Source organism: Paroedura picta, chromosome 4 (genome assembly GCF_049243985.1).
Source record: "Paroedura picta isolate Pp20150507F chromosome 4, Ppicta_v3.0, whole genome shotgun sequence".
NCBI classification, from domain to species: domain Eukaryota; kingdom Metazoa; phylum Chordata; class Lepidosauria; order Squamata; family Gekkonidae; genus Paroedura; species Paroedura picta.
In genome coordinates this window covers 98,527,742-98,657,577 of record NC_135372.1, presented here as the reverse complement: position 1 = coordinate 98,657,577, position 129,836 = coordinate 98,527,742, and the positions used below count along the sequence as shown (strand labels likewise).

General features: G+C 42.5%; 3 protein-coding genes and 1 long non-coding RNA gene across 4 annotated transcripts; 3 read left to right on the top strand and 1 right to left on the bottom strand.

Moving 5' to 3' along the window:
• The first annotated feature begins 59,758 nt into the window (after window positions 1-59,758).
• LOC143835983 (chitotriosidase-1-like) lies at window positions 59,759-79,218 on the top strand. Its single transcript, XM_077334588.1, has 11 exons — window positions 59,759-60,159; window positions 61,483-61,512; window positions 65,671-65,872; window positions 67,530-67,586; window positions 69,482-69,647; window positions 71,648-71,772; window positions 71,954-72,044; window positions 73,888-74,070; window positions 74,383-74,499; window positions 75,523-75,658; window positions 78,706-79,218. The coding sequence occupies exons 1-11, from the start codon at window positions 60,123-60,125 to the stop codon at window positions 78,939-78,941; spliced, it is 1,380 nt and encodes a 459-aa protein (XP_077190703.1). The 5' UTR covers window positions 59,759-60,122; the 3' UTR covers window positions 78,942-79,218.
• LOC143835987 (uncharacterized) lies at window positions 61,122-95,166 on the bottom strand. The gene is made up of 3 exons (XR_013230435.1): window positions 95,036-95,166; window positions 84,969-85,091; window positions 61,122-61,571 (listed from the first exon to the last, which is right to left on the bottom strand). It is a non-coding gene; the product is annotated as an uncharacterized LOC143835987 (long non-coding RNA).
• Window positions 95,162-112,901, top strand: LOC143835984 (chitinase-3-like protein 2). Its single transcript, XM_077334590.1, has 10 exons — window positions 95,162-95,318; window positions 95,739-95,768; window positions 98,617-98,818; window positions 99,805-99,861; window positions 101,551-101,701; window positions 103,678-103,802; window positions 104,862-104,985; window positions 107,067-107,249; window positions 109,171-109,287; window positions 111,796-112,901. The coding sequence occupies exons 1-10, from the start codon at window positions 95,294-95,296 to the stop codon at window positions 111,934-111,936; spliced, it is 1,155 nt and encodes a 384-aa protein (XP_077190705.1). The 5' UTR covers window positions 95,162-95,293; the 3' UTR covers window positions 111,937-112,901.
• Window positions 112,902-117,858: 4,957 nt separating this feature from the next.
• On the top strand, window positions 117,859-127,730 carry LOC143835981 (acidic mammalian chitinase-like). Its single transcript, XM_077334586.1, has 11 exons — window positions 117,859-117,981; window positions 120,654-120,683; window positions 120,780-120,981; window positions 121,366-121,422; window positions 122,173-122,338; window positions 123,315-123,439; window positions 124,486-124,609; window positions 125,064-125,249; window positions 125,937-126,056; window positions 126,949-127,090; window positions 127,353-127,730. Exons 1-11 carry the CDS (start codon window positions 117,957-117,959, stop codon window positions 127,640-127,642), a joined length of 1,467 nt encoding a protein of 488 aa, XP_077190701.1. The 5' UTR covers window positions 117,859-117,956; the 3' UTR covers window positions 127,643-127,730.
• Window positions 127,731-129,836: the final 2,106 nt, after the last annotated feature.

Here is a 129,836-nt window from a genome sequence, read left to right as displayed (position 1 = left end):
CCTCCTACCAGATACAGTCAGCAGTATACCAGCTCCTCAGTCTGTCCTACTGCAAATGGTCAAGTTGGCCAAGAGCTGTGACAGATCCCCTGATAAATGTTTCCTCTGCTGCCTCTGCAATTCGGAAGAACGCAATAAGCTAGAACACATATACTTTTGCTTCCTGGACCCCCAGCCTGACCAGGACCCCTGGAATTTTGTATTACAGGTCCCTCTTCTCAGCAACTTTGGTAGTCTCTGTAGCAATTTGAAGCAGTTACACCCTATAAAGCCCTTTGATTTTGAAGACTGTCTCAGTGCTTAGGATAACACTATAAGTGCTGATTTAGTGAGAACAGTGGTACAGAAAACTTCATAGCTTGCTAATTTTGTTTCCCTCATTATGGAAAACTCGTGTTATTCTAAGCCATGCTACCTAAAACAGGACCTTCTTCCTTGCTCATAATTGCTTTCCCTTACTCCTTAGACGGGAATATCCCAACCACTCACCCTTGCATCATCCACCCACACCTTCATTCACAGGAGGCAATACCCTGTTGGCTTAGGGGGTTTTCTAGACCAGGTCTGCAGATGCAGTTAGTCTTCTAATTTGTTGAACTCATCAGGACTTTTTCCTGAGTAAACATGCCTAAGGTTGGGCTGGAAGATCATTTCATATATAACACAAATTCCACTAAGTTTAGATTCAAGTTCAGTGGGACTCTCTCTCCCATAAAAGGGTAAAAGTGCTTATTTAAAAAGTACAATGAGCCTTTTGCACACTGCTGGTTCCAGCTGTTGACAATGTAAAAGAAAAAACAACATACCCTTTATATTTGCATTGCAGGTAGAGATTATAGCTTTTTTACTTACTCTGCTCCTGTACTTTTAGTGCATTAGCTGAATATATAGCCATGTGCAGTGCAATCCACACGGTTGTTCAAAATAAGCCCCATTGCATTCAACAGAGCTTGCTTCTGTTAAGGATAGGATTGCCCTGGCTTTTCCTGCTTCCTCCACATAAAAGATGGAGGAAGCTTCACCTGTGCAATTTCTGCTTGTCAGGCTGTTATTAAAGCTAGAAGAGCCGGGTCAGGAAAATTAGTGGCAACTTGAATTATCAGCCAGTATCTAAGCACAAACCATTTTAAGCTCCCTGGTTACTCTGCTACACCAAGCAGAAATGTTTCAACTGAAGTGTTTATTTTGCACTGAAATTACCAAAGAAATTACCTGTTTGAGCTGGCTAGCTAGTATACTGAGCAGGGGTTAGAAACTGCCCCCTCCCCCCTCGAATTCATTAAATATCTGATTGCGTAGACTGATCAAACAAGATCTGAAAACCAGTTCTGCTGGACACTCATTGCAACTGGGTTTGGGCTTGGGTTTCAAGGCAGTGTGTTCTTATTTGTACTTACTTGCCAAACTAGCTGGTTTAGCTAGAGCAGTATATAAATATCAAGGATAATATTTAGCTTTCAAGCTGGGGTCAGAGCACAGTGATAAAAAAAGGTCAGGTCAGCATCAGGCTGTGAGGAAGAGGAAATAAATGTCCAAATGTGGCAAAACAGTGTTAAAGAGATATTCACATACTCCCAGATCACACAGGTATTGTATAGTTCTGTATGAAGTCCAATGAATTCACAAAATGCTCTTTAAGGATTATTGTTTTTTTAAATAAAGAAATTACCTACTTCCAGAGGAGAATACAATTCATACTAATGTGTGGAAGTGGTGCTGATGGTCATAACATTATCATAGATGAGTATCCTGGCACTAAATGACAATGTCAATGGCAAAAATCTTCATCTGACTTATTTTGGCTTTCGTCTATGGCTTCATCAGTCCATTGATACATCAATAATGATATTGACATTAGAGCAGCCTTCATTAAAATAATATATGAGAACACACCTTTCATGGATAGGGCAGCACACCCCCATCATAAGGTATTCTTTCAGGTAAAAGGTATAACAATGGAGGCACCCCTGCTCCTGTTTTAGTATCTTTAACAGCAGTCCAGTCCACCTTTTTGGCAAAAATGCATCAAAACTTGCACAGAGATGCAGCATAGGAAGCTTAAAAAGAAGGAAGATAGGGGTTCAAGGCCTTTGGTAGACCAACCAAGATGACCTCAACCCATTATATATTCTATTGATTGGTTGATGACAAAATTTATCATCAGGACCACCAAAGCAGCTAACAGATTTAAAATGTATACTGAAAACATCTTTAAAAATATAAAAAAAACCAAAAACATTCAAATATTTTCAAAGAATCAAAACCAGATTAAAATAGCCACACATTACAATAAAATTACATACATTGAAATGAGAATTAAAAACAGGATAGTAAGAAGGGATTGCTGAGGGAACGCCAGAATAAGCAAAAATGTCTTCACCCACTGATGGAAGACAGAAACTGAATGGGACATAATTGTGATGCCCACTGATGGAAGATAGAAACTGAGTTCCATAGTTGTGGTGCCATAACAAAGAAGGCCCTCTTCCTGAATAATTTTAGAGTTACCTCGTCACCGTAGTGGTTGGGTGGGTTCATAAGGAAGTAGGCGGTGCCTCAGATAATGATGGTTTCAAGCCACATAGAGCTTTAAAGGTCAACTCCAGCTCTTTAAATTATGCCTGGAATCAGATTGGTAGCCAAGAACTGAGTGATAATGTGGGTTGCCAACTTCCCACTTGCCGCAGGAGACTTCTCATTGTCATAGGCTACTGCCACTCAGGTAGAACCTCCAGCTCTGGGTTAGGAAATACCTGGAGACTTTGGGGTGGAGCTGGGAGTGGGCAGTATTTGGGGCAGGGAGGAGTACACTGCTATGGAGTCCACCCTCTAAAGAAGCCATTTGCTCCAGGGGAACTGATCTGGTACCTGGAGATGAGCTGGGGAATGGCATCCCTACACTCAGCTGAGGAAAAAATCTCCTGGCTGCAGTCTTCTTCTCCAGTTAAACTCTGAACATTTTTTCAAGGGCAGTCCCATGTAGACTACATTGCAGTAATCTAATCTAGATGTCACTTGGGCATGTACTACAATATTCAGAGGTTTTCTACCCAGAAAAACCTGCAGCTGGCTAAGCAATGAAAGCTGTTAAAAGGCATTTCTAGACACAGCTGCAGTAGGCCTGCTTCTTCAGGGGAGTGAAACAATATCCAAACTGGGGACACCTTAAGTCCTGAGTACAACTTTCCTCTCACCTGTAGCTTTTCTGTCTTGTCTGGATTAAGTTTCAATGTATTAGTCCACATCCATTCCAGGCACAAGTTCAGGGTCTCTACAGCCTCTGGTCACGTATGCCATAAAATATAATGCCTGGCACCAGAGATATAAACTTGATAAAGGGTATAGGAAAATTCAATTAATTATATTAATTTTACTCAAAATACATACATGCTTAAAACATTAACAGTCTTATCCATATTTCCTTTATTTAACAATCTTTGATAACTGACACCTGTGGCTCTGAATTATTGCATCAAAATCTGGAGTCGACCTCTGTGCTGTAGCAGTCTTGAGTATGCTGCTTAGGTATGCATCTGTAAGCTGAGAATGTACTTTGGATTTACTGACATTTATTATAGAAAAGAGCTATTCTAAGGCATACGTTGTCCCAAAGAGACATAATTTTAGAAGCAACAGTCTTAAGTTGAGGGTAATTTGGACCCAAAATTGTCCAATGCCAATTTCACAAAGCTTATCTTTCAGTACAGCATCACACTGCTCCCCTCCCCACCTGTGATTTGTGGCAACTTTTCACTGGTAGGTGGGAAACAGAGTGCATGTCACATTTTGTCAACTGTACTGAGACACTATGTGTCATTTGCCTTGAGTATTTTGTAAGTCTATTTTATCAGTCAACTGATCTTGAATGCCTCAGGATTTTCAGGAAATTCTTTTATGTTCATGTGGTAAAATCGAACTGAGATGTAGATATTCTTGAATAGAACGGGCTGTAATCCATGTTAGTACTTTAAAAGTTGTTGGGAGGCAGGTAATTGGGTGGAAGTTCTCTGGAACTGCTCATTTCTCTTTGTTCTTTAGAATGAGAAATGTCCTGCTAGTTATCTAGTCTTCTACTGCTTTGGAATGGAGCACATCATTAAGATGTTATGCCAGTCATGGATGAAGACATGTCAGCTTTTTAAGCCAATAGTCCTGAATTTCATCTCTTCCAGACATTATCCAGTTTTCAATTTCTTCAGTGTTTTTTGCAACCTTTCCAGGGTTATGGTAAGATCCTTCATTTGCTTTCCTTTCAGTTTGTTGTTGTTGCTATTGATAAATGGCATTTTTAAAATCCAGTCATTCCTTCAAGAAGCTCAGTGCATAAATGGTTTTTCCTTCTATTTTGGGGCAGGTAAGGTTGACAGAGTGTGTCTAGCCCAGGGTCACCCATTGAAATGTGGGGATATGAATCTTGGATGTCAATTTAGCACTCTAATTCTTAACCTCGTTGTTTTAATAATACATTTAAGTGGGGGAAGGTAGAGAATGCTGGGGAATAAGCCCCAGACAAAGCAGAGTGTCAGCCAAAACCGTCTTAGGCAAGGCATCTCACATGTTTAGGCCTGTGGGCAGTTTCCTTCTGCATTTGGTTATTTTGAGGGCTCTCTCCCCCCACATCCGTTTAGTAGCATGCATATAGTTTTAAGCAGCTGTTGCCACTGTATCAGATTGCAAGGCAAAATGAGGAGGCAATAAAGAGACTACTAATGGGATGGGCCAATTCAGCATTTTAAAATGGGTGAACTTCCTGGAACTCCAAACTATTTGCATCTAAAGTTTTCCCCCAGCTAGATAAAGGGAAAGTGGGTTTCATCTGTTTTTGGAGCTGCTCAGGGTTCTTTATTTCAGACAATGCCCAGTGGTCCTTGCATTTTACAAGATAATGCTACCTAAAGGATGGTTTTACAGTGTTTTTACTGAGTTACAGCCTGATCCAATTCAGGTCTTTTTAGATGACCAGATTTTAACATTAGTAAAGCATAATACTTTGGTGTCTGGGGGGGGGGGGGCTGAGCAGGCAGAAAAGACCTCCAGGAGCTCCAGCATCAGTTAACAGAACGCACATGCGCCTCGCACCTCCTAAACCCTCCCGGGTTTAACTTCTATTTTCCCACACACACACACCCTCCACCCCTTGCCCCGCTTTAGGGCCAGCCACGGAGCCCCTGCAGTCTAATAATAATAATAATAATAATAATAATAATAATAATAATAATAATAATAATAATAATAATAATAATAATAATAATAATAATAATAGTAGTAGTAGTAGTAGTAGTAGTAGTAGAAGCAGCTATAAGCAAGCACCAACAGTACAATACTAAGCAGAGTTGCACCCTTCTAAGGCTCAACCTAGAAGAGACATTTAGACACAAGTTAGGCTGCAGTTCCTCCAGACCAACTCTCTCAATCGGATGTGACCTGCAGGAAGCAAAGTTCCCAAGTCCTCCAGAGCCCCTGATGGGGTGGTCAGAGAGGCTTTTTCTCACCTGACAGAGTCCATGGGAACCCTATTTGCCCTCTTTTGAGACTGCACATGAACTGAGTATTGCACATGCAGCCCCACAAACAGGGCTGTTTCAGGTCATGGGAACAGTGCAAGAGGGAAAAGTTGAAGCCCCTCTTCCCCCTGCCAGTGGTCCTAATCTGAATTGACCACTGATGTAGTCGACTCAAATCTAACTGGTGTGCTTGAATTACTGGATGTCAAATTTGACAGTGAGATGATCAGAGTCAGGTGAGGAGAACCTTAGAACTGACTCATATCAAAATGTCTCAGTGTCTCATCTCATTTTAGAGTTAGCCCATTAACTTCAAAGGGTGTAACCTAGCTTAGGCTAACCCTCTGAGCATAACACTAGACAGGGTTATGAGGTACAAATGACGACAGGACATTTTACCTGTGGAAAAGCAGGTAAATTTTGCTGTCATGAAGAAGAGCTGCATGCTCTGAAATGTTCCCCTCTTCAAGTTAGCAGGTGTCCTTTCTTTCTTTGCACCTGGTCACTTGAACTGACTTACAAAAACATTGATTGCACTGATGGGACAGTAGATGCATTCATTTTACATCCCAAGACTTGGACTTGTGCACTGAAGGGAAATGGCAAATCTGAAGATAAAGCCATATACCTGCAGGACTGCTCCCCTGCCGTGCAGGGGAGCGCAGGGGAGCACAGGAGTATCTTTCAAAGCTTCTTTTTGATCAGGCAGTATGAAGTGACCTTTGTGTGTGGGGAGGGAGTACTGTGATCAGGGAAGTGAATAAAGTACTGACACACATTTCTCAAACTAGCTCAGCAAAGCTGTCTTTCAGAAGTAGTTTCCCACGGTTCCAGCCTCCTATGTAGACTGATAAGTAAACAATACATTTCAAAATGTGAACATGTGCCAAAGACAAACCCTTCTCCAGACAATTGTGCCTTATTGCATTCAGTCAGGTGGAGCACCATTCTGTATGTGCACAAGCCAGTTATACTAATAGAGTGCATCAGTTTTCATTGCAGAGAGGTGGTGGTGCTAGATCAACAAAGCCAATGAACTTTAATGTCTAGAATATACGAGTTAGGGAGACCTGCTGGGGTCAAATTCCAGCTCTCTGGATGACTTTGGTCTAGGGGCGCTCTCTTTTAATCTAATGTCTCTCCTAGGATTGTTGTAGGAATATAATAGAAAAAGGGGACATTAATTTATTTGCCTCATACTTTTTGGAGGCAGATAAAAACATGAGGGATAAAAATCATGTGCTGTGAACTTGAAACATGAACATCAACTGGGGAACTGATCTTATGTGCAGACTTTGTGTATCAACTTGATGTTACTTTTAGGAACATTATTAGCTAGAAGATGCTTACTTAAATGATGCTGATGACTGATGTTTACAGGATATACTCCATCTTATCAGAGTGCCACTGGCTTTCTCAACCAGGGTTTTGTGAAACCCTGGGGGTTTCTTGATGACTCTGGAAGGGATTCCTGAATGGGTGGGAGTTGATTTTAATATATTTTTAAAATTCATTAAACATGTATCAGGTTATATCTTTATCCATGGTTCCTCTATATATTTGTGAAACAGCCTGGGGGGTGGAACATGTCTGGCTGTCCAAGCTGAAATAGGGCCAATCAGGCCGCTCCCTGGTTGGCCCTGCCCCTACATCTCCCTCCTTCCCTCCCTGGATGCTAGCCACGTTCCTCTCAGACATGCCAGAGACAGAGAGAGACACAGAGCCCTGCCACACTTAACATGAGCCCTCATTCCCTCCTATCGTTCCTGCTGCAAGGGAGGCAGAGAGAGACACAGAGAGAGCTTCCCCAAGCTGCTGACAGAGACACAGAGAGAGCCACCCCTGCTGCGACGGAGAGACAGACAGACAGACAGAGCTGCCCCAAACTGCACATCAGCCCTCCTTCTCTTCTACAAACCAGCCCTAATTACCTGCTATGCCTTCTACTGTGAGGCACACTGAGAGAAAAGCAGCTCCTGGTTTCCTCTGGGTCCTAGCGCCCATTGTATTCCGCTTGCAATGGGCTTTCTTGCTAGTGATTATATATGGTCATAAAACCTGCCTCCCCTCACCAAATAGCCAATGATGGGCTTGTACAGGGTGGGAAGTGGAGGAGCCCCAATTGGCAGCTATGCTTCCCAACCATATCCTGCACAATCACATCACTTTTATGGCTTCTCAAAGCCTGAAGAATGTTTCAGGGGTTTCTCAATGGTAAAAAGTTGAGAAAGGCTGCTGTAGAGAAACAGTTGAAATGAAGCCACTCAAGCAGAAAGAAATATGAGATATTGCAGTTGGTTGGGATGAAGGAACCTAGGGAGGGTAATCCAAGTATTTAATTCTTGGGTTGGTGCTATTTAAAGGGGAAATTGGTGCTATTTAAAATATTAAACTTGTTTTTGCTCAACTTTTATATATACAGTGGCAATTTTTTGGTGCAAGTTTGGGACTTATGCTTCCTGTTTCATGAACCACTGTTTCCATACATTGGCTTATAGGATCAGGTCACGTACATTTGAAATGTATGGCAGATGAAAATCTCTACTCCCTCACATTTGATCTTTGTGATCAAGTTCCTTAGCCATCACTAATTGTGAAGCAGGGTTGTCAACACTCTTCTGGTGTGCATCTGGTGACTTCTGTAGCTGCACAACAGGTAAAAATCAGGTTGTGAAGCTGATGACAGGAAGCATTTCATTGGCTAATCTCTATCACCTATGCAGTTGTGAAACACATAAGAAACCTGCCCAACAAAAAAGCCCAACATTGCCAGGAGAGAAACTATGAAGTCAGAATACAAAAATGCACATCAGATTGGGGCACAGTATTAATCCTAGTTGAATATTGGCTACTGTGGCAAACACATTCTATTTATACTATCTTGTTTGAGGGACATCCAAAGTTGGTACAGCCCGGTGTGTTGTTCACATATTTGCTGGGTGAAGGAACTAAGAGTTATGAATAAGTAGAACTTGATCAAGCCTTTTATGGATATTGGTACAGCACCTAACTATTAAAAACATACAGGATTTATTTATCTTATTTCTTCACCCAAGAAAAAATCCCAAAGTAGATGTCCTTCAGGGTAAAGTAAAGGTAAAGGTATCCCCTGTGCAAGCACCGGGTCATGTCTGACCCTTGGGGTGACACCCTCTAGTGTTTTCATGGCAGACTCAATACGGGGTGGTTTGCCAGTGCCTTCCCCAGTCATTACCGTTTACCCCCCAGCAAGCTGGGTACTCATTTTACTGACCTCGGAAGGATGGAAGGCTGAGTCAACCTTGAGCCGGCTGCTCAACTCCCAGCCTCTTGGACAGAGCTTCAGACTGCATTTCTGCTTCCTTACCACTCTGCACCACAAGAGGCTCTGTCCTTCAGGGTAATCTCTGTCATAATGGGTTGCATATTCTACCAGAGGACAGAGATGCAGCTAAATAATTTTTTTTACTAGTTGCCTTGATTAAAACAGCTGATCATGTGCACAGACTCAAAGAAATGGATGATATCCCATATTAAGTTGGCCATAAGAACATAAAAGAAGCCATGTTGGATCAGGCCAGTGGCCTATCCTACCTAACACTCACACAGTGGCTGGAATGGTATTACATCAGTAGAAAGCAATGAAATGACAATAGGTTAATACTTGCAACCCGATAATGCATTTTAATTCTACACACGGTGGTTTAATACATAGTTCATTTCACTAATGAAGTGCCTTTCTGAACTATAATATACTCTGTTACCTATATAGAAAAGCTCTCCTGAACATCTCCAAAATTTGTAGAATGACAAGAGCATGGAAGCCTTCCTGGGTGTAAACTGCATGGAGCTTTTATTCCAACCCCAGATCGATTCAGTCCCTGCCATCTACACAGAATGCGATTTCCATTTGGATTTTGGGCGATTTAAATTTTCCTTCTTCAGCAAGAAGGATTGATCCGGAGTGACCCTACCTTTATTGTGCGATATCTCAGAGTGCTGTTAATCCTCAATATCCATATTGGGAAAGAAAGCTCTGTGGTAGAGAACCTCTGATAGGCTATACCTGGTCATGTGACACGCTTGCCTTAAAGGAGAAGCCCCTAATTTCTCTCAACTTCTGTCGGTCCTGGATTTTTCCTCCCTCCTCTGCCTTTTTCGATCCTCTCCCCCTCCCCTACAAGAAAAGAAAGAAGCTCCCTGCTTGGCACCTGCAAAGATGAGCCAAGTTATCGTAGTGAAGAGAGGTTGCCTTGCAGATATGAGGATCCAAGACCATGAAGGGCTTTTACATAATAGTCAGTACCTTGAACTGAACTCGGGAGCTGATGGGCAGCCAGTGAACTGACTGCAGAATGTGTGCAATCTTATTAATAAAGGTAAAGGTAAAGGTATCCCCTGTGCAAGCACCGAGTCATGTCTGACCCTTGGGGTGACGCCCTCCAGCGTTTTCATGGCAGACTCAATACGGGGTGGTTTGCCAGTGCCTTCCCCAGTCATTACCGTTTACCCCCCAGCATGCTGGGTACTCATTTTACCGACCTCGGAAGGATGGAAGGCTGAGTCAACCTTGAGCCGGCTGCTGGGATTGAACGCCCAGCCTCATGGGCAAAGCTTTCAGACGGCTGCCTTACTACTCTGCGCCACAAGAGGCTCATAATCTTATTAATACTAAGAGCTAAAACTATAAAAGCACAGTCTTTCTGTGAAGTTGATCACTGCAGTACATACAGCACACAGCATAAGTACCCAAAACTCAAATGAACTAGAATCCAAAGCTGCATTTGACAGAAGAGTTAATCCCAAACAAGTAGATTCTATTTTGTAACTGAGGGGTGGAAGCATGAAAAGAGTCCAAATTAGTCCTAAGAACACCTGACAGTTCCTAACACCACCCTGTGATTGTTTAGGCAATGGTGGTGGTGCCACACCTGGGTGGATGTTGCTGGATGACTCCCTAAATGTTGCCACTGTTTGCAAGTGACCCTGTAAATGGATTTGTCACAATTGCTGTTAATAATTTGAGTACACCCGGCTGAGAGATGGTGGTGTGAGGTAAATAAATCATTGTCCTACAAGAATTGATCCACATAGAAGAAGAAGAAGAGTTGGTTCTTATATGCCGTTTTTCCCTACCCGAAGAAGGCTCAAAGCGGCTTACAGTCGCCTTCCCATTCCTCTCAACAAATTCAGACCCATTAGCTTATGCATTAATTTAGGATTTCTTGTCCCACTGTGCATCGCTTTACACTTATTGACAATTAATTTCATTTGCCACATTATTGCCCAAACACCCAATTTGTAGTGTTCTTCACAGTCAGCCTTGGTTTTCACCATTCTGAATAATTTGGTGTCATCTGCAAACTCAGCTGCTATACTACTCACCCCTAGATCCAGATAATTTATGAATAAATTAAATATTACAAGCTCCAATACTGGCCCTTGTGGGTCCCCACTAGTTACTTATTTCCATTGAGGGGACTGTACATTTATTCCTACTCTTTGCTTCCTGTAATTCAACCAATTTTTAACCCATAAGAGAACCCGTCATCTTATCCCATGACTGCTAAATTTACTCAGGAGTCTTTGGTGAGGTACCTTGTCAATAGCCTTTTGGAAGTACAGATGTATAAAGTCTACAGGATCACCATTGTCTACTGTTCACTTTCTCAAAGAACTCCAAAAGGTTGGTCAGGCAGAATTTCCCTTTAAAGAAGCCATGCTGATTTTCCTCAGCAGGCTTTGTTCCTCAATGTACCTAATGTTGCTTTTCTGTCACTTCCCCATCTTCCTTTAGCAATCCCTTTGTCACCTAAAGACCCAACTGGCTGGTTTCCTGCTCTGAATATATTATTAAAATGTTTATAGTTTGTCTTGATGCTTTTAACAACCCACTCCTGAAAATCTCATTTTGCATGCCTAATTATTGACTTATTTTTGGCAAATCCTGTTGTCCCAGTGGGCACCAGCATACAACTGGATTATAGTTTTGCTAGGCAGAGGCTGCTGAGGGGAAAAGAGGGAAATCTGAAGACAAATGGACATATAAATCCAGATTGTCTGTTGTGGAGAGGAGGTAAGAAGTAGGAAAAGGAGAGAGCTACGGGGCTTCCAGAAAGAGAAAGAGGAAGTAGTGGGAGATGGAGAGGGAGAAATGAGATGCCTTCTGCAAGTCCTTTCAGATTCTTACATGTATGTTCTATTATGGGTGTTCAGTATTGATACCGATGTAAAAGTTAGTGTACATTGCTTTATCTTTTTTTTCCTTGACATACAGAATTTAATAGGCATAAATTTCAAGGAGATACACGGGTATGAAAAGTTTTATCTTTCTTTATTCTGTCTTTGTGTACATGTACGTTAATTTCCTTCCTGCTGTTTCTTAGAGCAGTTCAAAATCTAGTTGAATACATTGGTTTCCCAGATACATAAATCTTGTCAGTCCTTGCAGTATTATCGGTGCCAGCATGTGAATATGTTCCATCCAATGCATATTAACTTTCACGTTACCCAATGCCCCTGGGTCCACTGTCAGTTCCAAACTCACTGCATGCCACTCCTAAGCTTTTCTTGGTGTGCTTGAATAAACAATGATAAACAAGAATATACATCTTGTTCTTATAATGTTTTGTCTATGGATGACAATGGGCTGCCATTTTGTTCTATATCTATACAGCATTACCCTTTCACAAGTTTGGCACCTCATGCTTAGGATAGCCAGGAAAGTTTGGCTTCCATCAACCTAGAGCTCCAGTCGGTCCAAAAATCAGTCGAGAAAGAATACATAAGAACATTAGCAGAGACCAGAAAACTGATTAGACCATTAGTCCATCTAATCCTGCATCCTGTTTCCCTCAGTGGTCCACCAGTAGGGCTGCCAGTTCCAGGCTGGGAAAAATGCTTGGAGATTTTGGGTGTGGAGCCTGAGGAGGCCGGGGTTTGGCAGGGAAGGGACTTCAAAGGAGCATAATGCCATAGAATCCAACTGTTCTGCTTCAGGCATCTGCAGAGGAACCCAGAGAGATAACAGAACTGGTTATCAGAAGCAAAATGCCAGAGTTTAATTAACAGGGTTGTCTAAGCAGGCCAAGGTCAGTTTCCCAAAAGTAAATATGCAGCAGCAAATCAGTCTCTCAAGGAACATGTTGAAGTCCCGCTGGAGAGTTCCACCCTCATGCTTTTATATGCTTCAAGCCCTACGTCATTCCTAAGGCAACTGTTTCATATACCCTCTGTTGACACTTCTCTGCAACTGATTCCCAGTGCTGTCCTCCGAAGTGTCCTGACATGCAATGATACTGTAAATCCCCTCTAAAACTGTGTCAACCTTGCTCTTGTGGACCTAGGGATCATAGAGGAGATAGAACAGTTGAATGACCCTGAACTGTCATCTCAGGGTAGGGAATGAAATACGTACCTCAAAGCCTCTTAACTGTGATTCTTCATCTGATTGCACAGCTGCAGCTGGCTGGTGGTTGCTAGACACATAATCCAGTTCTTCTTCCTGGCTGTTCCATGACACCAATTTCCAAAGCAGCCATATTCTCCAGGTGAACTGATCTCTGTCACTTGGAGATCACTTGTAATCCTGGGGGATCTTCAGCTACCACCTAAAGGTTGGCAACCCTATCAACCAGCTACTATGGAGGGCAGATAAGACACAGAGACGCCCACTGCCACCTTCGAACACTGATATTCTGATGTTTGCTGCCTCCGAATATGGAAGCTCCAGTCAACATGGCTAGTAACCACTGATGGACTTTTCCTCTATGAATCTTCCCAATCCCCCTTGAATCTATGCTCATGGCCACCACCATCTCCCCTGGCAGAAAATTCCACAGTTAATTACTCATCAAATAAGGAAGTATCTCCTTGTGTCTGTTTTGAACCTATTCCCCAACCACTTCATTGCATGTCCCTGAGTTCTAGTATTATGGGAAAAAGGAAGAAAAGCTCCTTCTGTTAGGAGCTTTTATTAGGAGAACCGGAGAGAGAAACACAGAGAAGATCTGCCTTTTAAGAAAATGTAATTCTTTAGAAACTGAAGATTGAGAGTTAGAAAAAGATAAAGACAGAGTTTTAAAGTTATGGATAGAAATCTAAAATAGCCAGGCTGGATGTAACATAATTAGTATGAGTATTGATAAGAACTATGTGCTCTGCAGCCAAAGATGGAGAAGTTCTATACAGTCAGTAAAAACAAGACAAGGAGCCGATTGCGGTTCAGATCATCAGCTTCTTGTTGCAAAATTTAGGCTCAAATTGGAGAAAGTAGGGGAAAGCATTAGGCCACTCAGGTATGAACTCAATCATATCCCTGATGAATATACAGTAGAGGTGACAAATAGATTTAAGGAATTAGATCTGATAGAGTGCCTGAAGAACTATGGATGGAGGTTCGCAACATTGTACAAGAGGTGGCAACTAAAACCATCCCAAAGAAAAAGAAATGCAAGAAAGCAAAATGGCTGTCTGAGGAAGGTTTACAAATAGCTGAGGATAGAAGGGAAGTGAAAGGCAAGGGAAAAAGAGAAAGATATATCAACTGAATGCTGAATTCCAAAGAATAGCTAGAAGAGATAAGAATGCCTTCTTCAATGAACAGTGCAAACAAATAGAAGAAAACAATAGAATAGGGAGGGCCAGAGATCTCTTCAAAAAAAATTGGAGATACGAAGAGAACATTTCATGCAGAAATGGGTACGATAAAGGACCAAAATGTTAGGGACCTAACAGAAGCAGAAGAAATTTTTAAAACGTGGCAAAATTATACAGAAGAACTATACAAGAGCGAAATTAACATCCCTGATAACCACGAGGGGGTAGTCACTGATCTGGAGCCAGACATCCTGGAATGTGAAGTCAAATGGGCCTTAGGAAATCTGAGCAACAATAAAGCTAGTGGAGGTGACAGCATTCCAGTTGAACTATTCAAAATCTTAAAAGACGATGCAGTAAAAGTGCTACACTCAATATGCCAGCAAATTTGGAAAACTCAACATTGGCCACAGGATTGGAAAATGTCAGTTTACATTCCAATCCCAAAGAAGGGCAATGCCAAAGAATGTTCAAACTACCACATCATTGCACTAATTTCTCATGCTAGCAAAGTTTTGCTCAAGCTAGGCTCCAGCATTATGCGGACTGAGAACTTCCAGAAGTACAGGCAGGATTTTGAAGAGGCAGAGGAACTAGAGATCAAATTGCCAACATACACTGGATCATGGAGAAAGCTAGGGAGTTCCAGAAGAACATCTACTTCTGCTTCATTGACTATGCTAAAGCCTTTGATTGTGTGGAGCACAACAAATTGTGGCAAGTTCTTAAAGAGATGGGAATACCAGAGCATCTTATCTGTCTCTTGAAAAACCTATATGCAGGTTAAGAAGCAACAGTGAGAACCAGACATGGAATGACTGATTGCGTCAAAATTGAGAAAGGAGTTTGGCAAGGCTGTATACTGTCACCTTGCCTATTTAACTTGTATGCGGAGTGCATCATGAGAAAGGTGGGGTTAGATGAGTCACAAATTGGGATCAAGATTGCAGGGAGAAATATCAACAACCTCAGATATGCAGATGATACCACTCTAATGGCAGAAAGCAAAGAGGAACTAAAAAGCCTTTTGATGCGGGTGAAGGAAGAGAGTGCAAATGTTGGCTTGAAACTCAACATCAAGAAAACAAAGATCATGGCATCCGGCCCTCTCAATTCCTGGCAGATGGGGAAGAAATGGAGATCATGACAGATTTTATTTTCCTGGGCTCCAAGAACACTGCAGATGGGGACTGCAGCAAAGAAATTAAAAGACGCTTGCTCCTGGGGAGGAAAGCTATGGCAAATCTAGACAGCATCCTAAAAAGCAGAGACATCACCCTGCCAACGAAAGTACATCTAGTCAAGGCAATGGTCTTCCCAGTTACAATGTATGGCTGTGAAAGTTGGACCATAAGGAAGGCCGAGCATCAAAGAATTCAGGCTTTTGAACTCTGGTGCTGGAGAAGACTCTTGCGAGTCCCTTGGACTTCAAGGTGAAAAAAACGGTCAGTCCTAGGGGAGATCAGCCCTGACTGCTCCTTAGAAGGCCAGATCCTGAAGATGAAACTTCAATACTTTGGCCACCTCATGAGAAGGAAGGACTCCCTGGAGAAGAGCCTAATGCTGGTAGCAATTGAGGGCAAAAAGAAGAAGGGGACAACAGAGAATGAGGTGGCTGGATGGAGTCACTGAAGCAGTAGGTGCAAACTTAAATGGACTCCGGGGAATGGTAGAGGACAGGAAGGCCTGGAGGATCATTGTCCATGAGGTCGTGATGGGTCGGACGTGACTTCGCACCTAACAACAACAGACAAAGTAAAAAGGGAATCTGACAGAAATCTGTTCACTCTCTGGGGCTTTTTTTTTTTTTGCACTCACAAAAGCTTGTTTACACTAGGTTTCTTTTCTTCATTACTTTTATATGTAATGGCATTAATGATTGCCAAAAAAAAAAAACCCTACTCAGGTTCTAAGGGTCATACATTCCTTTCTGCTTTTGCTGTAACCCAGAAAAATGTGCTGCTCACTTAAGAAACTTGAAATAGGCCTCATTCCTTTGGTAACTCCAGGAACTACTGAACTTTTTGTTTAAAGCAAAATGTTTCACTCTCACCAGGACATTCCTGGACAGAATCCCTGGGTCATGCAGCTTCCTTTGGAGGATGGCAGTTCTGGAGATCTGTGGTGGTTCTGTATTATATGTTTATATACAGACATATAGATAAGAATCAGTCAGGTACACAGACAGTTTACTCCTGACTACAAGTACACCTTGTAGTTTTCCAAGGCTGTTGCTTTTCAATCAGTTTTAGCTCTTCAATTCTGGCCACACTCAAAAACAAAATTTATGTTCAGTACCCACTCAATCAGGTGGGTATGACATCAGCCATGAGTCATTAATTGCTGAGCAATTAATTAGCATATCTTCTGGGTGCCAATGAGAATGGTGCAGTGGTTAGAGTGTCAGGCCAGGATCTGGGATATCCAGGTTTGAATCCATCTTGCTGTGGCATCTTATTGGTGAGTCATTGGGTCAGTCACTGTCTCTCAACCTAACCTATTTCTCAAGAGGCTGGTGTGAGGCTAAAATGGAGGAAGAGGAAATATGGCTGTGCATGTAACTAGTGATCAAGCCATACCAAAACTAAATAGGACAGCACAGTCTGTAGCACCTAATCTCCAGGGTTCCTTTTTTGTTGTTGTGATGCCATGTTACTTGGTTATGTATTTTCAGGTCTAATCAGTAGGGTACCAAGAGCCTTGATCACTGTCTAGGGCAGGGGTAGTCAAACGGCGGCCCTCCAGATGTCCATGGACTACAATTCCCATGGGTCTGCAGTTTGACTACCCCTGGTCTAGGGTAGCTCAAGACCATTAACTCAAAATGTCAGGTCCTCAAACCTCTCTCCAGTATGTCCTGTTGTGAGACATAAGTCTGTTTTCAGAATGGCTGGTTCTTTGGATGATTTCTGCTTTGAACAGCTTGTGTTTGCAGAGGCACACTACATGTTTTAGGCTGAAAACAATTTGTGTGGGATATAGTATCAACTGTTCTTTACTTATAAATGGTGGAGTTGATTCTTATATGGTTTGTATACTTCTGCTGAAACTTAGCCATTATAAACAAAAGATGGTAAGCATTTGCCACTGTAGCCAAGTCTAATCTTTATACATGCAGTGGTGTTTTTTTTTTTAACTTACACTTATCAACTTTTATATCACACAGGCCATAAATTCAATCTGGTTGTCAGACAGCCACCTTCTGCCACACCCTTGAAAAGAGATTAGGATGGGGTATAGCCGCTTTCCTCACAACTGGCTCGGGGAAAAGAAATGATAACCTAAAGTCAAAAGGCTATGATATTCACATCTTTCTTGCAGTCTTCCTCTCAGGTCAAACAATTCTTCATTTTCTTGGCTTTTCAGTCTAGGATAGCTGTGAGCACACTCAAAAGTAGAATTCAGTAAGACAAAGGTGAATAGATTGATCTAGATGGTAATAGGTGGGGAGTTCTGTTTTTGTGATTCAGCAACTGTTAGGGCCGTTCCGCATTCGTCCAAAATAGCACAGTGGTTACAAATTGAAATCGCTACAGTTTTGCCGTTATGCACAACGTTGTTGACAATCTGCAACACTCCTAAAACCGATCCGCAAAAAGCGCTTCGTTGTAGCGCTTTCAGGGAAATCCCAAAAAGTGGATACACCCTCCAGAAAGTGCTACACTCCTGCAACCAATCTGCAACACTAGCGGGAAAGTTCTGTGTGTTACCATTTTTGCGGTTTCTGCAAAGTCCCTCCCCCTGACTCTCTCCTCTGATCTTCTGGCGAAGCGATCGCCATTTTTTTCTCTCCGAGCGAGTGGAGATCAACGCACTGGCAAGCCTTCGTTTACCCAGTGAGGCTTCCCCGGCTGCAGTCCCTCTGTTTAAAGTCACCAAGCACAAGCATTGTTTGCTGGTTTATTTTCACTTTATTTTTCACACTGTTTTTGGCCGAAAACCGGGCCCGTGGGGGGGATTTTTTTTTCCACTCGGGGGGAGCGTGGCAACGATGAAACTGCAGCTCAAACATCAACTGCTAGCTGGATGGGTCTCTCCGTTGCAACGAATCAACGCATATTCGTTGCAACGGGTGTGTGGGTGTTTTTTTTTTTTAAACCTTCCTTAAAGGGAAAGGGGAGGTTTGGGAGCATGATAACGGTCGCCCATTGGCTGGTTGACGGCCGGGGGCAGGACACAGCTCAGCAATAGCGCTTCCTTTCTAGCGATTTTTGCCGAGACCGGAACCCTGTGGGAAACGATAGAAACGCAACTGGATTCCACTACAAAGGCAGGTATGCATAACGACGAATTTCACTATTTAAAATAGCGATTTTTCGTTCAGCAAACAATTTGCTACATGGATCCCGGTGCAGAATGGCCCTTAGTCTACGACCTTTCACTATGAATATTCACTTTTATTAGCCCACATAAAATGGAGGTGGGTGGCACCTATGATTAGATCCATTTGCTGCTTCTGAACATAATTTCAATGTGCCCTTGAGCCTCCAATGTTTGTGTTGAGCAGCAACTGCAAGATTATGGGATTTTATGGAAACAGGCATTGATGTCTTCCAGGTGGGTTTATTGCTGCAGTTTGGGTTCCCTTTGTAATCAGGGTGTTGTTGTTTTTATTTGTAGCTTTCTTACACCTTTGTTTCACATCCCTTGCTGTCCTAGCTGGTCTCCATTGTTCCCCCCACTGCTTCTGAAACCAGCTTTGCTCCAGTGTTTTCCTCCAAAATGCATTGACTGCACATTTTTCCTGTCTGCCCCATTTGTTATGGCTCCACTCGCCATTTTTCATTATGCACAATTTTTTTTTACTGTGCATGCTACTGATATATGGAAATGGTGATTTGTTACACATACGTTAATCATTACTGGGAATGGCCAATCAGCAAGAAAGAGGACAAGCTGCCAGGAAGATTCCAGCTGGAAGAGAATACCTGAACAAAGTGCCTGAACACCAGCTAAAAAATGTGGGTACATTGTGTTCTAGGAAAGGCAAGCCTATGGGAGTACATGGTGTCTCTTGGAGAAAAAGGGAGGCCATTGACTTGTCATTATCTGTGGTGAGGAAAAGGTTCAGAAAGCACTGCTTCAAAAGAATGGTTGAGCAAATGGCAATCTGTGGCTACAGCTGTTCAGTGCTGGAATGTGGACAAAAACCCAGGCATTGTGAGTTGGGTTTTGGCATATAATATCAAGTCTGGCAATGCCCATGCAACCTGCCCATTTTACTCAGAGCTCCACTGGATTCTACATGGCAATGCAAGTATGAAGCCCTGATCCTAGTCCTAAAGTTTCCTAAGTTAAAATAGGATGTCCTGAATGGTATGGGGGACTCCCACCACTCCTTTGGTGCATATTGAAGTAAGTGGCCTTCATTCTCTTGAACTTTGAATGGCATTGTTCTGCCATTTTGTTGAACCCTAGATTAGATAGGTGTAGCCCCATCCTTCTGAATAGATAGATATACTCTTAGTAGGTGCTTATCATCCTCCTGACCCCCTGTCTTGCCTCCAGAAGTATGCCCATCATTCTCTCCACCTTGTTATCCTTCCAGAGTACTCTGCTCCTGCTGGGCACCATTTCATCCAGAATGATGCATCACAGCAGTAGCACCATCCTTAAACCGTCCGCGGCGTGGTGCGCCGCGGACTTAATAATAAAGTAAGGGTTGTGTGGGAGGAGTTAGGGCGGGCTCTGTCCGGGATAAAAACTCAGAGTGGCATTCCAGGGCCAAGTGTCCAATTGGCCTGTTGGACACTTGGCCCGTCTCCCAGACGCCGCGCCACAGACTCCAGTCCTCCCAAGTTGCCCTCCTGCCCGGATGGCCACCAGGGAGGACGCTCACCCCACTTCCCTGGGCTCGGGGGAAATCGCTTCCCCTCCTCCCACCGGGTGCCCTTCCCTGCCTACGAACCTGCATCCTCGCCCGCCTGACCGACCGCCGCCGACTGCACCCTTCCCACCCCCCTTCCTGCCCCACACCCCCCATCCCCACTGTTCAGCCACACCCGCCGCCACCCGCACACTTTCCCTTCCTAATGCAGCAATCCTTTAATACAGTTCCTCATGTTGTGGTGACCTCCAACCATAAAATTATATGTTCTTTCACAGAAATTAAACCAAAACTTACCAGTGGCATGAAGATCCATTGTTCATCCTTATCCATGGTTCCTCTATATATTTGTGAAACAGCCTGGGGGATGGAATGTATCTGGCTGTCCAAGTTGGAATAGGGCCTCTACAGCTACTGCCCTCCCTCCCTGGACACTAGCCATGTTCCTCTCAGATGCGCCAGAGACAAAGAGAAGCACACAGAGCCCTGTCACACCAAACACGAGCCCTCATTCCCTCCTATCACTCTGCTGCGAGGGAGGCAGAGAGAGACATAGAGAGCTACCCCAAGCTGCTGACAGAGACACAGAGAGAGTCACCCCTGCTGCAATGTAGGGGTAGAGAGAGAGACAGAGAGCTGTCCCAAATTGCACACCAGCCCTCCTTCCTTACTATAAATCAGCCCTGATTACCTGCTATGCCTCCTGCTGCGAGGCACACTGGCAGGGAGACAGAGAGACACACAGAGAGATCTACACCTCCTGGTGTCCCCTGGGTCTTAGCTCACATTGCATTCCTGCTTGCCATGGGCTTTCATGCTAATGATTGTATATAAATTGTTTTTTTTTTCTGGGGGCACAGCTGGAGCAGCTGGTGGCAGAGTGTGGGCGCCTGCAGGAGGAGTAGCAACAGTGGTGGCGCCCCCCCCCCAGCCAAGCTGCTTGCCTTGCCACAACCCCTGTGAAAAGCTTGTTTGACCCCCAAAGGGGTCCTTAACCCCAGGTTGAGAACCACTGCTGTACAAGGTTCTACAGCAAAAACACTAACACACGTTTCCTAATAATATTTCTACATTTTGAAAATAGTAAAAGAAAATAAGTGCTTTGTTCACAGAAGTGCACATACATAATAGTCTCAGTCAGGATTTACTGATATATGGGCATTGTAAGCAGTATAAGCTGACACAACTTCTGGCTCTTTCCCCCACCTATTTGTTTTTGTAGAGTAACACTGCAGACTGAGGCCAGTGCAGGATTATACAGGCTGACAATGCCAATGGGCCTTGAATGCCTTTCCAGATGATGGGCAAATACTGAACTCATATTTGCATGGCACTGTATGATATCCAGTTCCCATGGAGGTGGAGGGTGGGTCTTGCCTTGTTGTGGGAGATACACACACACACTACCATGTTAAAAAGTGAGATGTAATCTTCTGTTCCCCTCATTTTATCAAACATTTGTTTGCTTTCTTCTTTCCAATGGCTGAACAGCCTGGCAATATAGGACAAGGCTGCAAAGGCAACATTCCCCATCTAAGACACATCAATTTAATAGACATGATATGGAGATCAAGGAGCTATAATGTTATGAGCACTGTCGAATGCACACTATATCCTCCAAATATTCATGGACGTGTAACCTGAGAAATAAACAAACCTGTTTATTTCTCAGGTTACACGTCCATGAATATTTGGAGGATATAGTGTGCATTCGACAGTGCTCATAACATTATAGTGCTCATAACATTTGTTGTTTTCCAGGCTGTGTGGCTATGGTCTGGTAGTTTGAGTCCCTGACATTTTTCCATTAATTATGGCTGGCACCTCCAGAGGTAAGACATGGCAAGATGGGAATCTTTCCATGTCACAACAGCCAGTTGACTCTGACAAGGAAAGCCTTCAAAAATTAATCAAATAGTCTCTCCTCAGTAATGCTGCCTTTCCTGCTTTTCTCCCAGCAGGGCCAATGTCTTCGAATGGTGCCCAATGTCACTGTCCCCCATAGTCAGGGAAGTATGAGTGAGCATTGGACAATGAGCAAATGAGTGAGGGAAGGAGAGGTGGCTAAGCAGTGGGGACGGAGAATACAGGCAAGTGGGCAGGCGGGTGTAAATCAGGCCACAATGGCAAGCTCCCTTCAGTCATCTTCTAGGGATCTGCCTGGCCACCGGATGACTCAGTTAGCTGTCACCAGGGAAAAAGTTTTCTCAGTTGTAGCTCCTACCCTGTGGAATGCACTCTGAAATGACACCTGTGCCCTGCCAAAATTATTTTGTTTCCATAGGACATGCAAAGCCGAATTGTTTAGGCTAGTCTTTGCAGGCCACATTTGAGCTGTTCTTCTTAGTGGTATAGTGCTAGCCACATATTTTAATAGTTTAACATTTTAATATCTATACTTGTTATTGTTTTCATGTTGTTTTTAGCTTATTTCTAATGTTGTAAGTTGACATGATAAACAAACAAACAGATAAGCAAGCAGAGGTGGGGAAGGGGCCCTCAGACATTTTCTGCTCAGGAACCACTGAAACCCAGAACAGGCTCTATATCCCAGCATAGAAACAGTACTCTTTCCATTATCTGGATACAATAAAGTCTTATATCCAAGCAGTGGACTCTCCTCTAGTGAATGTGTGCCAATGACAACATTAATCCATTCTCTTGTTCATCTCCTGAGCACTAAGACAACAATGGGAAGGATCCATTAAGGATCTGGGGATTGGCTCAGTCAACCATTTAAACAGCCAAAGACCCCAAGCATCTCCTTAACTTTGTTATATTCAGATACCTGTCATGTAAAACAGCCAACAGTTGGATTCTGTATGAAATCATAAGGATGGTAAACCTATTTTCCTTCCTTGTAGGAACACACAGTGCAATCTGGTTAGAAAAGGCTACACCCTAATCAGATCTCATGGCACTGTTGTTTCCACCCAGTACAAATCACAAATCACAGTTGAGCTACTCCTCATATATTCTCCACCCTTACCTGTGCATTTTAGGTTTTATTTTGATGATTTTGATTTACGTGCTGTCTGCTGACATCAAAGTCTAAAAAGAAAAGCCTTGTAATACTGTATTATGTTCAACACAAATAACACAAAACATTGTGCAAGCTTTTTGAGTTCTGCCAAACTCTATGTCAGGCTGAAGTGAAAGAAAGAGGGGGGGAAAATGTTTTAGACCGTGATACCAGGGCCATGTCTCTGCAGCCTTAAATATATTTGATGGTGCTGGGCAGAGCTAGTGTCAGTTTGCCCTTTTTGTTTCCCAGAAGGCCAAAGGACAAATAACAGCCTTCAACTGAAAGTATACAAACCAGTGGTTGATATAATGTCCCTTTAACACCAAATGGAACCCACAGCTCCTTTTAAATAACAAGCACAAACAGAAAATGCAACAGTCATTATATTAACAAACTGAAGATTAATTTTATGTACTAGGTAAATAATCAATGAAAGGCAAACTGGATAATATTATCCTAGCAGCCGGATACAAAATGATCCATGAAAAGTCATTCCTCATATAATCATGCTTCAGTTGAAGAATGCTTCCCTTGGATGGCTGAATATGTGATTTCTAAATACAGACAGTAAGTTGTTTTTGTAAATTCAAAGAAAAATGTAAGAACAACAGCCCAAGAGAAGTTGCATATGAATTTGCTTTGGGAATCCTAATTGTTTTCTACAGTATTTCCCATGCCCCTCACCCCTCTAACCTTTCCATCTTGGATAAGCATAAGTCAACAGGGTAACACGAGACTATCTGATATGCAGGGCTGTCAGGTGTGTCCTTTGCAAGTAGGTGGCAAATGATACCAGTTACCACATTGTACTGCATGCCTCCTAACTACACTTGTGTTACAATAGACCAGTAGCAGGAGATCCATGACGATAAGAATTGAATTTATTTAAAATGAGGCCAGCTGGAGAAAATATATCTCCCAAGCAATTAAGAGAAGGGCAGAAAGGGCAAGCCCAGAACTTTACAAGAGACCAATGGCCATCCTTTAAGATTAAGAACAGGCTTATCCTGCCTTGTATAACAGTTATATGTGAGCCAAAAGAGATGTTGACTATGGCTGTGATTCAGAGTATTTTATGTGCTTAGCAAGTATAATGGCACTTTCAAAAATTTGCAGCCACCCATGCCATAGCACAAACCACTTCTGAAATAAAAGTCTAAACCTCTCTTGAGTGCTGTGAACTAATCACGTAGTTATTTGGATTCTGGCCCAAGCATTTTTGGCTTCCATTGGCTACATTCACTGGCAGGAGGATGTGTCCTTTTGCAGATGGGACAAGCTTGGCAGATTCATCTTGAAGCCACTGGTGCATTGTGCAAGTCTAGTGAAGATTCAAACAAATGACCTAATCCTGAACCCGGACAAAGCACAAACAACATGATCTAAAATGGGTCTAGCACAAATACTAGACAGAAGCCAAAAGTTCAAGGGGCATGTCATCAAAACTCTCTGAGAGCACTTTTTAGTCACTGATCTGAAATAAATAAATTTAAGGTTTTCTTTATTACCTAGGCAACCAGGAAGAGTTTTCACTTTCTTACCAGACTCCCATTTTTTTTGCTTCATTTTGCTTCCATTTAGAAAAAACAAAAACTCCCCTTTCAGCTCTTGAGATAATTAAGAGGAAGGCAGGTTACTATTAAATAATAATAATAATAAGGGGACACACAAGGTATTGCAAGGAAGTATCTCATTTCCTCCTCCCCCCACTATTTTCATTTGCTGAAAGCTTTCTTTCTTTCTTTCTTTCTTTCTTTCTTTCTTTCTTTCTTTCTTTCTTTCTTTCTTTCTTTCTTTCTTTCTTTCTTTCTTTCTTTCTACGTTTCTAACCTGCCCTTCATGAGCCTGTCATCTTGGGGCAGTATACAATATAACCATCTTAACACAGCCGCGCCACGGACTAAATAAAGCCGTAAAGGCTTAGGGGGAGGAGTTAGGGCGGGCTCTGTCCGGGATGAGGAAGGGTGCCGATTGGCCCCTTCCTCTGGACAGACCATCTGCCAATTGGCCCGGCCGATTCCCGCCCTGCCAACAAGGGAGCTTTGTCAGATTGTACACAACTATGATCTGCAAAAAATCTTTTAATGGAATATTTATTATCTTTTTATACTCCTATAATGTCTTCTCTTAACTTCTTTAAAATTAACTACAAGTCTCAAGGGGTACAGTGTGCATGATCACAATGATTAAAAACAGGTAATCATTCTTTTGTAATAATCCCATATACTTTGTAGGAAAATTCTGACATAAAATGCCATTTACACCAATGATGCTTGGAAGGCAGGTGTTTTTTCCCCATTTTCACTGCTGCATCAAGAGTTATCATAGATAAGCGGTAAACCAAAATGCCCTTCTAACATCTCTTGTGCTCATTACACACAATTCTGCTGAAAGCAGTGTGACTTATTTTAGTCCAACACATAGGAAATGAGGCTCCAGTCTAGTGTTAGTTTTATGACCGGATTCCTCATGTAACTTTTTAAAACCAAGAGCTCCCTTTCTCCTTATCTTGGTCTAACCCCTTGGTGCAATAATCACAGTTGGCACAACTACAATGGAAATGCTAGCATTTCGACTGCACACTTTTTAAGTGTTCAGAGTCACCTGTTCCAGCTCTTGAAGATTTATAACAGCACTAGGCTTTGCTGGGAAGGCATGTCTTAACATCTGCTTTCTGTTACCAGTCTGTAATTATATAGCGCTGCATAATGACACTTGATGAGAAACCATTAATTCTATAAGCGCAAAGAGTTTAAGAGCATAATTCATGACTGAAATTTCTACCAATGGGAAGCATTCCCTGTAATAGCTTCATTGGCCTTTACCACATGACCTAGTTGTGAAGGTTCTGACTGGTGGCTCCCATGAGATTAGAAGTTTGGGTGTGCCCTTAATTTATGGCAGAATACTCATTACAGGTAAATCAGGTAAAATTGCAGACTAGCCTCAAGGTTGCAATGGCGGGAAGAAGGCAGGGAGGAGAGGGAAACAGAGCTAATTTCTGCAGTGTGTAAGAAACCAGACCGCATGAGCAAGTACTACTGTCAGCCCCTGTGGTACCAACAAAGATTGGTCAATACAGGATGATTCTAATTTATCCAAACAAAAACAAAAACCTCTGTAAACTAAATCATCAAAGAGATTGCTGCAGTTTTAATTAAGATTATTTTATTTTGATTTAGTTTAACTCTGACCTTAGTCCCAGCAAGATAGCTCTAAATAAAGAAAGTCCAGATCTGGACCTGCAGGGATTTTGATTTTGCAAATACTAGTTTTTGAACTCTCAGACACACCTTTGTATTTGTATTAATTAATCCTGAGAAAATCTACTTTAATGCTGTAGCATACATTTAATTAATTTTCTCGGTTGCAATTCTGTACCTATCTTTCGTTGCATAAATCCCGTTGCAGATAATAGGATCTACTCATGCATAACTGCATCCCTCATTAAGTCTGTATTTTAATTGGTATTTTTAATGTATTTTGTTTAGTGAAAACATTGGAAACATTTCCTTGTATGCCTTACAAAATTAAGACTTTTAACTACATTTGGGCTGCATTCATGAGCAATGTTTAATGAAGACCAACAATTCCCTTGAGAAGAAAAGATGGAAGGAGCCTAAGGAAGCCAAGTTGGCTCCATAAGCAGCTGTCAAAAGATTTGAGGAATAAAAAAGAGTCATTTACCTTATTACCAAGGATGAGTATAAACAAATAATCAATAATTGTAGGGGAAGTGTTAGAAAAGCTAAAGCTCAATATGAGCTTAGGCTAGCAAGAAACGCTAAACATAACAAAAAAGGCTTCTTTAGTTATATTTCAAGCAAGAAAAAGAATAGGGACACCATAGGACCACTGTGAGGACAAGAAAGTGAAATTATAACAGATGATGAAGAGAGGGCTGAACTGCTCAGCTTCTATTTCTCTTTGGTCTTCTCTTGTGAGGGAAATAGTGATCAATGTGGCAAAAACGTAACACAACACGGGGGATGGGAATGGTGGCCTAGAATCACTGTTAGAACAGTCCACAAATACCTAGTTTTTTAAAATGAAACAAAGTCTTTTGGGCCAGATGAATTGCATCCAAGGGTACTAAAAGAACGTGCAGATGTCATCTCTCAACCTCTGTCCATTATTTTGACACTTTTTGGAGAACAGGTGAGATGCCAGACAATTGGAGGCGGGCAAATGTTCTGAGTCTCTGTCCATTATTTTTGACGATGCATTACCAAATGTCTATTGAATGTAAAGTATAAATCACACTTTCAGTATAAACTATCAGCCAGAAATATTCAAAACTGACTACTACAAAGGGAGGCTGATGGATTTTTGTTAAAAACCTTACAACCTCATGGGTTAAACAACGTGATGGATTTAACATGTTTCCTGTAAAAAACAATACATTTTCTTTAAATGGCTGTTGTTACATAATTGCTTTAGTGAACTGATTGAATGGCTTTTGTTATATATAGTAAGACTTCTTTCATTTCCTTGGGTCACTGCTGAAGAATAATTACGCACTGTGATACCAATATGAGTAGGTAAGTGTATTTTGTTTGTTTGTTTGTTTGTTTATTTAGATTTCTATACCGCCCATTTCTTTGCAGCTCTGGGCGGTTTACATTTAACATTATATAACTTACATGGAACGCATTGGCTGCATTCTGGATGATAGTTTATACTGAATGTGATTTATACTTTACATTTAATAGATATTTGGTAATATATTAACATTGTGTATGTTGAATTTCATTAGACCTCTACAAATGTGGATATTATATGATCAATTGGCGAGTGAACAATACAAAGCATAATATTACCAGAGACAAAGCAGGTAATATTTACCATTTGTGTAGATTTAACATTTAGTGGTATTTATAAGGATTAATACCAAGTTGATTTATTTTGTAGGTTATTTTCTATTATTTCAACATCCAAAAGAACACAATGAAAGAACATTCAGTTATTAATACTGAGGTATTTCCATTTCCATTTTTTCATTTTTATTAATATGCAGCATGGGGATATATTTACATGTTATATATTTGAATTTAGAATATCACTGATGAAGATATCAAAAACATAATATACCTAGGAATCCATTTTGCTACTGTTTTGAACATTATTTTCATTGGAATAAATCATTTTGCCATTGCCAGCTTGAGATTTTTTTCTTCTGTTTATATTACAACTGATGGGTCTTCACCTGTTGGTTTTATGAATTTAGGCATATTGTGAGTGGGTAGCAGGAAGGATTGTGCCAGTGTTTGTCTCTTGTGGCCCTTCCTTGCATACCCAGGAAATTGCTGATCACCACTGTGAAATGGGAGGTGAATTCCCTCCAGGCCAGGCTGAATTCTGGAGATTTTTGGTGGTGGGGGGGGGTTATTTGGGCATGAAATTGGGGTCACTGAGAATAGGCAGGTATTTGTGAGTTCCTGCATTGTGCAGGGGGTTGGACTAAATGACCCTGGAGGGCCTTTCCAACTCTATGATTCTATGCTTTCAGTTCAGTCTACCTGAGTGGGACTCCAGAAGGAATCTTTGTCCAAGAGTCGTTGAACAATATATGTGGAATGGATCTTTATAATGAGTTATCTGCATGTGAAGTTGGAGTTCTGATATCAGATCTACCAACATATAGTTTAGCCACCAAAAAAGTAGCCTCGAAAGGGGACCCAAAGTAGCCTATAATGGTCTCCGCTTCTGTCATCCCCGTTTTCCTCACAACAGCCCTGTGATGATCTGATGAAAGAGAACAATCCAGAGAGCAATTGTGAAGATTCAGTTACCAGCTCTGGGAGTGGGAAATACCTGGAGATTCTGAGGATGAAGCCTGGGGAGGGCGAGGATGAGGGGCAGGCTCACCAGATTAGAAGTTCGTACTCCTAACCACTACACCAAACTGGCTATAGAACTCACCTTCCAAAGCAGCCAGATTCTCCAGAGGAACTGCTCTCTATTACCTGGAGAATAACAGTAAGAAATATCCAGATCCCACCTGGAGAATGGCAACTCCATGTGAACATGCGTGCATAACCTATTCAGTACAGTGTGGCCATGTTTGTGCAGCTACACAGATAATTCAGAAAGTCTCTATATAGTTGTCAAAAGATTACATCAAAACAAAGCAACATTGGCTACACAGAAATAGTGTCAGAGTATCATTGTAGGAGGAGGCCAATGACAAGACAAGTATTGCACAGAGCATCAGCAGGAAACTGGTTGCTGAGTCATCAAAGGTAAAAATAAGGTTGTAACCTCTGTGGAAAATTCACTGATGACATCACAGGTCATTTGCTTTTCTTCTGTTATTTGCTGGTCCCCAGGTTAGAATAATACAGCACAGAGCCAGCTTGCAGCAAGCCTACACCTAAAGGAACATTTTCAAGTAAAATATTCAAAGCTGTGATGTGATATATGGTTTATGCTTCTGTATGGGTGTCCTTTATATAAAACCGTCAGGAGATCTGTAAGGTCTTTCAGAGTTGGGAGGGCATTTCCTTTCCCTGGCACCCCCCATAGCCTCTTCAGTTTTCCTGCTTCCTTCCTTCCCTCCCACTCATCCACCTACCTTTTCTCAGCCCCCACCTTTAGCCTTCAGTTATTCGTTCCTCCATGCAAGACACAGGGCTCCAAAGACTTTGTGGTGTTTTCTTCGGGGGGGGGGGCATTAAGTCCTTCTTCTCTCATTGCACTTCAAGCAGGGCAGCCAGTTTGAACAAAGGGAAGAGGCCACGGGGACAGAAGGAAATGGAGTTGAGAAGAAAAAAAAGGAGAGTACTGGTAATTGGAGACTCCCTGCTAAGAGGAATGGATCGCCATGTGGCTGGGCCCGACCCCCTAACCCGAGAGGTGTGTTGCTTGCCAGGGGCGAAAATTAAAGATGTTTCAGAACGGCTGCCCAAACTCCTCAAATCTACGGATCACTACCCATTTGTGATGGTCCATGTGGGAAGGAATGACATGTCCCTGAATACCATAGCTCCTATTAAAAAAGACTATCAAGATCTGGGGAGGAAGCTCAAGCAAATGGGGGCACAAGTGGTATTCTCTTCAATCTTGCCTGTCAAGGGAAGAGGAATGCGTCGGGAGAGGAAGATAATGGAGGTGAATCACTGGCTGCATAGTTGGTGCCGGCAGGAGAGATTTGGTTTCTGGGACCATGGGATAGGCTTTCTTGAGGAAGGCCTACTAGCACCTGATGGACTGCACTTGTCGAAACTGGGGAAGAATGTGTTTGGCAGGAACCTGGGGAGATTCATCAGGAGAGCTTTAAACTAAGGCCACTAGGGGAAGGAGACGATCAACATAGGGAGTGTATGGAAGGAAAACTATCGGAGGCAGCCCAACCGGCAAGGCCAGCTCATAGGGAACCAAAAGTAAAAGGATTCAGATGTCGTTATACTAACGCCCGAAGCATGGGCAATAAAAAGGAAGAGCTGGAACTTCTCATGCTGATGGAAAGGTATGATCTAGTAGGCATCACAGAAACTTGGTGGAATGATTCTCATGACTGGAATGTAATGGTGGATGGATATGAACTGTTCAGAAAAAACAGAATAGATCGAAGAGGTGGAGGAGTGGCACTGTATGTGAGGAAAGGGCTTACCTGTCAGGAAATTCTAGTGAAGGAGAGCATACCTACAGTGGAAAGCATCTGGGTGAAAATAAGCGAGGGGAAAACAAACAGTGTGGTGGTTGGTGTCTGCTACCGACCGCCTGACTAACGAGAGGATGTGGATGCTGCACTTTGTGAGCAGCTTGAGAAAATATCCAAGTGGCAGGACCTTGTCATCATGGGTGACTTCAATTTCCCAGATGTGTGCTGGGAAACAAACTCTGTGAAGGGTCCTCAGTCATGCAACTTTCTGACCTGCCTGGCTGACAATTTCACTTATCAAATGGTAGATGAACCCACAAGAGGTTCAGCCATACTGGACTTAATACTGACCAACAGGCAAGAGTTGGTGGATGAGGTGAAGGAGGTGGGGACCCTAGGGGGAAGTGACCATGTCCTCATAGAATTCCTTTTGAGATGGGGAGCCAAGGAAGCTTGTAGCCAGACGCGGATGTTGGATTTTCGTAGGGCAAACTTTAATAAACTCAGAGACATGATGAGCGTCATACCATGGACGAGAATGCTGGAAGGGAAGGGAGCATGTGAAGGGTGGGCGCTACTCAAACAAGAGCTATTGCATGCTCAATCAATGACTATCCCAGAAAGACGAAAACACTGCAGGAGCTCTAAGAAGCCTATTTGAATGAACAGAGAACTTCAAGAGGAACTAAGAAAGAAAAGGAAAATGTTCAGGAAATGGAGGGAAGGACAGAGCTCTAAAGAAGAGTACCTACAAGTTACTAGGCACTGTAGATCAATCATCAGAAAGGCCAAAGCTGAGAGTGAGCTAAGATTGGCCAGGGAAGCCCATTGTAACAAGAAAAGATTTTTCAGTTATGTGAGGAGCAAACGTAAAGTAAAGGAGGCAATAGGCCCACTGTTGGGTGTGGATGGACAAACTCTAACGGAAGATGCAGAGAACGCAGAAAGGCTTAGTGCCTATTTTACATCTGTTTTTTCCCACAGGACAAAGTGTTTAGGCACATCTAGAGATGGCCGTAGCCAAAGGATAGTGTCTGGGTGGCAGGTTAACATGGATAGAGAGGTTGTCGAGAGGCATTTAGCTGCACTGGATGAGTTCAAATCCCCTGGTCCAGATGAAATGCACCCGAGAGTACTCAAAGAACTTTCCGGAGAACTTGCACAGCCCTTGTCCATCATCTTTGGGACCTCTTTAAGGACTGGAGATGTCCCGGAGGACTGGAAGAGAGCAAACGTTATTCCGATCTTCAAAAAAGGGAGGAAGGATGACCCGGGAAACTACAGACCAGTGAGTCTGACCTCTGTTGTGGGGAAGATAATGGAGCAGATATTAAAGGGAGCGATCTGCAAATATCTGGAGGACAATTTGGTGATCCAAGGAAGTCAGCATGGATTTGTCTCCAACAGGTCCTGCCAGACCAACCTAGTTTCCTTTTTTGACCAAGTAACAGGTTTGCTGGATCAGGGAAATTCGGTTGATGTCATTTACTTGGATTTTAGTAAAGCTTTTGACAAGATTCCCCATGATGTTCTGATGGATACGTTGAAGGACTGCAATCTGGATTTTCAGATAGTTAGGTGGATAGGGAATTAGTTAGAGAACCGCACTCAAAGAGTTGTTGTCAATGGTGTTTCATCAGACTGGAGAGGTGAGTAGCGGGGTACCTCAGGGCTCGGTGCTCGGCCCGGTACTTTTTAACATATTTATTAATGATCTAGATGAGGGGGTGGAGGGACTACTCATCAAGTTTGCAGATGACACCAAATTGGGAGGACTGGCAAATACTCCGGAAGATAGAGACAGAGTTCAACAAGATCTGAACACAATGGAAAAATGAGCAAATGAGAACAAGATGCAATTTAATAAAGATAAGTGTAAAGTTCTGCATCTGGGCCAGAAAAATGAAAAGCATGCCTACCGGATGGGGGATACGCTTCTAGGTAACACTGTGTGTGAGCGAGACCTTGGGGTACTTGTGGATTGTAAACTAAACATGAGCAGGCAGTGTGATGCAGCGGTAAAAAAGGCAAATGCCATTTTGGGCTGTATCAACAGGGGCATCACATCAAAATCACAAGATGTCATAGTCCCATTGTATACGGCACTGGTCAGACCACACCTGGAGTACTGTGTGCAGTTCTGGAGGCCTCACTTCAAGAAGGACGTCGATAAAATTGAAAGGGTACAGAGGAGAGCGACGAAGATGATCTGGGGCCAAGGGACCAAGCCCTATGAAGATAGGTTGAGGGACTTGGGAATGTTCAGCCTGGAGAAAAGGAGGTTGAGAGGGGACATGATAGCCCTCTTTAAGTATTTGAAAGGTTGTCACTTGGAGGAGGGCAGGATGCTGTTTCTGTTGGCTGCAGAGGAGAGGACACACAGTAATGGGTTTAAACTTCAAGTACAACAATATAGGCTAGATATCAGGAAAAAAAATTTCACAGTCAAGAGTAGTTCAGCAGTGGAATAGGCTGCCTAAGGAGGTGGTGAGCTCCTCCTCACTGGCAGTCTTCAAGCAAAGGTTGGATACACACTTTTCTTGGATGCTTTAGGGATGCTTAGGGGGTTGGACTAGATGGCCTGTATGGCCCCTTCCAACTCTATGATTCTATGATTCTATGAATTGCTGATTTCACTAATGAGAAAAGGTGGGTTAGGCTGACATAAGGTGACCAGATTTTAACATTGGTAAAGCAGGACACCATTGACGGGGGGGGGGGGCTTGATTTAAAATGTGGTCTTTGTAGAGCAACAAAAATTTTCATAGAATGCAAAAATAGCATTATAATATGTATATTTTTAAATTTCAACATAAGTTCAATTTGCCAAGTACCCCCAGATGTCCCTCAAAAAGTGGGACAATCTGGTCACCTTAGCTATATAGGATAAATGATAAACTGGAATGATTTGTCAGTAGGAGAAGGCAAGTAAAAGTCCCTGGGGGGGGGGGTATGAAGGTCACTTTTATAGGTGTCAGTTAAAACACCCAGTATTGCTGTACTGGAGTGTAGCTGGGCGAGGGTGAGATGTAAAGTTTTATATGAGAAATTACCTTTCTGTTGTCTTTTTAAAAAACCGTTGAGCATTCTCAACAAGACTAAAGTGTGTTCCTTTCTCAAAGGCCTTCCTCTTTGCCATCACGTTGGGAACAGCAATTCTTGGAAATCTAATAAAGGGCGTCCAGGGAGCACTCTGAGGTCCAGCCGTTTATCAGCGGCGATCACCAAAGGCTCCAATTCTGCTGAGCTCAGGAAAGGGATTTTCCAGTCCTGGGAACTGTTTATGCAGCCCATTGTCTAAAGATTAGCAGTCAGTAACTGACAGAGACCAGCTGTGCCTTGTTTCGCCCCCACCCTTTCGCTCTCCGCCAGTAGAATTCGCGGCCCTGTGCGCCCAAATAAGGAATGCATTTCCCTTCCTGCTTGGCGGCTTCTGACGTGGCAGACTCGCGCGTCAGCAACAGCCGTTCGCTGCTACGTGGTTGGCGAAGGCGCCTGAAAAACATGTGACGTCGGAGACAAACAGAGCCAGACAGACGGGTTGTTAACCCTGTCGAGTAACAGGCAATGGCTGGAGGAGGGAGGAATGGGTCATTCGCCAGAAATAGCGTGCAGCTCCTTATAATCTGATTAAAAGGAATGCCTTGGATGGGGGGAATGGGGGCCTTTCCTGTACGGGAGAAGGAAAAAGCGGGTGCTGCAGAGGGATGGATTTGGACATCGATTCGCACGGCCATGTAGTCGTCGTCTCTCTCTCTGCTCTTCTCACGAATAAATGAGGTTGCCATCTGTGCGGTGGGCTGAATGAGGGGAGCGCGGGCAAAAGCGGCTTGTGGGCGCCCAGCCGAGCTTCTGGGAAGGAAGCCTCGCAACGGAGCAGATGTTTGTTCCAACCGATTCAGCTGGACATACGAAGCTGCCTACCTCGTACGAAGTCCGACCATTTCCCCCCAGCCCTCTCCACCCCGATAGGGCGCAGCTTTCCCAGTCTGAGGCTGGGGTTGTGTTCAGCCCTGCTTCTCTACGTTAAAGGCTTACTGGCTTCTTTGTGGGCAAATCGAGAAGGGTCGCAGCGTCTGTAGTCATAAAAACGAACAAGAGTCCAGGAGCACCTCAGAAACTAACCACATTTGGGGCAAGGGATGAGCTGTCCTGAGTCCTGGCTCACCTTTTCATTTCAGACCCTTTCCCATGCTACTTTGTTACAATTTGGTCCTCATAAGAAGTCAGGATGCTGCATGCAGCTGTTTGTTTTGGCTACTTACCAGTTGTCTCTCTTTTAGATTAGAGAAGAGCTGGGTCCTTCTTTGAGCAAAGAATGTACCCTGCCACTGAAATATGCCCTCTCCCTATGGGGGTTCAAATCCATACTCATACCAATCAAGTAATAAAAGCCAGGGCACACCATAGAGTGCTCTGCTCAGAGTCCCCTAACTTTGCCACACTGTGATGGGCTCTTCAGGTCACAAGGATATAGATTCAGTACTTGCGATCTTTCCGGAGTCTTTCTGAGAATGATGGACTTTTAAAATGCTGTGAAATAAGTCAAGAGTGGTGGTGGATCCTTCCTCCACTGTTTGGCTGCACAACTTAATGGGGGTTGTCTTGAACTGAAGGGAAGTAGACCATTTAATACCTGAGGGCAAGGCACGGTTGCAGTAGGTGTGAATTGAATGCAGCCCCTTCTTGGTCTGCAAATCCATCACGTGACCTGAATGGAAGGGATGCTAGGGACAAGACATTTGCTTCTCTACAACTCCCTGAACTTCCAGCGCCAGTCAAATGAGGGCATCTGTTTGGGCACTGCTTTCTGTTACCAAGAATTTTCCTTGACAGCATGAGAGCAGATCATATGTAGGCAGTGACTGGTGTCTGGGGACATTTGGGGTGAATGTGGGTAATGGGAAGAGAGATTTGGTCTTTTGCTGGTTTTGTTCACCAAGGGGCAAAAAAAGTTAAGTGCTAAGAACATTGCAAGCTGGGAAGCAGTGTGGAACTAGGATACAGGGACAGAATAAACACTTTGCAAAGCCCTACCTCAAGTCAGATCTCACCTTACAGGATTCCATTAACGGCTTCATCAGCTGTTATATTTCCTGATGTCCCTCTGTTTCTTTCCCTTTCACTGTCTCACAATCATTTTGATCAATTCTGTGGTTCCTGGAGTATGCTTGGTCTTTTTTGGGCTATTTTTTTCTTTTTCAAAATATTTTTTCTGCTTATTTCTGGAGTCGCATCTGGAGAAACTTAAAGGTAAAGGTAAAGGTATCCCCTGTGCAAGCACTGGGTCATGTCTGACCCTTGAGGTGACGCCCTTTACGGTACCTTTTTTCTCTGTGTTATCCAAGCTTGTCATGTGTATAAGCCACTCACATTATTATTTAATGTTGTACTCTTGTCTGATCTACATATTCAAGAAAATCAAGGATGTAGTTCTGTCCTTTGTTGGCCCCTTTGTTGGCCTTAGCACCTTCTAAATGCAGATGGAAGTGAGAGCAGCATTAAATGACAAATTCTTATTTGTAGAAAGGTAGTCTAACCTCTTTTACATGCTAGTTTTCTATGCAAGGATTTCTTTTTATCGTGTGGATCATTCACGTGTTGTAATCCCGTACCTACATTGTGGTAGGAAAACTACAAAGTGGAATAGTTTTACATTCAATTCTCAAAATGTAAGTGCAGAATTCTACATCTGGTGACCAAAATAAAATGTATGCATAATGGATAGGGGTACATATTTGGGTAGCAGTGGGTGAGAGCAAGATCTTGAGATACAGGTCGACTGTAAGCTAAATATGAATATGATGCAGTGGCAAAAATGAGCAAATATGGTCTTGGGGCATATCAAAGAGGCATACAATCCAAATCACAAGGTGTCATAATCTTGGTGTATACTACATTGGTCAGACTGCACCTGAAGTCCTGTGTGCAGTTCTGGAGGCCTCATTTAAAAAGGATATGGACAGAATGGAGCGGATACAGAAGAGAGCAATGAAGATCAGGGGTCTGAAAACCAAGCTCTACAAGGAAAGACTGAGGGATCTGATAATTTTCAGTCTAGAGCTGAGGAGGCTGAGAGGGGATATGATTGTTCTCTTTAAATATCTGGAAAGGAGGGTAGGGAGCTATTTCTGTTGGCAGCAGAAGACAAGTTTCACAATAATGGGTTTAAATTATAGAAAAGGTACTTTTCTATAGTGGAATCAGCTGCCTAAGGAAGTGATGAGCTCCCCATTACTGGCAGTTTTCAAGCAGTGGCTGAACAAACACTTACCAGGAATGCTTTAGGTAAACCCTGCACTGCGTACGGGAGTAGACTATATGTCCTGCATGGTCTCTTCCAACTATATGCTTCTACAGTTCTAGTTCCTGGTAATAAGTAATCATGTTGATGAAACTGATGGCACAGAGTTGTTCCCCTTACATGAATAACTCAGTTCACTTAAGTAGTAGACAACTGCTTTTCTCTATCCGAAGGAGTCTCAAAATGACTTAACAATTGTTTTCCCTTCCTCTTCCCACAATTGGAATGTTGTGAGATATGTGAAACTGAGAGAGCTCTAAGTAAAGGTCACCCAGCAGGCTTCATGTGGAAGAGTGAGGAATCGAACCTGGTTCTCCAGTTGAGAGTCTACCAGTCTTAACCACTAGACCATGCTAGCTTTCCAACTGAGCACTTTCCACATCATTATCAGAAGCTGTGGTTGGTGAGTAGAGATGTATGCACTTGATTCAGAGCATCCATGTACTACAAGATGCACTGTGAGAATCAGCGTGGGAGTGGTTGGCAATGGCAACTACCATACTGCAGAGGTAATATATTAATTAAGACCCAAGGGTTTTACCATAAGAATCTTACGGATGCCTAGCTCAGCTAGGTACTTTATCCAGTGATGACACCAGTGAACTTTCAGTCCCAGATTTGTCTGATAACTAGTCATTCTCTTTTATTCAGAGAGGTGCCAGGGCTCAATCCTGTCTGGAAGACACACCCTTTCAAAGGGAAATCTGCCCACCCTCCTAATCAACCGCTGTATGTTTTCTGATGCTGTCTCCCCTTTATGATTAATTCACATCTTCTTGGGCTGAGCCCGTCATTGAAGGCAAATTTTGAAAATGATCCCTGGTTACTTGTTGCTCAAATGAAACCCATACAACAGCACTCAGAATTGTTATTCCCTGTGTCTGTTCTCGGGATAACCTGTGTGCAATCAACAAGGTGTACATTCCTTGGTCAACTTTCCTGGGTGGTTAATTTGTAAAATGGGAGTTGCATAATTCAAACTTATCTTGCATAGTAGTCACAACGCAAAAGATTGAGGAACTTTAAAAGTCTAATCTATTTCTGTGACTTTAAGTGCAAGTTGAGTTGCAGAAATCAGCTGGTGAAGTTTTCTCAAAATGGAAATAAGCAACGTCACCTAGTAATATGGTTCAAAAGCATAGGAGAAGGCAGGTAAAAAAGTTAGTTGCCTGATTCTTAATGTCAGCCCCTAAACTTATTCTCTCTAGTCCCAGATCTGTTGGGTCATTTTATAGACACCCACTAATGAGGAAAAGAGCCTCTTGTGGCGCAGAGTGGTAAGGCTGCCGTCTGAAAGCTTTGCCCATAAGGCTGGGAGTTCAATCCCAGCAGCCGGCTCAAGGTTGACTCAGCCTTCCATCCTTCCGAGGTCGGTAAAATGAGTACCCAGCTTGCTTGCTGGGGGGTAAAACGGTAATGACTGGGGAAAGCACTGGCAAACCACCCCGTATTGAGTCTGCCATGAAAACGCTAGAGGGCGTCACCCCAAGGGTCAGACATGACTCGGTGCTTGCACAGGGGATACCTTTACCTTTACCTTTTAATGAGGAAAAGCCACTCTGTACATGCTCAAAAACTTTCTCCCATGTTTACCTGTGAAAGGCAAGAAACTTGGGTCAGATCAAGGCCAACCTTCCTCTTGCAAAAGCCCAGTGGTATATATACACACCCCAATTTAATGACAGATTGCGAAGCACCTGCAATCCCTAATCATGTAAACAAAACTCAGCAGAGCAACAGCTCTCCAAGGAGCCTTATAATGGAAAACAAACAATCTCTGCTGATCACTAGAGACGGATAACATCTTTTCCCAGCACTGAAAGCAGAGAGAGAGAGAGAGAGAGAGGTGAGACCTGAGTAATAAGCGATTGTGGGGTCTAGCGTAGCCTTGATTGGCAGATTTTGTTTAGAAAGAACCCTCTTTGGTTGTATAACAGTTCACTAGCATACTAAATCCCACATGCTATTCCTGATGTCACCTTGTCTCTGCATCATCCTGCTACATCCAAATGAAGATTTTAATATGAGGATTACTGTAAAGCTGGACAAAATTGACTGTGCCATAAAAGCCACGGATGATAGCATTTATGTGGGTGTTCTTGTCCCGAGGCTGAGGAGTTCATAATGGAAGAAGCAAGCAGAATAACATGAGGCAACAGAATCTAAAATAATTAATTTAAGTGTTCAGTAGAGTATGGGAGAGTAATCACATAAAATGTGGTTGTTGATAAGATTTTGATCAACAGCAGCAGTCCCCTGGCAACAGTCTTCCTGCATTTCTAGACTGAGTTGGTGGTTGTCACATGTATTTTGCACGTGATCAAAACTGGACAGAGGTCTTTTCTTGCCCTACTTTTGTTTTTTAAAATCTCTTTATCTGGCAGAGCAGTAGCAGTGCAGCATTAGCCTGCTGTTTCTCACTTCTGGCCCAATAAACAGCTAATGCGATACTACTGGAGACTGCTGTAACTATGGGCTAGTGCTAGCTGGTGCTTTCAGATTTCACAAAAAGTAGTACGCATTTGTACAAACCAATAATGAGTAATGAATTCAAAAACACACCTGTCACCATTAGAGACTGAGATGCAATCCAGAGGAGCACGTGAGTAGATTCATACATAAAATATGATTGCTTCTCACACATGGCAAGCTGCTTTAGAAAGAAGAGCATTTGAAAAAGTAGTCTCCTGGCATGCAGTGTGGTGGCAGGCCAGCCTTCTTAATGGGTACAAACTGAACCACAAAGCCCTGTTTATGATTCGTGAACCAAAGTTCGTGATAGATCTGCTATTATAAATGTTTAAAGCAGTTTGTGGTGGTTCATAAATAGAGCAGAAAGCAAGAGGGTTAACCCCCTGCTTTCTGTTCCCCTCACGAGCTATGGTGGGGAGCACCTCTCGCCACTCTGCTGTTTTTTGGGCTGTCTTGTGTAATCCCTTTAAAGCTTTAAAACAGTCAGAAACAGTTCAGCTGTTTATGCAAGCCCCTGCAGTCCCTTTTACTGGGATTTCTGGGGCCACAAAATGGTTCAGTTCATGAACGAACCTACCGGTTTGATTTACTTTGTGGTTTGGCCATGAACTGCATTTTTCCAGTTTCCCATCTCTATTTGAGAATTCTGTACTTATTGCTCCCCTTTTCTCCATCAGGGTGCATCTGTATTCACCAGCCTTCCACAGCAAATGTTTTGCTTTGTGTTAACTTCCTTAGAGAAGCCCCGTCTGCAGGAGTACACACATGTCTATTTGTTTCCTTTCTGCCTTTCCACCCACTTTGCTATGATCTTTCCCAAATCTATTTCTTTGAAAGATTGTAGTCAAGGCACTTTTTGACTCAGTGTAAATGGAAAGGCATGTATTTAGAAGGGCATGCTGTATTGAGACCTAAGGATGTTAGGCTTCCTACTACTTTTGTCAAAAAAGGCAAACCATTTTCCACTGAGACCAACCAGAAAAATAATTCAGAAAGTGGTGTATAGGTGAAAAGTATGATTATTTCCTTGTAGTTTCCAATGCTATATAAAGTAATGATGTAATAAACTTGTTTTCAACAAATAGTATTTGTCTACTCCTTTTTTGTTCAGAAACTGTATTCACAAAGTATATAGGGAGCCCAAATGGGGTTTTGCTTAAATGTACCTGTTTTACCAATTTTCAAGGCCAAAGACCTTTCCTTCAGTGGCTGTTCCCTGCAATATACAATATTAGACAAAATTAATTATACATTAAATAATACATTAAATAATACATAATAAATAAATCTATCTATTTAACAATGTAACATTTATATTCTTCAAGTATTTAAAAGGGTGCCATATAGAGTATGAAGCAGGATTGTTCTCTCTTGCCCCAGAGGGACAGACCAGAACGAATGGGATGAAATTAATTAAAAAGAAATTCCATCTAAACATCCAGAAGAAGTTCCTGACAGTTAGAGCGGTTTCTCAGTGGAATGGGCTTCCTCAGGAGGTGGTGGGTTCTCCATCTTTGGAAATTTTTAAACAGAGGCTAGATAGCCATCTGATGGAGAGGCTGATTCTGTGAAGGCAAAGGGGTAGCAGGTTATAGTAGATGAGTGATTGGGATGTGAGTGTCCTGCATAGTGCAGGGGGTTGGACTAGATGACCCATGAGGTCCCTTCCAACTCTATGATTCTATGATTCTACGATTCTATACCCACTTCTTTTTTGTATCAGTCACTTCTGGTAAAAATTAGAAATGACACATGGATACTCTGGCATTTTACAAAAACTCTATGATACAACTGTAGAGTTCTTGTAAATACTAGACTGCCCACAGACATCACTTCCAATTTTTGCCAGAAGTGATATAAGCATCCTGCCACAATGCTAGCACATTAATCCACATCCCCGGATTGGGGGGGGGGGGTGTTAGCTTTACCTTGGCAGCCCTATCAGCACCTTTAGCCTTACCTCAGGCTTGTAGCTGCCATTTCTCTCCCATACTGGAGGGCTTTGGGGACTTAAAAAAAATAAGAATTGCAAATTTGCACATTCTACTGATTCTCAAATTTCATTTTTTTAAAAACTTAGTCTCTATCCCTTTTTGTTAGGGATTTCTATGAAGAAAGGTACAAGGTCCACATTTCTCTAACTACAATGAAAAAAACTAAAGAGTTCGCTTTAAAAATCAAACCTGTAAACCAGTCTATTGTGGAAAGAAGTTATAATACTACAACTTGTACCAACTCCTGATTTTTTTTCAAAGCCCTCTGCTAGGGATGGGGATGGTTGCCACGGGGGGGGGGGGGGGTATGGTGAACTACAGTGCCACTGCATTCACAGCAGGGATGAGAACTACCTAGAGAGAACTAGATACATATAGAAGCAGCCATGGAGTTAAGCCATCTGTTGCCCTGGGGAGGAAAACTTCACTGCGTATAGGTGAGGTTATCAGATGTGCTAAAATTAAACCTGCTTTGCAAGTGAATCAGTCCATAACTACTTTCTCCAGGCATCAGCAGTTCATATACTGGCTAGTTCAGGAGAGTCTCTCCTATTCCAGGTTGTTGTTTTGGTGTGTGAGTGGAGGAAGGGGGAGTTGCTGACCAAGTAAAGTGGTCTAATGCTGTTCTCTTTTTCTCTCATATGCATGCACATCCCCCCCCCACTTGTATGTAATTTACAAGGCCCATCCCAGGATCCCCTGCTTTGTCTGAATGGTGTCTTCTGTGCAATCTCATTTACTAGCACAGGCTAATAAACACAGATTTGGAAAAATGTACCTTTTAATTACAGTGAAATAAAAGCAGCCTCATGATATTTATAGCCTCTTTAAAAGTTATTTAAAAGTAGAAGACATTTCTGTCTGGAATATTGGAGGAGCAGTGTTTTTTGGGACGTGGCCACCCCTGGCCACACATGCCACCTTTCATTCATATGTCTCTTTGCCACCCCCTTTAATCTGCTGGACTGTTATGTTTTGGGAAGGCAAAATGAGTTTGCTTGTGCGTGAAGAGTTGTCAGGTAAACAAAATGTGTAATCTCAACACCACCTGGTGGTTCATGCAGTTTTAAAAAATACTCAAATGGAGTCCAAAATATTGGTTGACAGTATGAATTCCCTGAGATGTATGCTAATTCGCTGTGCATCACTGTTCTTTGAAGGACTCATGGGGAAGGCTCACATAAATGGGTGTTTTCAGTTTAACAAACTCTGTTTTGTTGCTAGAATGGACTTAGGCATCTTGGAAATGGCTGCAAAGGATACTACTCCAGTAATATCCACATGAACAAACTAGGGATATGAGCTCTTCTTTCAAAGAATATGCTGTCTTCTTGTGCTGTCCTTAGAGGCATAGGACCCCCTCCACTTAAGTTGACTTCCTGTTGCTGCACTTTGAGAAACAAGAGGATCTAGGTTGTCTTAACAGATCCTACACACTTGATTCCCACTGGATGGTAAGTGCAAAAGTTAATTCATCTTGGGAGGAAAAACTGCTGCTATTGTCTGATTTCCTTGGGGGGAGGAAAGTGAAGAGCAGGTATACAGACAGACTCCTTTTATAAAAATAAAGAAATATGCCCATGCTCCGGAACAGCTCACATGAAAATAGAGCCCGCTTTATGGACTACTTTTGTCCACTCTGGTGGAAAGAACTGATTTATGTCACAGGGGCAGAGGAGAATACCCCAATATTCAGACCTGACTCCTCCTTAGGGATAAAACATAAGAAACGGGTCCTGTGTATAAAGCATTCAAGCAGTACAGGATTGCTCAGAGGGTACATCCCTCTTGAATGACTCCTCATGGGAAATAAATCCACATTTTGCATTAAAGGGCTTCAACTATAAAGATGATTCCTGCCCTTGTTGCAATATTATTCAGCAAATAAAATGGTTTTTACTCTAATATAAGAATGGGAAGAGACCCAGGTTTTTTCCTGGGAGAAGTCGCTGCAGGGGTACAGTTGGAAATGACCTGGCTGTATCACTAAAGAAATCAGCATGAAGAAATTGATTTGCTTAGAAAGGAGGAAACAATATGTTCTTAAACTAGATTAAAGTCCATGAGTGCTAGTGGCTAGTGCCTTCTTGTGGCCAATTGGTGAAGGGTTCTGAAGACAGACTGCCGTGATGATGTTGAACTGCTGCTCCAGTTTTGTAGTTGTAAAGTAAATGTCTACTGAGCAAATCACTATCATTCATTTTAATACTATAGCCCACATGTTGCTGAAGCTCTCAACCTGACTCACAAACAATCAAGCCAACAATAAATAATATGAAACATAACAATAAAGAATTGCTGTGTGTGTTTGTGATCAGTACACTTTTAGAGGGTCTGTGCAGCTGTAGCCCTCATAAAGCTGCACAGATTTTCATTACTTTCACAATAAAATCTCACAATTCAGTTGCACCTGTTTGCCACACATTTTGTGAATCCTGAGAAAACACAATTCCCCCCCTCCCCTGGGAGCGAATTCACAGTAACCAGAAGTGGAAGCTCAAAAGTCACATGGGCTTCCTCCTCTGTTTCCTGCCTCAAAATGGTGACATTTGAGATCCGACCACTGCTGTGTCTCTGCCTGTCCTCCTCCACTCCACAATGTATTTTTTAAAGATTTTGAACATGATCACATTACAACATAGTTCCAAAACAGCACAAGCATAACACACATACACCACCTCCCCATCTCCCCCTCCAGCAACACTGAATGTTCAACAGAACATTCTTTGTGAATTTCATGAGGGGAAATGGAGCCTTGGTCAATTTCAGGCAGGGAAGCCATGAGCATTGTTAATTTCATCCAGCAGCCTCTTGCACTTTCCACAAGTACAAAAAAGCCTGCTCTGTTTTACAACATAGGAGTGTCCTAACATAATAAATGAGTTAAAAATGATAATAACATGCACTGTATGGGGGGGAAAGGAATTGATGACACAGGATGCTTAGCTGAAGTGGCAGACTTTTTTTTTTACCGTTTTTCCTAATCTGTCATTTCACTTGCATTGCTCCTGAGAAGACTGGGGAAGGGGGGATGAACCACACAGCACATGGTAAAGGGGAGTGCTTGGGCACCTTTCCCACAGGAGGTGCAGAAAGGGAGGAGGAGAGAGGATGGCAATGAGAGAAAGACATGAGAACAAATGGGGTGGGTTGCACCATTATGTTATTGTGCGTGCTTGGATTTTATTTAAGAGAAAGGAAGCAAGGCGAGAGCCAAGAACACCTTCTCTCCTGATGGAAGTGTAAAATGTAAGCTGCAAATGGACTCCTGGACAGCACCGGAGAAACCCACAAATGTAGAATGCTAGGTGCAAAATCGGGATCAGCTTCCAGAAGTCAATGTAGCGAGAACATACCAGAAAACAACAACTGCTGAAACAGCCTTAGACTTTTAAATCTCCCTGGTGTAAATAATGGTTAAATCAGACTGTCACAAGGTGTTGTATTTACTTTACTGCTTTTACTTGTTTAGTGAATAATAAATATGCCTAGTCCTTTGGAATTTTATTTGGTCTCCTGTTTTTACTCTTAGTTAATAATATATATGCTTCATCCTTATGGATGCAGAAATAACATGCAAATTGTTAAGCCAGTGTTAAGTGATACTTACTAAAAACAATCTGTCCCTGTTCACTTCAGGTTTGATACAGAGTATGGCTGTGGTATCTTGCGTTTCTCTTAATGCCACAAAATGGCTTACCAGTTGCAAATTATGATGATCACTCAGATGCCAGGGATTTTATAATAATCAAAGAATGTTATAATAGGAGTGAAGTTTCTTAGTATCATGTGATCTGCCAGGTTGTATGTCTTGATTCTGAGAGATTTCTAAAGAGGTCTACAACTCATGGAATGCCACAGTGGACAATTTATTATCAGTTCTGAGGGAGGACATACTAATCAAGAATACTGAGGGAGAAAACCTTCTGAAAACATTTGAAGTATTAGGGGCAAAACTTTACAACAGAAGGAAATGGCCTTACTTTCTCAGGTTATGTCTAATATTGACATCTTTTCAAAGACTGAAGAGAAGCCTTTTCTTCATTCAGTCCTGTTCTTTGTTGCCTGCAATGATGCTGAGATCCCCTCCCTCCCCTATTTTCTTAAACTGGTATCTGGATCCCCTTAAGTGACATCAGAGTGGCAGTTTCTGCCACTGTGGCTTCCATCCATTTTTCTTATGGGTTGTAATCACTGATGGGAGGCAGCTGTTATCTGTTATCTCAAGGGGTGGTTTAGGTTTCTCTGCTTGTCTGCAAGAATTAATTAGAAGCTGGCAGATGTTGACTGGCTACACCATGGTGCCATGCAGGATAAGAGCTTAATAAATAAGTAATTAGATGTGGCGAGATAAGAGAAGGATCAGGAGGGCTAGGCTAGTTCAAATAGGAAAGGCCCCATGATGTACAAGGAGATGCTGAAGAGACTTAACACTTTATTCAGAACTGGTACTCTCCCTGACCCAAAAGCCCTTCTTTCTTGGGCATACATGATGAAGGTGAACATCTTTTATTTATCACACTGTCAAATGAAAAAAGCAGGGTTTTTTCCCGGCGCAGATTCTCAGGAGACAATAAAGATGGTTAGTAGTCTGAAACACAAGTCCTCTGAGGAAAGGGTGAACACTTTGTATGTGTTTAACATAGAGAAAGGAAGACTGAGACTCTGTAACTCCTGTTACATGTGATACAAAGTCCTGAACAAATATAAGAACTTTATAATGTGTTGATGGACCCTGAGGACCAGTCGACATTATATTTTTCCTAACAAGTCTGGGAATTGGTTTGCTTGGTGTAGTGGTTAGGAGTGCAGACTTCTAATCTGGCGAGCTGAGTTTGCAGCCAGCTGGGCGACCTTGGGCTGGCCACAGCACTCTTCTTCAGGGTTTCTTATCATGCCAGTGGGCCTGGCCTATTGGATGACACCACACAATTGTCCCGTAGTGCTCCTAGGTAAAGGCTGCTGTGGAGAAAGGGAAAGCTGAAGACAGAGAGAAATAGGATGGATGTTTGGATGGGAAGAAGAAAAGGAAACAGAAAAAGAAGAGAGGCTATTTGGAACTCTCAGGGTAGGAGCAAATGAAGTGCCCCCTACAAGGAGGTTCCACTTCCCACTTACATCGGTAATGTTATCAAGCTCCTAATGAACCTGGACTGGGACAAGTGCCTCAAAAGCAGTAAGGCAAAAGTTCGTCCTATAGCTCCTCAGGAATAATTATATATTTATAGCATTTTTAAAGGAAGTGTTCTAATAATGCACTCATGGTTTTCATTTAACAGTAATCATTACAGAGAAAATGAAAGTTAGAAGTTCAGACAAAAAAGAAGGCTGCTTAATAGGACCACAGAGTTCATGAAACCCATAATGCTATAGTCAGACAGAGATACAGCATGACAGTTGCAATCCCTGAGGAATGCCACTGAGTGGCTTGAAATACAGAGGCAGCATTTATTTGGGGAATTGTACCCTAGCAATGCAACACGGTAAAGAAACTGCAGTCTGTGTTTATTAAGCCCTAATTATAGCTGTTCACAGGGTTAGGAGAGGAGAGAGAAATGCCCTGCAGAGCTCCTAAGAGAGGATGTAATTATATACTTCATTGGGTTTTACGTCATTACTGATCCCGCTGAGTTTGTTCAAATGCACATCGAGAGGCCATCACATGTCACTATATAAAGGCGACAACAACACTGGGTAGCACTTTGAAGGCAGCCAACCAAACAGAAGAAACTGGATGGAATTTCAGGGCACATTTATGAGTATGTGGAAAATAGGGGTTCTGTGAGGGCAAGTGGAAGAAACATCTGGCAAAAGTATTATTACCCCCTGGTCTATGGTGACATTCTCTGAGTACACCCTTCACTGTGCATGGCGGAATGCGGCTGCAAGCCTCCATTTAATTTCTAGTTCATGATAAGCAAGAATGGTCAGGCTAAGAGAAACTACCCAGAAAGCCTGGGGTTGGATGCGGTCAAGGGCCCTGCCAAACCTATCTGAGGCAGTGGCTGCCTAGGCATGGCAACACTAGGGCTTTCACAAATTGTTGCCAGTCCCACCCATCAGACCACATGCTGCACTTGATTTTTGGTGCAGCACTGAACGTAGAACTGCTGTGAGTAACTCCCATCCCCGAAGGCCCATCCCAGAGTGCCACCCCCTCCTTGTATAGGCAGAGGGCATATTTTAGTCTGCCTGCAAAGACTTAGGGATCATCAGGGTTTCATGGATGCTCTGTGGGACCTGATGCCTCCTGGCATCTCATTAGGTGAGTTGGTCATGAACTGGCATAGCCAGATGCTGGCTGCCATCGATGAGATCACTCCCCGGCATCCTCTCTGCCCCACCTCATGTGAGCCCCCTGGTATACTGAGGAGCTATGCAAGAGAAAATAGGAGTAAGTGTAGAGGAAGTCTCATGATGAAACACTGTGAACATCTTCTAGGATGCTTATGAGAGCCTGTGAGATGATGGCGAAGGCTGCTAAGCAAGAGTTCTATGTAACTTCCATCGCAGCTGCCAGCTCTTGCCTGGTGCAGTTATTTAGGGTAATTCAGTCCCTTACCACCCTGGAAAGGGCCCCCCAATTGGAGATTAGTTCTGAGGAATTTGTGAGCTATTTTGCGGATAAAGTCTTGTTGCTCTGCCATGACCTCCAGCCACACTTCATACGATAAGGGAACTGGTGGCTCCTCAGCCATTTTGGGGAATACATTTAATGGCTTCAGATTGGGAGTGTGCTAGCTTTAGCCTGGTAACCTTATCAGTACTTTTTGCCTTTGTGGCTGCCATTTCTCCCCCATATTGGAGGGCCTTGGGGAACTTAAAAAAATAAGAATTGCTATATTGGTATAGCATTAAAAGTCCCTATTTGCACCATCTATTGGTTCTCATCTTTTATTTTTAAAAACTGCAAACTAAGTCTCTAGCCCTTTTTGTTATGGATATGTAGAAGAATGGCACAAAGTGCACATTTCTCTTTATAACTCTGCAATGAAAAGTACAAAAGAATTAGCTTTTCTTTAAAAAAACAACAACCCGTAAACCAGTCACTTGTGGCAAGAAGTTATAATGCTATAGCAGTGTACCAATTCCAGATTTTTTATTAAAAGCCATTTGTTGTGGATGGGGATGGTCACCATGGGGAGGGTGGGTGGTGAAATGCAGTGTCACTGCAATGCCTCTGCATTCACAGCAGCAACAATAACTACCTAGAAAGAATTAGATACATCTAGAACCAGCCATGGAGGTAAGCCACCTGTTGCCCTGGGGAGAAAAAATTTCACTCCATAGGTGAGTTTATCAGATGTGTTAAAATTAAACCTGCTTTGAAAGAAGAAAAATTGGTTTTTATACCCCGCTTTTCACTACCCGAAGGAGTCTCAGGCTTACAATCACCTACTCTTCCTCTCCCCACAACAGACACCCTGTGAAGTAAATGGGTTGAAAGAGCTCTGAAAGAACTATGACTAGCCCATGGTCACCCAGCTGGCTACATGTGGAGGGGTGGGGAATCAAGCCCAGTTCACCAGATTATGGGCTCTCGCTCAACCACTTCTCCACACTGGCTTTTTGCAAGTGGATCAGTCCATAACTACTTTCTCCAGGCATCAGCAGTTCATATATTGGCTAGTTCAGGAGAGTCTCTCCTATTCCAGGTTGTTGTTTTGGCGTGTGAGTGGAGGAAGGGGGAGTTACTGACCAAGTAGAGTGATCTAATGTTGTTCTATTTTTTTCTCATACTCTGTTGCATACACACAAACACACACACACATGTCTGTATGTCTTCTGTTTGTCCATCTGTGAACTTTACAGCATATATCTTGGAGGCTGGTGAGTACTTGAGCTTCCAGTTGCTTAGCTTCTTTTTTTAACTATTAAAGAAGCATATAAATTAACAGCTAAATAACTGGCTATATGTGTCCATAGGTAATATTTTACCACCAGTCTGAAACAGACCTATTAAATATAGAGGATTTGTGATCAGTTTCAGATGTGAGAGCAAGAGATGGCTTGCATTATTCATTGGCCATCTTTCACAAGCTCTGTCCTTTGGGATGTTCCCAGCTCTAGAATTCTTTTCAGTTGCCACATGGTATTAAATGCTGGAGGTGCTTGTCAGCTTCTGCATTCTAATTTATCACATGTTCAAGTGATCCAATTTGAAGAGTGAAGATGAAGCTCAGACACCAGTTGCCTCTCATTGACTACCTCTGTTTGGCAGGTTACTGGGAATTTCAGCTGTCATTTTCCCACACAATGTATAATATTACAGGGTCAGTTTATCCTTGGAAAGAGAGAAGAGAGAATGTTGGCAAAGTGAGTGCTTTGTTCCACCAGCTGTCTCCTTTGCTGACTGACCCCACCTGCAAGTATGGCAAACCTGTCACCCTGTTTGGGGTAGAGATGTCTGGGAGGCCTGAAAAGCCCATGGAAATTGCCAGGGTGAGTTTTAAGTTTCCCCTTTATGAACACCAGGAAGCAACAGGTACAGGGAAGGAGACAGGAAAAGGAGACTAAATGATCAGCTATGGCAGCCTCCTCAGTTGCAAAATCTTTGCCCCAGTTAAAGGATGAAAAAGTCAATATGCCTAGGCATGAATGCTGTGGGAAGACACTTTATTTATTCATCCATCTATCCAATCATCCATCTATCTATTTATATTTATATTTATCTCCACCACTAATTTGCCACAATTTGCTTTTGCCTTATATCCCCACAGTTATGATGGTTGTTCATTTAGTTTGAGGAAGAGTGCTTGCACTCGAAAGCTCACGCCTTGAATAAATCTTTGTTGGTCATAAAGGTGCCATTGGACTCTATTTAAGAAGTAAAAGGACTCCCCTCCTCTCTCACACACACATTTCTGAAATGGCAACACCACTGGTAATTATTCTATTTATTTCCTTCAGATGGGTCACTGACTTTGAAGCATCCACACCCTGATTTTCACAGCTTCAAGGTCACTTGCTCTAAAGAGAGGATAAACAAAGGAGTTTTTATTTTCTAAGAGTAGCTGTAGAATAGATAAACAGCAGCAGAAAGTGGGATCAGAGCTACTTCTTTCCTGGTTAACTTTTCATTTAGGATTTCATGGTCAAAACTAATTAATGCAGGAACAGAGACTGACTCTCTCACACAGATCAGTCTTTCTGTTTCCCCAGTAACACACCCGCACTCTGCCACCTCTCGGACTATCAACTTTAAACTCAGCCATTCATGCTGACAAAGCAACCCCTTGCACAGTCTTTGGTTCTGTATTTTGATCTAGGTTTATAACAAGGAGGTTTGAGAGTTGGATGATTCCCCTTGATATGATTCCCCTTCACTGGTACACCTTGGAGGGCCCATACCCAGCCTGTGCTGAGGCAGCTGCATTGGTTGCCAATTGCTGCCCGGACCAGGTTCAAGGTTCTGGTTTTGACCTTTAAGGCTATACGCGGGTTGGGACCCACATACCTGAGGGACCGCCTACCGCCCTATATCCCCTGCAGGGCTTTACGCTCAGCGGGGGAGAGTCTCCTGATCATTCCTGGCCCTAGAGAAGCACGGCTGGCCTCGACCAGGGCCAGGGCCTTTTCGGTCCTGGCCCCTACCTGGTGGAATGAGCTCCTGGGTGAGCTGCAGGCCCTGCAGGATTTACCAGCTTTCCGCAGGGCCTGCAAGATGGAGCTCTTCCGCCAGGTTTTTGGTTGAGGCTGGGGTCAGCGAATGAGTGCTAGCATTCCCCCCCCCAGACCTAGTAAGTTAGATCTCCTCCCCACCCTCCCTGCCGCTCTGATAGCAGGGGTGGGAATAATAAGAACTTCCGCCATGTTGGGATTGTTTTTAAAGTCTTCTAATAGGTATTTTAATGGGGATTTTAATGGGGATAGGACTATTTTAATGGGGATAGGACTATTGTGAAATAAATCTAAATAATAATAATAATATATTCAGTTGGAGTGTTTTCAAATGCCTATGATATGTTTTTATTTAATCAGTATGTCTTATCATGAAAGAACTGGTTGCTCCACAAGACAATGAAAGCAATCAGGACCTCCATCGTGCTACTGCTATTGCAGGAAGCATACAATAGTGTGTAAGAGAGCTGGGTTTGTACATGGGCACCCAAAATGATAATTTTTCGCTTATTTGGGGTTTTTTTAGAGGTCTAGCCATCTAGCCTCTAGATGGTGTCTCCATCACACCACTGTGCAATTATAGGTTTGGCCTCCTGACACTCTTTGTAATATAAGAGAGGACTTCACTTGCTGTTAAAAATTTAAATATCAGAAGATGGCGCTGTAGTCCTTGCTTTGTTTGCTTTTCTCCAATCATTTTCTCATCTTGGCAAATTATTTGAAAGGGGAAGGCTCATCCATAACTCCCTTCAGCTCTATCACATGTTAGGTTGTTTCTCTGGTTTTGCAGCATTTTTGTATCTTAAGGCAAAGTCAGACAAGGGGATGAAAGCATTCTTATTCAAGCTAGTTGCTGGCTACAATGGTTGTCTGTTTTTATTAGCATGCTACGTGTACACGTTCGTGAAAAATGCTGATACTTTCAAGTACGAAGAGCAGTGTGAAGTTTGTTGGACTTCTGCCACACGACCCAGGCAGATGTCTTGCACAGCAACTGCCTGATCCCTGCAGTAACTGTGAAATCGACTCCCCAATTGCACTTCATATTCAGGAGAGTATGTGGCTATTTCTACCTAGAAGAGGAGGAAGAAGAGTTGGTTCTTACATGCCGCTTTTCTCTAGCCGAAGGAGTCTCAAAGAGGCTTCCAATTGCCTTCCCTTTCCTCTCCCCACAACAGACACCCTGTGAGGTGGGTGAGGCTGAGAGAGCCCTGATATCGCTGCTCAATCATGCAACCAGCTGGGTGACCTCGGGCTCGCCACGGCACTGATAAAACTGTTCTGACCGAGCAGTGATATCAGAGCTCTCTCAGTCTCACCCACCCCACAGGGTGTCTGTTGTGGGGAGAGGAATGGGAAGCCTCCTTCAGGTAGGGAAAAGTGGCATATAAGAACCAACTCTTCTTCTGCTTCATAAACAAATGCATGCCTGATTATTTCCCTGATGCTCAACCCAGGCATCTGCTCAGCATACAGAAGTTTCTAGTCTTTGATCCTCCGTATCTCCAGTTTAGGATCAGGCTGCAGGAGATAAGAAAGACCTTTGCCTGAAACTTTGGAAACCAATACCAGTCTGAGTAGACAATACTGACTTGGATGGATGGATGGTCTGATTCATTATAAGGCAGTCTCATGTGTTCATATACTTCACTGAATTTTGCATCAAGTAACCTATCCTGCTGAGTTTGTTCAAATGCACATGGTGCTGTATATTGGAGTCCATCACATGTCACCCATCAAGACTACAACACTGAGCAGCACTCTGAAGTTGGGTTGGGTGCTTCGGTGTCCAAAGCAGCTGTTTGCGTCTGAAGCAGCCAGCGCTGTGGGGTGGGAGGGGAGCATGGGTGCCGGTGCACTGGCCGGTGCACACACACAGGTGCAGAGCTCTGCACCTGCGTGTGTGTGCCTGCCGACATGCTGGCATCCATGTCTCCCCTCCCCCAGGCGCTGGCTGCTTTGGGCGTGAACGGTCACTTCAGACGCTGAAGTACCCAACCCTACCTGAACCAAGCAGAAGGAACTGGATGGAATGTCATGCTTTGGGATTTACTATTTCTTTCTCCTAGTGTTTCTTTCTTCTTTTATCTGAGGGGCAGTATTGTTTGCCTTTTCTTCTTGGGGTTATGTTTCTTTTAAAATTTGGTTTTTGCAATTCTTTCTTTCAGTGTTCAGTTTTACAGTTCTTTATTTCAATGTTTTGTTCTGGGGGACACTGCAGTTGTAGTTAGAGTTGTCCATTCTCCCAGTTTGGTAGCTGTTGTACTTGTAGTTGGTTACCAACTTTGGGTACTGTTGTTCTGCTCTGGTTTACTGGCCGGGGGGGGGGCACTGTTTGGTTCTCCCATCACAGTTGTTTTCACAGAGCAGTTCTGTCCAAGCTCTCTCAGGGTGTCTGCATCAAGAGAGGAAGGGAAGGCGATTGTAAGCCACTTTGAGACTCCTTTGGTTAGTGAAAATTGGAGTACAAAAACCAGCAGCTATTCATCCTTTTGACTTTTCTGTATTTGTTGGGGGTGGGGCTGGATGTCCTTGTTGACCCTCTTGCACTTACACAGCTAGTTTACTGTTTTTCTTTGAAATAAATATTCAAAAACATTTAACCTACTGATGCCTCAGTAGGACCGTTTATGCACTGGGAACTTCACTGCCCCAGGTCTTGCACAGGAGGCCAAATTGGGGGCGGATGAGGTGCACGGGGACAAATGCTCCCCCTGTGTGGGTGGAGGAAGAGGTGGGGCAACCTGCCACAACTAAAACTCTAGCCTGCAGCCCAGCATGAAACCTCCAGTGCATAATTGGTCTAGCTGCTGCATTTCCCACCCTCACCTTATATGCAAGTCAATAAATTTGCCTAGATTTTGTGGTAAAATTAGGTGCCGTGGCTTATATGCTGGTCATTTTATATGCATGTATATACATACACTGAGATTCCAGTGGCTTACACTCTTGAAAAAAAAAACTATTAAGAACATTTGTGCCTGGAAATTGTGCCTGGAAGTTGCAGCCCTAGGAGTCAGACCTTTCCCCAAAACTCCTGTTTGTCTGAAAAGCCAGATAATTCTACAGAACTCCCTAATTTTCCTCCTCCTGCTTCTGCTTCTCACAACCCTATCTTCCTTGGCCCATTTCTAGTTACAAACAAACCAAATGCCCCTCTGATTTGATTAAGATCACTATGGCACAGGAAGAAAATCAGAAAGCATTCAGATGGTGGAAGCATGGTCTGTAAACCAATTAAGAATTGTAATAGAAATGGGCCAGTTCATGCTTTGCTGCATGTGGAGCAATGTAGTCCTTTGTAGCTGTTGTTACAAAATTACACATATAGGTTTTATTGTTTATGTTGTTTGTAGCAGAAAAGGCCGCAGAATACAATCTAACTAAGTATAACATAGAAAAGTTCTGATGACTTATAACAATGAAACAATCTGGGAGATTGTTGAAAGGTTTATGAGGGGAGAAAATCTGGAATATCCAGACTCCTCCCACATTAATTTTATAATCTCTCGTAGGTTTTTGGGCAGGCTCATTTTCTGCTTCCCTTTTTTGCTTTAACTTACTTGCATCTGCTTTCAACATTCTCTGCTTCTGGAAAATAGTCACCCCTCAGCTGGGCGCTTCCTCCTACACCTTCAGCTGATTTACAAAGTCTTGCATGGGGGGAGGGGTGTGTAGGGAATATTGACTATGTAAAACACTCATTGTCTCTTTGACTGGCCTGGTGTTTCTGCTTTTGTGAACAACATGGGGCCTCATCACTCTCGTGGTGCATAAAGGGTAGGATCCAGATTGACAAACCAATCTTCTGCTATCTAAGCCCATTGAAACCAATATACATTGGCAAATTCAGCTGATTTTCCTCTTCTGACAGCAGACCCCCTCAGGCTAGTCCTCAGCATCCCTTGTCTCCCAGGGATCAGTAGGCTGCAGTGGAAGAAGGGAGGCAAGACATGCAGCCCTGTGAAAAATGACAGGCTGTATGTGGCCATAAATAGCAATTTACTACCAACCTATTAGATACAGAGCTTTTGTGACCAGTTTCACTGATCTTTCACTATTCTTTAATGTCTGATCAATTTCTTGATGCTCTGCCCCAGCAGCCTCCCATCCCACCCCACACCCCTTCTAGAATGCGTGATATTCTGGAAGATCCAGAGATCTTCAGCAGAAGCTTTTCAGGAGTAAAAAGGAGCAGTACAACAAGAAGAAAATGGGAACACCCTGTTACACAAGTATTTCCTTGCCCCTGGATCATGGGCTCAGATGATGGCTTAAGGAGTATGTGAGTCTGAATACAGACATCTATTCATAAACGTTCACAAACCAGAATTATCCTTGGCTACAGATCCAAACTATCAAGTTTGAGGTATGTTAGACAATGAACCCAGCAAACCAAAACATCTTAGTATTTATTTTCCCTGGGAACACAAACTCAACCCCTCCAAGACAGAGGTCCTGTGGCTGGGAAGTAAGGGGGCAGACCAGGAAGCTTGTTTGCCTGACTTGGCTGGGGTGCAACTTAGCATCACACCCTGTGCCAGGAATCTGGGAGTGATCCTTGATGCCTCCCTTTCTATGGAGGTGCAGGTCATGAGAGCAGCTTGTCAGGCATTTTTCCATCAGGCCACTAGTGCCCTCTCTGTCCCCAGAACACCTAGCCACAGTGATCCATGCAACAGTCACATCCAGAACTGACTTCTGTAACTTATGGGCCTTCCCTTGTCCTTGACCCAGAAATTGCAGCTTGTGCAAACTGCAGCAGCTAGGGTCCTCACTGGATCACCTTGGAGGAACCACATCCAGCCAGTACTGAGGCAGCAGCATTGGTTGCCAGTTGCTGCCCGGATCAAGTTCAAGGTTCTGTTTTTGACCTTTAAGGCCCTTTGCAGTCTGGGACCCACATATCTGAGGGACTGCCTGTCACCCTACGCCCTTCGCAGGCCTTGTGCACTGTGGGTACTAATTCATTGGTGGTCCCCACCTCAGGGAAGTTCACCTGGCCTTGACCAGGGCCAGGGCCTTTTCAGCCCTGGCCCTGACCTGGTGGAATGAGTTCCCAGAAGAGCTGTTGTGGCTCTGCAGGGCCTGTAAGACTGAGTTCTTCCATCATGTCTTTGGTTGAGGCCAGGGCACAAAGGATCTGAGGGACCCCACTGAGTCAGATAGTTACCGGAGTGATGGCACCCTGGATTCTCCCCTCAGGCACCAGGTGGGGGCTGCTGGAAAATAGGGTGAGGAGGTTGGGGCTCAGTTTTTCCTCACTGGATTTTGATTTTAATTTTTAAATTTTGTATTGGGGCTATGGATGTTTTTAACTTTTTATGTGGGGTTTATTTTTATGTAACCTGCCGAGAGCCAGTTTGCCGAAAGCGGTGTGGAATAAATCTCACAAATAAATAAGTAAGTATTAATAAATAAATCAGCTGGTGGGACCCCCCCCCCCCGAAACATTAGCCAGATATTTGGAAGGAGTGAGTGTCTGGCTTAAGCAGAGCCACATGAAACGTAACCCTTCCAAGATGGACATTCTGTGGCATGGAAAGAAAGGACCAGGCAAAGAAGTGTGACTGCCCTCCATACACGGTGTGCAGCTGACAGCTGCTCAATCCACAAGGAATTTGGGTGCACTTTTTGATGTCTCCTTGTCAATTGAGGTGCAGGTACTAAGGTGGTACAACTGGCATACTACCATCTTCACCAGGCAAAGCTATTAGTGCCCTACCTGGCCCCAGAACACCAAGCCACAGTGATCTATGCAACAGATTTCTATAACATCCTCTACGTGGACCTTCCCCTGGTGCTGATATGCAAACTGCAACTGGTCCAGAATGCAAAAGCATGAATCCTCACATCCAGCCTGCCTTGAGACAACTGCACTCTCTCCCAGTTGAATTCTGGATCCTCTTCAAGGTATTGATGTTGATCTTTAAGGCAATATGCTATCTGGGCCCAGTATACCCGAGGGACTGCTTGACTGACTGTACTGCCCAAAGGGCATTATGATCACCCAGTTTGAATAAGCTGGTGATCTCCAGGCCAAAAGAGGCGCATCTGACCTCAACAAGGTCTAGTGCCTTTTCACTCCTAGCCCGTCTAGTGGAATAAGCTCCTAGAAAAGGACCCTGGCAGAACTGAGCCAGTTCCGCAGAGCCTGTAAAATGAAGCTCTTCCACCTGGCATTTGGTTGGGGCCAATGAACACCATGACAACATCAGATGAAACATCAATTGGGCTCCCCCTATGTGAATACTCCCCCCCCCAAAAAAAAAAACCCATACACAGCAGATTGAGTTCCCATCAGGCTAACCAACTGGAATGATTGGCTTTAATGTTTTAATGTAGTAACATAAGTTAACTGTGATAAATTGTATTTTCCTGTTTATGTGGATTTTAAAATGATGGATACCAACCTGAGCCAGTATATACATTTCAATATAAATAAATAATTGTCATATCACTACATTCTTACAGAATTCCCCAGTGTTTCTAAAGTCACACTATAAAACAGAGTTCTGTGCGATCAAATTGTTCTTTAAAAAACATTCAGAGAACTGGAACAACTCAATCCTCTACTACCATATTCAATTAGGTCTTTGTTTCTGCAACCTCTTCCAGTACCTATCTTCATTTATTCTGGTATCCATATGTAAGTCTTTCAACTTTAGCCTGTTTCACAAGAGAGTCCTAGATCACCTTTTTCTGTGTCACCAGAGCAATAATTGCAAACTCATTACTGCCTCTAGCACATTTCACAAACTAGCCATTACTGACATTTCTCTGTCCACATACTAGTTATTGCATTAATAAAAATCCTCATGACCATTTTTTATGCACTGAATTGAAGTCACCATGAGTTGACATTTCTGGGAGATGCTGCTATGATATAACACTATTCCAAGATCACTGCTCATGAAATTCCAAAAACAGCCTCAGGTTGGAAGCCATGTTAGATCACATGTTATCCAATGGTCCCAAAATCCCATAACTAACCTGTAATTTGAGTGTTCCTGGCTACAACTTGAATTGCAACTAGGCTGTCAATGCATCTGATCTTCCATCCTGATTTCTATACAGACTAGGAAATGCATAACTTTGCTCCCCATCTCAGTATATCTCCTCTATTTTCCAGCCTACATTGCACCATGCAGAGACCTGGCATTTCTCCCCTTATCTGCTTGTTAAGGCCTCATACCTGGAAGACCAGACATATCTGTACTAATGTACCCATTTCTCCTCTGTCCTATTTCTTCTCTGTCCTCTTCTCCACAGAAACATTTTTAGTTAAAGGTAACTTTTGGTTCATAAGAGCCTCTTGTGGCGCAGAGTGGTAAGGCAGCAGACATGCAGTCTGAAAACTCTGCCCGTGAGGCTGGGAGTTCGATCCCAGCAGCTGGCTCAAGGTTGACTCAGCCTTCCATCCTTCTGAGGTTGGTAAAATGAGTACCTAGTTTGCTGGGGGGGGGGGTAAACGGTAATGACTGGGGAAGGCACTGGCAAACCACTCCGTATTGAGTCTGCCATGAAAATGCTAGAGGGCATCACCCCAAGGGTCAGACATGACTCGGTGCTTGCACAGGGGATACCTTTACCTTTAACTTTTGGTTCAAGTTAGAGTAATGCTGGTTAATTTATGATTGCTGTTACCATATTGTTAGTTTGGATAGGGAATTGCTATTTGTCTGCACTTTGATTAAGTATTTGCTTATGAAAACTTTTCCCTTCCCAAATATTGTAACAAATTCTTCAATAAATGCTGTATTTCTTTTTAAACCTTAAAATCTATTATTTGTCATTTTTTCTTAGGTACTTCTTTAGGTAAAAGATCACTGTTTTCTGTTTCCTGTGAAAACATGCTGTTTCTCTGTGTCAGTGTAAACCTATGTTCACATGTTTATGATCCTGTGGTAATACTCACCATATCCCGGGATCTAATAGCAAATATAGAGAACAGTTTATAGAGAACATGAAACCATAAGAAAGATACAAAAAGTTTGATAAGTTCATAATAACAGTGACAGCAGCAATAACAATAACATCATTAGTAACTAATAACTGGACTGTTAACATAACAACTTCAGATTGGTTAATGCATTTTGCCCCAAGGTGTACTTGGTGAGCATTGGTGAGGGGCCTGGGGCCCAACAGCTGTTGTCAAGTCATTTGGCCTCAAACAAACGCCTGGCAGAACAGCTCTGTTTTGTAGGCCCTGCAGATCTGTGCTAGCTCCAACAGGTCCTGGATTTCCTCTGGGAACTCATTCTACCAAATGGGGACCAGGACAGAGAATGATCTTGCCCTGGTTGAGGACAAATGTGCTTCCTTAGGGTCAGGAGTCACCAACCAGTTGGAAATGGCTGATCATATTGCTCTTTGATGGGAATGGGAATGGGAAGTAGTCCCTCAGGTACACTGGTCGCATTATGCATGGTACTAAATGTAATTACCGAGACCTTAAGCTTGATCTGGGATTCAACTGGTAACCAGTGTGGCTGTTGGTGTATGGGCTGGATGTGGGCCCTCCAAGGTGTTCCCCTGAGAACCCTGGCTATGGCAATGTGGACCAGGTGCAGTTTCTGGACCAGGGATAAGGGTCAGCCTGCATAGAGCGAGTTGCAGAAATCCAGTCTAGAGGTGACTGTCATGTGGGTCACTGTGGCTAGGTGTTCTGGGGCTAAGTAGGGTAGCATTGTGCAAAACAGTGAATTTCTTATGCATGGGTCCAAAGTACTGTGAGTGGAATGAAACTCACTCCCCTCTGCCCCACATCCCATTGCAGCCCCATAAACTGCCAAGAATTTTGATTCTGAGAACAGAATTCTGATTCTGATCAGCATGGGAGGGATGAAAGGAAGCCAGAATGGTAGGGGGAATCAGCAAAAATTACCCTACTCCTTCGTTACCAGCATAATTACTGTTAAATTTCTTTAAGCGTAATGTGCCTCAGGTGTTATTTCTTTCCTGATATTTGGACATTCAGATTTTGTAGGCATCTCTCTGCATGCCAAGAAAAACAGCCACTTGTGATGTTGTAATTCTGTAGTCACCACTTCAGTTGCAAAACACCCTAACCACCACTGGATGGAAATTGTGGTTTCTTCACATGTCCTCTCTTTGTGATATAAAGACAGAGTGAGCTGGGCACGTATACCCTGGGCACATCCACCTGCTTCCTGAGGGAAAGGATCCAGAAACATGGCAAGCAGCATGAGCCAAACATTCACTGGGGTTGGTAAGTATGATTTCACTAAATATAATGCAGATTATTCTGAATTGCTTTGCTGGATTTCATCTTTTTAGGTATCTGGTATACAGTACACATCATATCTTGAAGTTAGCAGGAAGAAACATCAAATAATGAAGACCACAATTTGAAAAAATTAAGTTGTAAATGTCAGCTTCTCTGTTCACAGATTTGAGGTATCAGAGCAGGCAGAGGCAATTATATGTAACAGAGAACAGGGTTGGGGAGATGTGGGGAACTTCTCAGGCCTGTTGTCAGCTCTTGCCCACCTCAAAACTTGAATGTTGGGTAGAAGAGGGTGTTTCAGCAGGTGCACTTTGCCACGGAGAGATAAGAACAGAATTTGTCAAAAAATCTTCCCTCGTGTTGAGTAGCAAGTTACTGTCAGACCCATTCAAAGAAGGCCACCTATCAACCATTATCTTTATCTGAATGCCATAAGGTACATTCAAGCACATTTTTAGCTGTGAATTACAGGTTAAACACCAGCAGAAGACAAGAGGGAAGATTCCTCAAACTCTGTTTAAAAACTAAGGAGTCACAGGGGCATGTTTGTAACAAAGCACTGACAGCTGTTTTTTTTTTCAACTTAATATTGGGTGTGTAACATATTCCCTGTTGGCAGGTTCTTTTCTGCTCTAGTTTGCTTCCCATGCTTCCCCCATCCTCCTATGGGTTTCTAGAGTCTGGAATTCAGACATATGCTTATAAATATGTTTCTGATGCAATTAAAGGCTGTTGGGGGGGGGGGGCGATTAGCAGTGGAAATATGACTGGTGGCAAGAAGATTCCCTGTTGCTTTTTGCTGCTGCAGCAGCAATTTGAGCTTTTTAGAAAGCAATTCAATGCACTGTTTGGGAAGCCTATTTAATGAGTTACCATAAATGGTACTTGACAATGGCAAAACTGTGCTAAAGAATCATCTTGTCAGCAAAACTTTCACATGTATGGTTATGATGAGTGAATAAAACAGATGCTACTCTAATGCACAGGAAAGAGTCAAGTCTAATAGCCACTTGACTGGAATTTACATTCTTCATTATACTCTTCCCATTTTAAACAGTCCCGTTGTCATTTATAAACTCTCTTCAAGAGTTAATTCAGAGTATACATTTTAATTTCTACTTATTTGATATTGGTATACATAATGATTAGGATATTCTGTGTTCATGTTGTCTACTGTAAACCTTTTTGAATTCATGTAAAAATAAGAATGTTTCTATTGAATCATCATCATAGAATCAGGACTGGACAATGCTAACAATATAGGACAACTACAATTAATTTATCTTCCATTTCTTTTTGTTCCAGGTTTAGCCATCTTGGTGTTTCTTCAATTCAGTAAGTCCACATTTTCCAAATCTGAAGTGAAAACGAGGTGGATGAAGATGAAATAATGCCTGTATTGTAAAGCATAAGGATATTGAAAATTAATTATTAAAAAGTCTGTCTGCATGGCAATCAATCCAGTGAGAAATGCACTGTGCTGAAATGGCTGGTCTCCTTTCTCTGGAACCGAACTCAAAGGGTTGCAATGGGGGAGGAGTTGTCTAGCCCCTTTGTGCTCCCATGTAGGGGCGATACTCTTCCTCACACTTTTTAACATCTATGTGCACCCTCTAGCCAAGCTGGTCTAGGGCTTTTGAGATGTCACCAATATGTGGGTGACACCCAGCTCTACCTCCTAATAGATGGCCAGCCAGACTCCCCCCCCCTGAAACATTTGCCATTTGTTTGGAAGCAGTGGCTGGCTGGCTCAGGCAGAGTCATCTGAAACTCAACCCTTCCAAGACAGAGGTCCTGTGGCTGGGTAGAAGGGGGCAGAACCAGGAAGCATGTGTCCTTGCCCAGATGGGGGTGCAACTGACATCTGCACCAGTAGCCAGGAATTTGGGGATGATCTTTGATGTCTCCCTCTCAATGGAGGCTCAGATCATGAAAGTAGCCTGAACAGCATTTCTCCATTGGTGCCAAGCACAGCTACTAGTGCCCTACGTGTCCTCAGAACACTTGGCCACAGTGATCCATGCAACAGTCACTTCCATATTAGACTTCTATAACACACTCTATGAGGGCCTACCCTTGACTGTGACCCGGAAACTGCAACTGGTACAAAATGCGGCTGCAAGGGTTCTCACTTGGACATCTTGGTGGGCCCATATTCAGCCAGTGCTACATCATCTGCACTGGTTACCAGTTTGCTTCTGGATCAAGTTCAAGATTTAGGTTTTAACCTTTAAAGCTATACATGCCCTGGGTCCTACATATCTGAGGGATCGTTTATCTGCTTATGCTCCATGGAGGGCTCTTTGCTCTGCAGGTAGGAATTTGCTGGCCATCCTGGGCCCCCAGGAAATTCACCTAGACTCAACCAGGGCCAGGGCCTTTTTGGCCCTGGCACCAACCTGGTAGAATGAGCTCCCAGAAGAGCTGAGGGCCCTGATGGAATAATCTAGGTTCTGCAGGGCCTGCAAGATGAAGTTCTTCTGGCAGGCATTTGATTGAGGCCAGGTGGATGACCTGGGTTGTCAGCTGTGGGTCCCCCCTTGCTATGCATTGAGCCCAACCCCTGGGCTTATATTATCTAGGTTATGCCTAGATCCCTAGGCTGGAATAGTAGTTCTGGGACTGAGAGACTCTCTTTTTGTAGTTATACCACCATTTATTGTTCTGTTTATTGTTTTGTAATTTTATTGGGGTTTTATTGTTATTTTTATTACTTTTATATTGTAAACCACCATGGGACGGCAATTGCCACGAGTGGCGGTATATACCGTATGCAGATAAGCTGAGTTTTCCAGCACACCTTTTAGCACTAAAAAGACCTCAGTTTATATGCAGGTAATTGATTAACAGCCTGCTCCCAGCCAGCCAGCCAATTGTAGCATTGCATTTGCAAGATGAGCTCCTTGCAAGTGAGCTAGTTGCTCCTGGTTAACCTTTGCCTTCTGCAAAGATCAAAAAAGCTTTTGCAAATGAGCTAATTGCTCCCAGCCAACAATTGCCTTCTGCAAAGATCTTAACAGCTGAGCTTACTCTGGCAGCTTATAGAACATCAATGGTTTAACTGAGGGATTCTGATATGTTTTGCCCTTCTTTTCCTAATCACTTCTTCCAAACTATTCTTTTGGTTTCTGTGGGTGAGGTGGGTTTTGGGGGTGCTTTGGCATTTACTGTTTCTTTCTCCTAGTGTTTCTTTCTTCTTTTATCTGAGGGGCAGCACTGTTTGCCTTTTCTTCTTGGGGTTGTGTTTCTTTTAAAAGTTGTTTTTTACAGTTATTTCTTTCAGTTTTCAATTTTACAGTTCTTTATTTCAGTGTTTTGTTCTGGGGGGCACTGTAGCCCCCAGTTTGGTAGCTGTTGTTGTAGTAGTATTGTTCTGCTCTGGTTTGCTGGCCTGGGGGGCACTGTTTGGTTCTCCTGCCAGAGCTGTTCTCAGAGCAGTTCTGTCAGAGCTCTCTCAGGGTGTCTGGCATCAAGAGATGAAGGGAAGGCAATTGTAAGCCACTTTGAGACTCCTTTGGTTAGTGAAAAGCAAAATCTAGCAGCTATTCATCCTCTTGACTTTTCTGTATTTTTAGGGGGGGAGGTTGGATGGGAAAGCCTGTGATGATTAAGTGCTTAGGCCACCCTGTAAATTTACCAGTAACCTGCTACATTCCCCCCCCCCCCGTCTTATATGCGGTCCCTTTAACAGATGTTTAATATGTAGAAAGGTGTGGTTGAAATTGTTAGAATAGACAATGTCTGGTGTACAACGAAGAAGACCTTGCAGGGGGCAGCATGAAGACTGTTAGATAAGATAGTGAGGCCAGGACCTTCTCTCCTGTTAAGTGTCATTCTTTGTCTGTCTCCAGATTGCTACCCTCAGGGGCAATTTCCTGCTTCTTCCAGTCTCTCTCTCTCTTAGTTAGGCATGTAGTCAGCTCCTATCTCTGACTCTCCTCTGCACTATCAAGTATGGTAACTCTTTAATAAGCCTTTACCTATTCTTCAATCAGGGAGTGCAACCTTACTGCCTTATGTACTCTTCTAACAGAAAAATTTTACATAGCATTGTAAATAGCACCCCATGAAGCCTCTGTTAAAGGGATGTGATATTTATTTTATCCCCAGGCAAATGGCAACCTTTCTCCAGAGCAGAATGACCAGTATGGTGAGGAATGTGGAAACTAAGCTTTATGATGAAAGGTTCAAAGCCCTGAAAATCTTTAGGTAGACAGTTGGCAATGCTGGGTTACAGAAGCAATCCTACTGGAAGCTCCACAGCAGAGCAATGGTCAATGGTCAATGCAGCTGTTGGTTGTGTTATAAGCTTAGCAGATTGTTGGCACCAAAGTGGGAATGGGGGACCTTTGTGGCTTCTTCTCCTGTGGGAGTTGGCAGTCTGCAGAGATACACAAGGACTGTAATGACTGAGTCATGCTCCACAGTAACAGCAAAGAACAAGTGACAGCTTGATTCCTCCTTCCCACTGGTGAAAGAGAACCATTTTACAGGCACTTCAGAAACTTGACAGCTCCAAAAGGGCCCAGATCTTTATTGGCAGCTCATTCCACCAGGCTGAATCCAGGGACAAAGAAGCCCTGGCTTTGGTTGCACTTCTTTGGGGCTGGGATCCATTAGCAAGTTCGCATTTGCTGAGTGGAGAGCTGTTTGAGGCACATACTCAAAGATGCAGCCCCTTAAATATGTAAGGCCTTAAAGATTAGAACCAGCACCTTGATCTTGATCTGGAACTTGATTGGCAACTAGTGCAGCTGCTGGAGAACAGGTCATATGTGGGCTCTCCAAGGGATCCTAATGAGGACCCAAGCAGCTGCATTCTGGACCAGATGTAATATCTGGATCAAGGTTAATGGAAAGCCTACATAGAGTGAGTTACAGTAGTCTAGCCTGGAGGTGCCTGTTTCATGGATCACTGTGACTAAGTGTTCTGGAGCCAGGTAGGGTACTAGTAGTTTTGCTTGGTATAGGTTGGAAAACATCTGCTGAACTATGGATATCTGGGTTGGGTTTATATAGTGCTGGGGGAGGGGGGGTTATAATTGGCTGCTTAGGGGAAGCTGTGGTCGACTGCAGACTTGGTAACCTAAACCACATCAGTGCTTGCGTGTGGATTACAGGGTCAGGGGGCACTCAAGTGCATGAGCCTCTATGTGATGTTTGAGATATGAAAAGAGTCTAGAGCAGCTTAATGTCACACTTGTGTTGGGGATTCACCCAGGGCTGGGAAGATTTAGAAAGCAGATTAAGTTCCATTCTGCACATGGCCTGGACCCAACCTGGTTCTATGTCTGCACTGGAGTTATATGGGCCACAAGTGAATTTTAAAAAGAGGAAGAAAGACAGAGAACCAAAAAAAAAAGCAAAGGATTAGGATAACAATTTTCTGCATAACCTTTTCTCCATAACCTCCTAAGTGCTAAAACAAGGAGAAAAGGACAAAAGCAGAAGTCTCCTCCTTCAAAAATCTTCTTTCATATTTTATTTCCATAGGCTCTGCTCTCAAAATGGTTTGCTACTTCACCAACTGGGCTCAATACAGGCCAGAGAGAGGGCGATTCCTCACCTCAAACATCGATCCCAATCTGTGCACCCATCTTATTTATGCATTTGCGGGAATGAATGCAAACAGCATCACAACTGTAGAATGGAATGATGAGACGATCTATCGGGAGTTCAATCAACTCAAACAGAGGTAAGTAGAGGTCTGGAATTTAAAAAAAAATCTGCACCATGAATCAGATCTCCAGTGTCCACTCAGAAGCTCTGCTGAGCAAAAGCCTCACTTAGCTTCACCCACTCCTTAAAAACACATAGGGCAGGCGGCAGGGAAGGTTTTGGTTCCAACCCTGATAGATGCTATCCTACTATTAGTCTTTCCTGATGAATATGCTAGGTAGCTTTGGTTCATAGACCTGTACAGATCACAGTAACCCCAGATTGTCAACAAAAAGATGCAGCTGAAAAATATCCAGTTATCCTTGTTCATGTATGCAAAAGTTGCTATTTCAAGATAACAGCTCTAAGATAGTTTCAAATTCCGGACTGCTGACACACTGTGCAGATCTTTCCTTTGATTTAGATGCCATGATCGATATAGTTGCCCAAACCCAAAATTGAGTAGCAAAGGCTGTGCACAAGAGACACTTCCAATCAGGCATTTTTCAGGTAAAGGGAAGCAAAGGGAAACAAATCCAGCTTTCGACTTCCTCTCTTAAATAACAGAATGGCTTAAGGTTCACCTTTTTGAAAAGGTTTTATGGACACAGTGCCAGGAATTGGATGAGAGAATTGTTGACCAGAACTAATTCATGCACAGGACAAGTTTGTGCACTTTGACTGTTTCTGCATGACCAAGTAGGCAGTGATTTCCGTTTGTTTACATCCATGTTTTTTCCCCATTCCACATGGAATCAGGCCCCTTCAGGGATGATCCCAGGGCTGTTCCGAATTGTCCCCTCAGTTGGGCAATATCAAGGGAATGCTCAGAAATTCACATTCCATTTTTTGACATGGGATCCAATTGGGTATGTGTCAGGGCTGGGCCATGTGGAAGGGGGAAAACTCAGGCCATCTGCATTCCAAGTCATTGCTTCTCCAACCCAAGTTTCACTTTCGTCATCTACCCTCACAACTTTCCCTGGTCTTAAAAAAAAAAAAGTCTGATTGCATTACAATGCAATTCCAATATAACGAAATAACACCCCCCCCCACCAAATGTCATGTTTGGTTGGTACCTTTCCTTCTGTATCTTTTTTCTTTAGGATTCAACTTCATAGTTGGTTTTAGTGAGATCGGGGACAGTCTGCGTATGTGTGGGGAATGGTTTGATAAAGCAGCCCACCTTTTTGTATCGCCTTGTTGGTATTGTTACATTTTTGTGTTATAATACAATTGTGATAATTTTAAAAAGATTTCAGACTTGAGGGTGTTCAAATGTGCCAAAATGTCACTGGAAGATAATTGACAATGATTGACAAGGGGGAAAAGGCAGGAAGGTTTCACTTCCTGTTCCTTAGCTATCTTGTGCAGACACAAATCTGAGGGCAAAGGGGGAAAATGTGGGCAAGGGCTCCTCCATGCAAATGTGGGAAAAGATCAGGAGAGCCATCCCGAGGCAAAAAAACAGGGGTCAGCATGACATAACAGCTGGGTGAGCCTTCCATGCAGAAACTGTCTTGGTTTCTCATCCAGCTAGGAATATGCAGAAGGCAGATGGGCACATATGATCTGCATCAGGCAAAATGACTTTAGAGGAAATTCTAAGACATTATTGACAATGTAACAGATGTTTGCATGCCCAGTTGTAAAACTGAGCTTTTCTCAGTGCTGTTTTTCCCTTTCCCATCTAGGAATCCAAGTCTGAAGACACTTTTAGCCATTGGTGGATGGAATTTTGGTTCTGCAAAGTAAGATATGGGGACAGGATTTCTAAATTAGGTGGTTCCTCGCATAGCCTCATCATTCACACCACAGGTTCCTTCTAGAATCTTGAAGGATCTCAGTTTATTTTGTAGTTTCAAATAAATTTCTAATTCTCATGGATGGAGATAGATTTTAAAATGAGCAAAAGGATGTTTAAATATTAGGAAGATACCAGATTTAAAATGCTCATATTTGTTTTGGGATTTTCAGTTCTTATGACTCATTTTTTTTGCAAATAGCTACTGAGATTGTCAATTAAACATAAGCAAAAGATGCAAATAAGCATCTTTAACCTCTTTCACCTCCAGATATAGTCCAAACAAAAAAAAGTCATTCACATGCCAGTCTTTATATTTACTTAGCAAATTCATGAAAGCTGGAATACTAATGTTGGAAAAGACTGTCTTTTCAGAGCAATCACAGAGCATTGTTTATTAAAGTACAAAGGCCAGGCTGACAACCAAAAACCCATTAAAATCAAAAGAATCCAGATTTAACAGACAATATCAAGTAAATGAACCACATGAACTATAATCTCCTCCCATAGCCTGTCCAAATAAAACAGACTTCCATTGCTTATGGAAGGGGGCCCTCCTCACATTTTCTGAGAGAACATTCCAAAGCCTGAGGTTACCACGAAGAGGGAATGAGTCTGGGCAGTGGCCAAACAACTTAAAGGCAGGGCTGTACTAGGAGGAAGGTCTGGAGGAGATCTCATATGGCACACAGGCTCATAATGGGAGAGATGGTCCTTCAAGTAGGCTGGCTCCAGTTTGTATAGGGTTTTAAAAATACAACCAGCACCTTGAATGGCCATAACGGTGACCAGTAAAGCTATAGTGAATGTAGAGAAAGAAGTTCTTTTCTTCCCTTCTCAGCTGCATGGAGGGACTGGAGAGCCAGTGGTACAGTGCTTAGCAGATGCTCCCATGCTGGTGGTGGTGGAGGGGACCCATTCTCGAGCCTATTCCCACTGCCAGTGCTGTGAGCCTGGGCCACAGGATAAAAACACAAAGCAACTCGGTATTGCCAGCTCCCTCCCCCCTGACCCTGAACTACCATGGAAGGGGACTGGGATGACAAGATGAACATGGCAGGACACAGGCCAAACAGAGCCCAATAAGCCAGAGACACCCATGCAGAGTGCCACTGCTTGATAGTGAAGGAGTGTTGCTAGACTGCTGCAGACAAGGTTGTTCTGCCATGCTGAAGCCACAATCAGAGTAGCTCCACCCTGTCTCCTTCTCAAGCACCCTCCAGTTCCCTCCCTCACATCAGTTGCTTGAGGGTCAGATAAGAGCTATGGAACAACTGGTTCCTGCCCCTGGGCCTTATGTTTGACACCCCTGCTCCAGGGCATTATACTCTCCCTCCCCAAAACCTGCATCCCCAGGCTGCTCCTCCCTAAATCTAGTTTATTTCACCACCCAGAGCCGGCAATCCTAGCATGACCAGGTTATCAGTATTCTCATCAAATATTGCTGGAAGAATGCATTGCCTTGGACACACTGGAACATTTTTGCAGATAGAAGGATTTCCACCTGCAGATTTCTACCTTCTTTCCTCCCTCTTCCTGTAATGCCCTCACAATGCTGCACAAGAAAGTTAAATACCATGGGTGAAAATGCTTCTGGCCATGGAAATACCTCTGGTGCATTGAAACCATTATTTGCAGCTTCATTAACCTGACCTTCTAGTAACAGCACAGGATCTAATAAATCCCCTCAACTCTATACAATGTTCTCAGATTTACCCGTACATCCCGGGGGGGGGGGGGGTAAAATCATCACTCCCAAGTGAACGCCAATATTTTAAGTGATCCAAGGATACAGAGCAAAGCAACCACTATATTGTTAATCTATATCTTTTCTGATGCTAGATTCTCAGCTATGGTGGCTACTCCTGCTAATCGTCGGACATTTGTTGCCTCTGCGGTTTCATTCCTGCGGAAGTATGATTTTGATGGCCTAGATCTAGATTGGGAATATCCTGCACACAGAGGCAGCCCTGCAGAGGATAAACAGCGCTTCACTGCTCTGGTTCAGGTATAGTATAACACAGAACATGAACACAGAATGCAAGCAATGATCCCAAGTTTGTGGCTGCAGAAATCTATTCCAACAAGGTATTCTATGGATGTCTCAATGAACAGAGAGGTCAAAGGACATAAGATCTGAATGTCATGTTCTCGTTGAAAGTATAACATTAAGCAAAAGTATATAGACCCCCTCCCTACTTCCAGACTGGAGTTAAGACAGACTCAGTCATTAGATTCCATACTGCAAGTCAATGAAGGGCTTTCTATGTTAACAAATAGAGCCACCATTCAGACAGATAATCAGTGAAAAGCAAGGGCTGGAATAATGGAAGCTAAAAGTAAAATAACTGGAGAGCAGAGAAGAAACACACCCTAGGGACTGGGAGGAGGGGGTGTTCAGCATTGCAACATTACAGGCAATACCTACTAGAAAAAAACATCCTCCAAAAATTGGGGACCACTCAGAAGGGGAATCTTCATTCAAAGAGAGTGGAAATGAGATTAATGAAATGAGACTAAGCTCCCAAGCGTGGAAATGAGACAAAGGTTTTGTACCTTCAGCATTAAGATCGTTAGGTCAACACACTACAGGTCCTTCTGAAAAGTATGTTTTAAGGCTTCTTTTTATGGAAGCTTACTGGGAAGCATGCCCCATTAAGTGTAGTAGGATTTACTACCCAATGAGCATGTGGAAGGATGAGACTGTACTGCCATTCTTGGACTGGTCTCCACAACAGAGATCATACATAGTCATGGTTGATGTAATTTTAAGTAAGAGATTAGCATCCTATTTCCCTGATAAAAATTGCTATCCCCAAGTGGTTTTTACTCACACTGGAACAAAAACAACAACAACAGGTATCTTGCTTTAAGATTGTGGCCTATACAGAGTTAGGTGCACCTTGGTCCATTGTTTTCAATGGTATTAAGTGCCCCTAACAACATAGAACTATGCAACATCCCTGCAGTCCTATACACATTTACTTAGGAGTAAATCCAAATGAAATTAATGAGACCTGAATAAATTATGTCTGAGACTGAGCTATACAACTCTTACTTGAAGTTCTAGTTTATATCATAAAAGTGGTGTATCACTAAGGACATATATTTAATTTAAAATTATTCTGCTTCCCAGCAACAATGTTCAGAAGGGATGCATTAGAGACTACTGGTTGTACATTTCCAGTTATGCACCATAATTCCATCCTTCTCCAAGGAGCTCCGGGCAGCATACATGCTTCACCCTTCTCCCAATTTTATTCTCTCAGAAACCCTGTGAAGAAGATTAGGCTGAGACTAACAGGCCCGCATACATCAAGCAGACTTAATGACTAAGCAGAGGTCTGGATTCAGTTCTTCTAGATCTCTTGTGCTACATCCACATATCATTGGTGGACTACTGTAATCAGTCACCTCTCAACGTTCTTCTCCAGAGAGGAAAATTCAGGAGGCCAATTCAGGAAGAAAATTCAGTATTCCAACCATCAAGGGTGGCCTATCCAGTATGCAGCCCAAAGTGATTGCCTAAGATACTAAATAGACCAGCCGCCCACCAGCTCCACTCCCAGCACTAGACAGAGAGTGAGGGCTAATTGCCAGGATGAGCTAGTTAAAGTCAAGATGCTTGAGTGACTAGGTGATTATAGCTGAGACTGGATTACAGCAGTTGTCAAGATTTGTGAATTGTAGTAAATCAGCACACAAATACAAGTATTAACAGACACAAGAACAAGGCTTGAGCCCAGTGGCAACCCCAAGACCAACAAAATTCAATTCTGGGTATAAACAGGAATAATTTTATTAATTGGTCCTGTTAATGGAAAGAAGGAAGAACCACCATCTTGGATTTCAGCAACTTTGCAGGAAATTCTAGCTGAGCCATAGGGTTGCAGCAGAGCTGCACATGCATGGAGAGCCTCTTCTGCATTGTTTCGATTACATTTGCTTTGGTTTTAACAAGATGGGCAAAAGCAAAGCTCATGTTGTTTGTTCAACCATTTTACTTAGGAACTCTCTGAGGAATTCCAGAGAGAAGCTCAGCAGACAAGGAAGGAAAGGCTACTGCTGACTGCTGCTGTGGCGGCTGGGAAGACCACCAGCGAAAACGCCTATGACATTCCCAGGATCTCACAGTGAGTGTGGTCAGGCGAAAGGGGTGGGGTGGGGAGAAAGTTAAGTCACAAAAACATTGAATCAGTTGACTCCAGATCCAGAGACTGACAGGTCTTACTCACAATTTACTGTACAGCCATTGAGAATTCTTAACCTGACAGTGGGCGGGGAAATATTTGAGGTTTTTCTCTCTCTTTGTAGGAGTCTGGATCTTATTAACCTCATGACATACGATTTTCATGGATCTTGGGAAACTGTCACAGGCCATGTCAGCCCCCTATACCCTGACACTGTAAGTGATAATTGTTTTCTGTACAATTCAGTGAAATGGCAAGATAGCTTATATTTTTGCATTTAAAAAAAAATCAGCAGATGTCCTTACACAGAGTACAATCGTGTCAATGCCCTTTTTAATGATGTTTCGTTTTTGGTTGACAAAATAATTACAATTGGGAGACTTTTCATAATAGTTTCAGATGTTTTTAGATATTGGCAAAAATTTAAACACACGGTAAGTCTTCAAAAGACTTTCCATCCCTGTTATCTTTGAAAAATAAAGCAGCAATTTCTGTTCATTCCCCACCCCTTACTGGAGAGCCCACCTCCCCCATGTACTTTTCCTGAAGGTCAATTGTCCCCCAGGAACAAAATAAAGGGGCTGCAGTGAGAAGCAGAAAAATCCCACTTCACAAGTTCCATTTTCTGAATAAATCACATTGAAAATATGCCATTGTGCATAAGGCACAATTGATTAAACAATATTTAAGGAAAACTAGGAGAAACTAGCTGAAACCAACTAAAAAACTAGGAGCTGAACATGATGCTGCTTCTTGAAATGGTCATGAACTGGCTGCAAGAGGGCAATAATAAAATGTGTATATTCAATATTGGCATCATGTTGCTACTCTAAGTTCAAGGGTTCTCTGGTGCTCCATTGCTGTCTCAGATGATGTCCTAGGGAGATTAATCCTGAACTTCAGCAGTAGCTGCTCATTCCTGCCCACTTCCACCATTGCTATGTGAAGAACATTTTTAAGGAGTGACAATGGTTTGGATTCAAAGGTTCCGGTGCTATTCACGTGTAGAGTGAGACTTTTCCAGCCTCTCCTTCACCCTGCAGTCCCTTGTGCCTTTAAAAAATACTAAAATCTGCTCCTTGGAGTTAAAGTATGCTGCAGAACAAGGGTGCTACTTCCACATGAATGTTCTGCCTTGGTTTTTTGATTGAACCAATATTTGGGTGAGCATCAACATAATTTCATTCTCTGTCCTGTTGCCAGGTTTATAGCCACTTTGCTGCTCTCATTCTAGAACCTGGTTTATTATTTATAAGATAAGAAGAAGAGTTGATTCTTATATGCCACTTTTCTCTACCCATAGGAGTCTCAAAGCAGCTTACAATCGCCTTCACTTTCCTCTCCTCACAACAGACACCCTGTGAGGGAGGTGAGGCTGAGAGAGCCCTGATATTACTGCTCTGTCAGAACAGCTTTATCAGTGCTGTGGCAAACCCAAGGTCACCCAGCTGGTTTTACGTGGGGAAGTGCGGAATCAAACCTGGCTCACCAGATTAGAAGTCCGCAGCAAGCATAGGGGCTGGCCCAATCAGAGTGTGGCCAGCTGTGCTGTCCGCACCCTGATTGGCCCATATTCAAGCTTGGACACCCCGGCCATGCTCTTCCCACAGGGGCATTTCACAAATATATACAGGAACCATGGATATGGATAGTTATATGTCAACTACCAATTTGAAAAGCAGCTTGGAGAAATGGGACGGGGCTGTGCCATGGAAAGTGCAAGGAGAATTGCTGCATGCATATATTCCATTGCCAGTTCAAATCCTCTACATTCACAACTGCCATGAGAGCAACACACAAAACTGTACCTGTGAGGAAACCTCTCAAGATTCAGAACAGTATGAAGGTCTGCAAATGGGATGAAAACTGATAGTTCCTTTCCATTGGAAGATAAGTGCTTCTCATTTGCACTTTTGAGGATCTTTGGATCCCATCCAGTATAAGAAAAGGTACTGGAAAACTACAGGTCTGTGATATAGAGCAACAAAACGCTCTAAATGTCAGAAACTGTGTAGTGCACATTGAAACCATGCTAACTACCTTTCTGTCTTCTTCAAGGATGCTGCTGTACAATACTGGAAGAACAACGGTGCACCAGCTGAAAAGATTGTCCTGGGAATACCACTCTATGGACAAACTTTCACCCTTTCTTCCACACAAACTGGACCTAACGCACCCGCCTCAGGGCCCGGAACACCTGGTACTTTCACAAGACAGGCTGGATTCTTGGCTTATTATGAGGTAGCCAGGAGGATTCTTTATATTTTAAGCAGTTAAAATTAAATGTTCTTATTTCCTTTGAATCACATGTTTTTATCCTTTCCTGTCATATGTTTTCCTCACAGAGGTTTCTCAGACAATATTTTAAAAAGAGTATTGTCTTCTCTCAAGGGCCAGTCAATCCTGTCTTCTTCCTGCTTTTAAGTTTGTCACCTGTTGCAACAGTCTCTAATGCCAACACCTCCCACAATGAAGAAAAAGAACTTGAACCCTATATGTCCCAAGCCCAAATATCTGGCAACTTTATCCATAATCTAATTTGCTTTGTTTTAGATCTGCGTTTTTAAACAAGGTGCCACTACAAAAGTGATTCCAGAGCAGAAGGTTCCATATTCTTTCAAGGGAAACCAGTGGGTCGGGTATGATGATGTGGACAGCATTAAAAATAAGGTAAGCATACTAAGTAGATATCCCTTTGGTGTTTAGACAGTTCTAGTGGAGTTCAACCAGCTTGATACTTAGACATCCAAAATGGGAGACAGTGAATTCAATTTCAGAATGCTGTGAATTCTGAAACATGCCTTCAGGTCTTTTCCTGATGTTGATTCCAGGTTCTGGGATCCACAGGCTTAGTGCTTCTGAATGTGGTCTGTAGTCACCAATGGATCTCCTCAATGAATCTCACAAATTCCCTTTTAAAGCTGTTTGCTCCTGTGGCTGGACTCAAGTGGGTAGCCATGTTAGTCTGAAGCAGCAGAATAAATTTTGAGTCCAGTATCACCTTTAAGACCAACAAAGTTTTATTCAAGGTATCACTATATTCTCAGGCAGAGAATTCCACATTTTAATCACTCTCTGTGTAAAGTAGCTTTTTTTTTTTTTTGTCTGTCCTAACCTACTGCCCACCAGTTTCATTAGAAGCATCTAAGTTCTAGTGTTTTGGGAGAGGGAAATATGTCTGTTGTCTTATTTTATAAACCTCTATCATGCCCCCCCCCCAGTCATCTCTTTTCTAAACTGGAAGTCTCAGACTCTTCAGCCTTTCCTCCAACCCTCTAATCATCTTGGCTGCCCTTCTCTTTCAATCAATTTATTTGCTACAGTCTGATATCAGCAGAAAATACAACAAAGGGAAACAGAAAAATGTAAACAATATTAAAAGGATATAATTGCCAATAAAGTTGACATTCTGGAAAATTAAACACCCTCCTTTGTACATTTTCCAGCTCTGCAATGTCTTTTTGGAGACCAGAACTGTACAAATGAGGCCACACCATAGATCTATACAGGGGGCATTGCAATGGCAGCCATTTTATTCTCATGCTCCCATTCCTAATACTCTCTGGCACAGAATTTGTCTTTTCACTGCCACAGCAACTAGGTTGATACTTTCATTGAGCTATCTGACCTCATTAGCCCACACTTATGCTTGCTCCTGTAAGTGTTTACGTTTGTGTTTCCTTTGTTATTCAGGTCACATATTTGAAGGGAAATAACCTGGCAGGAGGCATGGTTTGGGCCATGGATCTGGATGACTTTACTGGTTCTTTTTGTAACCAAGGAGCATACCCACTTCTGCAAACTCTGAAGAGAGAGCTGGGTTCCAAAGGTTAATCTTATTTTATTATACTGGTTTTCTTTCAATTCATCACTCAGTCACTGGAACTGCGGTAAATCAAATATTTACCAAACACCATGAACTATTTCCTCTTTTAACAGCAATGTCAAGAGCAGTCATTGCACAAAAGCTGTAAACAGAACAAGAAATAAGGAACCTGTGAATGGGGAAGTAGCACTTCTAAATGAAGCTTTGCTTCCACATTTAAATTCTGGTCCATTGGTTTGGTTTATTAGGGAGGGGCTGTGGCTCAGTAGTAGAGTATCCCCTTGGCATGCAGAAGATCCTCAGTATCTCCTGTTATGGGAAACAGATAGTGGGTGATGTGAAGCACCTCTGTCTGAGACCATTGAGCTGCTGCCAGCCTAAGTAGATGATTCTGATGGGCCAAAGGTGTGCTTCATATGTTCAGATGTTTGCCCACTGTCTTCTCTCTTGTTTCCTTTTTGCAGCATACTAATGCATGTTTTTTTTTTAAGTTTAGTCAGAGGGGATTTAACTGCAACTAAATAATTTTCAAGTAAAAAAGCTGTACTATGAAATGTACATATATTGTGCCGGATTGGTATACCATGAATATGCACGGCAATGCATATACAGCAAGACCCCACTGCATTGTCCACTTCATTCCAAGCCCTGGGATAGTTTTTTAGTGCTGACTCCTCTGATTTTTGAATTGAAATATTTTGTGCATAGTTCTATGCAGAGGTATTGATCTATCTACCCAATGAATATTAACAGAAACTGTTTCAAACACACTTGAGGAACATTTTTCTAGTGGTTCTCAAGACCTTCTCCCAGCTTCAGATTCAGTAAATAAATAGTTTGTTAGTCTTAAAATGTGAGTCAGAGAAATGGGTCACAAGGGGGAGAAGAATACATAGATCTGGGATAGGAGGTTCTGGGAAGCATAATGGCCTATCTATGAAATAGTGTCTTGCCCTATAAAGGTATGTGTTTATAGATAGCAGAAATAAAATCTAAACTCCTTCAGTGATGTGCGCTTCTTGTGTTTTATGATGGGGAATGTAGAATGAAGTTTACTTCAAAGCTTTTGAAAACCCATTATAAAATTTATTATTATCATCATCATTTGATTTATTTCCCACCACTCCCGGCAAGCTGTCTTGCAGCGGGTTACAATAAAACACACTATGATATCCCCATTAAAGCTATATATATCCCTGGTGGCAAAATTTTCTCCCATCCACCCCAATAATTGTAGGCAGTCTCTCGGTGCACCACAGGGGACTACAATTTGATACAACTCTGCCAAAAACCACAGATTTGTTATTCTCCTATGACTACCTATTAGGGTTGCCATTTCTCACTGGGGTGGGGAAAACATCTACCCACAGTAGGCCCTTCCTGCCTGCAGCTGTTCAACTGGATGGGGAGGGGGAGAAAAATAATGGTGAAATGGGGGTAGATGGGATGATTCTAGCATCTTGACTCATTGACATCACTTCAATGTGTCACCAATGATATAATGACGTTGCCAGTGAGAGCCCCTCCTTCTACTACCAGTTGTCAAACTTGTGCAAGCTCTGACAAATTTGCAGTCTGGTCCTCAGCAGAGTTACACCCTTCTAAGCCAATTGATTTCACCTGAGTTTGAAGATAGTAACTCTGCCTAAGATGGCACTGCATGTTAACTCCTTTGTGATGGAGTCATGGAGATTCTTTAGACATGCCCCCCCCCCCCAGCTTCCTCCGGACTCTTTGACTCTCCTTCTTTGACAGCTCCACAGCCCTCAACCTATTCATACCAACATTTCCTCTAGGTTTATATTACTCTCAGTCAAACCTCACTTCCACTTTCTGGACAATAAACATTCTGATTGTCAAACTATTGTCCCTAGCAGTCAGGGTGTTTGGAAATTTTCATAGCATTATGTAAATGTACATTGCAGTAACTGGAGAAGTAAGAAGACAGAATTGGGAGCAACAAGCATTCAGTTCTTAGTTTATATTATGCAGCAAAGAGTCTGGAGAATGATTTGGGTTTGAAGGGGCCTGTCTCATTACAGGAAAATCAGCCTGAGTGAGCTTCAGGTTAGGGTCAGTCCAAAAAGAGAAAAAAACATGTTTTCTAAAATAACCAATCATGCAAATATTCTTTCATTTTACTTTCTTTTTTGAGGTGTCAAAACTACACTGACATTTCCCCTATTTATTAATTACACTTTTCCTTAAGGAATAAAACTTTCTTCCTAGACTGATCCAGCCATTCAGGAATGCATAATGATTGTGATGACATCTCAGTACTACCTAATAAATCAAATGTGGAGCTAAAAATGACAGCAACCATTCATAGCTGAATCTGAGCCAGAGTCAAAAGGTTTGGTCTGTGAATCTGACCACAACACAAAAAGGAGCACTTTTACGTACATCCAGAGGGTCTTTTTCTTCATTTATTGTGATCCCTGAAATCCAGGGATTTAGAATTAAAAGAGAAGAATTTCCAGGGTTAGAAGTTAAGTACTGTATGGGGGCCAGGTTAGAAGTTAAGTACTATATGGGGGCCTTACCATGTTACATGCTGTATATATATTTTTTTAAAACTCCAATGGCAATTTGGAACTTCTGGTACCCATTCTTGAATGCCACTTTTCTGCAACAAGTTTCCCATCCCACTCCATTTTCCTATTCCTTTTCTTGTGAAATAAATATTACAATATTGACATGCCCTACTGTTTTTTAAAGTCACTGAATTCCTCATGTGCCATGGGGTAGCACAGAATTCCCTATGCATGAATGGTTGCCAACCTTCAGAATGTGGCTGGAGATTTTCCAGAATTTTAACTGGTCTCCAAAATAAGAGAGATCAGTTTCCACAGAGAAAATGGCTGCTTTAGAAGGTGCAGTGCATGGCATTATACCGTGCTGAAATCTCCAGCTATTTCCCAGCCCAGACCATTGTGAAAATCAGTCCTAGACATTTCCATTTTAATATGTATTTTATATTGTGCTTTTGGACAAGTTTTGACATATAGCTTGAATTATTCCGAAATGATACATATTATTCTTTTTTACAGACCAACCACCAGTTTCTGAACTTCCTACCCAAAATGAACCTCTGAAACCTGAACAGTCACAACCTGTTCCACCTACAGCAAACACATTTTGTCTTGACAAAGTAGATGGAATCTATGCTAACGTACAGAATCCTGCAACATTCTACCACTGTTCTCACAGCAGTACTTTCATCAAGGATTGTCCCAAAAATTTAATTTTTAATGATAAATGCAAATGTTGCGACTGGCCACAATGAAGTGCTTCCAATAAGTATAAATCCAATGGTGGCTATATTCCTTTATACTCAAAGCCAACCAATGCTTTATTGCCTATATGCATATACATACATTGTCTGTATTTTCTAACTCTACCGACTGAAGTGATATGATCCACAAATCAACTTGGAGCCAAAAGAATGCAGGAATCATTTGTCCTGTGCATCACTCTGCTTGTCCTGAATATCTTCATTCTTTAGTTTTTACTTCCTATTTCATTTTGCTAAAACTGATATAAATAAATTCAATTCAATGTAACTCTTCATTTCTTTTGTAGATAAGATGAACTCACTTTAAACAAGAATAATTAATGCTAAGTGGGTATTTAAAAATCAAATCCATGATATAAAGGACTGACATCTTATATAACTTAGAATAATTAGTTAGAAGGGACCTCCAGGGTCATCTAGTGCAACCCTCTGCAGAATGCAGAAAATTCACAGCTACCTAAAGACCCACAGTGACCCCAATTCCATGCCCAAATGATACCCCCCCCAAAAGGGTTTTTTTTCCTCCTGAGAAAGCCTGTTCCACTGAGCAACTGCTCTGTCAGGAACGTCTTCCAGATGTTTAACCGAAAATTCTTTTGAATTAATTTCATCCCATTGGTTCTGGTCCAACCCTCTGGGGCAAAAGAAAACAACTCTGCTCCATCCTCTATGTGACAGCCCTTCAAGTACTTTAAGATGGCTATCATAACACCTCTTTGTCATCTTCACTCCAGGCTAAACAGCTCCCTCAGCCTTCTCTCATATGTCTTGGTTTCCAAACCCCTCACCATTTTCATTTCCCTCCTCTGGACATGCTCCAGTTTGTCTCCATCCTTGTACTTAGCTTGTAGTAACTTACTGTTCTTGGCTCTGCTAAGTTGAAAGCCTGTTAGCTATATATTATGTCATTATAAAAATGCATAGCATCTCTACCAATAGATGGTGCTCTACTCTTTTTTTCCTACTATGTTTTATCAGGTGATTTTTATCTTCTTAATAATAATTCAGAACTATTTGTACTACTACTGAAGTTTGCAGTCATTAAGAGTGCTGTCCTAAACAGAGTCAGTTGGAGTCACAGGATTGCACTGAAGGTATTTTCTAATTCAAGGTCAAACTATACATCAATGGGAAAGCCTCTGATTCTTTACAAAATGAAATGTACCCTTGACCGAGCTGCAAATTTGATTAGTTTCATCACAAGGGGGAGGGAGTCTGTTCCCCCTGCAAGACCACCTTTGTGATTTCTAGGACTGCCAGCCTCCTGATGGGACCTCTCCCCCACTCCAGATTACACATCATCTCCTGGTGTCAGAGATAAGTTCCCTGGAGAAAATGGTTGCTTAGAAGGTGAACTGTGTGGCATTATACCCCACTGAAGTCCTCCCCCTCCTCCAACTCTGCCCTTTGCAGGCTCCACCCTCAAAGTCTCCAGGTTTCTCCTAACCCAAAGCTGGCAACCCTAGTGATTGCTCCCCAGACTACATTAAGGTCGCTGAGGTTACATTTTATTTTTAAAAAGAGATACTGATCACAGGTCCCTTGCATCAACTAGGCCTTTAGTTTGGGGGGAAACATTATCTCTGGGTAGACAATTCAGCTCCTGTGTTAAACCTCCAAAATAAAATGAATGAATGAAAGTTACATTCAGGTGAACATGTCTTATACTGAGTCATGTTTTAGTCCATCTGCCTTGGACCTGTGAGTAGCAACCGAAGCTTCTTAGAGTCCCAGAATACATCTTTCCTAATTTTGCTACCTGAGATCCTTTCAATGGGGATTCAACCTGGAACTTTCAACATATGTTCAACCACAGAGCTGCGGCCCTTCTGATATGGCTCGTAGGGTCTAAATAATATGCCACAGAGAAAAATCAAATGTAATTAGCATGATGAGGTCTATTCACAACCAAAGAGTGAAAGTGGGCCTTTTAATAGCAAGAAGGAGGCATGAGAGAGAGAGAGATTATGCTCCTCCCCCTCAATTTGTTATGTCACTTTTAAGAATTTTACTTCTAGCCCAGGTCCAATGTCTCAGGTGAGCTGAGCTGAAATGTATGGATAATTGAGAAGTATGAGGGATGGAGGGATGGATTCGAATTTCACTCTTCTTGTCTATGTATATATCATAAAAACTTGGCTTCTCTATGATTTCGATGTGAAGGGGATAGATATGTATATAATCCTCTCACGTTATATCAAACAATTGGGAGCTCCCAAGGACATGCAGGAGGCACCTTGCAGCTACAGAGATTAGTTCACCCTTAGGACTGTCGGCTCCAGGTTGGGTAATTCCTGGAAATTTGGCAGTGGAGTCTTGAGAGAGCAAGGTTTTGAAAATAAAGCAAACTCATCTCAGCAAGGTATAATGCCATGAAGTCCACCATCCAAAGCAGCTATTTTATCCAGGACAACTAACCTCTGTCCTAGCTTGGAGAGCAGTTGTCATTCCAGGTGATCTTCCTCCCCTGGAGGAAATGACTGCTTTGGAGGGTAGAGTCTATAGCATTGTACCCATCTGAGGTCCCCCCTCCTCCCAGACTCCACTCCCCAAATCTCTCAGAATTTCCTAACCTAGAGTTGGCAACCCAATCTTTTTCCCACTCAACAGCTAACCTTTACCTGCCTCTCTGTCTAAAGCTGTCCCTCTTTCCACACTCCAGATGTCTGTACATATGACAACTGTGGCCCAGATGTGTGGTGCTGGTCTACTTGTAACAACAGCACAGAGAATGACAGGCCAAGATCCCCCAATGAGATTTGTGTTCACTACACTACACTGGCTCTTCCATCAGACCAGAAGATAAAGAAAATGTCCCTTGTATCACATAAAATCTATGTAGCTGGCACACTGCAAATTAAAATGTCTCACAACAGGGTTAGGAAAAGTAGTTCTTCTGAACTGGAGTATATTATATTGCTTTGAAAACAACTTTTTTATTTCTATACTTCTGGATTTAGCTTATATATCAATTGTAGATCTAATCCAGTTTTCTCAGGACTTCAGTTTGCACTTGAAAAAGAAACTCCTAATATATGTTCCAAATCCAGATAATAGCTAAGCTCCAAGGCCATGATCAACAACCCATTCTATTTGACTGAACTCAGAACCATGCCAACTTGTCACAGGCCTACCAATTTTTCCTTAATTTTTTTTGTTCTTACTGAATGCAAAGTTCTACTCTTTTGTTCTCTTTGAATGTTTACTGAAGGTCACAGCTGCTGCACACAGGCAGCTAAACTTCATCAGATCAGATATCCCATCACAGTTTGTAGCCACTGATAGCCCCATCCTCTATGAAAGTGGTCCCCAACCCCCGGTCCGTGGATCAGTCGGTACCGATCCACGGCTCCTCCTCCCCGGCTGCTGCCTCGGGGGCTGCCCTGCCACTCTACCGCCGGCTCACCTTTGGTGCTCTCTGGTGGCCGCCATGGCTGGGGCTCCCCCTTGGCGTGGCACTGGGCAGCTGCTGCTGGCAGCATCCCCCAAGCGGGCGGTGGGAAGTCAGGGGCACTGGCGGGAAAGCAAGTAGAGCAGGGGCTCGGGCGGCGACGATGTCCCTTGGCAAAAGACTCCCCCCCCCCCCGGGCCTCAGTAAAATTGTCATGCATTGATTGGTCCCCGGTGATAAAAAGGTTGGGGACCACTGCTCTATGGATTTGTCCGTTACCCTTTTAAAGCTTCCCAAGTTGGCAGCTTTGCTGGAGTAATCAAGGCACCCTGTGTCATCTTCAAAGCCTTTAACCCAGTCTTGCATACTAAGCTGCAGCTCCTCACTTTCAAAACTGTAATAGCCCAATAACACATCTAGCCCAATTTCTAGATAACCAGCCCTCTCCAATAGCTGTACAAAGATTTTTTTTGAAAAGTGTTGTTAATATGCATTCAAGCGGAGAACACAATGAAATGCTAGCAGCTTTTCCAATGACCAGCACAAAGACCCTAATCTAAAACAATCTGCATTATTTTGAGTTCAAAGGAACCTGTGTGCAATTACATTACTCAGAGCAGGTTATCACCTTCTTGTGGCTCTGTGCTTTTATTAGCGGCACACCAGGCAGCTTTTCCAGGCAATGATGTGGAAACTATACCTGATGGATTTTTGCATGTCAGGAAGCTGTTAAAAGCAAAAGGCTAGCTATCCAGTTAGATGGGAAGTCTATTCAATACATGTGAAATGGATTTTTGAAATACTAAATATTCAAAATGGATTTTTTATATTTTTGAAGGTTCGGGAGGATCGGTGTGGATATTCCGGATTACTTCCATATCTCTTCTTACAAACCATGCAGTCCTTTATGCAAGTGCAGTCACTCACAGGACCATTGTTGATGACCATTGAAGCTGGAATAGGCAGATCTCAGCAGTTCTGACTTGACCAAAAGCTGGTCGCCATTTCTTTGCAGCCAAGATCAGTATTTGCATAAAAAACCAAAGCAACCATATAGACTTGGCAAAATATATACAAATAACAGCAGTGTGTTGGTGTTTTGTTCTAGTATTTGATCAGAAGACTGTGCCAAGGTTCATTTGTGGCATTTTTAAAAACACAAAACCCCAGCACAGTAAGCAGAATTGTTTGATGAGAATGAAAGGTTAGAGAAATAGATTCTGTTTGAATTTCTGAGGTCTTCATGGTCTTATGAACTGAGAAATTGACAGATCTAAAGTGTTCTGATCAGCAGACTGGTGTGACTCGCCTTCTTAGAAAAGTGACATTCCAGTCTTATGAAAGCAGGTAGCACTCCTATGCACATTTAACTTGGGAATAAATATGCATACAAGTTACAAGTATAGTCCATGTACTCTTGATTTTTCTTCATATATGTATTGAATAATTCAATGCATATACAGCTGAGCTTGTGATTTTACATTTACCCAAGTCCTGGTCCAAAGTTTCACTTGTAAAATGCACATGTGTTGTATCCTTGCTGACAAACAGATATATGCACGTACATGCAGGATATAAGTGTGTTTATTGCAAAATGTAAACAGGGCTTCAGAGAATGGGAAAGGGTGACTTTCTATATAATTACAGATTTTTGCTAAAATGCTCCCGCCATTACCATTCAGGGGATATTTATCAGTACATACCCAATTTGATTGTAAATATATTATTTATCATTTGAGCTAGTGAAACCAGGGTATATTCTGAAATTGAGGTCTAGATTGATTTGTCAGCGAAGTTCTTGGCCTTTAGCAGTAGCCTTCAAAATGTCCAGAACTCAAGACCCACTGAGCATGAGGTTCATAAAGATGGTCCATTGAGATTGGTTGGTGGGTTCTGACAGGGAAACTACTAGATCAGGTGATTTGAAGCCTCAACCATAGGCCTGGTGGAATACTTCTGTCTTACAAGCCCTGTGGAATTACCTGAGAAACCACAGAGCTTTGATGTCAGTTGGCAGAACATTCAACCAGGCCCAGGCCTGGTGGTTGAGGCCAGACTGACCTCTGGTTGAGGCCAATCTGAACTCTTTAGGGCTGGGGTTCCTCAGAAGATTCTTCTGGATCAATCTTAATGTTCTCTGGGAGACATAGTGGGAAAGATGGTCCCATAGATATGAAGTCCTAGACCATTTAGGACTTTAAAGGGAGCTAGGACCTTAAACTTGATCTGGTCTTCAATCTGGAGTCAATGCAGCTGGGTAAAGACAGGTCATATATGAGGCCTCCAACAGGTCCTGGTAAGTAACTATGCAGCCACATTCTGGACCAGTTGAAGTTTCCACATCAGTCTCAAGGACAGCTCTATGTACAGCATAGATTGTAGTTATCACTACCTCCACTAGCATTAAGTTTTACAGTTTAATTACTTGTTGAATAAAGACGTTTCCTTTGGTCTGTCCAGAACCAACTTCCCAATAACGTCATTGTGTGCCCTCAGGTTCTGGAAGGAAGAAAGGCTCCGTCTAGTCATTTCCTCTACCCCTTCCTCTACCCCAAGCGCATTTTATAAACCTTTACCGTGCCTCCCTTTAGCCATCTTTTTTCTAGACTGAAAAGTCCCAGACTCACAGGCTGCTGGTTCTGTAGTTTCCTCTCTGCCTTTTGTTTCTCCATCCAGAGCAAAGGTCCGTGTATGTGATATCTTCTCTTTTCTATGAAAGCGGAAGAGGAAAGAAGCTGCTGCTGTGGTAGCTTTAAGAGGAAGGAGAAGAAAGTAATTATAGCAGCATGGAAGGAGAGGTCAGGAGCATCAAGCATGACTGGGCTGTCCTGAGTGATCTTTTGCCAGTCTGTAGTTTATTATGCTAGATGCCTAGAGTGTATAGAGAAATTCCTATGATTTTTCTTCTTTGATTACTTTTTCCCCATAGCCATACCATTAGTTATCTAATTATCTTTCCAACATTGGGGGTGGGCAGGAATTAGGTCCTGGATCATAAGCTGTATTTCCCATTTCTAGTATTGAAATCAATTACATGGTCTATGACTGCAATTTTTGGTATGGTGTGACAAAATGAATTTCCTCAAAAATGGGGCCTGTGTTTGACAAGAGTTCCCCAAATCTATTTATACACATATGTGAGTGAAATAGATTGACACCTGGTAGCAGTCATCCAGAAGTTCATGACCTTCTAAAAAAATTCTCTCAATTGATACTAAAGTTTCTGAATCACTTATCTAGCTATTTCAAACTCTGCATTAATAATGGATAATTGCTTAAAACACTGTAACTTCCACCTGATTAATAAGTGAGGATAGCATCTTGTATGCATCACTTATCCCTATGACAGTTAAATTTACAGGAGGGAGGGCAGTCTGGTGTAAACCAATCTTGTCAGATCTCAGAAAGGCAGACCTCCAGAGAAAGTTAATGGCAAACCACCTCTGCATTTCAGTTGTCTTGAAGAGCCCCTTGCTGGGACTACCATAAATTAGCTGTGAGTTTATAGCAGTTTACACCCACACACACAAAGGGGGGATTTCCTGGAGACATTTTCTCCTAATTTTCTTTTGGGAAATGGGGTGAAGGATCACAAATAGATCCTGATTTCAAGTTACTTTTGTACAAAGTGTTTTTGGAAGGGAGGGTAAAAGCCAGATTTAGATTATTTCAAATGGATACTCATGAATTCATATGATTTTTACATTGAAATGAAATAAAACCACCTTCATTGTGTAGACCATGTCTTAGACTATAGGCAGCACCACAAAAGTCATGCATCCACAGCATTGTGGTGCCACAGTGGGGCAAAAACATGATTAAAATATACAGATTCTCATGATTTTTGCACTGGGACACCCCAAACTCACCATATTTTCACTTCTTCTATCGATAGCCACAGTATGCACCACAAAAATCACACATCCGCACCTTTGTAGCAATGCTACGGGGCAAAAACATGATTCCAAAGCATAGATCCTCATGAATCCTCAGGGGTTTTGCATCCAGTCACCTCAATCTCACTCTAAGATTAGCTATTCTATCAATATTCACAGCATAAACCACAAAAATCAAGGATCCAAACCTTCACCATGGAGCAAAAACATGATTCTAAAAGTCAGATCCTCATGGATCCTTGAGGGTTTTGCATCCATTCACCCCAAATTTACCATAGAATCACTTCTATTGATAGCCACAGCTTACACCACAAAAATAACAGATCCACACCTTTGTGGCGATGCTGCAGGGTAAAAACATGGTTCCAAAGGTTGGATCCTCATCTCCAGTCACCCAAAACTCTCCATAAGATCATCTATTATATCAATAGTTACAGCAGTGGTCCCCGATCCCCGATCCCCGGTCCCGATCCGTGGATCAGTCAGTACCGGGCCGTGGCACTTCCTCGTCCTCCTCCCTGGCTGCTGCCTCAGCTGCTGCCCTGCCAGTCTGCCACCGTTCACCTTTGGTGCTCTCCAGCGGCCACCATGGCAGAGGCTCCCCCTCGGTGTAGCACTGCTGGCAGCGCCTCCTAGTGGGCAGTGGGAAGTCAGGGGCGCCGGCGGGAAAGCAAGTGGAGCAGGGGTTCAGGCGGTGGCATACCTCAGCAAAGGACTACCCCCTCCCCGGGCCTCAGAAAAATTGTCAAGCGTTGACCGCCCCCCCCCCTGATAAAAAGGTTGGGGACCACTGAGTTACAGCATACACCACAAAAATCACAGAACCATGCCTTTTTTCGCAATGATCCCAAAACATGGTTCCAAAAGTCACATCTTCATGGATCCTGAAGGTTTTTGTATCCAGTCACCTCTCCATGATACACACTGTGCTCTTGGAAATTATTAAGATGTCAGGCTATGTTTACCAGGGTACATAAATTGTGGAACCTTGGACACTGCCTAGAAAAAGTCTGTCTGTCTGGGACCCATAAAGGCAGAAAAAAGAGGACACCTTCCAAACTGCTAGGCTGCCACCATTGTCCACACCTGGTTCCAGGAGGAGGAGCCATGGCATTTGCATCCTTAAAGGTAAAGGTAAAGGTATCCCCTGTGCAAGCACCGAGTCATGTCTGACCCTTGGGGTGACGCCCTCCAGCGTTTTCTTGGCAGACTCAATACGGGGTGGTTTGCCAGTGCCTTCCTCAGTCATTACCGTTTACCCCCCAGCAAGCTGGGTACTCATTTTACCGACCTCGGAAGGATGGAAGGCTGAGTCAACCTTGAGCCGGATGCTGGGATTGAACTCCCAGCCTCATGGGCAAAGCTGTTAGACGGCTGCCTTACCACTCTGCGCCACAAGAGGCTCTTGCATCCCTAGCAGCATGGTAAAGGAGGTGGGAAAGAAAGCAAGGGTACTTTCCTTTGAAACCAAAAGAATCTTACAAACATGGATGATTGTAACAATAAGCGTGAAGACAAGAAAGCAGCCAAGGAGGGTAACTCAGCTACACAATGGCTATGGCAGTCTAATCACTATACTGCCATTTTAGAGATGATTCTTATGTCTTTGGAGTGACTACAAGGGAATAATGGCCTGCACCATTTCTTCCCGAACACCTCCCAGTGGCAACTAAAGGGGAGGCCATCAAGTGGCTGAAAGGGTGGGACAACAGGGAGATCTTACAAGGTCATTCAGCTTACTCATTAAAGAGGTTTAATATCTATTGTGCTGTCTTTCTCTGTGGAACTTAGAACAATATACGTGGTTCTTCCTTCCCCCATTTTATCCTCACAATAATTCTCTAAAATAGGTTAGACTGAGCAACTGTATGCAAGATAAGAAAATAAGAAGATCCATGCTGGATCAGACCAATCACCCTGCTGAAAAATCTATGCAAAATACAGGCATAGTCTTGAGAGCAAGGCAACAGTTAATACAACAAAACAAGTTTTAAATGGTAACATGGCTCAAATAGAAAAAGTACTGAATCTTCAATGAGCTAATCTCCCAGTAAGTATCTAGGTTAGTCCTACATCAAATGTCAAAACCAAAGTTACCAGCCAATGGTTCCACGCTACAGTTCAAAGGGCAAGTCAGAAGACGAAGGAGTTTTAAATGACTGAGTATAATCCTTGCAAAGATTGGCCAGAGTATGATATAGGATGAAGTAGGGTCTGATCAAAAGATAAAAGCAGGAAGCTTAAGTGATGTAGCAAAGCAGGGCTTGATCAAATGGCAGAAAAAGCAACTTACTAGGATTTCTCTGACAAAGCTGTAGAAACAAATAAGAACTTATATCCAATTAGGCTTCAGTAGGCAAAATGGCTGCAGCAGTTACCTTTCTGAAGGCAGTTCTCATTTCATACCAATGTTTCATCTATTTTATGTGATCTTTTCATTTTCAATTTTTATTTCTGCTCAAGAACAAAAACAAAACGTTGCCAGAATAAGCATAATGGCTTCCACAAAGAATCATGCAAAATATTATCTCTGCTCAGACAAAGTTGCATATCATTTATCAGGCCCTGATGACTTGCAATGAGTGCAAGTGCTGCCATTTCCCTCAGTGCTGATGCTGAAACGCCTCCCTGTCAGGTTTTCCTGCAGAGACAATGGCCCTTCCTGCTCTCAAAGTTTACTCTCAATGTTGACAATGATTGGCGTGCAGCAGCTTACTGCAATGGCTGTGTGACAACTCTACATAGAACCCTTTTCTTCGAAGTTTTCCCCTGTGTTCTAGGAGCAAATTCCTGCACCACATCTTACAATTAGAAGAATTTGGGGTTGCTTGGTGTGAAGTTTTCTCTCAGTGTGATTCATTGGAGTGGGGCAAAAGAACCCTAATTTGGCTGTTTGGCTATCAGATTGGGGGCTGGAAATGTCACTTTACATAAAGCTCCCAATTGATCCAAATCATGCTGAGCATGTTCATGTTAACACGAAGGCAGCTCTTCCCTCAAGCTCTTTTGTATACTCTTGAGTAGCCATTATTGCCAAGTGCCACCCCTTGCTAGGCTGCCTCCCTTGCCATCCTGATCTCTCATCTTGCTGCCTGGCTGTGCAGCAATATTGTGACTCTTTGTGGATGAGAGAGTGACCCCAGGCAGGGGAGTAAGCCCAGGATCCTCCATAATATGGCCAGGTTGTGCTTTGGTGGACTATAACTAGGAGGAAGGACCACTGCCAGCCAGGTGACTTCAGGGTTAGTTTGGTCCTCCCTTTTAAAATATCTAGGGACTAGGGTTGTGTGTGTGGAAGGGAGATATTCAGACTATCAGCTGTCAGAAGTGGCTCACTTGTTTGGTGCTCTCTTATTCTTTTACATTTTAAAAGGTTTTTCACTTTCTATGAGAGTAAACCTGGGCAGAGTCTGCACTTACTTTGTTTATTCCATTGTCAATCCTGTTGAATTCAGATTGATTTGAACTCAGGTCTTCCTCTCCCCCCCCATTGAAACAGGAAAGTGTTCTGCACGTGGTTAGGGTAGTTCAGAAGGGGGGGGGGAGCCAAGCCTCTTTCTTTCTTTTCTTGAAGGGGAGGAGGAGAGGAGCCAAGCAGGGAGCCTCTTTCTTTTCTTGGAGGGGGGGGGGGGGAGAGGATCGAAAAAGGCAGAGAAGGGAGAAAAAATCTAGGACCAACAGAAGTTGAGAGAAATTAGGGGCTTCTCCTTTAAGGCAAGATTGTCACATGACCAGGTGTGGCCTATCAGAGGTTCTCTACCATGGAGCTTGCTTTCCCAATCCAGATTTGAAAAATATTGAAAAAAATAAAAGCACTCTAAGATATTGTACAATAAAGGTAGAGTCACTCCGGATCAATCCTTCTTGCTGCAGAAGGAAAATTTAAATCGCCCCAAATCCAAACGGAAATCGCATTCTGTGTAGAGGGCAGGGACTGAATCAACCTAGGATTGGAATAAAAGCTCCATGCAGTTTACACTCTGCTCTCCAAGGCTTCAGAGGCCAGGTCTACTCTCATTGAAAACAGTGGCCCTTTAAAATGTAAAAGGACGGTTTTGGGTTATTTTGCTCATTTGTCATAATAAACAGTATCTGTGACTGCTGTTTCTGGATTTTGCTTGGATCAGTGCATCTGCCTGCAGCTTTTTACCAGGATATTCCCCAGTGTGATTAAAAGAATTTATAGAAAACGAATATTCTTTAAATTCTGTAAGATGTTTTTAGTGACTGTATGAAAGGAAATTTACTGATGAACAGTGAAATTCAGTTTCTGGGATAATTGCCACATTCCTCTATCCTAGTCTCAGAAATATGTGAGAAACGAAATAATTGTAAATATTCCTGGAATTATAATTCTTTTACAAGAAGCTCTAGATACTAATTGTTCCAAAGTTAGGCAGCTAAACATGACTTAAGTCTGCTTGCTTTCTGTATTAATCACCTCTGACTGCATATTGTGTCTCTCTCTATTGTGAATAAATTAATACAATGCAATGTCCTGTTTTATAATCCTTGCCTAGAACTGGTGCTTCCAAATGTTCTATTAATTAACTATAAATGATAAACTATAAAATCTCTGCTGAGCAATATGGTGTCAAAGATCATGTTCCTTTGCTATTATTATATGCATAGTTGTGGAAAATAAACCCCAGATATATCACACCCATATCTTTTCTTCAAGTGTCCTAGTTCTCTTCACTTCCTGTTTCATTATGACTTTCTCTGACAGCCAAAACAGGAAGATGATCTGCCAAAAAAGTGGGGAAAGATCTAGACAGCTCTTTCCAAACAGCCCCTAAACATGCAATTTCCTTTGCTCAAAAACATCTTTTGATAACCCAAATGTAAACCTGGGTTGGGGGATTACTACAAACTGGAAACTGTTAGTTGAAATCCCGGTGTATATGTTCTCACTATCTGCCATACCAGCAAGACGTATTCTCAAATGCATTTTATTTATTTTGCAGATTTCTAGCCAGCTTCTCAACCAAAAGATTTTTTCCAATAGAAACATCATCAAATGGGACTTAATACAGGAGTGAAGAAGTTGTGTGTGTGAATGTTCCTTTATCCCTGAATGTGTGTGTGTTTCTGCTTGTTTGGGAGTTTGCATGTGCCTTGGGCTAGATGACTGGGAAAGCAGACTATGCTTAGATGATGCAATTACTAGGGATGTAATTCCTGTAACTTGTCCTAGGCTGCTCTTTATGCAAAAATTTCTGAGAATCAGGTTGTCTCAGATTATGTGCAAACATAATGTGCAACAACCTGATTCTGGAAGGAGTGTGGAGCCAGGTGCAGAAGACAGGCAGTGGAGGTGGCGGCTGAGAAGGGCTGATACTACCACCACCACCACCTCCATCGCCTGTCTCCAACATCTGGCCCTGCACTCCTGACAGTGTGCCTAGTCTTGGAAGACAGATGGTGGAGGCGATGGCAGCAGCACAGCAAGCAGGGCTCAGTTGCAGGCCTGGCCAGCCGCTGCCTCTGCTGCTCAGTTTCCAAAGCCGTAGGAGGAATGGGTGGCCAAGCCTGGTGCTGAGCACACTGTGCCACTGCTACCCCTGCCTCTGCCTCCCATATTCCGAGGCTAGGCCTGTCCCAGCCCCTGGCTCTTTCATCCTAGTGGTGGTGGTGGCACAGTGAGCAGGACTCGGCACCAGGCTTGGCCAGCCACTACCACACCCATGAAGGCATCCTGGCAGCCAACCGCCACCGCTGCTGGTGGTCATTTTCTGCAGCTGGCTTGAAGAGCCCCGCTCGTGCTGCCACTGCCCATCTTCACATCTACCGGCGCACTCCCTGGGGTGGGACAATGGATGTTTTGTGTATAGTCATTTCTGTTTCAGGGGATGCACCAGTAGATGTGTTTCCACATCAAAAAAAATTATGCTACTGTCTTATGTGTGTTCTGCATATGTACACACCTCTGTGTCTGTGTAATATGCTTGTGTGAGGCTGGGATAGAACTTGAATCTATAACCCCAAAATGACAATATTTAGGACCCCACTTTGGAAATGGCTGCAAAGTCCCTAACTCCATTCAATTGGTTTTATAGTACTGATTTACTATATTTTATACTTTCTCGACATGACAGAATCAATGAAAACGAATGAAAAATCACAAAATTCAAAAAACAGTGGAGGAATATTTTTTTATCATCTTAGCCAGATTGCTGCAGATCTGAAAGTTACTGTGCTACAAAAATAGTTATTTAACATGAAAGTGCTGAATTGAAACCCATCAATTAGCTAAACTGCCCCTTACCCTTACTTAAACATAGACTTGGGTTCCCTTACTTGCCAAAATTCCTTACATTTCCTTACTCACTATAATATAATTACTCACTTTAACAACTCAAACTTTAATTGTCTCTTCATAACACTGTTAATACACCATAAGAATGGATATCAATTCTTTTTCTTATGCTTCTTCTTCAATAGTTTATTATTCTTAATTACATACAAAGCCACTTTCTGGCCCAACTCTTCCCTTTCTCCCACTCCCTTCAGTAATTTTCCCTGTAAAAATGTGATTTCCAGGGCCCCATGCTTCCAGGGACCCCACATTTCCAGGGGCCCCACAAGGTGCCTTCCCCCCATGGACTTGGGCTGCAGCTTCTCTCCTTCCTCCTTTTCCCTCTTAAAGGACACTGGGAGTGACACCCCTTTCCACTGTGGTGAGTGCCTCTGTCCCCAGTCTGGCTCCTCACATCACACTTCTACTCTGCTAGAGCCCCACGAATCCTTAAACTAGCTCTGGTGCTATGGGCCCCGCAAAACATTAAACCACTCCTGATTATTTCCTCTTCATATAATCTGAACCATAAATCTGACTCACAAAAGCTCATTCTGGAAAAGGCCTTCAAGGTACCACTGGACATATTTTTATGAGACCAGTGCACTAAAACCATAATGTTGGCCTTACCATATTAAACATGATCATGTGAATCAGCATCCCTTCAGCCTATTCTTCATCTATTGAAAACATCAAAGGCAATCAGGTTTATTATACCTCCCTTGAATATATAGAGTTTCTCTGTTTCCCCTTAGTGACATTTGCCATCAGTCCTAGGGTTTGATCTGCATTTTGGCCTTCCTGATTCTTGAATAAATGAAATCTGTCTGTACAAAATCACTGTGAGCTATGGATAAGCAAATGCAAAATGAGGATTTGAAAATATAAATACATCATGAGTCTTGGTTGCTTCAGGGAAATCATACAGTATTTACTAGCATGATATGTAAGGTGACCAGATGTCACGGTTTTTGCAGGACCGTTCTGAATTTCCAGGACTGGTCCTGTGTCCCACGACATTTCCCAAAAATCCCAGGTTGCAGACAGTGCCGTTGCAGCCCGTCCTGCCCATCGCAGCCAGCGCTGCCAGCTGGGCAGGCGGAGGTTGGCTGGGGCGCAGGAGGGCTGGGCATGGCGGCAAGGGTGACTGGCTGGGCCTGGTGCAGCAGAAAGGCTCCAGAGAGCGACAGTGGGGCGGGTGGGTAGAGAGCAACAGCGGGGCAGGGGAAGGGACTGGCGGGGGGCTGCGAAGGAGGCAGGGAGGCAGGCCACTGTCTTGGTGGAGCTGCGGAAGCCCTTCGGTCCCATCCCCCCCTCACGTGGCCACGCGCCAGGCGCAGACCCACTTGCCATTCTGCCCCCTTCTGGGATGGTGTCCCGCTTTGCTTTTTTTTAAATCTGGTCACTTTAATAATATGCAAAAAAAGAACATTGTTGCTTTAGCTGTTGTTCAGCTAACCCTAGTACAAGGAGAATGAAGATCCAGTTGTGCCCATTGACAGTCCCTCATTTAGGTTGCCCTACATGTACTGCCAATGTCAGTAGGCCTGTATTCATTTATAGCCAAAGTGACTTCACCTACAGGCTCAGATAATGTGATACAGTCTTCATAGCACAGGTCATGCTTTGAGCCCACAAACATGATCCCAGCCTTTTAAGAGTATCTGTTTCACCCAATTTAATGCCAAACTCACAATTACTGAGTATGCCAGAATCAGCTGAATTGCTTGGACTTAATTGGGTTGTGCATCAGAGTAAAAACTGAGTTTACAACCCCAAGCTGTGACCCAGGGAAGATGAAGGAACAGAGGCAACTGAGGGGTCCCAGCATGCCCACTGCAGCAGCATGATGTGGCCGTGGTACATAGAGGGCAGGATGCAGGGCCAAGGACATAAAAGGGGCTTCCACGTCACCCTCCAGGCTCTTTCAAGCTGCCTGCCCACCCACCTCCAATTTCTGTGTTAGGTAGCTGGTGATGATTATTGTTAGGTTATTAAGCTGGTACGATATTGAGTTCATGTTTTGGTAACAGCTGGCAGTTTTAGGCATTGAGATGGATTCACTAGGTTGCAAGGCTGAGCCTGTGTGCCAGATTTCCCCACTTGGAGGCCCCCATAAGGGATCTTGGGGTTGATGAGCCACAGTGGCATGCCCAGGCTGGTTCACATCATCAGGTGGTTGAGGAGCCCTGGAGAGGCCAGGAGGACCCACATGTGTTCTGATAACTTGCCACTCTGCAATAGGTTTCAGTAGATGGCTGGAAGGAGTAACACTCCATGTGTTCTGTACATAATGAATAGGCTGTGGCCTCTTTTATCACCGTACGAAGTGTACATTCTTCACTGTCGCATCCATACCCCTCCCTGGCATACAATCTCACAATTATTGAGCACATCAAAATCAGTGAAAAGGTGCTTGGATTTAATTTGGTTGTGCATCAGAGTCAAAACTGAGCTTATATGCAAGGAATATATGGAACAGATATGGAAAGTAGCTTACTTTTGCTGTATTTTTCCATCCTGGATTCAATCAGCTTCAGACCATGAGGTGCAACGAAACCCAGCAGTGATTACAACACTTTCCTCCAACACAGTTGCATCATCTCTTCAGGAATGAGGAATCAGTTCCTTCTAAAAGGCAAAACTTACTTCACTTCCACCCTGCTCACTTTATAAAGAAGAATGTGAGCTACAGTAAAGGCACACAATTAAAAAGCAAACAGAACTTCATTCGTGGTAGGAACAGCTTGGGAAAAGGATGGGCCAGGCACCTATATGGGCAGGTAAGTCTGATAAGGCTCTTTAAGGTTGGTTTTAGAACTTGTTGTGGGCTTTCAAAAAAAATGTTTTCAGGGTTTCGTTTGGCAAATCACATGACCACAGCTATTTTGGGTTGATAATGTTGCTAATCCTTGCCTAGTGACTGTTCTTACTGCGGCCCTTGTCCCACATGGCTGTTATCTGTGCAGGCCCTATTTATCACATCGCAGCCTTTTGGGGGGTCAAAGGGGACAACTCCCTCTTCCACCAGTGCATTCATTTGAATTGTTCTTATTCAATCTGTTTAAAAGGGCACCACACTTAAAAAGCAAGAGGTCTGAAGGAAAAACAGTAGCTTCGGGGTGCACGTACCAGTATCAGCATGACTTACAGCAGTGTAATTTTGCCTCTTGATTGACTGGTTTTATTTTATTTTTTATTAGGCTTAGTTGCACTGATATTTCTGCAGACTGGTGAGTTACAATTTCATAACTTTGTTTTTTAAAGTCATTTTGGAAAAAATTATTTGTTGTAAGATATCTATCATACTTCTGTCCACCAAGGAAGTCAGGACAGCATCCATGCTGCTTCTCTCCCCCAAAACAACAGTCTTTATTGGCATCTGTATAAAAAATACTATATAGGGGAGCAATATACAAAAGCTGCGGACCCTGACAGAACTCGTCCAGTTTCACAGGGCTTGTTGGGGCCAATGAACATCTAAAGAACTTAACTAAACATTGTTGGGCTCCCTATATACTCCACCACTACCTCCCAAAAAAACCAAAATCCAGATGCTCTTTGTTTTAGTCTGCCCATACAGCTGATTGACTGTATGGGCATACTTTAGAATGAGACTGGGTACATTCACATGCACAACACCTCATTGCAAATTGCAAGTAGTGATCCCCATCCCAAAAGAAGGATGTCTGGCCTCAACCAGGGCCAGGCTTGTCTGTCCTGGCTCCAACCTGGTAGAATGTGCTCTTGGAAGAGCTGAGGACCTGCTGGAACAGGTCCAGTTCCACGGGTCCTGTAAAATGGAGCTCTTCTGCCAGGCATTTGGTTGAGGCCAACGAACAGCTAGACAACTTAACTAAACCTTGTTGGGCTTCCTATATACCCTCCCCCCAAAAACCAGTAAAAGTAAGGTGGTCTTTGTTTTAGTCTGCCCGTATGGCTGATTGACTGTTTAGATTTTTTTTTAATTTTAAATGTTTAACTGTTTAGAAATGTATTGTATATGTTTTTATGATTATGTTGTAAGCTGCCCTGAGCTGGCAATTCCAGGAAGGGGGGATATAAACAAACAAAAGCTTTTAAGATGTGGGTTTTTTGGGGGGGAGGGGCTAGTGCTTATTTCCAAATGAAGCTGTCAACTTAATAATGTGAAAGACACATTTCCCCCATAGGGGAGTTTTTCCATCACCATACTGGTAGCAGCCTTATTGAGGGATTTCCATTTAAAACGTCTAATCACATAATTGGGACATCTAAGTGCAGCTATGTTTTGAAACCTGATCCTCAGTTTAGCTGTTACGAACAGATATTTCTCCATAGGCCTTCAAATGTCCCAATGCTTTGGAGCCTCCAGAGTTCTAATCCTACCAACTGCAAGTCTATGATGCAATTGGCAATTGACTTGGAAGTAGTGAACAGAGATGTAGGGGACCTTCTTTTTAGCATTCCAGCAACAGAACTATGTGGCTTAAAAGCCGTAGACTTGCAAAGGGCTAGCACACAGCTCAAAGCATTGAAAGCTGTATGATCTAGGCTTTTTATGACCCTCTTGGAGCAATATTTCCATAGCAGTTGTGTGGAAGGGGAGGCTTGGTAGTCAAAGAACTTACTTTTTTTCCTCCCTAATACCTTGTTGGTTGAATGAAGGCAAGTAGCAAGCTACTTGCTCCCATTCAGCCTATCAATTGACAAAGACCGATTATGCACTGGATGTTTCATGCTGTGCTGCAGGTTGGAGTTTTAGTCGTGGCAGGTTTCCCCACTTCTTCCTGCACCCACACGGGGGAGCAGTTGGCCTGGTGTACCTCATCCGCCCCCGATTTGTGCTCCTGCACAGGAGCTGGGGCAGTGAAGTTCCCAGTGCATAAATGGTCAAAGAAAGACAACATATACACAGTGAAGAATCTGTGTGGATTCCTCCTTGCCTTTAGGGGCTGAAAGGGGGAAATCTTATTTTTCTGATACATGGTGGTTCCTCCAGAACACAAAACCTCCCTCTTTTTTTGTGCCTGACCCAAGAACACAACTTTAGTATCTGCACAGGGTGTTAAAGAACTTTTTTGTTAGAAACTACAAGCACAATGGCCACAAGGAAATGTAGGAGGGGGAATTTTGAAATCCTGTACTCCTCAAAACTTTCCCTAGTTTTTATAAAGTTCTCAGGGACTTGAACAGGTCATATTTCCTTTTGCCCTTTTACTGACTAGTCCCAACAACTCTCAACATTCCATGCTTCTTGGGTCCTCCCCGCCCCCGCTCTCCCTTGTATGGTTAACTTACAAAATCATGTTTTCCTACATGCCTGGGAAGTTCCCCAAGTAAGTAGAAACCTCTGCCTTCTTTGCAGGTTAGCTGGTTTATTTTATTTATTTCAAATATTTGTTCACAAGACTGTTCACAACAGGGTTTCTTTTTAAAATAACAATGGCACCATAACATTCCCAGAACTTAGAAATAATTTGTTGCCCTGATGTGCAGCTTTCATTACCCACAAGGATCCAGCCACACAGGGGCAGCGAGAGGCTCAAGGCTTCCCTCTCAGTCTTCTGTACCTCTCTCAGTTTATCTTCAGCTCACCTCTGCTCCCAAGACACAGTCAACTGCTGGATCCTAAAGGAAAGATTTCAGCTATTTTTTTCCTTTGCCAGTCAGACTTAACTTCAACTGCAGTCTCCCCCTTGCACCCGCAATTCTTCCCTGTCCAGTCAGTAGGGAGTCCAATCCTCTCTTTCCTAGTCTTGCTAGGGTCAATGATTGGGAATGACTGCTGTTTTGAAGCTGCAGCCCTAATTGAAGTAGAAGGGCAAGTTACTTTTGAGATCTAGGATCTCCCTCCGCCTGAGATAATTTCCTTTATACTTGTCTACCAATTGGCGCAGTGATTTGACTACTCATAGTATTTCTTCATGCTAGAAATGTACTGCTGAATTTCTATTTGCTATGCAACTGTTAAAAGAACAGAACCATTGTCAGCAAAACAAGCAGCAACACCAATGGTGCTGGTTTTGCAGAATCCAGTAGCCTAGGCCTAGTTTTTCAACTAACTTTCACACTGATATTCTCTTTTAATTATCTTAACAGTTTCCACCTATAAACTCGTTTGTTACTTCACCACCTCGTCCCAGTATCGGCCGCATGGTGGGCGTTTTATCCCTGAAACTATTGATGCCAATCTCTGCACTCATATCATTTATGCTTTTGCCAAAATAAGCAACAACCAGATAACTCATGCTGAATGGAACGACGAGTCTACTTTTGCTAACCTCAATAAACTCAAAACCATGTAAGTATAAAAGCAAGGTTCACACAGCATTCCAACATCCACAATATCTTCTGTTGAGTCAACAAGGGATTTGCATTCCTGGAACCGATACAGAACTGGGCCTTCTCTTGTAGGAAGCAGAATCAAAATCTGTGGATCCCTGGCCCCAGAGAAGCATGTCGGACCTCAACAGGGGACAGAGCCTTCTCAGTCCTGGCCCCCCACTTGGTGGAACGAGCTCCCTGAGGAGATCAGAGCCCTGCCTGAACTTCCACAATTCCACAGGGCCTGCAAAAGGGAGCTCCTCCACCAGGCATTCGCTTGAGGCCGACCGACTTGGAACATCTGCTAGTCCTCCCCCCAGGTGCCCTTCCATGACTGAACAATTTGATCTCCCCAGTGTCGTTGTTATTCATGTTGTATTATGATTGTTACCTGATAGATTGTTTTGACATTCTATTGAAATTTGTATAGTGTTATAGATTGTTATAATGCTCCATGTAAATTTATGCAATGTTCCAACCGCCCAGAGCCATAAAGAATGGGCAGTATAAAAATCCAAATAAATAAATAAATAGGGTTGCCTCTCTCTAGGTGGCATTTGGAAATCTCCTGGAATACACCCAAGGGGAATGCATAGTAAAAGCAAAGGGGAACACCAGTACTTAAAAGACCAAGGTCAAAGGCTTACTGCTTAGAAAATCTGCAGTAAGATTCGCGTGTGTGTAATGGGCCAGAATATATCAATAATGAAATGAATGCATGAAACTCTTCTTTGTAGGATTTTTCCATATATTTGCATAGAATTCCTGACCCACTCTCACTTTTAACTTACTGCACAATTCATAGAAATTTAAATGTGCTTAAGTCCTATTGAAATGAATTAAACTTAAAATATTTATTTTTGCATATTTCCCTGTGTCTGTAGCAAAGTCCAAAGCTGTTCAGGAGTCATTTTAGAATAAAATTCTGTTAATTCTTATTTTCTTTATATTTTCATTCTCTAGAAATCCCCACTTGAAGATCCTTCTCTCTGTTGGTGGATATGGCGAGGGTTCCAAACCGTAAGACTAGGGAGATTTTGTTGATATTACTTTTGCTTTTCTTAAAATGTGAGAAAGCCTTATAAAAACAGCTTTACATACTGTTGAATATGTCTGAAGTATGTCTGGGGGGGGGGGATTAGCATAATTGGACATTCATGTGTATTCCTGGATCACAAATTACCTGAATGATGAAGGGAGGGCTCATGCTGCTTCACAATCATGTTATATTAGTTCTGGTCCTGGTTCTGCATGACATCAGCAGTAAGTCAGGATAGTCCCAGGTGTGGCCCAACTCAGGCCCTCCATTGCCCCTTGGCAAGGGAACACAGATATATCTACATTCCCTTTTTGCCCAGAGTGACAACAAGGCCCCCAGTCAGGGCAGGCCCATGTGGCAGAGGAAGAGTTGGGCCATCCAGGCCCAGCTCCTCCCCTGACCACAACATCACAGATGAGGCAAAAAATGCTCTGGCCAGTTCCACAGTGCTGCACAGCACTGCCAAGGCACCCTGGGGCATTTGTTGTTGTTGTTGTTTAGGAATACTGCATTCCTAAACAGAAAAAAATGCCCCCCACCCCCACCCTGTGTGGCAGAACCTTTCCACCCCAACTGCCTTATCTGGATGCAGCAATCCAGGGTGGATGGACTTCACTGCCAAAAATGGTCCTCTGCGGGGACACAGGAACCTGTGGGGCAAACTGCCTAATCACAAACACCCATCAGCAGCCTGACACAGTGCCGCCAGTGCAGTAAACATCCTAGAGTAGCATTGATGTTACCAGTATGCTCATCCAAATGCAAGACATATCTACACAAACATTCTTTGATTGAAGGAATTATTAGGTTTGAACAATATGATCTCATTGGAACAAGTCTCAATAACTAGAAACAGATTTTACTCTCAGAATATTTTCCAATGCATCAAAGGGTATATATTCTACAAGATTGATGATGATTGATGATGAAGTCAGTTGATGAAGAAAAATAAGGTAGAGGGTTCAATCCTATGGAAATTCGACTAACAGGAGGTGGAATGACCTTGCCTGATTCTCCAGCCCCCAGTAGCTTCTGTGATTTCTGTCTGGAGGCTGTTGGGTGAAAGTCAAGGTGGGTAATGATATCCTTCACCAGCACAATGTCCATAGTATAAAACCTATAGGGATTTTTAAGAAAATGAATTTACAGCCAGCCTAGCTACGTGAGGTTTACAATTCTTTGGAATATAAGACTGTGGGAGTGAACATTTGTGGAATTTTCACAACTAAGGACTTCAGATGCTTACCTTCCTCCTTTTATATGCTCTTACAATACATGAACTTCTCACTTAAGAATATGCACACTGTACAGGTATGTGTATAGCCATGCTTATTGTGTGATAAAGGAGTGTCTTGGCTCCTATACTATTTATGTCTAGTTTTCTAGTATCAAACCACAGTGTACAAAAGACATCACATAATCAGATTACTTCCTAAAAAGCTATTCATTTATCAATAAGATTAGTTCAAACAACAAAAAGAAATAATAAATTGCAGGGGGGTTAAGTATACAGTGTTGTTTCCCATATAGCCCCATTATTTTAATATGTTTTGGTTGGTAGGAATGTTTTTCAGATTTCATGTAATGTTTTAACCATCCAGCTAAAAATGCATCCATTTGTATAGTAAAAGTCGAATTTTTAAAAACTTCATTCTCTCGCCTATTAACAGCTTTAGCCAAATAGCTGCATCTCCTGCCAGACGTTCAAAATTTGTGAAATCAGTGATGCGTTACGTTCGGGAAAACCGTTTTGATGGCTTCGATCTTGACTGGGTCGCTCCAGAAGAAGGAGATAAACAGCGTTTGGTTAATCTGGTTAAGGTACATTAAAATACATTATGTAACACTAGTAGTAAAGCCCGTTGCATTCAGTAATGCAATGGTTGCTAGCTCATCATTCGATGTGGGTTTATTGCCTCACTTGGAAGTTGGCAACCCTAAAAGGAGGTCTCTCTGCACAGCAGTCTTGAACCTAGTCAGGTTTATGCACACCTAGGTAGTATGGAATTCCAGAACACAAACCTACACCAATCTGGCAACCTTACCTACTCCTTGCAAAGGACTATTTCCAGAACAGGAACAACCAATTTCCAGGTGGGGCCTGGAGATCTCCTGCTCATCTCCAGACTATAAAGATCAGTTCCCCAGGCAAAAATGGATGCTTTGGAGGGGTGACTCTGTAGCATTGTATCCCACTGAGCTTTAGGGATGCTAGCCTCCAGGTGGGGTCTGAGGATCCCCTAGAGCAGGGGTAGTCAACCTGTGGTCCTCCAGATGTCCATGGACTACAATTATCATGAGCCCCTGCCAGTGTTTGCTGGCAGAGGTTCATGGGAATTGTAGTCCATGAATATCTGGAGGACCACAGGCTGACTACCCCTATCCTAGAGGTACAGCTCATCTATAGGTAGTTAGGCTGAAGGGAAAGCGTTCCCCCATCACATGCACACCTTCAAAAGGAATGGGGAGGGCCACAGAAACCCCTTGTTAGCAAAGTCTGTTGTATCGCTGGTGATGTTTGCCCTTCTGAAGTCTGAGGCCTACTGCTGGCAACTGCAGTGCCTGCTGTCTGAAGGCCAAGTCATTGCCTAATAAAAGTGGATCACCTAGTCACCCCCCCCCCCAAGTCTCACTGTCTACTTTCCTGTAAAGCTAACTCCACTTGAAATTCTGGGCCACTTATACCTTTGATTTCATAGCACCTTCCTGGAAAATAGTGACTTTTATTTACCAGGCCAAGCTTGAGAAAAGTCACTTTGATTCCTACATCTCTCCAGCCAGTTACTTGTTCACCATTTTTAATTTCAGGCTGTAAATATTCTTTATTTAGATCTTCTTGCACTTTCCAGACTCACAGGACCTATGCTGGTCTGTCTGCTTGCACCCTAAAATACAAACAGTTACTGGTAAGGGGTGTCCGAAGTCCATAGCCCAGGCAGGACACCCCTGCACCTCTCCACCCCAACCTCAGCCTGCAAGCCTCCACCATCATCTCTACATCACTGCTCATCTCTAGATAATAATGGTCAGTTCTGCGGGTAAAAATGGCAACTTTGGAGGCCAGACTCTGAGGCATTGTACGATTTTGAAGTCTCACCTCCAAACCTCCAGGAATATTACCAACCCAGGGATAGCTAACATCTAGGTGGTGCCTGGAGAGCTCCTGGAATTACATCTTCTCTCCAGATTATAAAGATAATTTTTACAGGCAAAAATGTCTGCTTTGGAGGGTGGACAGGGTTGTTGTGCAGAAGACACATTTAAGGCCTCGCATGCAGTTTGTTTTAGAGATGAAACACTTGAGGTCTACTACACTGGGTTGTTGTGCAGATGAAACAGGAGGCAAAAGAACCTCCGCAACAGCATCCAGTTTCATCTGCACAGCAACCTTGCATGATAGGCCTCAAACATTTAGAGAGTTGCAGAGAAGAGAGCTTAGTTGAATCTGCCCTTGAGCACCGAGGCTGGTCACAGCAGTTTTTTAAGTGAAAAGGGGCTTTTCTGTAGCCTCCCTGTCAGCCAGTGGTTAGGCAAAAGGGGAAAGCTTTCCCCCCTCAAAAGGAAAGCATACTTATGCCTTCAGGTTCCCCTGCATTGCTCTTGGAAACGCATCCCTCCCCTCAGTGAGGGGCTGTTAGAGGCTCCCGTCACAGCAGGCCTGAAGGGAGGAGGGGTATGTGGAATCCTGAGCAAGAGCTGCAATTGGCCCTGGGGGAGGGGAGATTCCACCAGTAAGAGTCTTTGGAACCTTCAGCATGTTGTCAGAAGTATGAATCACTTATTTTGTTTGTTTAAAGGACCTGTCAATGCATTTTGGAAGAGAGGAGCTGCAAGAAGGGAATGAAAAACTCATACTGAGTGTTGCAGTACAAGCTGGAAAGGAATCTATTGATAAAGGCTATGATATAAATGCAATATCAGAGTAAGTATTGGCCATTTTGGGAGCTGGACAGAGTGCACATGATGCTCTATTGTCTGCCCATCTGTTACCGCATTCAGCTTAAAGTATCACATACAAAGTTCTTCATGGTTTTGGTCCCTCTTATCTGCAGGCTCTTCCCCTGTGCTCTGCCATAACAGCTTTGTTCAGTGGGGCAGGGTCTTCTGCAGATGCTAACTTGCAAACAGGCAAAACTTCCTTCTCTCTTGTGGCTCTAACTTTATGGAATGGCCTGCCTGAGGAGGTCAGGAAGATTCCTACTCTCCTGGCTTTCCACAAGCTATGTAAAACTAAATTATTCAAAATGGCCTTTTTGCACAGGTAATCAGGCTGCACTGTACAAAATGGTTTGCAAGCCTACTTGGATAAACATTGAAGGATTATGGTTTACACTCCGGTGTATAGCTTACTGTACATGGAGTGCTATTATATTATTTTCTGCACCCCTTACTGTGCCATGTTCATAATTATGCTATGATTCAGTTCTATCTTTTAAATTTCTGTTTATTTCCAGACTTCTATAATCCTCATGCATCATTTCTTGACTGTCCTATTTTGTAGATTGTCCTCATTGAGTCCCTGTGAGCAAGGCGGACTGTAAATAACTTAAATGAACGTAAAATAAATATGAAAAAACCTACAGGGCCTCTACTCTTCTCCCACATGCATTGCCTGCTGTTATCTTTCCCCTTTCATAATGGCATTAGTCTGTAAAAAGGCAGGATCTGGCAGGAAAGTTTGGGGGCAATCTCTCCTTCCCCCACCCAGCTTTCTCAGAAAAAGCTTGAACAAGTCCAAGTTTTTTCAAAGATTTTCCAGAAAATTCAGACAAATCAAATCCATTGCAAGATGAGCCAGGGAGTTCAATCAACACTATATTATACCTAATTTAACCTACAAATGAACAAATCCCACCCCACTGCTACCAACCAATGCTCCATATTTTTCACCTTGAACTCTACTCTGGGTCACTGAAAGGTGCTTGTACTTTACAGACTGCATACCTGGTGTCACTATTAACTTCTTGTTCTCTTTTTGTAGGTCTGCAGATTTCATTAATTTATCATCCTTTGATTTTCATGGGGACTGGGAACATTTTACTGGCCACGGAAGCCCTCTTTACAAGGGAAGAAATGACTTTGGATCTTCAGAGTATTATAATGTTGTAAGTTGTGAATTCAAGAACTGTGAGATGTTTCTGAGTGCTTCTCCAAATGACTTAAAAGGCTACATTTCCCCTTTAAAGCTATCCTAAGGAAGGCTGGCAAGGCATTGATTCAGGTATACATCTGGCAACCTGATTCTTCCCAGCCTGGCCTATTGAACGAATGATCTATACCAAACAAATTGTGCCCTACCTACTTTAAACACGCTGCTACACATGATTTCTGAAGCATATGTCATGTTTCATTTGAACCCTTCATTTGGTGGAGAGAAAAGTTTATCCTTCTTCTCCATCACAAAGACAGAGCAATGGATAAGCTGGGGTAACCACACACAAACACAGTCTTGCAGAAACCTAGCTCTCCTCCTCATAACTAGACAATAAATTATGTAAATAAGCATTCATCCAACCACTAATATTTGCATAGGGCAAGGGAGGAGTATACCCCTTCCCTGTAATATCAAGCTTTCATGTAACATATTAATCAAGGCATATAGACAGAAAGAAGCCTCTTGGGTGTGCCAGAAGCTGTGCATAGAATCTGTCCAGTCTTCACTGTGGAAAAGGTGACTTGAAGTTTTGTTGCAGCCACCACCAGAAATAGTCTGGCCATTCTATACCTAAGAGTGTACTCAGTTATACCCTGCTCTGAACCAGAGCAGTCATTTTACATAAGACTGAAAACTGATGAATCTTGTTAGCATTTGGGGGCAGGTACTGTTACACTGAAGTATTATGGTACTTGAATTCAAAGAAATACTTTTTATTCATCTAAAGCTTCCTGAACTTCATTCAACCTTATTATGCAGATATCACCTTAAGACTTGGATTTCAAAAGGCATAACTGAAATTGCCATCTAGTTTGGTGACGAGATTGCCTGCTCTTTAGTTCTTTCTTCAATGTACAGAGGGAAGAATTAGTGTCCTCTTGGTGTAGTGCCAGCTTAGTGTAGTGGTTAAGAGCAGCAGCTTCTAATATGGACAACCAGGTTTTATTCCCCACTCCTCCACTTGCAGCCAGCTGGGTGACACTGAGTCATTTATAGTTCTCTCAGAGCTCTCTCACCCTCACCTGCCTCTGTTCTGCCTGTTATGGGAAGCCATTTTGTAAGTCATTTTGTGATTGTAAGCCATTTTGAGATTCCTTCAGGTAATACAAAGTGGGATACAAAAGAACTAGCTTTTCATCTGGATTGGGAGAGTATGGGACCAAAGGGGGGAGAACCTGGTCACACTTCATGTAACTTTGAGTAGTTTGGCTTCTTGTAAGGGTTGAGATTCTTGCTCAGGACCTCATCCACTAACCAGGCCTATGAAGCCCAGGGTATAAGTAAGGAAGTCAGGTAGGATACCTCTTGGTAGCAGTAGAGGTACCCATGGAGAGAAGGAACAAGGTGAAGTCAAACCCCTACTTCCAGGGTGTGACTGATGAGCAGCCAGAGAGACCACCATCCCCAGATATGGCAGCATCTCATAGTACTGAAGAAATAAGTTAACAATTACATTACAAATCTCACTGAAGGAAGAGCCACTTTAGGTATGCTGTGCCCAGATGCCGTTATTCATTACACCATACTATGAGTTGATTCTCGTGACTGTTGTGACCCTATAATGAGTACTTCAATATACGCAGGAATTGGAATTCACATCGTACTGACAACACATTTTGAAGATTAATAACATTTTGGCAGATACTTGCAAGATGGTGGCAACATGTGAATGGCAGGTGCCTCAAGCTCTCGGTCTCAGTTTTACCTTTTTAAAATATATATATACTGGTCATGGTGAGTTGCCTCCTTGAAATGTGTTGATAGATTCACTTGTATCATCATATCCAAAAACAGCAGTAGAGGATAGCATCAGGACAAGCTGATGCCTCCATCAAATCAAGCCAATTAACCATCCCTAAATCAATCATAAAGGATCAGCTTTTCTGTACATCCCATAGAAGTGCTTTCCTGTATTAATTAAATCCTGATTGGGCAGGATCTTACTATTTTAAAGAACTGGGAGAGTTGCTACATACAACGGTGACGTTGCCCACCCAATGCACAATAACGATTCTCCTTCTCCTTCTCCAGGATTATTCTGTGAAATATCTGATGATAAAAGGTGCCCCTTCTGAGAAGATTATGATGGGCATTGCAACCTTTGGGCACACTTTCACACTTGCTTCCAGTCAGACTGGAGTTGGGGCTCCAGCCTCTGGTCCTGGAACACCTGGAGCTATCACTCGTCAAAAAGGGATATTGTCCTATTATGAGGTAGGAAGGGTTATATTTGCATTCCATTTTATCTTTCACAAACAACCTCCATCAAAGACATCAATGATCACCCCCCCAAATTCCTAATGGTGGGCATAGCACCAAGCTGCACCCCATCCAGGGAGGAGAAGCGCACTTCCTGGTCCTGTCCTCTTCTGCCCAGCCACAGGACCTCCATCTTGGAGGGGGTTGAGTTTCACGCAACTCTGCCTGAGCCATCCAGACACTGCTTCCAAACATCTGGCAGATGTTTCCAGAGGGGAGTCTAGGTGACCATCCATCAGGAGATAGAGTTGAGTGTCATCTACATATTAGTGACAACTCAGCCTAAAGCTCCAGAACAGCTATGCCAGAGGATACATGTAGATGTTGAAAAAGCATGAGGGAGAGTACCGCTCCCTGTGGCACTCCACAAGCGAGCACGAAGGGGTGAGAACTCTTCCCCCACAGCCACCTTCTTTGTCTGGTTTTTGAGAAAGGAGATCAACCACTGTAAGGCTGCCCCCTGAATCCCCATCTCAGTGAGGTGATGGGCTAAGAACTAGTGGTTGACCACATCAAACAAAGCCAATGGGTCTAAAAGCATGAGGATAGCCAAACCGCCCCAATCCAGCTGACACCAGAGAACATCCATCAAGGCGACCGGTGCAGTCTTCACCCTGTGACCAGGATGGAAGCCCGACTGGTATGGGTCAAGGGCCACTACCCCATCACTCTTCCTGCCTCATCTTCACTCTGTCTTCTGTGGTGTCCATTTGCCTGCCCATCAACCACATTTGCAATCTTGGTGGCTCTGTCACCTTTTGGCTTCTTATCCAGCCACTCACCAGGCTTTTTCTGCAGTGGCAGCAACAGCTTATCTACCCCTCCTCTTCAGCTTCACCACTACAGCAGCTCTGCTGGCTGCTCCTTTGGCCTGGCCTCTTCTGGATAAGGATAGGTTGCCCAAGTTTAAAGAAAAGTTTGCTTTTTGCCAGTGTGGGCTCAATCCACAGACTTAGATATCCACAACTTGGCCCACTCTTGAGAGAATAGACAGAAAGGGAGAGCTTCCTAATGTCTTAACAGTGGGAACACTTTATCTCTCAAAAATTGTAATATTCTGTGCTTTAGATGTGTCACATTTTTACTCAAAAATACTGGATTTATTCAATCAACAATACAAGAAGTTATAAAACATGTGTCTTTGTTCATCCAAGGTACCCAGTAGCTAAGCCCCACTGTTTGGCATGAGCAGAGAGACAGGTTGGCTCAGAGCTCTGAGTCCACCTAACACCCAAACTCCTGCAAGGAGAGAAGTTCACAATCAGGAGGTATAAAATGTGGATCCTCACTCAGCTAAGGCATCACGTATCTAAGCCCTATTGCTCAACATGAGCAGAGAGAGTTGGGGTGGCTCAGAGCCAAACCTAAACTCCAGCAGAAAAGAAGAGTTCACAGTCAGGAGAGAATAAATGCATGTGCTAATAAGCTTTTTAAAAGTTCCCTGATTCTCTGTGTAATTATGAACAGCCAACAGATGAAAAGTTCTAGAACAGAGCTGAGCATATATATAACCTTCTGATCCCATAGAGCAAAATGGGAACTCTGTTATTGGCACTGCTTGTTAAGCTTTGGAAACCTATTATTGGGGTTACCAAGGCTAGAGAATTCCTTATGTGTCTCCCCTGTTGCCTTGTATTTTTGTAAACAGTCTAATTTAGCAGTGACAGTCTGTCTAGAAATGTATTTATTCACAAACAACCCAAGTTCATGTAATTCTCATGCCGGGTGCCCTTCCCCAAACATCACTTTGTGAACCATGATCTTGCAAAAATTCATAATGAACTTTACTTTGTGCACTCGTTCATGCCCATCCCTAATACAGATAGTAAAACATTCATTACAATATTACACGCTTACTTTTTGTTATTCCTGCCAGATCTGTGCATTTAATCATGGTGCCAAGAAGGGAAGAATTGAGGAGCAGGCAGTCCCCTACTCTTACAGTGGGGACCAGTGGGTAGGATATGAAGATGTAACAAGTGTTCGGGCCAAGGCAAGTATTGACAAAGAGTTGTTTCCAACTGGTTAATTAAGTAATGTGTTTTGAGGAATGTTTGAACATGTTACATAACATCAGGAGAATGTTCCCTCCCTCTCTCTCTTGCTCTCTCTTGCTCTCTCTTGCTCTCTCTTGCTCTCTCTTGCTCTCTCTCGCTCTCTCTCTCTCTCTCTCTCTCTCTCTCTCTGTGAGTGTGTGTGTGTATATATATATATATATCAAAGATATACAGTATAAGAATTAAAGGCAAGCAAACAACATAATTTAAAATATGGTTAGCTAATACAATCCATTTTATTTGCTTGTTAACCTACATCCTTTATAACATTCCATATTACATATTGGCTTGATATTTGCAAATACGTTATACATATCAGCTGCTCTTCATAACTGTATGAGTTACTATCAAGGACTGGAAACTACCCAGAAACTATAGACCTGCTTAGAATTCTGTTCTTTTAGCAGGTTTCTAACATCATATAACAATCCATCCCAGCAGAGCCATTTTTACTAATAACAACAACAACATATTTTATCTTTGCATTAACAGGGAGCACCCATTTAGTAACATCTGCTTCCATCATGGAAAGATGCTTGCAACCTCTCAATATTTTTGATTGGCTGTAGTATTATATCAAAGCCATTCTGCCATTTTTCCTGTGGCAATAGGCATTTTGTGGAGATGCCCATTCCCCGTCTTCTAAATTTCAAATTGGCCCACAGGCTCAACAAGATTAGGGACCCCCATAGTACACTTTCTCCCAAAATTAATCTTATTCCCAGTTTATTCTCAGTAAAATTGTTCATAAAGCATAATATCGTTTAGGATTTACTCAGGCTACACCCATATGCAATACACACATTAAAGACTATTCAGAATCTAAATATTCAGAATCTAAACATTATGAAAGAATGAAACCAATACATATTTATCTTACCTCATGATTGTTACTTGTGATAGGCTGTTCTCCTGAGCTCCTTTTAATACTTTCCCTTTAGCAGAGCTAACTGGTAAATTTAGGGAATCTCAACCAAGCAGAAGTTATGTCCCCATGTTACAGATTTTGTTTTCCTGCAAGATATAGGCAGAACAAACAACTAATAGCTGCATTTATGGCTACTTTTCCAGCCTACTCTGGGGTCTGACAGAGGACTACAGAAACTGTGACAACTTTTTTCTCATGGGCATGAAAATACCATGACCAAATCCTCAAATCCTCAAACTATCTTGGTTGATTGGGCTCTGAAGTCTTTGATCTAATTCTTATAATAGCTATTCTGATATTTTAGCAAACTTTAAAAATATAGTGTACACTTACACATTATATAGAGGTGGTTGAATTGTACTTTCGTGTAGTATCAAGAACAAGCACCATAAAGTGTGATTTTGCCACTATGTGAAGTCACCTTGTAATAAAAAGATACATGGAGACACCATCTTTAGGCATGCATTATTAGGACTGCATGTCTATGCTGGTTCTCCAGCCACTGTAACAGAATTTATTTTATTTGTATTTATCTCTTTTATAATCTACCCTTTTCGCATGGACTCAAGGCAGATTACATATACAGTAGTGACTCAGTCTAATTGACAAATTGGAACATTTAATAATGAGTGCAATAGGACTTTTGAAGCATGGAGCCACCAGAAAGAACTGAAACATAGCCTTCATGTGAAATATTAAGTGGTATAGAAGTTACATAAATAAGATCCTACTTACAATAAGCTAAACACAGCAGAATAGATGACAGTCCCTAATAATTTATTCAAGCAAGTTCGTAAAACCATTGTGTACACCGCAACTGTATTACCTGAGCAGAAAAACCCTCTTGAATATTTAAGTTTTGCATAGTTTGTGGAAAGCCAGGAGAGTGAGAGTTTTCCTGATGACCTCAGGTAAACCATTCCACATGGTGGGAAACACAACGGAGAATGCTGTTGGGTAGCTGTTGATTTTGTCCATATGCATGTTTGTACCTGCAGGAAAGTTGTTGTTGTTGTTGTGGAACATAGGGAGAGAGGTGGTCCCACAAATAAGAAGGGCCAAGGCCATGAAGATCTTTGTATATGATAGCCAATACCTCAAACTGTGCCTGGTAACAGATGGGCAGCCAATGGAGCATCTGCAGAATGGAAGTAATATGCATGCTCCATGTAGCTACCAATAATAGCTCCATTGCAGCAGTTGGAATTTTCAAGTTGATTTTGAAAAGACACTAAAGTGCAGTGCATTACACTAATCTAGTTTAGATGTCACTGTGTGTGGATCCAGGTGGCCAGGTCAGCCAAATTAAGGTTAAGGGGCTATCTTTCAGACCAGGCTGACTGGTTCCTTTGGCCTTTTCTTGTGTTTCTCCATCATCAGGAGCTCTAATAGAAGCATACATTTTGCTGTGGATCCAACCCTTTAAATGCAGAACACATGGGTGGGGGGAGAAAGAGTTCTGTATAATTTCATATTTGTTATGACTGTTTAATTTTGTTCCTCTTTCTCTCCTCAGGTTCAATATATGAAGGAAAACAATTTGGGAGGCATCATGATTTGGTCACTTGATTTAGATGATTTTTCAGGAACTGCCTGTAATGAAGGAAACTATCCACTAGTTGGAACTGTGAAAGAAGAGTTGAATAGAAATAGCTGAAGAATCCATAGGATAATATCTCAAGAAATCACTGAAGGCAACATGATCCATGTGCTGCACTCCTCTAGTTAGCTTAAAAGTGACACTCCTTTATGTTTTCCTTTCTCTTAAGCCTTTGGTTGCAGATGTGTGAGTGTCTGTGTGTGTGTGCTTACACTCCCTGCACTGGTCGATATATATCTACATGCCAGAGTTGTAAATGAAAGGGTGCAATCTCCATACTGAGGCCAAAGCATTTCCACACAATCAAGTCACATCAGTCTCAAATGCACTGCCCCAGTTCAGTACCAATAGCACAGTGTATTATTCTGTCCCAACCCAAGCTATGAGGGATACTTTGCTGCAGAAAACAAGCAGTGTTGATCATCATATCTTTTCTTCTTAAAGGATGCAGGTAAGATATGCTTCCATCCGAGGAGATTTGTGTACATGTGTCACTGACGGTAACTTCTTCAATGAGACATCACTGAAAAGCAACTATCCCCACATCTTCAGTTCCTTTCTTAAGATGATCAATTTTCTTATGCTTCTTCCTCCGCAAGGCTTGGAAACTCCCCTTCTTTCCAAGGAGTTTTACATTTGAATTTCTCTCATTGTACTGATCCCTCATTAAAACTCTCTTGCGTTCTTCTCTTATTCCATAAACTATGCAATGAATAGCAGCAATTAATTTTTCTCAGCTCTAATGCATGCTTCACTTCTTATCTCAATTTCTCCTTCTTGTCTAGCATTAGACTGTAAGATTTTTCTCTTGATTTGTCCTTGTTCCAGTCCTGAAAGTCCTTCAACCACATGTTTCATTGGTTATGCCGCAGGATGTGCTCTGCACTATGGCAGCTGTTCAACAAGTACAGTAACACTGGAAGGAAGACCAGTTGCTCTCCTTAGTAATCAAATGCAAATGAGTTATTAACGTTCAGCTCTGTATTCAGCAGTTCATTAAATGGCAAGATCAATTTTCACTATCACTTGTCCAATGCCATTGTTATCATTAGATAAGTGTCATGTATTCTTTGTAAATTGGGATTATTGTAATACTGCTACCATAACCAAACAGTCTTTGATATTATATCTTATCTTAGTAAAATGTTTGCTGGGAGATTTCCAAGAACAAAGATATCATGAAGGTTTGCTTTCTCCTGTGTGGTTCCACTAGAAGCTGTGACAGACTGCACTTTTAAGAGGCTTACAAGAGCTGAGTAAGCAGATAAAGAGCTATGAAGAGTTAATTCTTCACAGAGCCAGAGAGCCTTGAGTGATAAGCTGCTCCATGCAGTCTGATTGGCTAGCATCAGCTGAGCAAAGCAAGTCTTCTGAACTGGATGCTGAGGAGAATTCAATCTGATTTCAGCTGTTCCTGAGAAAAGTAAAAAGAGCAGTTTAACAAAGACAGGAAAACTGGGGGAAGTTGGCAAGGACAAGTGGATAGTTAGATGAAAACTCCTGTTCAGGCTTTAAAAATGGGGATAGATCCTCTAGTGAGAGAAGAAAATTCCCTGCCCCATCAAGCAGGGAGTTAGCTTTGCAGAGTGCAGAGATCCCTGGTCTGGTGTGTCAGAAACTGCCTGCAGAAACATTAAGAGTTGATTAAAAACTCAAGTCAAAGTTTCAAGAGAAGAGATTTGGTACCGGAAAGCATGTACCAGTTTTCTGGAAACCAAAAGAGTCAGAGAATGCTAAAGAAAAGTGTGCTGGGGTGTATGAAAAATATTGGAGCAAAAACATCTCAGCATAAAGATTTTAAGTAATTGTCAACAGCTTAGTAAACTCTCATTAGACAGAAATATAAGAACTAGTCTATGCATGTACTCATTTTACTTCAGTTATCTAGCATTACCTCGGCATTTTATGCCTCATTTCCCCTGCCCTTTCTTCTCTATGTTGAATAAAATATTTTGTTAATTTGTAATATAAAAACTTCTCAAGCAAACAACCAACATATTATAATATGACAGGGTGAGACAGAATTCTTCAGCAAAGAAGATAAAAAGGGCAGCTTTAATCATGGGGGGGGGGACTGAGGAAAAATCTTGCCTTTGAGGAAGAGAAGTGGACAGTGAAAGTCATATTCATGAACAGAGAACTTCAGGAACTTCTAAGGAACAAAATGGAAATGTTCAAGAAATTGAAGGACAGATCTCTAAAGAAGGGTATCTGCACTGTAGGTAAGCCATCAGAGAGCCAAAATCTGGGAATGAGCTGAGACTGGCCAGAGAAACCCACTATAACAAGAAAAGCTTCTTCAGATATGTGAGGAACAAACATAAGGTAAATAAGGCAATAGGCCACTGTTGGATGAAGATGGAGAGACTGACAGAGGACAGTGAGAAAGGAGAAAGGTTCAGTACCTACTTTGCCTCTATGTTTTCCCAGAAGAATATGGACATATCTAGGGATGATAGTCAGAGTAGTTCAGCAGTGGAATCAACTGCCTAAAGAGATCTTTGTTAACCACATCCTTTTCTGTTTCATGTTGCTCACTCTGGTAACGAGAAATTGTACAAATTTTGCTTTCTTGGTAGCCTGAAAGCAACACAGAAAATTATCTATGTGGATGCCACAATAGTGTAAGTGCTTGGCTTTTAGTGGCAAAATGGTTTCATATATGACTACACTGTAGAATTAATGTGGAAAAGAGATCATATTGTTTCCTAAGTCAGGTGTGTCCCACAGCTAGATCAATGCAGTATGTTCAAAATTCCCTTGAAACAGCCTAAGACGCTTAGGTTAAAAAGAGCCTTTTGTTTCCTATTCATTTCCATACTGATTCAGAACTTAGATTCATAAGACATTTGCCACTGGGAAATAATTTCCACCATCTTTTATGATCAAGTTAGCTATTACTTTCCATTGATTTTTTTTCATTCTGGCTTCTTATATTTCTCTTCCTAGTTATACCACAGAGCCTTGAAGAAGAAGAGTTGGTTCTTATATGCCACTTTTCTCTACCCGAAAATGTAAACAAAAGTACCATAAATAAAGCCGGGGGGGAGGAGTTGGGACTCATTGCCTACCCTGGGAAGTCACTCGCCCCAGAACTCCAATCAGACAGGGGATGGCCAGCCCCTAACTGAAGAAGAAGAGTTGATTCTTATATGCTGCTTTTCTCTACTAGAGGAGTCTCAAAGTTGCTTACAGTCGCCTTCCCTTTCCTCTTCCCACAACAGACACCCTGTGAGGTGGGCGAAGCTGAGAGAGCCCTGATATCACTGCCCGGTCAGAACAGTTTTATCAGTGCCATGGCAAACCCAAGGTCACCCAGCTGGCTGCATGTGTGGGAGTGCAGAATCGAACCTGGCATGCCAAATTAGAAATCCACACTCCTAACCACTACACCAAACTGGCTCTCTATAAAGCCAGTTATAAAGCCTTGCATCTCTATAAAGCCTTGCATCCCTGTAAAGTCAGCATAGTTCTGTACCCTGCTGCAAGAAAACTCCTAAATTCTATTCTGCTCCCCAGAACTGGCACCCATTAGTAAGTGCTCCTGCAGCTCACATCAACGCTGAATTTAATACAAATAGGGCTGACAGCAAGGACAAGACGGACATCTGCTGCAAAAAGGGGGAATCAGTAGACAAGGCAATTTTTGAGTCTAGATACCACCGCTAAAGTAATTATCTAAAATTAACAAATATATTCAAATCAAAAAGAAAATCTTCAAACATAAATTCACTGCACTCATTACTACAAAAAGGAATTTTGTTTCCAGAATAGACAGCCTATAAAGCAAAAAATCTATCTGCATACTGACCCCTAAATTGTCAAGTTCTATTGTTTCAAAAAATAAAATAATGTAAATTGCATTTCTATAATTTTGGGAGGAGTTATTGCTATAGAGTTTAATTGTTTTGTTACTCTAGCTTTTATGACTCCAGGCCTGCAGCAACCTGAAACTTTAATCTCTGTCCTTTACTGCAGCTGAATATTCTGTGTTTGCAATGGCAAATGACAGTTGCTAGGCTTTAAGTTGCCACTTCTGTTTTATAGCAGCAGGGGTGTTGTTTCTTTAAAATATTTACATCCCTACTTTCTACACAACTTAAGATCCTCAAGGCAGCTTATGAGTGCCTATGTGTGGGCCCTTGGAAAACCTTGGCATCTGCTTCACTTTGACATTTGCCTGATCTCACCAACTGCTGATACTAGCTCTGAACTAAGATCGATTCCACATGAAAACTTTGCCCCTGGACAGCCTCCCATTGTTCACCGGTTTTAGTGATGCTTCCACATAACATTGGCAGCAACCCAGAGCTGTCCAGTGAGTGGTGGGAGTTTTCATCCAATTTGCTCCATGTAGACCATTTACGCACTGGGAACTTCACTGCTCCAGCTCCCGTACAGGAGCACAAATCAGGGGTGGATGAGGTGCACAGGGCCAAATGCTCCCCCATGTGGGTGCAGGAAGAGGTGGGGCAACCTGCCATGACTAAAACTCCAGCCTGCAGCCAGGCATGAAACCTCCAGTGTGTAAGCAGTCGATGAGGGAAATCACCAAAAACCAATTTCCCATTTCTTGTTGTGCTGCAAATCAAGGTGCAAGCAGGGGCAGGCCTGCCTGGAAGGAGATACATATGACAGCCTTAGTAGTGTTTTGCCTGCCCTCATACCCACCCTCACCTCTCCATTTCCTGCTCAATTTTTTTTTAATGTCATGGTCCGCATTGCTACGGGACTACAAAGTGACGTGCCCTCACTTCAAATGTTTTCTTCAATATGCACGGTAATATTGGGATAACGCAGCTAAAATTCATTCCTGTTTGTGTTTTCTGGTGATGGGGTATGGGGGGGGGGCATGTAATCCAGCAGCTCTCTCCCTATTAGCTTGGTGTTCATGCTCTTTGTTTTAAATCTTTATCATGAACACTCAATCATCAGGGCCCAGTCACCATAGCCAGCCTATCACAAATTTACATAACATAAAGTGAGAGCATTATACAAAGAATCCTGAAAAGAAATCTAAGGGAACGTTTTATTGTTGTGATGTGATCCGGAAGCAATGCAGAAGTGCAAGTTTTTTTTAAAAAATGTTTTGCTGTTTTGGCATTTCCCCATTACAACATGGAAGTGTAATTTTTTTAAAAAAAACTTAATTTTGGGACATGGGAGGGGAAGGAAGTTTGAGTCCCCAAAGGAACCGCTGTGAAGGGATTGGTAGCCTGCGTTGATTGATGACCTGAGGAGTGGGGCGAGAGGTTCAGGTTGTCCATGCTACCTGCATCTCCGCCGCCTCATCAGGAGGCAAAAAGCTGTGATAAGGCAGTGGGATACCCCATTCTCTCAAGCCTTAATAGGAAACTGAAGATTTGGAGAATAGTGTGACCAGAATAAGAATGAGACCCAAACTTTTAAAAAATGTAAATCTTGTTCTGAACCAGTGTTTCATATTACGTGACTGTTTATGGATAAATGACAAAGGACTAGAAGCTACAGGAGTGAGATTTGTGCACACCTTTAAAGAGTAATTATGTTTGGTATTTATGAATTCACAGTGAGAATTAGGCATCCATAATTTCCTCCAAAATATTTCTTTAAACTGTCAAATTGTTTGCAAGAAATACATCTCAAGTTAGAAAGCAAGTCACAAAGGAGAAATGAAAACCAAACCAATGAGTAATCTGTTTCCTACCAATGTCATTTCTTCTGTAATGATAATATTAAAATGATAAATTTTCACACAGAATTACATAAGCAAACTTCTTACTGATATGCATATATTTGTCTTCTTTATCTAATAGCTGGTTGAATGGCTTTAACATTGGTCTAGGGACTGGGGTACAAACACCACCCTCCTCTTCCAAAGCACATGATGTTTTCAAAAACTTCAGAAGATTCAAAATATTTCAAGGTGAAGATGGCTGCCTAGTGCCTATTTTTATTTGAACTAGCAACTGTTACATATTAACCATCTAATTTATTTGAGGGGTGAAGATATCTGAAGTCACATGTTTGAGGGGGGGCAGAATGTATGTTATAAAAGGAAAGTTAACTACCAAACAAACTAGTACACAGGTATCAACATGGGCAAACTACTCCTTCTGTCTGGTGAGTATGGGGGACTGAATTATGCAATTAGCAAAAGAACAATTATCTTGAATTTCTGTTCATTGCTCTGTGCTTTGATCTTTGTTGTCTCAGATCTGTTTTTTCTGACCTTGATTAATTTCATATTACAGAGATGCTCTACCTGACCATATACTTTTTAATGATTTTCTAAATACAAAATTAAAGGGCAATTTTAGAAAAAAAATTAAAAATAGAACATGGAAGTTAGGAAGTAGAGGCCTCCTTGGGTAAAAAGAATGAAAAAAAGAGTTTCAACACAGCACATATGTTATTATTATTGTTATTATTTATTATCATTTCTTACCTGCCACTCCAGGCATGCCAGCTTGAGGCAGGTTACAAGGTAAAAATAAACCCCACAACAATAAAACTCCAATAAAACCCACTAAGATTGAAATCTAGAAATGCTTGCATTTGTAAGAACATATTATGCAATGCATTCTTAACACTTTTTAAGACACTGGGTGAGCATATGTTAGTTTATGTGTAACATGTTAAAGAAACTCTGAAGCACTGACAACCAGACACAAGCCAAAACAGACCCCAGGGGGGTGGGGGGCTGCAGCATAGCAGCAGCTTTTTAGGCCAGATGCTGCCAACAGTGATGATGGAAGAGGCAGAAGAATAACTTCCAGAAGCCATTGTCATTGCCACTGGCCAGATAAGGGGATATTCCATTTGCTTTGCTCCTGAGCAGTTCAATCAAATCAATAAGACCTTTAATGGCATAATTTGTAGCTCCCGAGCAGTTTAAATAGCCCAATCCCAGAAAATCTTATTGTTGCCCTGTCTTGAACTAGGTGATTCACAAAATCTTTTTCTAATAATCTATTCTCTGGCATGGAACTACTCTTCATTTTGGTAAATGTGTATTTTATCATTTGCAGGAATAGTATGAATGTGGTGATGGAGGTACTTGCAGGGCAGAATAGTCCCTATGCTTGTGCTTTCTTGTCTTAAATGTGCTACCAGAGGCAATAACCTAAACCTTTCCAAAGCAAGCAGGTGTGCTGCCAGTTACAAAGCACAGCTAGAGAAACAACTAAGAATCACCATCCACTCCTGCAGATGCTCTACATCCATTTTCCTAAGAAAGAAAATACAGTATTAGGAAGCCTGTGTTTCATCTTTCTATCTTTTTTAATTATTGAGATTCATATCCCACTCCTCTCCTGTGATATGAGGCCCAGGGTGGCTCGCAACATTTTAAAAAATAAAACAAATAAAATAAAATTTAAATTAAAAAATTAAAATTAAAATTACAACAGAACTGTTGTTGTTGTTAGGTGCGAAATTGTGTCCGACCCATTGTGACCCCATGGACAATGATCCTCCAGGCCTTCCTGTCCTCTACCATTCCCCGGAGTCCATTTAAGTTCGCATCAACCACTTCAGTGACTTTATCCAGGCACTTCATTCTCTGTCGTCCCCTTCTTCTTTTGCCCTCAATCGCTGCCAGCATTAGGCTCTTCTCAAGGGAGTCCTTCCTTCTCATGAGGTGACCAAAGCAAAGGTCCATCTTCAGGATGAGCAGTCCAGGCTGATCTCCTCTAGGATTGACCAGTTTGTTTGCCTTGCAGTCCAAGTGACTCACAAGAGTCTTCTCCAGCACCAGAGTTCAAAAGCCTCAATTCTTTGATGCTGGGCCTTCCTTATGGTCCAACCTTCACAGCCATACATTGCAACTGGGAATACCATAGCCTTGACTAAACGCACTTTTGTTGGCAGGGTGATGTCTCTACTTTTTAGGATGCTGTCTAGATTTGACAGAAGTATAAGGTTGTCTATTTCCGCCTTGTAATATGGATGATCCTGAAGTAGCTCACATTTAATTGCTAGACAGAACTATTATTTACAAGCAAAGCCAATTATGTTCTGAGTTCCGTGTTGTGCCGTCATTTCAGTACTGTGCTAGGAATGAATCAGATAATAGGCATCTCTGTCCTATGCAGTTTAACATAAGCCATCATTTAGATGCAATCTGCTCATCACAGCATGGAACCTGCCAACCCTATACCCTACCCAGTCCCCCCCCTATAATTCCTACTTATTCCTTGGCAGGGATGGTCAGACTGTGGGTCTCCAGAGCATGCTGGCAGGGGCTCATGGGAATTATAATCCATCGACATCTGGAGAGTCACAGTCTGGCCACCCCTGTTCTATGGGAAGGACTAAGGATCTCATTTTCAGCACATCCACCAAATTATAATTCTGAGATGTAGATTCAGGGAGTAGCATCACACTGGTGTGAAACCAGAATAATTTTCTACCCTTGATGCACTTATTGACTTGTAAAGGTAAAGGTAAAGGTATCCCCTGTGCAAGCACCGAGTCATGTCTGACCCTTGGGGTGACGCCCTCTAGCGTTTTCATGGCAGACTCAATACGGGGTGGTTTGCCAGTGCCTTCCCCAGTCATGACCGTTTACCCCCCAGCAAGCTGGGTACTCATTTTACCGACCTCGGAAGGATGGAAGGCTGAGTCAACCTTGAGCCGGCTGTTGGGATCGAACTCCCAACCTCATGGGCAAAGCTTTCAGACGGATGCCTTACCACTCTGCGCCACAAGAGGCTCTTTATTGACTTGTAGCTGTAAGTAAAATCCAAGTCTTGTTTTTGTGTTCAACTCACAACCACAATTTTCTTTAACAGGTCTGGCTTTTCTGCTGCAGCTGCAGCTGGGTAAGTTTCAGCACACATTACCTTTTTGTTATATTTCACATAAATTAATACTGACAAAATTGTTCATTGACTGACCTTTATTTTATAAAAATGTAGGTGCATCCACCAACATCGTCTGTTACTTTACCAACTGGTGCCAATACAGACCTGGAATTGCACGTTATATGCCCGAAGATCTTGACCCTTGCCTATGTACTCATGTTATCTATGCTTTTGCTGGCATGGCTAACAACCAGATCCAGACCATTGAATGGAATGATGTGGCTCTCTACGGTGGGATTAATGGACTCAAAAACTAGTAAGACAATGCAGTGTTTGTATATACACACATGTATAGATATCCTATTAAACATGCAGTTCAGATTTCATATATTTGTTTTCTACTTTCTATCCAATGTTAACAACTTGATGTAAGACGTTCCAGCTTAGATGTCTCAGGTAGTTTTAATGGCTGCACAGAAGTGAAAATATCTACAGGTGGGGCTTATCTCCGTGCTGCATTTTATATTTAAAATCTTCTTGTAGAAAGATTGTCCCTTTAATAGTTCAGAAAGGATATGGGATTATCCTGGCTACCCATCTTCATGGTGTTTATAGATATTTCATTTAAAGAAACAATCAACGTGTAATTGTTTTGCAGTGGGCTAAATCGTTTAGTGACATTTGGATAATTTGTTCACAGCAATCCTGACCTGAAAACCTTGCTGTCAGTTGGAGGCTGGAACTTTGGGACCCAAAAGTAAGTTGATCTAGATGTGTTCTGAACAGCTGGTTTTGCAATTGGCAACTGCACAGAACATTCACTGTGGTACTTCCTTGGCCCTTAGCCACTGTTTTTCTTTCAACGATATCCTAAATGTGTCTAAAGTACTTCAAGATTAGAGAAACTAAAGGTTGCTATCAAATATACAAATCTCTGCATGTGTATGAAGAGGAGTGTAAGTCATAATGTGAGGTTGTGTTTTTTGTTCAGTATCTGGAAACTTATTACTTGCCTTTGCTTATAGGTTCATGATACTTCCCCTGCCCCAATATAACAAATAACAATATATGAAATATTTGAGAAATATTGTCAAGGGAGAAAAATTAAATGGATCATGGTTATTAAACACAGATATTACTTCCTCCCTAAATTGTAAATAATGTACTAGCTAATACATTATGATCGTTATATTTGTTATAACTTTCTATATAATTACCCTATGACGTTTTATGTAAACCGCCCAGAGCCATATGGAAGGGTGGTATAAACATCCATACTGATGGATGGATGGACGGACGGACGGACGGACAGACAGACAATTTTTTTAAAGCATGCCAAGTGAATTAGTTTAAAAGACAAATATATATCATTATACAGAGCAAATTGCTTCTTGATTACAAAAACAGGCCACCTAATTACTCTGACAAGCATTAGTTTTGTTACAGATAAGCCTTTAAATATACATATGGTATTAAGTGGATCATCTCAATTTGCTTTATCTTGCAGGTTTTCTGACATGGTTTCTTCTGCTGAAAATCGCCAAACATTTATTCAGTCTGCCATCTCCTTCCTGCGAAAGTATGGATTTGATGGATTGGACATCGACTGGGAGTATCCTGGTAACAGAGGCAGCCCTGCTGATACCCAACAGCTTTTCACAGTCTTGCTTAAGGTTGGCTTTGATAGTGCATTCCCTTAGCCTCTAGGTGACTTGCATAGACTCATAACCGTGGCAGAAAATTTTCCCAGCACTGTTATCCTTGACATGTAATCATTTCACTAGCATAAGTGTGATAACAAGGCTGGAGTTAATGGTTTCTCCTGGAGTTAATGGAGTTATCTCCTCTTTGCACCTCCCCAACCAACTCCACCCCACTTACAAAAAATGGCATAAAACTTGAGGAAAGTTTTTCCTGTAGGGACATATTTAGATGAGGATAATGCAGTGGAAACTGAACAAAGGGGGCACAGTTGAGTGCAGGGTCACCTTACTTTTGAATTGGGTAGTGGATATGGCCACAATGGTCTTCATATCTACATGGACCTTAATAGACCATGACACAGAGCATGGGATTACTATTTTCAGTTAAAACCTACTACTTCAGAGCAGGTATTTTCCACATTAAAATTTGGAGCGTTAGATGACCCTTTTAACATTTTGTGATCAACTACACATACAGAATGTATTTATTGCAATTTGCAGAAACATCTAAAGTGACCCAAATGCAGAAATGTAATTTATTTTGCATTTTTAATGGCATCATTCTGTACACAAGATTTCTCAAAAAAATAAATCACAAAAAAATCAACAGAGCTTCCTAATGGCTCTGTTTCCACAGCAGTTTTTTTGAATATATTAAACTGCCAGAACTATATTAAATTACAGGTATTTCTGAAGCATCCATTAAATTTTATCCCTTTGTTTGCCTTTGCCCTCCATTCTGGCATTTTACCTCAGCATGCTACAAATGTCAGGATTTTAAAAAGTTTCCATCACTCACAGGAAAGTTTTCCTAAGTCAGGTAAGAGAATTCTCATCTTATATTTAAGATAAGAAAGGAAAAAAATACCAAGAAATGATGGAGTGGGGGACTCCTGAAAGTAGTTCATCTTAATAGTTAATGAGAATTCACTTCTTCCAATAACAGGACATGTATGAAGCTTTTGAGCAGGAAGCTTCTCAAACCAACAAACCCAGACTGTTGATTTCTGCAGCAGTGTCTGCTGGAAAAGGCACCATTGAAACTGCTTACCAGATCCCACAAATGTCTAAGTAAGTGGCAGAGTGATGTGTTCTCCATACAATAAGAAGAGATATGTATGCACAATGAAAAGGAGCAAACATCAACGCTAGATTGCTAGAGCATACTACAAAATCTACTACTAATTAGGAATCCCAGTATTACGTTAATTGGCAACTCCTTGGTTTAGAAAGCATGCTCTCTTTCAAAACTTCATTTTAAAAAATTCTACTACTGAGAAACTGGTAGCTTATTTCCTTATCACATAACAGGCAAATTGTTTCTTGCTTCACTGAAATGTTAAATGCCATTGACAGCAGGTATCAAGGAAGGATAACTGACCTCTGTGCTTGGGTGGTCTGTAAATGGATCTACACCAGTCAGAAAAGGTCAACTTGAAGAACGAATGTGAGTTATGTATCATGTACAGGAGCTCCAAAATATGGGCCTATGGAGGATACTGTTATACTTTAACATGGCCTGGACTAAATACAGATTTTATTATAGCATGTATTTGTCGGATTGTTTCATCTGTAGACAATCAAAACCAGCAATGATGCTGAAGTGATCAAAGGAAAAATGAGTATACTTAGCAGGTCTTAGTGTAAAATAACCATGCTTTTTGATTTCCTTCTATGACCCCTGCTGTTGCCTCTGTTTGCAAATCCCAAGGGACTGCCCCAGAGAAAGTTACTTGGATCTTTGCCAAAGCTAAATTGAACCCATATGTAAATAACTTAACGGAATAGTTTTTCAGAGTATATTAATTTGCTTTTTTATTTATCTCCATTTTTAATCATCACACCAAACTGCATAGAAAGGAACAACCATGGATGTATCATGTTTTCACTTATTTTGATTAGATCAAAATTGCTCTTGAATTTTAAAGTATTGCATGTGGCAACACAAGATAAATGACCAGATTTAAATGTCAAATGGAAAGTATGGTGACCCCAACATCATATAGTGAATACACAAAACAGAATCCTACTGAATCCTACTGAATCTGAGATGGGGAGGGGGAAAATGCTGAATGATTTTTATTTTTACTTTTGCTATTCCCCTCCTTGCAAAAAAGGTATATGGATCTTATCAATGTGATGACCTATGACCTCAGAGGATCTTGGGAAGGTTTCACTGGTGAGAACAGCCCATTGTTTGCAGGGCCTGAAGACCAAGGCTCCTACATCTACTTCAATGTGGTGAGTGACAGTTTCTGTATAGGGTTCTTGATCCACAATCAAAACAATCCCAACATTTATTTATTACGTATTTATACTGTCCTTCCTTCAAGGACCTTTGCGTAGCATTCCGGCAAGCCAGCTCAGGGCAGTCTGCCACATCATCTTCAAGAACTGTTATTTGGATTAAAACAATTAAAACAGTTTAAAATCATTTAAAATCAGCATCTGTATTCAGCAACTCTGTACTTATTATGTATGGTTCCCTTTCTCCATCTTATCCTCAGAACAACTCTGTGTGATAGACAAAGTGAGACGGTGACTAATTAGCCAGCTGGTCCAAAGTCACCTAGTGAGTGCTGAACACTCATCTCCCTACTCTTATTGCAACACTCTAAAAATCATGCCATATTTGCTCTCAAGACTGTTAGGAATCATTTTTCTAACCCATTTGCAATGCCTTTTGTAATACCAGGACTATGCTATGAATTACTGGAAGAACAATGGTGCTCCAGCTGAGAAACTGATGGTGGGATTTGGAGCCTATGCACGCACCTTTACTCTCAGCAACCCCTCTAACCATGGCTTAGATGCTCCAACCTCTGGACCAGGTAAAGCTGGTCCCTATACCCAAGGAGCTGGGACATTGGCATACTTTGAGGTAAAACTCTGTCCTAGTTCTCACTGTAGTATATATCTGTATTGATTTATCATGTCAGATTGCAAACAGGATTGTGATTGAATATTCTTCCATGTAAAAATTCTCTCGACGTAGAAAATTAGCTGTCAGGGAGAAAACCAAGTCCACTTCAAAGAGCAGGTCCCTGACCAATGTCCTCCAGTTTCTTCACCCTTCCCACAGTGGTAGACCCTGAAGTATCTGTACCTACAGTTTCACTGTTGAAGTAATCAATGGTTCTCTTTTTCTTCTGGCCATTAATGCCTTCTTCATTGTCCCTGGGAGAGTTGAGTCACCTAAGGCCATGGAGACCATCTCCAGACTTCTCTACTTCCTCCAAGGTTTTATCGATCTCCAGGTGAAGCCTGGAGTGCACCCAGAATTAAACTGATCTTCAGACTACGAAGATCAATTCCCCAGGAGGAAATTGCAGCTTTGGAAGACAACCCCCTGTCACATCACATTCCCATTAAGCTCCAAGAATTTCCTGAGTCAGAGTTGGCAATGCTCCCCTCCCTTGCTTCTGCATAGAACTTGTTTGTATCCGTGCCTTATTTACCCAATACAATTTTAAAGTCCATACTACCATAAAATAATACAATTAATCCAACAGCAATCTTTATGTAGGCGGATGTTTTCATAGATTTAACCAGGTACATTGGTCCACAGGTTTGTGACTTCTTGAAGAATGGTGCCACCGTTGTGTGGAATGCTCCCCAGAAAGTTCCCTATGCCTACAAAGGAAATCAGTGGATTGGCTATGACAACCCCAAGAGTTTTGCCATCAAGGTATGCCTATTTGTTGCTTTTGTTTAGTGCTCATTCATGGCAACACAGTTTAATCAGGAGTGGGGAAAGATAGGAAAGAGAGGTCATTAAGATGACATTGCATTGTCTGTGATGAAACATTGTCCTCAGTTTCAAAGGATTTTGTTTGCTATTAGTATGTCATCACATAACCAGATTCGATGTAATCTGTTCACCACTTGATCCCTGTTTGGCTGCTATCACTCATGTGACTTGATCGGTATTCTCACAAAAACAAACAAATCAAACAAGAATAACTGTTAATGAAATACAGAGAAAAGCACACAACTATTTTAAAGGTTTCTGTCCTGACACCTTCTTAGACTCAAGGCAACAAACAATGTGACAACACATTGTGAAGACAAAAAATGACATCATAGCCCATTAACATTATTATTTTTAATGCATAGGATAAAAACATGGAGATGAAAACAGCATAATCTGTCAAACCAGAAATGTTTGTAACTGTCTCTTTCTTCCAGATTGGTCATCTTTGCTTCCCACTGTTGTCAAATGATTTTGCATTTTGGTTTAGGAGCTTGCTGCCTCCTATCCACACAGGAACCTGTATTGGACTAACCCTGTAAATCATTTGATGGAGATTTAGACTTCTAACAAAGAAATCTTATATGTGCTTACCTGGAAATAAACCTCATATAATTACACAGAGTAAATCCCATTGAATGAAGTTTGCAAACTCAGTTTGTTCAGATGTAAAATGTAATCCCTAATATGCCTTTAGAAATCTAACTTGCAACTTCAGGATAGCAAAATTTATAAATAACAGTGTGGAGTCAGTATTAATGAATCCTCTCACTAAGTATCACAAAGGAAAGCACAGCTATGACTCTGATTGTTTAACTATAACTCACAGGCTAAGTGGCTGTTGGAGAACAACTTTGGAGGAGCCATGGTATGGGCTATTGATCTGGATGACTTCACTGGCACGTTCTGTGGGGAAGGCAAATACCCTCTAATGAATGCCTTGAAATCTGCATTGGGAGTCACCACTCCAAGTGAGTAGTGCATTGATATTGGGGGAACAGAACAAACAATCTAAATTCTGGCTTGTTTTAACTGCTGTATTTACAGTACAGTGAATTATGCTCATCATATCCTGTTTGCATTCATTGCTTTTTATGACCTTTTTGTTTGACCTCTTTCTAATTGTCACCAACAGAACTTTCTTCTCAACCCTACTGCAATTTTAATTATAATAGCAAAGATCCCCAACTTCCAAGAAGGAAGATTCTCATGCCATTCTTATCTTTCTTCCAGACTGCAAGGTACCAGCAACAACTCATGGCACCAATGCTAATCAACCTGCACAGCCAACAGCTGCACCTTCTGGTGGCAGCGGAAGTGGCAGCTCCGGTGGAAGCTCTGGTGGTGGTGGAAGCTCTGGTGGCAGTGGAGGCACCTTCTGCAAAGGGAAATCCAGTGGCCTTTACCCAGATCCTACAAACAAGAACAGCTTCTACCACTGTGTGAATGGGGAGACCTATCAGCAGTTTTGCCAATCTGGCCTTGTATTTGACTCCAGCTGCTCCTGCTGCAATTGGCCATGAGAACAACCCCTGGGTACAAGTGCGCATGCTCCGCTGCAGTAAATGCAGATGAGATCGGTGTGAAAAATAAAGAGGCATTGCATTAAAATCATAGTCAGTGATCTCTCACCAAATGCACACAAATTCAACACATCTGTTTCATATATCTATTAAGCAATTAATGTTCCCTTTTACTATTCTGCCTTAACTCTACCTTCTTATAGACTGTTTTCAAGGATAGAAGCTATTTAAAAGATATATAAAGTCAATAAGTTCTTTGAAAACCATGATCCTTGGGTTTCTACTCAGACTGCTTGAAGTAAAGCCCTCCCAGGTTGCTCAACGGTGTACCTTCACCTGTTAGTTGATGCCGAACTTCACAAACAGTTTCTGCAAAGAGACATGGGTGTGGGTGTGTGGATGTGCTGAGATCCCAGTTTTCAATCCCACTCAAGTGCTCACACAATTCATGATCTTACGGAGGGCCATAAGGGGAAAGGGGGAATAGTTCAGGATATATGTGGATCACAGACAGTCCCCAGAGACTAAGCTGCTGGTGGTTGTGATTACAGCTTCAACTCATGGGAAAAGCAAGAGCGCCTCCATTCTGTTATCTGGGATAGGCTCCTGCAGGTCCCATCACATAAATCAAAACACAGAGCCACTTAGCTCTTGGCCAACACAGTGCACAGTATGGAGACCTTGGTGAGAGCACTAAGCAGGCATCTGAAGAAAGCGGACAGTTTGGAGGGGCTGTGACACATACACTGCATGCCCTATTGTTCGCTAGTATCCACCCCATTTTAGTGATAGTTCTGTGGGGCACAGGGGGCTGAAGGAAGAAGTAGAAGGCAATTTAGATCCCTACTACAATCTTTATTCCACTGGCTTAAGATTACTTTGAATGCTGCTTAAAAAAAAAAAATCTGCATTATTTCAGTATCATTCTTTTGCATAGGTTGGATAGAGACTAGAGGGGAAAACATACATGGTCACAGCAGAATTGGGACTATCTGCCTCTTCTCCTGCTACTTCCCCGTTTTCTTCACTGGTTGATCTTACTCAGCAATACCATTTGTTACTAAGCCTTAGACATCAGAAAAATTCATGAACAGGGGTGGCTCAGGTAGTACCTAGTGGTCCTAGGCTGAATCTGCACTTACTTTATTTATTCCTGTTGAATTCAGATCTATTTGAGCGTGAGTCTTCCTGATTATTTCCCCCCCGATTTGAAACAAAGTGCTCTGCACTTGATTCGGGGAGGGCGGAAGATTTCTCCTCCGTTTGACTGCCGGTGGAGAATCAGCTGGAGGCTCTGCGACGAGGCTCCACGGGGGAGGGGGGGAGCCGAGTGCCGGGTGCCGGGGAGGGAGCCGGCTCCTTGTGTTTTCTTTCCCATTATGTCAGTACCAGCCTCCCACTCTTGGATTTACAGGGAATTTGATCTATCTCACAGGGAAAGCTTGCAGCCCTCCTTTTGAAATAGGAGGCTTGGTCTGAATTGCAGGCACTGGAAGGGAAACGCCACCCCCTCCCCTCCCCGGGTTTGCAATAAGTTCATTAAAAAAGAAAAAAGAAAGCCAGCCAGCCAGCAGCTTCTCAGAAAAGAGGCAAATCCAGAGGAAAACAAATTCCAGAGGGAAACAAAGAGAAACAATAAATCTTGGGAGGAAAGTTTCACAACTGGAAGCATTTGAGCTGTCGCCCTGACCAATCAGGGCTTTGGAGGCTCCGTGACTTTTAGTTTGGGAAAACGCAGGCAGCTGCACCTTTTTAGTCATGCGATTTTAAAATTTATCGAGGGTTAAAAGCACTCCAGGAAATTGCGAAGAAAAAGTAGGGTCACTCCGGATCAATCATTCTATGCGCAGATGATGCCCCCCCAAAAAACAGAATCCCTGGTCAGTCTGGCCTGGAAGAAATTCACTTCCTGATCCCAAAGTGGTGATTGGCATTTCCCTGGCATGCAAGTAAGGGGCGCTAGAGCAAGCACTGACACAATTTTTTCTACCCACTTATTCACCAGCTGCCTAAGTTCACAGAATCAGCATTTCTGTCAGATGGCTATCTAGCTTCTGCTTAAAAACTTCCAAAGGAGAACCTTCTTGGGAATTTCAGATAAAGCTTCACTTACCATCTAAACTCAAAATTTATACTTAATATTCTTAGCAAAATCTAACATTTTGTTAAATTTTGAACGTTTACAAATGTTTGT

Bases quoted from the DNA above. Each gene is read 5' to 3' on its own strand.
- LOC143835983 (XM_077334588.1), top strand. From the start codon at position 60,123: ATGGCAAGCAGCATGAGCCAAACATTCACTGGGGTTG. The intron at 60,160-61,482 runs GTAAGTATGATT...TTTTTGTTCCAG, and splicing joins CCAAACATTCACTGGGGTTG to GTTTAGCCATCTTGGTGTTT. The intron at 67,587-69,481 runs GTAAGATATGGG...TTCTGATGCTAG, and splicing joins TGGAATTTTGGTTCTGCAAA to ATTCTCAGCTATGGTGGCTA.
- LOC143835984 (XM_077334590.1), top strand. From the start codon at position 95,294: ATGGGCCAGGCACCTATATGGGCAG. The intron at 107,250-109,170 runs GTAGGAAGGGTT...TATTCCTGCCAG, and splicing joins GGATATTGTCCTATTATGAG to ATCTGTGCATTTAATCATGG. The intron at 109,288-111,795 runs GCAAGTATTGAC...TTCTCTCCTCAG, and splicing joins TAACAAGTGTTCGGGCCAAG to GTTCAATATATGAAGGAAAA.
- LOC143835981 (XM_077334586.1), top strand. From the start codon at position 117,957: ATGGGCAAACTACTCCTTCTGTCTG. The intron at 117,982-120,653 runs GTGAGTATGGGG...TTTCTTTAACAG, and splicing joins CAAACTACTCCTTCTGTCTG to GTCTGGCTTTTCTGCTGCAG. The intron at 125,250-125,936 runs GTAAAACTCTGT...ATTGGTCCACAG, and splicing joins GGACATTGGCATACTTTGAG to GTTTGTGACTTCTTGAAGAA.